General features: G+C 42.7%; 1 protein-coding gene across 5 annotated transcripts; it reads left to right on the top strand.

Moving 5' to 3' along the window:
• Positions 1-12,567: 12,567 nt before the first annotated feature.
• SGK1 (serum/glucocorticoid regulated kinase 1) lies at positions 12,568-96,059 on the top strand. Of its 5 annotated transcripts, XM_086482412.1 has the most exons (15): positions 12,568-12,636; positions 39,286-39,508; positions 45,049-45,066; positions 65,499-65,549; positions 90,543-90,618; positions 91,054-91,129; positions 91,584-91,688; positions 92,143-92,226; positions 92,327-92,458; positions 92,742-92,854; positions 93,058-93,181; positions 93,514-93,609; positions 93,728-93,883; positions 93,994-94,083; positions 94,827-96,059. In XM_086482412.1, exons 1-15 carry the CDS (start codon positions 12,568-12,570, stop codon positions 94,992-94,994), a joined length of 1,581 nt encoding a protein of 526 aa, XP_086338538.1. In that variant the 3' UTR covers positions 94,995-96,059. The 5 variants fall into 5 exon arrangements, with proteins under 5 accessions (XP_086338538.1, XP_086338537.1, XP_086338539.1 ...); XM_086482411.1 differs by lacking the exon at positions 45,049-45,066 and having other exon boundaries at positions 39,286-39,501; positions 65,474-65,549; XM_086482413.1 differs by lacking the exons at positions 12,568-12,636; positions 39,286-39,508; positions 45,049-45,066; positions 65,499-65,549 and adding an exon at positions 87,572-87,803.
• The last annotated feature ends 25,212 nt before the right edge of the window (positions 96,060-121,271 follow it).

The following is a 121,271-nucleotide window of genomic DNA, read 5'->3' on the forward strand; positions in this document are numbered from 1 at the left end:
TGCTTTGTCTGCACTTTGAATAAACCAAACATTGAGCAGCCATGGACTCATGGAGCTCAAAGCCAAGATGTAGCACTGGATAACAGTGTCTGTGCAGAGCCTCCACGCATCTGCTGGCCAGCAACCCTGAATGTGGTTGTGTCTTACCTCAACACACAGACTAGGTGTTGCCTTACTCACCAAAAGTCATAGTCACTTTGGGAATAGGCGGCTTTTGTGCTCGTTACAAAAACCTCCCATCTAATTCCCTACAAAATTGAGGTTGATACAGGAGATAGCTGCTTCTGACTCAAATCTAAGTACATTGAACTAGTGCTTTGATGCTTAGGTCTGGTTGATAATTAGTATCTGTGCGAAGGTTAAGGTTTTGCTTTTGTCCTGTAGTCCCTGCACTGATTTCAGAGCTGTTACTGGAGAGGCAGTTTCTCTTTGGCCATGATGACACTGTAGTCTTAACTAAAGACATCCAAGTAAGCAGTGAGAAGCTACCTGCACGGACATTATGTTTACAATCCTGTTTGAATGCACCCAAGCCCAGATTTGATGTCCTGCTAAACATAGTATGAATTTTAACATTTCTCTTGACATGTGGGAAAGCAGAGGTCAAAAAGCAGTGTATTGAATGCTCTTATGTAGGAAACTCAGTCAATTACTTGTGGTTCCACATTAATTTGTTTAAAATCAAAGGAACTACATCTAAAAAAATCATGGAACCAACAATAGAAGGGTATAACAGAAAATGAAAGGATTTGCACATGAAATACACACTGATGGATCACCTGTCTATCACTGGATAATAAAGGCCTGACATCACGCCATAGCTATTTACATAACATAATAAGGTCTAGGGGAAAAAAAAAAAAAAAAGAGTGCAAAATGTTACATCTGTCTGAAAAGACATGCTAAAAAATAAATCCCCCAACTAAAGAGTTTGGAAGTTTGGATAGGTTTCACAGTGCTGACATTGTCTCATGATTCCTAACTAAAACCAATGGTACAGTATGCTGAGATAATCAAATGCTGATATGTGTGCACGAGCTGAATGCAAAGCAGGTTTCTGATCTGTAGCAATTTTTGAGATTTCAAAGCTCAGTCAGGACAAAGAAAAAAAAATTCTGTGTGATGGCACAATAATAAAAAATATTGTTTTAATCAAAACACGTTTTTTTTCTGATAACTGATTTTTATTTTTAGAGTTTTTTTCATGACATATTAATGAAAAATGCTGGAGAAAAAAAAGGAATTTTATGTCAGAAAAGACCTTTCCTTTAAAGAACAAAAAAGAGGTATTTTGACAATTTGAAATTTAAATTATCCTGAGACTAACTGAAACCAACCCTTTTCTGTGAATAGTTTCAATTTTGACACATGAAACTTTGTAATGAAAAGCGGTTTTTACTGGAAATGGTTTAATTAGTTTTACCTTTCTTTCCCTTCATGGCAGTGTCTGTCTTATGACCTTCTAATGTAGTAAGAACTCTTTAGATTCCTAAAGCATTATCTGAATCATTTTCCACATGTTAATTTGGGTAGTGATAGATTACAATCAAATTTGCTAATTATATTTTTCCAGCATCATCAGACGTCTCTGTATGTTTGATGGAGAACGCAATTTGATATAACAAACTACGGGATGTACCTCAGCACTAATGTTAATAGTTAATGGATACTTTTGACATTATCTGAACCAAGACATTTACTTTAACTGATCAAAGGAGTTTTTTAGTCTACCTGGAACTCCATGACATACTGAGAGATGCAGATGTATTTACCATAAATTCAACCTCTAGGAATGCAGAATTACTGAACTTTCAATGAGATAAATAGAAGAATGCTGAAAAACCTTCAGAGAGAAACACAAGAAGAAATTTGAAGACAGATATTTTTTGTGGCACCAGACTCCCGTCATTGAGATTTCCAGAAGATTGCAAGTCCTATATAGGGATGAACAGACTTTTAGAAGTACCAGTTTCTCCAGTTGAAAACACTGATATCTTCTAAAATAGTGACACATATTGTTGAGTGCTGTGCTCAAATATATAGAAGTGAATGCCTGTGTCACATGGACAATGTATAAGATGAGTAGTGAAACATATCATTAGTATTTATAAAATATAAACATAGGAAAATCTTCTAAATAATCCAGGTTCCACTTTTCAATGTTAACGCGGTAGTTTTTCCATCCAGAGGTGTGTCACACATAAAAATTCATTAGTAATACCAGCTAAATGCTAAAGTGTTTAACATTTACTGCTGATGCCTACAACTGTTACTCAGAAAAATGCAAGTCTTATTGTAGAAGAGTGTTTAATATGAAAAGGCTGAAGTCATCTGGCAAAACAGCTTCATTTGGGTTAATTTTCTTGTATCTTGGACATCTATTTCATTTTCACAAAAGGATGCCCAGAAAGTGGCCCAACACATTTTCCTCACACTTTTAGACTACAGAGGGTTGATCTTGCAGAAATTGAATGCTTCTCACTCCAGTGATGTGAATATTCACTTCACGGTTCAGTCCTGGTATCAGTGACATAGAACAACACTCTTGGTCTCAGCTGCAAGTCTCCCTGATTTGGGTCACAATTACATGGTGTTATCAGTCACTTCATGCCCATATCTGTTGACATTGATTACAAACACTTCTTCCTGTATGTATATTTTAACTACTCTAAGGTTTCTATGGAAATAGAGGTGTAGAGTTGCTCTATGCCACTTGGTAGCTACAGTATTCCTTTGTAATAAGAGAGGACATTGGTAAAATTGTAAAGGAAACACAGCTGATAAACTTCAGGTAATTATTATTACGTATTATTCTATAAAGCTCTCAGACTTGTAGGCATTGGACATAAAAATCCAAGAAAATGAGACCCCTGCTACAAAGAGTTCAGAGTCCTAAACCACTGTCTCACCTGTGCAAACATATAGGAGAAATACCAACAACTATAGCATTCAGAGTTATGCCAATAACCACCTTGGCAATGATCTTCATGGATGAGTGTGAAACAAAACATGTAACAGGAGGGAGAAGGTCACGAGGAATGTGATTTATGCATTCAATTACCTTAGGAACAAGCTCATGAAGGTCTTTTCCAATGATTTTTTTTCATTCCAGATGTTCAGCACAGACATGCTTACACTTTGTAGGCAATTACTAGGCAAGTTCTAGTAGGAAGTGGCAGAAGCACTTTCTTCAAGGGAACAGTGGCTTTCTGTAAAAGGAAAAGCATTAGAGGACATGTCAAGTGTAAAAGTCTGCAAGGCAAAGTAAAAAGCATGAGTTGGTATTTCCCCTGGGATGCTGCACAGAGCATTCAGGACTTACCAGGCTATCCAAAACACTACATTTCTGTTTGCTTTTGCACCTAAAGGAGAGTGTTTCCACTGAGTTTGTCTGGATTTTGAGAATCAGGCAATATGGATTACAATTCTGGGAAAGCTTGAAGAGATGTGATCGCACAGTGCTAGTCAAGGAATATAAAAACTACTGCAGACACAGACACAGTCTGAAAACACAGCAGAAGCCTCTGAAAATGGAGTCATTTTTCTGCCAGCACAATTATGGTGTAATCAAAGTTTCATTATAAATGAAACTGCAATTCCCACGATGCACATATGAAACAATTAGTATATTTTAATTTGCTTTGCTATAAATGGAGGTTTGCTATAGCTGAGCTTACTGTGAAAATAGTCAGGTAATTCAGTCATAATATTACCTGAATATTTTCAAATACAAATTTGTACACAAATTTTTTCTTATATAAGCCTGTTTTGTCTTTAAACCACCAAAAGCATAGTCTTCTGGAGAGGGAACTTATCCCCTTTCTCCCTGAGGATATCTTGAGTGTTCATGTGGACCTCACTGCTGCTCAGCCTAGGTCTTCGAAGCAAAGACTGGTTGGCAGACTTGGAGATACAATGCAAAAATCAGCCAACATTGCCACTCAGTTTGCCATTTTGCAGGGCTAGGTGATGATTTGGATTATCAGAGTGTGTGTGCCAGTGCTACACTGTGCCTTGGAGAAATACCACTTGCAAACACTCCTACACAGACAGCTCATACCTTGGGTTTGACTGCAACAGGAATCAGCGAAGCTACAAGTTTGGGATGGAAGCAATGGAGGCTGGGTGGGTCTTGGCTCTGTCTCCCCTACACGGCAACCACTATGACTGAACGGCATGTGGGTTGTTGCAATTTTTAAATGTTATGAGCCAATATTAATAAGCTATTTCTCCATGTCTCCCTCCCCATCCAATGAAGGAGAGAATGAGTAATTGTGACTCATCTGATACTTCTGAGGCATCAGTTTTCTTGGGAATATTTCTAAGTTGGTGTCGGTCCCATCAGAGTCTTTTCCTCATCTCTGTGCCAAAGACACGTAAGCAAGCCCATTTTAGATGGACTACATGTTATTGGCTACATGCTGTTGATTTTGTACCTTTTGGGTATTTGTCTTGTTTCTATATGGCAGGGCAGAGTGAAACAAAGGAAATTTAGGTCCCAAATTAAATAAATGTATGTACTTGACTGGAGTAGCTGGAAAACTTCCGTTCTAGTTGAAGGCTTTTTTGAATAAACAGGGGAAGATTTGCTACAGTACAGGGAGTGTGGAGTCACTGACTTAGAATACACCATGAAAAGGAATCAAGAGGGAGATGGTACTCCCTCAAGGGCCAGCTGACTAGGAAGAGGGGACAGCAAAAGCCCTATGGTAGTCACTGGGTTTCATTAGGGCAATCCAGTACCGTTCGTGCCTAATGGTTCTGTGGTATGAGTGAAAAAGGCAACCTAGGCAAAACGACACCCTGGGGAGTGAGCAGATGATAATACTAGCTGATCTGCAGGCAAAAAAATCCCCCCAAAAGTGAAGGACAATGAGAGCTTACACCTAACTACTGTGACAATCAGTAGAATTTTTTTGGCCTAGAGGGATGGTTGCTATAATTCTTTTCTCCACCTGCTACTCAGAGTGAGCAGATTTCCACAGCATGAGAACTCAAGCATGCATGCTGATCCTGCTGAGGAAAATGAACAGCATCTTCACTTAGGGCCTGTGTATACCTGCCCATAAAGTTGCCCTTGACAGCACTGGCAAATGTCCTAGACAAGTGTATGTCCTAGCTGTGATTTTGTTTTGTTTTTTAACAAAATGCACACATTTAAATAAACCTGCAGTAGAAAGCAAAGCTTAGACTACTAAACCCATGCAAAATGACAGTGTCCTCCACAGAGCATTCTTATTTTCAATGTCATCCAAAACCAGTAATGATTCTGTGTTCGACGCTTCAGTGGTGGAAATAGAGACCAAGTCTTCTATGGGTAGCCAGGTATTATTAATGATTTCAGTCCTGTCCTTTCAAATAAACAGCACAACTGCTAACCCACTCCCACCCCCAAAACACCATAGATTTGTTTAAATCCTTCCCAGCTTGGACCTTTATCAATGTCTGTCTGCCCAGGAGCTGTACGGTTCATAAACCCCCACCTTTGCAAATGTTAATGACACGGCCCTGTCCTGGTGGATAGCAGGGGAAGTAAGCATGAGTGAAATACAGTCGTGACAATACCTTTATTTCAGTATTAATTCTTTTTTATTTATGATTTGCAAAGGTATTTTGTAGGAGCTTTACTTCCCTGCAAGCCTCCTTCTACCTGACAAGCTCTATCTGTTGGCCGGGGTCGCACACCCAGCAGCACTTTGCGAGCAGCTGGGAAAATCCCACCGATGCTGGGCTGTGGCACACCAGCGCTGTGCTGAGCACCAGCCTGTGCGCTGCACGTGAAGGGGGGAGAGATGCAGAGAGAGCGGGCACAGAGAGCTCATTCAGCCCAGGCACCGACTCTGGCAGGCACTGCTGTGAAGGCGCTGCTGGGGCTGATGGGAGGTTTCACTTTGTGAATGGATTCAAGGAATGAAAAAGGGAGCCAGGGAAAATTATTGACTCGATAAGGTTTCCATAAAATTCAATTTTTTCCCCTAATGCTTTTTGTCTCACTATCACTAAAAACCTTACAGATCAATCAAGATACAGTTAGGAAATCTAGTTAAGTGCCTAGATTGGACTTTTCTGGGAAAAAAAGAGTCCTGGCACAAACAAAGCATCTCTTTCTATTCCCTTGAAATTTTGCTTGCTGTAGAACCAGATCTCCCCTTTCTCTCTCTTTTGAGAATGTCAGTTTTATTTTATTTCATGGTTTCATGTATCGTTTTATTTTCATCCCTTCTCTAAGTAATACTCAAGGAAATGAGATGCCTGAAATAATCAAACAGCAAAAGTCAAGCATGCAAAAATTAAAACCAGCTACCCACTTAGGCTCTTTAGCTAAACCGACTGATCTTGGTCATGGAAATTTTCACAGTTTGAATTCTGCTCAGGTCAGCAGCAAGCAAAGCTCATTATTTTCTGATGATTGTTTTGTGGCCTATAGGATATAGATGGATGTTTTCTTCCTGTGAAATAGGTTTTATATCTCCAGCTCTCTGTAGGCTAGAAATGGGAACTACATGTGGCTGCACAGAAGGGGATTTCAGCTCACCTATGAAATATGGAACAATTGCTTCCAGGCCTGGAAGGATGTCAGACTATCAGACCTTCAAATTGATTCTGATATTGTGTATGAATAAAAACTGTTGTAAGCCATTTTTAAGAAGTTTGAATTGCTGGAGAGCGGCTAGATCTTCTTTTCTATTCAGCCAGCACAGGCTGCAAAAGGCCGGCATAGTCATTCAGGTCAGGTGAAGGCAGGGCTGGAGTGCTATGATGGAGGCTAGCCCAGGGCCCCTGGCCATGACGTATTTCTGGAGAGCGTTCTTCAGAAGGATCTTCTTTGTTCATCTCTCACAGCTAAGGAAATCCCCCTATTCTCTTCTTTCCGCCTTCCTACAATACCATGGGTGTTATGCTACTGCTGGAAAGTACTGTTACTTTCCTAGGGTGCCATCATGTTTTAGATTTCCCCTAAATAAAACCAAGTTTGACCATCATAAGTCTTTGTTAGCACTGTGAAGAGCCCCTCAAAATATCTCTCAGAGGGCTGAAACACCAAGAGTGGTTGCAGCACCGGTTTTGAACAAGCTTCCAAAGCGCTAAACATGCTTTTCTTTCTTCACAACAGCTTTATTTAGGTATGTCTTTTATTGCTAGGCATTATACAGCCCTTTTTAATTTCTGGTATGTGAACACACTGATTGTATGTTGGGGCTATTACTGTGTCACTCACTTCCCCATTCCTCGCAGTGACTGGGAGATCAAGGAGCAAGCACAGATGAAGAACTGCAGGAAAGCCTGGCCAACAAGCAGCACCATGCAGTCCGTGTGGTCTTGAGTTGCCCGTGATCAAGAGCAGGGCTGGCAATGGAGCAGAGTGGCAATCACAAATAGGAGCTGGGGGACAAGTGCTGCTTGTGAGTGATACAAGACGAAGAACACATGAGAGCTGGTGTAAGGTGGGTGTTTGCCCAACCAGATTACAAGGTAGATGCTGACAAGGCTGATAGCTAGAGGAGCAACCAAGGAAGTATCAAGAACTGCCCTAAGGCAGAGCTGAGCTGAAAGCCATGTGGAGAGCCAATTAGTCTCATTTCTGGAGATAGAATAAGGACTGGAAGGGTCAGATCCTCATTCTTCTGTCTTCAGTTTTCATTCTTACTATCTGATCTGTTCTAGCAGTACTCCATGAAATGAGCTGTGTCCTTCTTCATTGTTGGATACCAGCTTAAAATATCAGAGCCCTAGTTGCTGGAAGCTATCCACCTTTCGCTGCCCACAAAGGAAGGGACGGGAGGAGCACTCACTCACTGAGCAGCTGCGTTGAGAACCAATAACTGGCAAGACACTAGAAATGATCTGCAACATGTAGTTTTGGCCCATGCCATAGATGTACACAACCTTGAAAGCACAGCAAAGGGAACCACACAAAGGGCTGTGATACTAAAATCAGAGATTTCACATTGAACATTCTTCTTAGGGGAAGAAAAAGAAAATTTAGGCTGTTAGGGCTGTAGCTGATCAAACTCATCAGTTAATTTCACTTGTTCCCTGATACACCGTGGACTGATTTGCCACCAGTTACCTGTTACATTGCACTTGTAAGCGTTCAAAGGCAAGGCCAATTATTGGGATGCTGTGTTTGTAAAAGGCACAGCAGAATAAGAGTCTGGTCCGTGCTTAGTCCCCTCTGCAGACTATGTTAACCTAAGTTTATACTACTGCTTCAAGAAGACCTGTGATGAGAAAACCCCTGTGCTCTCCTATAGGGGCTGCCTCACAGGGATTCAAATACTACTGTGTGTTTTGCAGCTCTCCAAAATTTTGCAGCTAGAATTTCTGTTCATTTCTTTCCTGACTGCCCCAATAAAAACCTTATTTTATCATTGGATGAGTATATGACAGTTTAATTGAAACTGCTAAAGGCCATTAAAAAATGAAGTACCTGTAGGACTTGTTTAAAGTGCTTGCTACATCTGGCAGGCCACCAAGTTGATGAAAGCCCTTGGTGTTTCATGACAGTCACAATAAAGCACTGCTGAGGGGGTTGGCTTGGCTCAAGTTCTTATTTTCCTACTCAATTTTTATGCCTTCTGATTGCAGTTAAATGCAGTGAACATGGAGTTTTATGCTTATTTCAGGTTTAATTATGAAGCCATGCTTTTGGCACCCTAATAAAGTGGAACACTTTTACTTAGGAAAATCTCTCTGGCTTTAAGTCTTTGTCTGCTGGTGTAAATACAGATATGTGGTGTTCCCCTTTTGCTCCTCTTTAGGACTTTTGATCTCCTGTGCCGGATATAAGGTCTGCAGCCATTGAGTCACACTTCTGATATCTGTGGTAAAAAAGTTCACAAATAAAATCCTTTGAGGCCACAGAGCTAACAGGATTTCAGCTGTGAAGAATTCTTATCAAAATGTGGATATCTTGAAGAGGCCAGGAGGGCTCTAATGATGCAAGGATAGTGTGCTAGCTCATTCCCCTCATGGTAACACACTTGCCTCAAAAGACAGCCCCTACGGTACTTTCAAACTATCAGGCTACTTTAAAAACAGTTGGAATTTTTTGCCTCTAATAGAAATATGCTTGACTTAAAGGCATAAACGAAATAAATAGCAAAAAAGGTCTGGAGGCCAAGGTCCTGGCACCAGGACCCATGAGATATATTCACAGGGGCAGCCACCACCACCAGCAGCACACAGGGTGGAAGGAGAACGGCATTTCAGCCAGCAGTCTGGAAATGTTATGGAGGAAGCAGAGGCAAGACAAATGCTTTTGCGAAAGAGCAGATAGCACCGAGCCCTCAGGAGAAGTATCTGAGGATGAGAGACAGATCAAAGCTGTGGCTGAATAGATCAAAGATCTCAAAAATAAACGTACGTGCACAGCAAGCTGACTGGTTTGCCTGAGTCAAAGCCGTTTCTCAACAATAGTTCCCTTGCATATCAGATTAGGCTACTAAGCACGTGGTTCTCAGAATAGAGTACTGGAAGATGCCACCAGTAAAAATTGGATGCTCACTATTGTCTACTTCTCTGTCTATAAGCACCAGAGTATAGGTCTGACAGCGTTAAAGTGCAAGAAAGGATTAATGAGAGATTTTTCCCAAATGGCTAGAGACCGAGGGACAGGCTGCAGGGTGGGAGTGGGGGGGTGCTCAGTTCAGGGAAGCTTGGCTGAGGCATGTTGAGGATTGCAGATTTTCTGAAAATCCCTTCAACGTACCTCTAGCTGGACACTCTGAATCACTGGTCAGGTTTCAAGCTGGGCTGAACTGCTCCTTGGTGAAATCCATTAGCCAGAGACAGAGGAGGAGAGCGGAAAATTCCCTCTCTCCTCACTCCAGTGACAATTAGTTATACAAAGTGGAGCAATTCTGATGAGTTATTGGCTCTTCAGCCCACTGCTTCGGATAGTCCTGTAAGGACACTGAAACTCAAAATTATGTCTTTTGTGCTGCTTGGACCTTGAACTTGAAGCTTCCCAAGGGAACATTGCAACTTCCAGAATGGGGTTCTACCTTCCCCCTGCAGTTTTGAACAGAATTTTCATTCTGGACCCAAGAAATATTTTTCTGCAACTGCTGCAACTACAAATGAGAAAGATAGTAAAGGGAAGGGAAGGGAAGGGAAGGGAAGGGAAGGGAAGGGAAGGGAAGGGAAGGGAAGGGAAGGGAAGGGAAGGGAAGGGAAGGGAAGGGAAGGGAAGGGAAGGGAAGGGAAGGGAAGGGAAGGGAAGGGAAGGGAAGGGAAGGGAAGGGAAGGGAAGGGAAGGGAAGGGAAGGGAAGGGAAGGGAAGGGAAGGGAAGGGAAGGGAAGGGAAGGGAAGGGAAGGGAAGGGAAGGGAAGGGAAGGGAAGGGAAGGGAAGGGAAGGGAAGGGAAGGGAAGGGAAGGAAAGGAAAGGAAAGGAAAGGAAAGGAAAGGAAAGGAAAGGAAAGGAAAGGAAAGGAAAGGAAAGGAAAGGAAAGGAAAGGAAAGGAAAGGAAAGGAAAGGAAAGGAAAGGAAAGGAAAGGAAAGGAAAGGAAAGGAAAGGAAAGGAAAGGAAAGGAAAGGAAAGGAAAGGAAAGGAAAGGAAAGGAAAGGAAAGGAAAGGAAAGGAAAGGAAAGGAAAGGAAAGGAAAGGAAAGGAAAGGAAAGGAAAGGAAAGGAAAGGAAAGGAAAGGAAAGGAAAGGAAAGGAAAGGAAAGGAAAGGAAAGGAAAGGAAAGGAAAGGAAAGGAAAAAAAAAAAAAAGGAGGTTTTGAATTAATAACATGACATTTACTAAGAGAGTTGTTCCCTTAAATTCCAAGTCTAGTATGAGTGCAGCCAAATTATGTTGTTTACAAAAAGTTAATGAAGCCTAGAGGTACAAAGTGGGGAAATACATGTTACTGACTTGAAAAAAGATCATAGCCTACAAGCGCCTTGACATGGGGTCTCAGTGAGGTGCATGGGTCAGAAGACCAGCGGGATGCTCTGAGGAATAGATGTAGTGGTAAGTGTAAGTTCACAGTTTCACCTCTACATGCAATAAGGAGAAACCTGTGTTGGGGTAGGATATACAATGCAGGTGCTCTTATTTTTCAAGGAGGGGGATGAAAGGGACAGCGAAGAGTAACAGAATATCTTCAAGGACTAATGAAAATGGCTTCCACTGAAAATGCTCAGTCTGTTTACCTAACCACAGAGATGCCTGAGAAGTAACTGGTTTACAGTAGACCAGTATCGTCAAACGTACTTTGTACTACAGGGCTGGCAAATCTCATAGAGAAAGGATGGACAGGAAGCTATGGCTAGAACCAGAAGCCAGACCAATATTAGAAATAAGGTCCTTTCTTGAAACTGAGGCTTATTAACCTGGAACACAGGGTGAGAGGAAGTGATGAAGTCTCTATTTTATTTTCCAGACCTTGCTGGAAAATAATAGCTTAATTAAAAGATATTTTACAGTTTAGTTAAACACATGTTATTGGATTCACTGGACTTGATGAAATTTAACTCAGTTGAATTTAATAAAAAGCAGGTTAAAAAAGGTGTCCTTTCAGGATCCCTTTCAGCCCTATTTTTCTGTGATGAAATAGCCCTTCTGGTTTTAAAAGCTATATATTTATGTTTCTATGGAAATATCTGAACACATTTGTCTATGTCTGCTTGCTTTACATTTATCTGCCTCACATGTGGCAAATGTACTTTATTAGGAGCTGCTGGTTTCCTTTAAGCTCATTGAACTTCACAATGAAGCTCCAGTGCTTCTCTGTCTACAACACGTCCTGTCACATAACCCAGTGTTGCATTGATCATTGGATGGGCTTTTTTCCAAAGTACCACTGTCTAAGTCATTTCAAGGAGAGCAACGTGAGAAAAACAATTTTTTTTAATTGACCCGTGTCTCTTTTCTTTTTACTCAAAGAGTGTCCACATATAAAACAGGAGCTATCCCTGTCACTCTCCCAAGGGAAACATATTGCCTTTCAGCACTTCTTTTTCTGAGCCTTCCTCCTATCATTTGTATGGTTATTTGTGTTCGGCTGCTCTGCTGTGCATCTCTCTCTCTCTCTCTCTCTCTCTCTCTCTCTCTCTCTCTCTCTCTCTCTCTCTCTCTGCTGTTACCGAACTGCAGCTCCCACTAGAATTTGCACGATCAAAACGAGCTCTCATCTCAAACAGCGGTGAATCACACCACCTGAAGAAGAAGAATAGCAAATTAAGCACAGTAGCCTCGCTGCTTATATAGCGTGAGGTACCAGAGCACCCACAGGATGGAAGAACCTGGGTTTGTGTGAGACCCACTTAGCCTGAGATCAGCTGCCTGTGATATGAAAGCTGTCACAGGGTTTTATAGGAGTGTGTGTATTTAGGGGATGTTTTTAAGAAGCTAATAGTGTGCTGCATCTGAAAGCTGGAAAAGGCTGCTCCTTGCTGCTGGTGCTGCAGTAGCTGGTGCAGCAGGATGAATGTGTAAAGGACAGCTGCCCGAGCCGTGCCAGTGAGTCTCCCGTGCTGCTCTGTCTTCATTAACTGAAGGGATACAGAAGAAAACAGATGCACTAAGCAAGTGCCACACTGGATCTATCACTGTATACCCTTCACTGTGGACAATGGTCAACAAAGACATGAATGGATTTCCAGTCAAGAAGTGCTCAGCCTTTCAGTTTTTTAAAAAGAGGGTAAGATTTTCCTTTAATTCTTTCTTTTCACTTTCTTTTTTTTGTTGTTGCTGTATTTGTTAATATGATAGAGCAGAGACAAAGTCATTGAAGAAGGAAGGTGTTTTAATTCCACTATCCTACTGTAATGAGCCTCTGACATGGGCAGTTCTACCGAACACCAAAGGCAATAGCACCATAGGCGAAGGGGAGCTGGGGAGGGGGGTCGGGGATGGGGAGACTGAAAGGCATTACATCAGCAGTCTTTGCTGTGGAATGTATATCTCAATCACAGCTGACCACAGGGCTTGACGCAATACAACCAGCTAATCGGACTGGCATAATACACTCCAAAGCAGAGTGGAGGGTTGTTGCAGCTTGTCTCTGACTTCCTCCTCCACATCCACCTAGGGGTATGAGTCCCTCCACACCTTTCATTCACTTGCCTGAAGTGCAGCATTACCCACCTCCATTCATCACCTCACAGAGGGGGGAAAAAGAGAACAAAGGGGTGTTTGTGAGCTCAGCAAAATATTTCGTAGCTTGTAATTAGCCTGTAATCACAATTAATGGAGGAGAAAAGAATAAGACTGAGGTACACCTGGATTTGGTTTTCTTTTATATTCTTTTAGGCAGATATGTCAGGATTTAGAAAAGACCTGCTATGCATTATATTTGACTTCTGATTTCCTTAAGAAAACGTAAGTGCAACACTCCACCTCATCACTTTAGTTAAGTCCTTTCTGTTTCTTTGACTCTTTTATAGTGACGGTGCTGCACAGTCCCTATTTAATTTCAGTAACAAAGTAATTTCCATGAGGCAGTAGGACAGGTATTCTGAGTATGTCTGGGTAGACCCAGAGAGGAGAGGCAAAGCATCAGAAAGATTGGTAGCAGGGACTCCCCAATGGAAAGGATTTCCTGAATGATTAAAACGACAACCCTCTCTTTAAACAGACTGGAGTAGGAGCAGATAAGCTGCTCCATTCACTAGTTAGTTCATTCATTCATTCATTCATCCCCATTCATTCTTTCTCTTTGTTATGCCAAAAATATGGTCAGTCCATTTAACCCTTCAGGCAAAGAAAATGAAGCCTACACCGGTCACTAAATTGAAAGACAGGGTCAAATACTTTCAGGCACTGAGATGCTAGACTTGAGGGCAGACCTGGAAAATACTAGCAGGGTCACTTGAAGGAAAAAAGTGCGGTTTGCTGACATTCATTGCTCCCAAGGTGATTTGTGGAAGCCCCGGATAGACAGCCCAAACACCACATAAATTCAGCCCACAAAAATAGTTCTCGTCCCACGCTGCTTCTCATTTAAGTATATTACTATTGGCATGTGTATGTTTGATATTCAGCTCACCAGAAAGGTTTCTCTGTTTTTCAAAATTGCTTAAAGGTTTTAATACGAATGTATTCCTAAAGAGGAAACAAAACAGCTTGCAGTTCCTGTATGAGGTTAATTATTGGCAATTGTCTTCTATCTCTGTTTAAAGCTAAGACAAGTTATCACTGGAAGACTCTACATCATTTTGTTCTGGAAGCAGGGAAAATAGTTCTTTTTCAGAGCTATACTGATGACCACTGAATTTGTCATTGGAAAAGATGGTTAATTGTAGTCATATTTGAAGAAACTGGCATAGTGATACAGTCCTGGACAGTGGATCAGGACAAATAGCCGTTTTTATTTTCTGGGGGTTTTCATTTTGCCAGATGTTGCCTTTTTGCTGTTGTGATGAAGACAGATGAAATCAGTATAACCAACGTAGAGACACAAAGGAAGGAAATTCCCTCTCTATACATTTCTGTCAATAAATATGTATCTTCATTAATACTTCTCTTATCCCCATTATCTTCCTCCCAGAAAATCCCCTGCATTCAAACATTAACTACATTGTTCCTAAAGCAGTGCTTGAAACATGTACAAACAATAAAAACTGTATGTTCATAATGTGTTGCTGGCTATCAGCAATTTATCTTGCATTTGCTGGACTGGTGTCATGCTGCATTTAACTACTGGGTGGATGGGGAAAGACGGCTAAAGACAGTCAGTTTGGTTCCCTACCAATGAACTGGACGCTCTGGCTGAACAACCACCAAAATCCTGTGCGTACAGAAGCACAGCTGCTAGGTTTCTTGATTTGAGTTTTGTGTGTGATGTTGTTTGACAGTTTGCACCACCACAGCACCAGCACACAATAATGAACACCAGCAACCTATTGGATGCATCCTACATTCATAGTGAGAGGCAGCTCTTGCCCTGAGGAGCCTAGCAGACCTGACTGCAGGGTGAGGTATTGCTACTTTACTGACAGGTGACTGAAACCCAGAGGAGGTTTGCTGTTCAGGTACTGCATAGGGTTCTCCCAGATCACCAACAGTGTTTGTGATGAAACAAGGGATGGGACTCAGAGAAACATCCGGTTTAAAATCACTGTGTCTGTCTCCGCAAAAAGGTCACATTTCTAGCACAGGTGCTTTTCAAGTCTAGCTCTAAAAAATCTGTATCAATCTAGATTAGATTGATTGACACCCCAAATTTCAGGAAACGCTGCTATTTTTTCAACTCGGTTAGATTTTGTTGGAAGAAAGTACCAGATGTATCTTCATTGTTTTCGTTTTCCATTCAGCCTTATGTTTTCATTAAATTGCAATCCTCTTTGTTGCTCTGGCCAAGAGTGCAGAAAGGACTGGCAGAGCTCTGTGGATTTAGGCTAGGCTGAAAGTGCATTCAAACACTGACTTGAATTTGAGGACCAGATTTTTTTTTAAGCCTGGCTTATTCTCTGATGACAAAGCACTGACCCTCTGGGATGCTGCCTGCTGTGTCAGATGATTCAGGGTATGGGCTAATCACGTCCGGAGGTCAGAGAACAGGAAGGAAAGGCTGAAATTAAAAGGCAGCACACTTAATTGAAATAAAAGAGAAAACATAAACTATTGGTGTTACGGAGTGCCCTGTAGCACTCACTGCTGGCAGGGTTGGAACAAAGAGATAGAGACTTCATCCACTTAAAACCTGCATAGTTTGAAAGAAAACAAAATTATTTACAATGCCTGTCTTTTTTTATTGCAAGAGGTGTAACAACTAATTGCATCTGGGATCAGGATGATATTTTAATAATTAAATACTGTTTTTTTTAATTAACAATGACATAGAAATATAAAAAGAGAAATGGAGAGAAGAAAATGGGAAATACATAGGCACAAGAAGGGAATTTGAAGTCACTCCAATGAAGATAAATTATAAAATCTGTTGTTCACATAATCTTAAGTCATGGCGTGAAAGGATCACATTCTGACAAGGATGGGAGATTAAAAGACGTTATCATCTCATAGCACATAATTGCCTTTGGTTTTTTACCATCCCTTTCTCTGTTCACTGATGTTACATACTGGATACCAATATAAATAGGCCATTGACTTCGTTTGGTTACAAAAGGCCAGGAAATCATGCTTTTTCATATACTAGCACCATTTTGTCTTTCCCAAAGTTCAATTAAAAGGTTTTGTTAATTGATGGAAGTCTCATCCCTCTGTTGTGAGGGGCTTACAGGTCTTATCCTTCAGAGCTGTGCAGGAACACCCACAGAACTGAAATGTACCTATTCAAAAGATCACTGAAGGTGATAAACCTGTAGCTGTTCGGCAAACAGGATATCCCAGAGCACTGGGACCTTTCGTTGTCACCTACTCCCATCCCTGCCAGATGGTTTTGGGAAGTGGGGGTTTGTGGTGTTTGCATCGCCTTCTTGTGCTGCATTTGCCTCCCTTATAAAGACTTCAGGATAACATTTTGCAATATATGCCCTCCCTCATCTTGAAATAACATACCATGTCATATATCACAACACAACCAACATGGTTAAAGCAGGATGAATGATGAACTCCCTGTGCCACTTAAACACTGGCTAATGATATGGTAACCTCAGTAAACATGGAAATTCATTATCCTCTCAGGTCTGGACTAAGACCAAATACAAATTTATTCAGAATGTGAAGAAGATAAACGTCTGATAAATGGGAAAAGAAATAGCTGTCTTCCATAAAAGGGAAAAAAAAAGAAACAGGGCATGTCTCAGAGAGGAAGTTTATTGCAGGGATTAAGGATTTGCTAGTCTGAAACCCGATAATGGAAAGAATATCCATAATCCTTTTTCACTGAGAAAATTTACATTAATTAGCAATTTAGGTCAAGCTAAAGGAATGCGCAAGTAGGAAGAGAAAATCCCTCTTTGTTTCTATGCACTTTTTCCAAATACATAGTTTGTGGAAACCATGCCCTTCTCCTTTCTACATTGATACTTTATGGCACTACATACCAGCAGCTTTCTGCATATACAAGCTGAAGAGGCTATCTCATAAACATCATCATGCATGAAGATGACAGCTCAGGCTGCATTAGAGCTCAAGGCAATGAGTGGCTGAGGGGACTGCAGAATTACCTGAATACCATTTTTAGGATTACAGTAATTTAGTGATACAGAAAGCCCTTGAAATCAGTACTTCCATCTGACCTCCTACAGATTATGTTCCCTCTGGTAGATTGTGCTGGGGGGGTTGCTCTCTGCTCTGCCACTTTTACAGGTCTAGAAGACCATTTCAGGACTGGAGTTACCTTTTTTTTAGGGTCATTTGGAACTTACCTAGAAAAAAAGAAGTGACAGCCGAAGCTGACTGTACCTTAATAAAATACCAGCTTTATACGGTATGACTGCAGCTTTTCTTAGCTGCTTGGGCCAATGTCACAAAAGTAGACAAATTTTAAAGTTGATTTCCAGAGACACGGATCCTGGATGACTGCAAGTGAGACAGAGGTTTGCTGCAGTAGAAACTTCTTTCTCATCCCACTTCTGTGTGGAGAGGCGCTGAGCATCCGTGGTTCTTCTTGACATCAGCCAAAGCTGTAAGCACTCAACATTGCCCAGCACAACCCCAAATGCCTTTATCAGACTATAACTTGCAGACCACAACTGACATGGTGCTTTAATATAACTAAGATGAAGGTGGTCCTATATCTCAGTCAGGCTTCAAACATGCTACAGACACTCATTGAGCTGACCAATAATTTTCTTACCTGCTGTCTACCACTCCCTTTCCAAAAAAGCCTATTAATTAAACACAAGAGACAAAATACAAGAACTGATGAGAAACTGTGTAAGGCCCGAGTACTGGTTTTCCATAAAGAATTTTGTTTGCCTATGTCTTCTGATTAAACCAAGGTATGCTTTGGTTGAGATCACTGCTAGTATTTTGCTTCTTAGCTAGTATACAGAAAAAGATTCATGAGGCAAAACTGGCAATGTCTGTGAGTCCCTTGTTCAAACCTAAAATATGAGACTATTGTTAAAACTTCAGAGTTTGGACTAAAATGAATAAAAAAGAAAACAAATAAGGAAGGGTGGAGAAATTATGGCAGAATGAGAGAAAAGGAAAGAAAGAAAAAAGAGCAAGAGAGAGGAAAATCTTCTTATTCCTTTCTCCCTTCCCTAACTTCTTCCTTTCTCCTTAATAAAAATGTAAGACTAGAAGGCACGTCCAGACTCTTTAAGCTTGATATCTTCTCCTAACCATGCCTCATGATTCCTACCAGAAATTTGTCAAACCACTGCTTGAGATTGCTCAGGTCTCTTTCACTTTTGGGAAAATGAGCCTGCTTGAAAATTTAGAAATCCTGTTCTCATTTTCAGCCTAGTTTTACACATGACCGATTTGTTCCCATTTGCTTTTGTACCAACGTGAAGCAACAACTTAAATAACTCTTGCCCTTCTCCTATATGTACAACTACTGGCACATTTACAGAGAGTAGCCATTTTTTTCTCTCAGCTGTGTTTGGCTAGTCTAAATAAGTCAACTTCTTTTAGGACAGACTTTCCATTCCCCAATCACCCTAGCAGACAAAGGCAGCTGTCACATCTGCTGGCCTAGAGATGTCCTTGGTGTTATCAAAGCATTCATATATTCCTCTTTCACTGTTCTTACTCATGGAGTCCACACTTCTAATCTCCATCCCACTCTGCTCCTCCCACTCAGGTCCTCTTTTGCTGAGCATGTCTCCTGTGTGTCACTGGCAAATTTTATGAGCACGAGCCTAGGTTCTGTACCAAACCCAAGTCCAGTACTAAACCTTCCTCTTGTCAATACACTTTTAGCTGGTTTCTTTCTCTCATAATTATTTTTGTAAGAGTGCTCTTACTTCCCATTTTAACTGATTAATTCCCGTGTGTTATCACTGTTTTACTGAGTTACCAAAGACAATATGGATTAGATTATTCACATTTGCCTCATCAAAGGAAGACATTAGGCAAGTTTGGCATACTGGTAAATGCATGTTGCGTGTTATCTCATTTTCTATTGAACTCTCCAAAATTTGCTCTCTCTTCAGATGTGGTAAGTTTTGTTTCTGTACACATAGCACCACAAGGCTTTTTCTCCCATCAGTATATCACTCTCCTCCTGGAAAATGCAGACCACAGAATTCATTTTAAGACTTACTTGCTATCTCAGCTGAATCCTTCTGAGAAATAGATTTCTTTTTTAAATTTCATAATGTGATTGGATTTTTCCAGAATCACTCACAGCTGTTCTACCACTTTCAGGTCCTCATTGTCCACAATCAGTAATGAAATAGCAATGGGCAGGAATTTCCTTTGAGAGACTGCTCTGGTTCATTCCTTTCAAGATCAGATTAGATATTGCTTGAGACTGAATAGTGCTTTGGTCTCTCTTCATTACATGCCTTCAGAGTTGAGCATGGCTTCTGTTTGGGGAAAGGCCAGCCATGAGATCTCTGAGTCTTCTGCCAAGTGAAAATTAACACTGTTTTAAAGATCACAGAGTCTGGACTTAAATTCTTAGAGCAATCCTACCCTGAACACAATGATGTCACTGCTATCATAACTCAGCTCATCAGCCTCAGTATCATTTACCCTCAGTCTGAACATCCAAATTGTTAAAAGACATCGTGATACAAGAAACTGCCAGCAAGAAGAAAAGCACAAAGTGTTTTGGACACCCTTGGCTGTATGGGAAGAGGTGGTGCAAACTGAGATACTGAGAAACAGACAGCTGTGTCTGATGAAAAATCAATGTGATTCCTCCGCCAAATGGAGAGAGTGACAAATATGATCTGCAGGGCCTGGGAAGGACTAAGAATTTAGAGTAACTCAGTGTATATGTTACCCTATCTGCTAATTAAAGACATGGTTTTGATGAGGGTTACAAGCTCAGGGGAGGTCAAGGGTGGTGTCCGTGGAGAAAGGAATCAGAGAACTGAAAGCAAGGGGAAATCTTATATCCTTGTAACAAATTGGCTGATTTAGAGAAGGAGAAAATGGAAGGAGTACAACCATCTCTGCAGAAAAACATGTAAACAGAGATGCTAAAGCAGTGGAAAAACAAGCAAGATCTAAAACCACAAGAGGCTTGCAAAATCAAATCAATAATACAGAAGTTTTTTTCTAAATACCATGTATCACAAAATAATTGTTAGTGGTTGTTATTTACAACAGTTACTTTTACAGCAAGATGATTAAATTTTGAGAGTAAGAAAACAATTAATAGCTCCGAGACCAATAAATTTTAATGTTTATTGAAAACTCTGCACTGACAGGTTTCCAAATCAGCTTACAAGCAATTAACCAAGTCTCAAAATATCCTGATGAGGTAGAAAAATCATTCCCATCTCACAGATAAGTGGACAAAAAGAAAATAGGTAACTGAGTCGGATAGACAAGTTATTATATAAGACAGAAGTTATTCTTTTCCTGACCCTCACTGCAACTTTCCCTCACTAATTAAAAAAGAAGATATTTCAGTTTCTTGAACAGCAGCAAACAAACATCTGCTAAGGTTTGCTGTGGCTGGAAGTTATTAGGGAGTTTTGAGCTGCTTAATGACACAAGCACCAAAACAATGTTGTTTTTTTTTTTTCAAATGGTCAGAAGTACCTGACATGGTCTTGCTCACATGGCAGTGTCACTAGAAGATGCTAGATACTGTGTTAAGCTTCAAAAGCTATTATTTCCAGTATACGCAGCTCATTAAGAATTTGCTGAAGAAAAAAGTATGACAAACAGAGATTTTGCCTGCCCTACAAAGTTAAGAGGGCCAAGGGGCATGTTTGTACTATGAGTGTCTTCCAGCACGGCCAAAGCCTGTTCCTATACTGCAGCTCACCAGGAAATGGCTGAAGAGGTGACAGCCTGAGACTGGAGTCTGCTGTGCTCCGTAACCCAGTGCTTATTTCACTGCTCGTGTGTCTCCCACAGGCAACCCCTTGAATATGCAAACTTGTGCACAACATCAGAAGCACAGATGGTGAGCTGTGCACAGTGCAGGGGCTGCCTCTTTTTACTGTAGGTATGGGCAGACATTCATTTGAGGTGGCCCAGCACCATCAGTAACCTATTTTACTTCCCAGTTCCCATGAATGAGGAGCCATGCATGTAGTCAGATTCTGCAGCTCAGTAGCCAAGGGGCCACTTGTTCAGATGCCAATAACCTACTTGCTTGTGCTTTTCAGGGCCATATCTACTTGTACACTGTACAAAGCATGCAGTGGGGATTCAGTTGTCTTCTGAAAAGATCCGGAGAGCTACACATGGTGAAAGTGCCTGCCAGTTAGGTGGCTTTCCTCAAAACATTTAAAGTCTACCCTAAAAGGAGGAGGGAGAACCCTGTGTCTGCTGCCCCACTGCCAGCTACCTGCAGATGTGATATGGGGCTGGAACATGCCCCTGCAGTCCACATTACAGAAGGGCTCCACTCTCATCTACCCGCAGCAGCATTTTCCAGCATCCCCGTGGGCTGGGAACTTTTTGGGTGTCGTTTTTAAGGGACTACCTCGCACCAACACTAGATGCTAAAGGAGTACTCAGGAGAACAGACTTCCTGTTGCAACTCTGACTCTGGTGTTGTGTTTGACCCTGGGAAGCCACCTCAGCTATCCCAACAGGCATCCTTTGGCCAGCTGTCTAGATTGCAAGCTCTTTGGGGTAGAGAAAAAGAGACTGAGTTTCTACACCGCCTAAATAAGTCAGGTTCAAATCTCAGTTGAGGCTTAGTGAACATAAATAATATAGTGAAAATCACTGGCTATTGTTGCTATCAAAATTGTTTTTACATGGCTGATTTGGAGAGATTGGGTTTTTTTGCAACTACAGATGGGAAAGATATCTTTTATTTTATTTCCTGCTCTGTTTTTATTAGATATTTGCTAGACTGTCTTGCCTCAGTCAGTTCCTACGTTTGCTTTTTACTCAGGCAGTTAAAGGTCTTCAAGTGTATAGCAGAAATAAGTAAAAAGGGTTATTAAGCCCAATGCTTGAACTGGAGGTCAGCAATAAAATTTGTAGATGTATTGCAAAAAATTTCACCCAAGAATAGGTCACTAAAATGGCTTGAAATTCTTTCCATTTTAAGTAATTACAGATCACTGAAAAAACATATAGTCCTTTCAGTATCTTTTGTTTTCCTAAAAGATCCCCCTGCATTTATCTAATGAAACACTGTTAAACTTTAACAGCTTAGCTGTAAGTAGGTTGGAATTTGATTAATGATAATTTATTTCTGGCTTTAAAATTAATGACATTTTGAAGCACATCATCATTGTTTGACACACTCTGATTCACGCAAAACTTTGAACCCCTCATTCCTAAAAGGTCAACTTAAAGCAGCGCTCCTTACAAGAACAGTCATTGTAACATTGACTTTTCTGTTTGGAGTGGTGGACAAAACCTCTATGCTATGGGAACAAAATCACTGTGGGAATCCTCTATGTAAAATCTTTTTGACTAACTGCTAGGCTGTGACGCAAAGAAGAGCTATAAGAAAAGGCGTCTTAAGAGAAGATAATGGAAAGTAATGTTGAAGGAGGACAGCCTGTGATATAAAAACCTATAATAAAGTTAAAGTCTATGCTGCTGCTGAATCAATGTAGTTGGGTGAATGCCCAGTATTAGGAACTTACAACCTGCCACTAATGATTACAAACTGTGATTCATTTCTTGTTTGAACTCTTGTAAAATTGCTTTCTATTGTTCCCCTGTAAGAATCCTTGAAATTAAAGGTTATGTAGATTATTTTAATAATAAGTGCAATTATGGTGATAATAATTCAGAGCACAGTGCTCAAAATGTCGTCTCTGCCCCTCAAATAAAGTGGTATCTCCATGATCGGCAAGGATATATGTTCACTCAAATGAGTCTTGGTTCTTTTTGGAAAAAAGGTCCGTAAAATCAAAAAAAAATGTATCAGATTCTCAGGATCTTTATCATCTGATCAGATGCTTAGGATTATCACCCACATAATGTGATCAAGAAGAAATGCTGAAATGTTTTCCTAACTATTTTTTAAAAGCAGAATCCTTCATTCTGCTATGTGTTACAGCAAACTTGCTTCCTGATCACGTAGCCAGGACCTCACCCTATTGCACATCAACTGGGAAAGAAGCAAGGCATGTCTGTTTATGTGCCTAAAATGCCCAGGTACAATTATCTTGGTCTGAACTGGCTCTGGTGAGCAAGCTCAGCTGTGATACAGAACCAATCATTCCAAAGTACCAACTAGTTCAGGGCACACATGGACCAGAGGGAAGCAACAGGCATTATCTAATCCCTCTGCCAGAAGTACCTTCAGAGATCTGTTCAGGTATTTCAGCTCACATTCAACCCCAGGGCCCCAAACCAAAGAAATTTTTAGCTCAGTAGCATGGCCTTTTCTTCTTATGCCAATAGACTGGAGGCGTGATGAAAAGCATGTCCGCTGTGCCCCCAAGCTGTGTGTTCAGTTTGCATCCTGGTCCCATGTTGTCATCTCTCTTGCTCTTTGAACACCCCGTCCCTTTCTACAGTGATATAACTGACTTCAGCCTGATTTCTTGTTCGTCTAGGAAAAGCATAGACAAAGCTAATTAATAACCAAGCCTTTTTATGTAACTAGTCATGGCTGATCTTGAACTCCCTCTTGAACTCAAAAAATAGATGAACATAAATGCTCCTCAATGCTCAGCAGTTCTATGGATATGCATCCATCTTTATGCAGCCTTCAGCCAGAGGCGAAGGTCATTGCTCACCGCACTCACAAGATCTGACATGGAGTAACTGTACTCCCTTCCACATTGAGTAAGGCAAGGTGGGCATGTGGTTTAGCCAGCTTTGTCTTTACTGCTTTAAAGGCTTTGGTTTCAGAGAACCAAACAATGCCAGTATTCCCATTGCCTCTCTAAAAACAGGGCTTTTGATCTATCCATATCTCATATTTCAGCAATCACTTCTCTGTCAAATTTTTTATTCTGTTGTGGTTCAACCTTCCTGGATCTGCTTCAAATGAAACAACTAGGTTCCTCAAACAAATGGATTTTGCAGAACACGCCTCTGTGCGGTAGGGTAGAAAAGACCTTCCTGCTGTCCTGGCACCAGGGCAATACATGGATGTGTCTTCTGCCTGTAATCACTGCAACCAAATCCTTGGCTGCATTGAGGTGCAGCATCTCTGGCCATCACCTGCCTAAGTGTATATAGGGAATGCAAGCTACCTGCTCCCTCATTCACCCTTGGCTGAAAGTTTTGTCCATTTTAGAACAATCATGCAGAGAAAGTGGAATTTGTGCACATGCCATTTTTTAAAAAAGGACAGACCCCATTATAAATCCTCATGCACTGACCTGCAGTTCAGTCAAAGTATGTGAGAAGACCGGGAACAGGTCTGCTAGATTTGACATAGGCCTATCTTTTGAGTCCTGTCAAGGCAACTGAATAGCATCCTCAGTGTTGTTCTACTGAAGTTCCCCAATTAGTCTTGAAGATTTTTTTTCTGAGCTTTCCAAAATATTTCCAGATAAAAAAACAACTCACTGAATTTTCCAAAGAGGCCTCAGATCTAGACCTAACAGTATATGTACATACATGCTAACATACAGCATACATACATGTGTATGTGTATAGGCATACATAGTTTTATCATCACTTATCTTCCTGCCCCATAAAACAGGGTGAGTTTTGATGCCACACCATAAGCATTGCTACACCAGGTCTCGGTTTTTATTTGAACAAGCCCATATTCCCACAGAAGATGCTGTGGACAGACAAGTTCTGTGCTACATCACCGCCTGACTAAAAGAAAAAGGGATGCATAAGCCTCTCTTAAAATTCCTTTTTTTATGGTTGTCTTAGGTATAATATTTCATGCAACATGTCAGAAAAAATCATCTCTTAGCCCTGACACCACCAAGCTCCTTGGAGAGATTGACAGGCAAGAAGCAACACAGTCCTCAGGAGGCGACTTAGAGTCTCCATTCATTACCCTGGCCCTGGCACTTGTCTTTTAGCTCCTGCATTTCAGTTTGACAGTGTCTCCCCACTGCATACTACTGGGAGTTATCACGCACTTGGAGGAACTGGAGATCCATGTTTTTGATAAGGAGACTGTGAGATTTGATTCACATTGTCAGAAGCGTCCATTAGTGACCATCCCTTCCTAAGCCCGCGGTTTCCATGCATACCCTCCACCAGACCCCTGTGAGAGGAACAGGTCTCATTTCAGATTCAAGAGTTTAATTTTTATGGCTCTTCTTTTGTGCTGCACTTCTGAGTACAGTGCTGAGGGAGCAAAGGTGACTGCTCTGGGATATCTTGCCTGGACTAAATAAATTCTTTCCTTCTCTATTTAAGATTAATTAAGAAATGCTGAAAGGAAAAAAGGTCAGAGCTACTCTAAGATTGTTCATTCCATCCCCCAATTATTCAATATATTCTAAGCTTGAAAGAGCTGTAATTAGATATGAGAAAAGCCTGATGAGGTTCTCTTTCTGTATAGTTCCAATCATGCTGGCAGTCCTCCAGAAGTTAAGTATGTAAATAAGTCTTCTTCTTTTCAACAAATTTCTTCTGATCATTGTACTTCTTTCTTTCTCTCCAAGGCCTAAGCCATCTGGACCTTCCCCATTCAGTAGCCTGTGCACTGAATAGGACCATACAGAGGTGAAAGGAGAGATTGCTTCTTCTCCATCACAAGCTGGTGGAGAGCCCAGTCTAGTGCTGCACTTTATGAAGCTCTTGGAGGAACTTGTGTGACCTTTGGAAAACCCCAGCAGCTTCTTCACCCAAATACCGTTGCAGATCTATGCATTAATACGGGATCCAGACACTGATGTTTGGTTTCTCCAGCGTAGGTGTGCCACCTAAACATTAGTGTCCTTGCCCTAGCAGGTTAGTTGAAGGCAGATGTGCCATGCGCCCTGGCTCTCCGCACTGCCGGTGAGTGGAACGAGTCGCAGGGACTGCAGGGAGCTGTTAGTTTCGTGCATTTGCTGCTTTTGAAAATGTTGTCTTTAGCAAAGGAGTCACTGGCCAAGTCTGCAACATTAGGCTGTGGTTTGATTTCCCTTATTTCATGGTCACATTACTAGAAAAACTATTCAGTCCATTTAAAAACCTGGCTAACTTGTCTGTCTCAGGCATTTCCTCCTTCTACTTCCCTTCTTCAATTTCTGTTTGCTTTAAATGAAGGAGGTAAGCAAAGTGCTACCTCTTTCTCTATTTCACTTATTGTTTGACACAGTAATTTATATTGGTGAGTCGGAGCCCTATTATAAAAAGTTTTACATACCAAATGGAAATCATGTAGATCCTCCTACCTGCAGGGTATTTTCAACAGTAGATACTTCTCTCTGATATCATAGTTATTGTTTAACCACATCAACCTAGAACCCCCCAAAATGTTGGCTTGCTCAGAGGAAAGATGCGTTAGCTTCCAATGGCTTTTACCCGAAATGACTTCAGAATATTTTTTTTGGCAAGAATTAGGCAAAAGAAAACCCACACACAACCAAGCATGTGGAATCAGAGACTGAAAACAAGCTGCTTCAGACACAGGCTTCCCAAAACCAACAAGCTTCACATGTGGGACACTCCAGCCCTCAAGCTGATAAGTCAGTATTGGTGACTTACACTTCAGCTTGTGTTTCTAAAACAAAGAAAGATCTTTATTGCCATCATCTTGTAATAAAGTGAAGACCACGAGGAATAAAAGTGCTGGGCAATATGTTTCTTGTGTGTGTGAGCATGCCCCTGGAAAAATAGTAAGCTAAGAAGGGAAATAATATAAACAGTAGAAAGAAAGCCTCCCTTGTTTCTTACTTCTTGAGTGTGTCTGGTTTGCATCTGTTACTACATTTTTCACTGAAGAACTTTTATTTCTTTTATACATATGAATGACTGTTTATGACTGGCAGTTTGAAAATGTGGCTTTACTCTGATTAACTCCGCTTTTTGTCTGTACTTAGCTCTTTTTAAGACCATATTTCTCAACCTGTGTTAAAACATAAGCAAAAACAACACATGGAACAATTTATTGAAATGCCAGGCAGGTTTGACAGGTGCAGGAGAAATTGCTTGGTTTCACAAATTAAAGCAGCTGCAGTTTTATAGGTGATGAAATTGCAATGGGATGGGGTTTCACATTTGTTAGTTCATCTTGTGTTTGCTGTTTTGTTTTCAAAGCATTGAGTCATTTCCCACTCTCCAAGGAGGACTCTAAGACCTATTCCTCAAGTGGATGAAGCATCTAGCCTCCACAGAGTGAGGGGAAGCTTGGCAAAAATTCAAACAAATTTCAGAGCAGGCTGAAAATTAACCAGAAAATAATAGTTTTCTCCTCATGAGACTATAAATAAATGTTGCTTGTGGCTTTGGGAGCAGGAAATGCTATAAATGTTAGGTCCACCTTTCAGATAGACTGAGCTAGATTTCATTGTTTCTTAAAAGTATATCATGCACAGAAAGTTTTGAATCATTAACCATCAGATGTTAACCTCATAAGAGTCTCTTGTGTTAAGGAGTTTTACTTTCAGTCTGAGCAATTGCTACAGGAAGATATATGTTTTCTTTTCAAATTACCAAGGACCATATGTTTTCCTACAGCGACAGGGTATGTATCAAGTGGTGCCGCTCCCCATAAGTTCATTTTTATCATCCTTGCTGGGAAAAATTAAGATGAAAAATCAATAAAAGATCTTAAAAGAATTGGTCGCATTTGGCACTGGATTAATTTGTCAAAACGTCTGAATTATAAAACCTTCTTCTAGCTTAAATCCCCACCAAAGATGGTGGTTTAAGACATAAGTTCTTGTGTGGCTCAGAATAAAATAATGTTTTAAATCCTAATTGAAATGTATCAGTGTCTCACACACTGCTGTGCACAGCAACTCAGCTGGGATGCCATTTAAAAACGGCTAATTTGAGTGATCAGGACTTTCTGTTTCTCCTGTATTCTCTAACAACTCAACAGCAAAGGGAAATTGGCTGCTAGAAAAAGATAGGAAGAGAAAGGGTAGGTATTTTCCCGGAAGATGTGCCTTTGAGCAAACACATCTCCTATGACAGAAGAATAAAGGCATTTCTTTTGTCTGTGTTACCCAGAGGTCTGTTAGATGACAGGGCCACCCCAGAGCTCCTGAGTGCTCAAGCAGGACTCCTGACTGGGGCTGTGCCAGCTTTCCCCATGGCACTGCCATGACACACTGCAGGTGAGCCCGCATGGGCTGCCCAAGTCCCTGTTGCCAGCTCCCAGCCCAGCCTTGCCTTGCAAAGGAGCTGACCTGTGAAAAACCACTGTCATCTCTCACCTGGAGCCACTGCGGGAATATTGCAGCTTTCTGAGCTCTATGGTCTGTCTCGCAGCCCTGTGGACATTTTGGCAGGTCTGTCTTGCAGGGCCAGAAGGACTGGGCACCCTAAATCAGCCCATCTGATGGTCCCAACTGCCTTAAAGATCGATGAAAAATTAGGATGGTATGCAATATTATGTAACAAATTACAGGGGTCACCTTCTGCCAAATCAAAAGGAGATTAGTGAAGTGCAGTATCAGGCTCAAAGTAAGAATAAGAATGATATTAATTTCAGGCCTCACAAAGTGTGCTTCACTGCTCTGAACAGTATGAAGCTTTTGACTGAAGAGCTAAAGATGACTACTGAATGGGACTTGCTGTTATATCCACTGCAGCCACTATTCTTACACTGTAGTTAAGCTTTATTATTCTATGATATTTCAGCCCAGACTACTGAAGTATGCAAAATAATTATTGCATCAGAAGACTGGAAGGAAAAAAAAGTACAGTGAGATATCTTTGTTTCTCTTGAGCTTTTTTTCATTCAGCCCATCCACATGAGAACATGCATTCCCTGGCTCCTGCGTCTGACTCAGATGCTCACAGTACCCTGCAGACTGCTTTGAGGCTTTGACTCGAGATGTGGGATGTGGTGTCTATCAGAGCAGGAGTTAAAATAAACATTGCCTAGATTTACTGACAATTAGCTTTGGTCACATAAAACAGAGAATAGAGAAGTGAAGTTACGAGCGAGCAGCCTCGGACTATTTGGATAGGATTTGGGGTTGTATTGTTCATGTTTTTATTTGATCTAGATGAAAAGCATTTTTTACTTGGTAGCCTGGAAAGATTAGACTTGCACATACACAATAAACCCCATTTTGTTTTGTTTTCCTCTTTGACATAATACGCAGAGAGAGGGTGTTTATACACCAGCATGCACAATGAATCTATTGTCTCATCTCCTGTAGAAACAAGTGCCATCAGTGCTTACAATTGATCCAAGAGCTCTTACCTGATTCCAGCACATCAGTTATTTATTTATTCACAGAGAAAAGAATCCCATGAGACTAACAATTGTTATCAAGGACAGCATGGGAGGAAGGAAGAGAAGAAAAGCCTAAGTGGTGCCTGTTCAGTTGTTTGGATTTTTTTGGTACCATATTTCAAACAAATTAGCCAGTCAATATAAGGGCACAGCAAAAGCTACTTTAACTATCAATGTGAGATGTGGGTCTTACAGACTTTCTCCTGCACCACTGGAGTTGGCAAGAGCTTTCCCATTGACTGGAACAGGAAATTCAGCCAGGGAGTTGTCTGTGTGCTCATTAACACTCGTTGTTGGCATTATTGGTGTGCCTAAGTTTACTGCTGCTCTTCATGCCTTGATTACATGGATACAATTTTTTCAGCAGGAATATTTAAACGAATACTTAAAGGATCCCAAATTCCTCAAGTCATTTTTGTGCCCATCAACTTCTGGGGTTGGTGCTTGACTACAATCACATGCCAACATATTTTTTTAAGAATCTCACCTTTGCTGACTTGCTGCTGTGGTCTGGAGACATGTCATTCACACTTAAGATCATAAAAATCTGCCATATTTTCTTCAAGTGTTAATACTGCAACTGATGACAACAACAAATACAGAAACATTTACTATGCTTCCTCTTAGATACATTTGAATTCTGCCAGATGCTGTTATGGCAAGTGAAATACTTTGGTGTGGGAAAGTGTGCCTGTGTGTAGATAGCAATACTGACTAAAAACCATGACAAAAGCCCTGAGATGCTCAGCACAACACAACGAACCTGAGCAGAGATGTGGCACAGAACAGGTCAAACTCTCAGTGTGAACCAGGAGTGTACCTGGGTCTGGGGAACCCACAAGCACTTCCCAGACTTCAGACCCAGGTGCATGTCCCAGCCCCTGTCATGCTGGGACAACTGTGCGCACTGGTTTCTATGGGAGGAAACCTGGAGACATGAACTGAAGGGGAACTTTGCATTGAGCTTGGTGGTGGGATGGACATTTACACCAGATAAGTTTGCCCAATGGCTGTAGGGCATAAATCCATCTAGCTGGAGGCAGATGGAGATGGCAGAAGATTATTACACACTCAAAAAAAAAAATCCAACTAGGATAGATCAATCCTCTAATCTGGCCGTTACGTTTCAGCAGTTGCTGGGATGAGAGAAAGATCATGAAAGACATCAAGTTAAGACCATCACATACACCTTCACGTGCTCTTCTTTGTGAAATTTATTAGAAACACACCCACGGGCAGCCACAAAGGTGGAGGGTCTCCACAAAGATTTGTTAAAGAACTTATGATGAAACAGCAAAGGAAGAGAAGGGTGGAAGGAGAAACTGAACCCCAGAGAACTGGCATAGATTTCTCTAGGCCTTGCAGGAGTCCTGTGACAGTCAGAGTTGCATTCCTCTGTCTTGCTCCTGACTGAAGTGCGCCGGGGCTCCTGTAAAGAACGTCCTTCCCTGCATCCCTCCACCCTGAGCTGTGGCCAATTCGACATTTTCTGGATCTCGCTTACATGCAGGCAACCTTTCTCCTGACACACTTGGAGGGCTGAACTCTCCATGAATCCAGGCCATATTCATCCAGGCCTGGGTGGAAACAATGCGCTCTGTTATTTGGCCTCAGCCTGCTTTTTAGCCAGCAGCTTCTCAGCTTGCAGAGAAAGCAGCAAATGATGACTATGCAGTGAGTTGCCCTTCACTTTCCTTCTTAAATAAAATGTGATTATTAATCAACAAAGTGATGTGTCTCAGGGCTCTGGAGGGGAAAAAATAGCTTGAGGTGATTTGACAAACTGATTCTTTTGCTGTGCTGCATTTCCCATGGGACATGACAAATTAAATGTCGAAGCCAGCAAAGAGTAGTGATATATCTCAGTCTGGGCATTAACCAGCCTGGCTCTCATTTACCACTTTCCATTTAAGTAGATGACTGTATACAGTTTGAACAATGGAGCTTTTCATTCTGTAATCTCCCTAATTGTAATTTAAATAGGTTTCCTGATAGTCGCCCTCAAGGCTGCAGGGGAGATGATTCCAAGAGCTCCGTGTCCACCTAAGGCTTACATAATGGATGAAAATTCAAATCCTAGTCCGAGGTGCAATTAGATAATGCCAGGAAAAGGAAAGAAAGGATCGGATGAACTGCAACTGGAGAAGGAAAAAAGTACAATTGATATCACTGGGAGGCAGAACTAAAACACACGCACATGCACTGACCTAGATCACAGTCGAGGCATTCGATACTGTCTGGTAGGGAAATTAATAGCCAGAGACTTTGCAATGCAACATGTAGAGTAAATAGGAGCTGATTGAGAGCCATAAAACCCACAAACTGATGCAAACAAGAGCACTCATGAAGAATGGAAATTTAAGTACAGAAGAGTTCAAGCACACAGAGCAGTTTATTCCAATCCTCCACAAAAATATGAAAAACACCTGTTCAAAGTTTCAGAGGAAGAAAATGCTGCCGTACAGAGTATATGGTTGCACAGGCCATCAGATTAAATTTGGTACTGTTGGGTTGATGGGTGTGATGTTTCACTGAGAACTAGTCGCTAATAGTGGACCTCCAAGCGCATTTCCACAATTTCCCTTAAACCATTCCAGCATTCAGTTTACCCTCAGTCCTCAGCAAATGTTTGCAATTTTAGATATCTAATGGCCTATCAAATTGCTCCAGAACACGTATCTTCACACTATATTGTGAAATCCTACTAAAATCAATAGTCTGTACCAGGCACAGGGTCTTAGTGCAGTAAAGTGACTCTCACATCCACAAAGGGCCTAATCTCTATGTCAAGGGATCCCAAAAAGCAAGACACTAGGTTCCTGCATAAGGTCCCTTTTGCTTCCCAGTGTATTCAGCACTTTTGAGTCAAGCCTTCAGCTAGGAAGCCAGCAAACAAGCATGTCGGTGTCCTGAAAAGTACTAGGCTTTCCAGTCTCCAGAGCCAGGGAGGACACCCCAGGATGACCACTGGTGCCGTCAGCAGCTGCTTCCCTCCAGCAAAAGCCACAGCTGCATGGGTAGCAGCCCGAGAGAACAGGCTGGTGTTTCTCTCATGGAAAATATTGTTCATGATTACAGTGATTGGGGACTGGCTTATGAATACCTGATTAAAGTATAAAATGTGCTGAGTCGACTGATGCCATTGACAACTGAGCCATATGAAATTAAAAGCCGTATCTGTTTGCTATTACATAAGAGGGAAAGCCAGGACTGGAAATAAACCCTGGAACTTGGCAAATCTCGTTTAATCACATCTGGCAATATTCTAGTCTGAGCGATTATCACGATTTGATATCATGTTTTTAGAAAGTAAAGCAAACAAAGAAACTAGAGTAAATGAGCCAGAAAATAAAGAGCCTTTAAAATAAAATAAAAAAAATAATAAACCAAACCACCTACCCCCCCCCCCCCAAAAAAAAAAGCAAAACCCAAAAAAAACCCCAATTTATGCAACTTTCAGCAATATCATAGATCATGCTTGGGAAAAAGGTATTAAAGCTGTTCTTTAAGAACAGCCACATTTCAGTTTAGTTTAGGATTAGTGACAGGTGGCTACAAGCTAGAAGGGTCTACAACACTCCTTTGAATTCACTTATCTTGAAAGAATGGGGAAAATTTTCATCATTTTTTTTTGTGGTCATTGAAGGGGGTACAAGAAATACCAAACAACTTTGACTAGCTGCGAACATCTTTTCATAGTCCAACAAAACCAGAACTTCAAAAAATCCTAAAATGTGACAGGGTGGAGAGGTATGCTAAGTTTATGCCCAGCTATGAAGGTCTGTGAGTGTGAAGCTGACTGCATTTGTTCCAAACAAATTGTCCTATGTCAAGGCTAAAAAGGAAAAAACATCATTTCACTCAAAAATGTGTAACATTTGATTTGGAAAAGTTGAAATGAGGTGCATTGATGTCTTCAAAACTCTTTCTTTTCAGAAATTATTGAGGTTAGTAGATATATTAAAGCTAATAATGTTTCACAGATAATTTTGGTAAACTATCTTTTTCTTGCTTTGATTTTTTTTCTCTCCAAATCAAGACAAGGCAAGGGTTTCCTGAAACATTTTGAAACAACTTCTAGCTAATAGCAGTAAGGCAATATTTGACAAATCTCAAGCCTGTCTGCACAGATGGGAACAAATGATCTCTTGCTCAGCCTCGGAAAGCAGCATGAGACACTAACCCTGAGCATGATGGGATGCTGACATGCAGCTACTGCACTACGGCTGACTGGAAGCTGCTCAGCTCACACCACCAGCAAAGCAGATTCATGTCTATCTGCACAGGCCTCTGAGGTTGTACCTTCAAAGAATTAGTGCGGGAACAGTAAATCTCACAAATGCAGTTATCGCTTAACCAGAAACTGTTGGGCGCTCCACAACAGGCATGTAGTAGAAGCAATTTCTAGCAGATACAAGATGTTGATAAGAAAAAGACATAAAACCCCCCCATAGTCGTGACTGGGCAAGAGAAACTGGGAGCTCTTTCTGTTCTGCTCACTCCTATTCATATTATTTCAGACACTTAAAGAGCCAGATGCTTATACTCTGTAATGGTGAATGAAGTTGCCTGGGGAGTTTAAAGAGCCTTGCTTTGGAAATGAAAGTACGGAAATCTTCAGAAGCAGATCAGAACACAATTGCTTCCTGCAGCTAGGAGCAGGATCTTGTTTATTTACTGGTAGATGGATATCATGGTAAGAATGAAAAAATAATATATTTGAATAATCAAATACTTCTTACATTGCCATGAAGAATGATGCACCTAGCACTGCGATATTTGAGCATCATACAATGCCCTAAATGACAAACTGTCATCTGCTCCTTGTTAATCTGTCTTTGTCAGTCAGGGAAGAAACTGTGAGAAATTTCTTCAAAATTGTTTTTCTTTTTTTTTGTGCAATTCAGTGTGGGAGTTTTTTTAATGGAAGCGAATTCAAAGGAAATGAAGCTTTGCACTTTGAAATCTTTAGTGACATTTAAGATAGCGCAAGTCAAACAGAGCTATAGATCTAAGGCACTTGTCTAGTGCAAATGTAAATATTAAATACACAAAAATCTTTAAAGTCTGTTAAGGTTAAAGCTAAACAGAAACCTATAGTGTAGACTTACAATTCAATGACTAATATATACACATAACATTTCAATAAAGTTAACCAAGTCACTCTGAAAAGTAATATATAATCTGCAAATGTCAATAGAAACCCGAGACCTGCATAGCTAAGCTCAGGGAAGTTGTTTTTCTTCTGAAGTCTCCTCTTGGCCTCGCTGCCGTGAAGGTGCTGCCAATTCATACTTCCAGTTTCAAATCAATATTTTCAATGCTTTTAGATAGGAATACATGTTGAAAGTCAGTGGTGGACCATTTCGTTTTCCACTCAGAGTGTTGGTAACAATTACCACACTCTTCTGTGCATGTTACTCTGCTTTATCCGTGAATTTCAAATGGCATATGTAGGGTTTGTTTGCAGAGGGACACTGAGGAACATTAGTCTGGTTTACCTGAAGATGTGAAATCAGAGGAGATTCGTTAAATGTTATTAAAGTCCTCATGGACCTTTCAATTCTGAACAAAACCTGAAATTTTAACTTAGGCGAATGAAGCAAATGGCTACAGAATTAATTAAGCCCATCTTAACCCCAAACCATCCAAACAAGGCTTGAGTGTGTATTTACCTACTTCGTGCTTGGGCCAGCGGACATTAACCCATCCATGTAGGCAAGTTCTAAAAGTAACAAACGCGCCAGCTCTCGACGCAGAGCCTTGGCACCCACTGAAGCGGCATCCCCTCAAGCAGCTCTGGGCAGGTCTGGGCGCGCGGGCAGGCAGCGCAGAGCCCCGGCTTGGCGCCTTGGTCAGAGGCGAAGACTTCAAAAAGAAGAAAAACAACTTCCCTGGGCTTAGCTATGCAGGTCTCGGGTTTCTATTGATGTTTGTAGATTATATATTACTTTTCAGAGTGACTCAGTTAAGTTTATTGAAATGTTATGTGTATTTCGCTGAGTCAGCATGGCATCCTGCACTGAGCAGACATGGCTGGATGTATATGAACCTGAACTTTGCCTGATCCCACAAGGGAAAACTAGAGGGTTTTTTAAACGCTTTCTCTGCCAGTGCACTTGAACTGTGCGTGCACTAACCTATTTGAACTGGTTCCAACAATTTTAAAAAAAGTATATACTGCTAGTCCATTCAATCTCAAAGCTGGATGCTCCTGAAATTTTCACACCCTAGTTTCCCCAAAATCCTGTTGCATTAAATCGAACAACAAACTGACCAGATCAGTGTTTGTAATCATACTTCTTTTTCATCTCCCAGTACAGGCTGTAATGTATAAATAACATGGATCTGTCATGCGAAAATATCAGTTTAACCCCACATTTTCAAGCAGCAGAAAGTTATTCAGAGAAAAAGGGTGCACCCAAGTTAAAACTAGGAGTCAGCCTGGAATAAACAATAGTAGAAAAACTGTTTAGGATTCACCCTGAACTGAAGGACCCCTTGCTGATGCTAGAGGCAGAAGATGCCACCTACACTTGGGCATGTGCAGCTTCATAAAACACACACCCTGTTACTTTCTTTCATCATTGCCACTCACACCCGTTAAAGCACTGGTGGGTAACTTTAATTTGTGATCATTATGCTGCTGAATATATATTTCATTGCCATTAAAATGTACAGCTACAAGATCATTTGGTACAGACAGATTTTGCAGTATCACGAGTACTCAGGTCACATTTTGAATGTTTTTTAATAGGCATGCAGGCTAGAGATCTGTAAATGGAAACACAAGACAGTGAAACAACAGGTGAAGCTACAATAGAAATTATTGATTAACTGTGTCACTGGGAATGCCCTGAATCTGAAATCATAAATGCAAACATCATTGGGTCTTAATGAAACCTCAGACCCAGATTTGCATTTGAATTCCTGCCTGAGTTGATGCTCTATGCAATCGAGCAGTTTTGAGTGAAAGACTGGGCCACATCCCTTGAATTTTTAAGAAAAACTGAACCTGCATCTCACTGCAGCCCAGGCTACTCTCTGCTGTCAGTTTGAGTCTTCTTTCATGAAGACTTTTGCACAGTGTGTGCACCCTTAATAGTATGACTGAAGATACAGGATGTCAAGGAAGAAAGGCAGAACCAGGTCATAAAACAACCGTTCACCAGGCCTAACTTAAAAAGAATAAAATGAACAGTCATTTACTCCTCTCAGAATCACATTAAAAGCATTGTATGCTTCCCATAATCAAGCCACACTGGAAAATCAAGCACAGATTTTTGACCAGGAATATAATTATTCTTTTCAATATACCACGTTCTGGAATTAGATCAAGACACACAACCATGAATTTACTTGGGGAGAGTAATATAATTAATCATATGCTTAATAATCATAGAATCAATTATGCTTGGCAAAAATAAATGTGTTTAAAATCTACCAGAGTCAAAAGATCGGTTTCAAAATATGTCTATTCAAATGAAATCCAAAAAAAATAACCCCTCCCCCTACAACTTCAACCCACGAACCTGAAGCTAGAAAAGTCTGGATAAGGAAAACGGTGAGCCAACAATATCTCTGCACTAGTAGAGAATTTAGGAATTATAAGAGCAGAGAAGTTCAATAAAAAACATACATTAGTTTTAATGTCCTGGAAAAATGATTCTGCAGAACTTTAAGCACTTGTGTTTCAATTCAGTAAAGTTTGTTACAAAAGCCAGCAGATATAGCACCTGCCAGCTATAGCGACCAAGAGCTATAGTGAGCAAAAGGGGGGCTGGAGTTGTAGGGATGTTCCAGAGCATGGAAGCAGGGATTAATACCATCCACACAAACTGATGTTGCTAACAAATGCGAATGGGAAATGCAATGGGAAGTGGCTCTTTTGCCCACAAAGGATATCTATTTGCTTGGTTTCCATATAGGAGAAAGAGAATTCTTCCTAACCTTGAGACTTCTGGCAGGTCAGCACAGCAGGGCAATTGCGGGTGTGTCGCTTACGGAAGAGTCACCAGCAGAAGGCTGGTTAATTACGTTTCATTCAGTTTATCATACATGATCCTGGTAACCAGTTGCTGTGGTATAGACTTCCACTGTTAATCAAACACTTGGCATTGTGCTCATGATTAACGTAACGTGAAATGTTTATTTTCCTGATGCAAAGCATCTTCTAAAAGTGAATATCATCTCCTAATGAAGCATGGCGATGCTGAGGCCAAGTGCTTTTTCTGGCTTTGCCCTGCAGAAGCAGAGGGAGACAAGCACTGTGCACCCCAGAGTGAATCCCTGCAGCCCAGCCCCCTCCCCTGCATGGATGGGAGACTCAGATAGCAGAGCAAAGGGGTTGCCTCCTGTCCACAGGAAGCTCGTTGGGCTTTCAGCTCTTCTTGTCTGAGCCTTCCCCCTTTGGGCTGGTGAGACACCTCCTGATATGCCCCTATCTATCACTAGCATTCAAAAGGACCTGGGAGTTCTGGTAGACAAGAAGTTGACCATGAGCCAGCCATGTGCCCTTGTGGCCAAGAAGGCCAATGGTATCCTGGTGTGCATCAAGAAGAATGTGGCCAGCAGGTCAAGGAAGGTTATCCTCCCCCTCTACTCTGACGTGGTGAGGCCACATCTGGAGTACTGTGTCCACTTGTAGGCCCCACAGTTCAAGGAGGACAGGGAACTACTGGAAAGAGTCCAGCGGAAGGCTATGAAGGTGATGAGGGGACAGGAGCATTTTTCTTATGAGGAAAGTCTGAGAGACCTTGGGCTCTTTAGCCTGGAGAAGAGAAGGCTGAGAGGGGACCTTACCAACACCTATAAATATCTGAAGGACGGGTGTCAAGAGGATGGGGCCAGGCTCTTTTCAGTGGTGACAGGACAAGGGGCAATGGGCACAAACCAGAGCACAGGAAGTTCCACCTCAATATGAGGAAAAACTTCTTTACTTTGAGGGTGGCAGAGCGCTGGAACAGGCTGCCCAGGGAGGTTGTGGATTCTCCTTCTCTGGACATATTCAAAACCCACCTGGATGCAGTCCTGTGTGACCTGCTCTAGGTGAACCTGTTTTAGCAGGGGGTTGGACTGGATGATCTCCAGAGGTCCCTTCCAACCCCTGCCATTCTCTGATTCTGTGAAATGAGAGAATTTTTATCAGAGTGGGTGGAAATATAGCACAGCTTATGTAGTGGTATTTGCTTTTGTGGTACAAAATGACTTGGAAAAAGAGCTCAAAAGTCTTTTACTCCTCCACTTACCCTGTTAGAAAATCCAATACTTTTGATTCACACAGCAGAAAACAGTCACAGAAGTGAAAGGAACGGCAAGCAAAGTGCACAAGGCTGACATCGTGCCCTGCGAGCGCACCATATTACACTCATAAAAGTGTCCTTCATGCTGTAGTGCACCAGGTCCTAGACGGGGAGCTGCAGAGACAAGGAGAAGGCAGTGGAAGGCAGATTAGAGGAGTTGGGGTCAAAATTTGGGGCAGGTCAATATGAGAAACTGACTCTTGAATGTAGTGACAGGAGGCACAGAAAAAGCTGAGATAGTATATGAAGTCAGAGATGAAACAAAAGATATTGTTGTTGAAAAGGGACTGTAGAAATCTTATAGTATTATAACCGTATAGCTGCAAAAAAAGTCTGCTTTCTTTCCACAGGGGGAATTGAGCTGTCTAGGTTGGGAGTACTTGCTTTGGGTAGTTGTCTTTCTCTTCTTAGCAGTCTACCGTATATTTTAATATCTTTATAAATCTTTGTATTGTAGATAAACTTATGGCAGACTTGCACAAAACAGCAAATTATTCTCAGCATGAAAAGCCTGGCTCTGGTGTGTGTTCACACATGCATCCCGACACAGCCTAGTATTTTCTCCTATAGAAAATTAATCCTGATCCCATACGTATCTGATTACTTTCCCCAGTCTGTGCATTTATCTGCATCAGAAACCCTGCTGTGCTACCCCAGTGACTGCCATAAAGCAAAGAGAGTCCATAACCTCTTTCTGTGTTGGCAGGTACGAAGATGGATTAAGAGCCCGATGGTCAGCGTTGAAAAGCACCCACATGCCAGCCTCAAATACCCGGGGCCCACTGTGGTGCATTTACCTCCAGGGGATTCAGAACTCGAGCCTCCGCTGTGCCAGACCTGCCTGAGCGACCACCCTTTCCAGCGAGGGATCACTCCTCAGGAGGCAGAGTCCTGCTCCTGGGAGAGCCAGAGAAGCAGCAAAGTAAGAGGCTCTTTCCTTCCCCCAAACTTTGTTTACATGTTTCACACTGATAACGTGTCTGTATTTAGGAGAATGTGCTTGCCTCAGAGAGAAGGGATTATCGGAAATCCGAAACTCTGCTGACCAAGGCTGTTGTGCACATCTGGGCTCTGCTTTCTACCTTGAACTTTGATACCCATGGACAGCATGAGAAACAAAAGGTTCTTCACTAAAGTGCTGTGATGTAGTCTCACAGTATTTAAAAGTATTTAAACAGATTAGTAGTAACACTAAGTAGTATTTCCCTGGTTTACAGAAACTGAGGTGCGGAGAAGTGATATTTTCCTTCCAAGAAAATGAAAAGGACAAGGACTTGGTATTTTTTTTCCCTTTTGTCCCACAATTACAAGACCATCCTTCTTCTCTCCCCAAGCCATATCTAGCTTTCTCTTTAGAAACAAGAATTTGGCTCAGGGAGTTTTCCCGAGCAGGAGGTGAATGATTTGGTGGGTCTTTTAAGTGGAAGGGGAACCCTGGTTGGCCTCGAGTCATGCTGGTATGTTAGAAATGACAACATCATTCTGTGTGTTGTGCTGGGCAGTTGCACACAGATGTGAAGGTGGCAAAACTGTAAGAGCTGAGATGAAATGCTCAAGAAGAGGCTTTTCTGAGGCAGACTTTGGACCTTTCATTCATAGTTCAGGTCCACCTAATCCCTGTGGAGAAAAGTCAGATGCAGAACAGAAAGTTGTGCTCAGAGCCCGTCATCCCTGACAGAACATCCCCGCCTAGAAATGGCTCACAAAAAAAAGGAGAGAGTTGTAGAAACATAAAAGCAAACAAATAAGAATCTTTCCAAGTACAAAGCAAAGCAAATTTGACAAGGCATTTATCAGAGCCTTAGCACACAGCTCACAGCAGAAACATTTTTTCATGCTACATCTGCTGCATTTTTAAACATGGAAATTCAAACAGCAGGTAAAAACGGAAGTCCTGTGCACTTCAGAAACCCAGCAAAGGCATTTTGGTGAAACATATGCACAAGCAGAGGAGCTAATTACTCCTCCATTTTACTTCATTAAGAAGATTAACTTTGCTCAGGCTGAAGCGTTAAGAAATGAAAGCACCAAGACGGAGGATTCTGCAAATCTTTTGCCTTGCCATAAATCACATGTACTCCTCCTATACAGCTGTAAGGCCTCACAACTGATTTCCATTAGGTTTTAAATGCATATGGGATAGATTTGGCTGAACGCAGATTCCCCCAGACCTCTCTCTCAGTCTCCTTACTGCAGGCAGCGGAGAGGCTGCTTACTCAGCAGCTGGAGTCTGCAGCAAGACGGATATTTTGCACGCTGCTTTAAAAATCACGTCGTCTGGCGAAAGACTCCTTGGATAAAGCTATCCTCCATAAGGAGTCTTTTAAAGCACAGTCTTTGATGTGATTAAATGTAAGATCATTGCCTCTTTCTCTACAGTAAAACCAGGCAGGAAGCTTTTAATAATAAAGGCTGAAGGAGCTCTATGTCTGACCTTTTCCAGGTTTAAAGTGAGTTACTAGGTGAGATTCTGTTCAGGGGTTACAAATGGCACAAGCTGCATAAATGTGAAGTAACTCCCTACACTTTAAACCAATGAACTTGAACAGAGACAATCAGTATTTCAAGGAGAAGAGAATGTGGCTTCCGTTAATCAGCAGGGAGCTTGGAGTGTGCCAGTTGTCTCTCCTGACTAATTCTTGTCTCTTTTTCCCCATTACTCTTCCTTCTCTGCTTTTCAATACTGCAACCAGGTACTGCTCCAGTGATTACAATTCCTTTGTGCTATGTCCAACACTGATGCAAACAGGGGTCCTACTGACTCTGTCCTTTTGCTCAAGGGCAAATTAACTCAAAAAGAAATCAGCTGTGAAATGTTATTAAAGGCTTATTCTAGGCAACAAGCTTTCTCTGACACATTTCAGGGTATTCTGATCAGTTTGGAAAAGGCCTTCTAAAAAACAACCTGATTAAACCAGATCACCCAAGGGAACAAATGTCTGTATTCCTATTCTTATTTCCAACACAAAGCCAGGGAAAAAAAATCATTACTGCTTGTTTACTGTGATGGTAATTGTGTAGTCTTTAAAAATCGACTTAATGTAAATAAGATTATATTGAAACTGAAAGTATTTTAAATAATGAGATTTTTTCTTATGACATGTTTCCATTTCCACCTCCCCAGGCTTTTCTATTAAGGCATGTGTCAGTTGGATTTTGTAAATGGTTACTGATGTAACCTCTACTAAGTCTCCTCTATTATTGGTATGATAGTGTATTATCGCTGTATTTTTATGATATTTTTCTACATCGTACACAATGGACTAGATAATTTTCAAACATTGCCAGAAAACCATGCTAATTTTCACATCACTGACTTACATAGGTATATTATTGTTTTTTGTAACTGATGTGGATTAGTTATGTGGAAGCTTATATCTGCTTTACCAGCATAACAGCTGAAGGCCTAAGGGCTTTGGACCACTGCCAGGGTAATGATTTACAATAACCATTCCTCGCTTTTCCACATCTATCTACATACTTCAGGTTCTGTAAAACTCACTGGCTTGATGAGGAGGGTAAATTTCCTTTCAAATTAAATCACTGGGCTGTACAACAAATACCCGGTGTAAATAAGCTGGTTTTGAAAGGGCAGGCAAACCACCCTTTAGACCTGCTTAGCAGTCTGGTAAATAGGGAGAGAGGAAATGGTGAAAATTGGGTGTGATGTAAATCTCTCAGGTGAGGTTTTAGCAAGCTGGTTATTAGAGGTAAATCATACTCATACACACACAAAAAAAAATCCTTTATATGCTGCATGATCTGTATATGCTTCTTACACTGTATTGTTATGTCCTTGTTTCAGACCCTTCTCTAAATAAACAAAAGATAACAGACCTTGTTAGTGAGCTTAAAATATCTTCTTTTTTTCTCAAACAGAGCCAACAGCTAGGTTCAAGGCTTGTTCTGTTCTTTCCTCTTTGTCTAAAAATGCTCCTGCTGCCCTATCTATCAGCTGGCATTTGTCCTGAAGCACCACAGACACATCTCTATCTAGTAGACCAGAGCCCTGAATGTTTAGAGCTGTCTTTTCTTTCCAAAGCTAAACAAAAGCCCTGTGCTGCCCTTAGCTAAAGGATGAGAGGAGGGAAAGAGCAAACTAATGTGTTTCCCTTATTTGAGCAACATCACTTTAAATTGCCGGGAGCATCTCTGTGTGTTGAGCACAGCCACCACTGCGTGACTGGGGGCTCAGGGGCGCTGAGCGAGCGCTGAGCCCCACCAGCCCCAGGAGGGATCTGTCCCCACATCAGGCGCGATGTGCTAGGTCTGGCAAAGAGTTTTGGTCTCTTCACCTTCTCTTGCTGCTGCTGTGGAAAAGAGCAGTGGTAGTGCCAAAGAGATGGAAGCTGCTGAGGGAGTTGCCCCGTCTTCCTCCACGCATGGTGTTACATCAATGCCTGGTGACTTTTGTGAAGGAGCATCAGGAAAGTCTTGTTTAGGGCTGCAGGGAATTCAGTGCTAGCACCTTTTTGGACAAGTCTTTTGCAGCTTATTGGAAATTAATTACTCTCAAAGACACTTTGGGATCATGCTATTAGATTCATTAGCAGGAATTTATTTTACTATTAAAAACCATTCAAAGCTCCTGTGTGTAGGACAGGTCTCAATTTCAGTCAGATTTCAGCGCTGTACCATATTTCAAGTCTTGCTTCAGAGAGGAGGAATGTTGAAAAGAATGTACCCAAGCTAAAAGTTGGGCAATTATTTGAGATAGCTCTCCTATAAATAACATACAGCTTCTAGAAACCCGCATTTTAAATCAGGTAAGAAACATGTTTCAGGTGAAATCCATTGTGTGAAGGGGCATCATGAAAATAAGTGCCTTTTAATGGACTAGGAAAATGTGGAGATGAGAAAAAGAAGTACCTATCTCTCCATAAAGAGTTTGGTGACATCTGATTGGGCTTTTTAGAGAAAGATGGTTTTCTCACACATTTTGGATAAAAAGCCCTCCTACATTTAATGATCTGCATTGGAAACGAGGCACTGTGTGATTTACACCCTGATGAGTGCTAGTTAATACACAAACACATGCACATACACAATAGAGGAAATGTAAATCCTAAAAGGCCGGTATGGGACAATTAATCTGGAACCAATATATGTGAAAAGTGTTGCAATAAAACATAATTTGGAAAAGAAACGTAGGTGAAAAAAAGAAGTTCTGGTAACAGAATTGAAAGAAAATTCAGAGCTTCCAAACCCCCTTGCTTTCTAACACTCCTCACTGAGGTGGGAGGTTAGGTGTGGCTGGGTAAGGATTTCGAGACGAAAACTCAGCAAGAACAATGCTTTTACCTATGTTTAAATCTTAGCCCTATCAGAATTGTTCAGTGAAATCAAATTTGGAGAGCACTGTAAGAGCCTCTAATAAACCTAGGCAAATTAACAACCTGATGGCAGGTTACACTTGATAAAGACAGAAACACTGTAATGCACTTTGATGGAATAATTAGAAATGCTCAGTACACACTGCAAGGCCTTAAATTAAATGTGATTATTCCAGAAGGCAGCCCTGGGTGCCACAGAGAGTAGCTTCCTGAAGACCTCAGCTCAGGGTAGCTCAGAAGGTCAATCCCACACTCAGCAAAGCAGACTCTCTACCCATTCCTTGAGGAGTACAGCCCTTCATTCACTGAATTTACTTCTGCCCCTGTGGAGACAACCAGGGAGGCAAGGGAAGGGAAATAAGTATACCTAGTGTGGGTGAGGACAGACCAGTGATACCAGGGCAACAAATGCCTGGGAAAGGCCTTGCAGGCCAAGTTGTACCATTCTTTCCCTTCATCTGTATAATGAGAGCCACTTTGAAGCAGCTGGTAGAGGTCCTAATAAGCAAGATCTTTTGGGAAGAGATTGGCAAGGAGCAAAGGACAGACAAACTGGCCAGCGGTTGAATGAGCCTACAGCTCAGGCTGACATTTGCTGTGAGAAATCTTGTTGTCTTCCGCACGCTGTAATCTCCACATACAGGGATTCAGGAAACATTTATGAAGATCATCTCAGTGAGTTTTGATTTCCCTTTTGTCTCTTCTTGCGACCAGGAAAAGCTGCTAGTAAGAAAACAACCATATTCCTAAACTCATTTGAGAAAAAAATATGGCTCTTTATTTGTCTGCTCCATTGCAACAATGAAATTGTAGGGATAGGTCTGGAAAGCAAAAATGGAAAACAACTGAAAAGTTTCCATTTAAGCTAACCTATGGCATAGATACAAGGAGAAAATCTTATATATGGTATAAAAGACTGAACATTATAAGCAAGCAGACTTTAAACAGAAGTATTACAGGGATCTGGAGCTGTCTGTCAAAATAGACGAGTCAACCTTATTTACAGCTGGAGTTTGATATATCCATGTGTAGGATGTTCTTGCCTTTACACTTCATTACTCCATATTTCAGATTATATTTTGCTGCAATGCCTAAAACTGGAGGATGGGGGCTTATCCCACTGAGTTTGGGAACAGTACCTTGTGCTCATAAGAGTGACATACAGATAAGCTATCGGGCAGCCCAATTTTCAATGTTCCGTGTTGTATTGACAATGATACTTCCAACATAATCCAAAGGAAAAAGATGTTAAAACCAGTAAAGGAAATATTTGTATACTACATATAATTTAAATTGAGAATCCACAACCACTGAAACTCTATAGCTTCTCTTTGACTATTTTTCACATACAAGTCAAGTCAGTCATCACATTCTGCTCCATAAATATATTATAACACTCTCTGAAAATGAAAGAGAGTTTTAGATAAGCAAGTGATTCAACATGATCAATTAGAACAGTAAAGAAGGTATTTTGTACTCCTCTCCATTCAGCAACTTCTGGCTGCAGAAAGTCTATATTTTCTGGATCATCACAAGTCAAAGTTGTAGCTTCATCCTGCAAGTTGATAGTCTCAAATGGAAAACTCATTTTCACCAGCATAGCTTACAGCTATTTCCTAAATAGTTGTTTCTAGCTGATTGCACTAAAGCTTTTTTAGCTATTGATATAAATGTGTCACTAATGGATTTTTGATGGAATTTGGAATTGAGTGTATTTGAATGCATATCTCCACCCATAAGCACAGGCTTATGTATCTGCCAATAGGTGTCTATACTTTGGGAATTTAATTGTGTGTATATCCAAAGACCAGTGACTCAAATGTGATTTTATTGCAGATCCTATAGCTTTAGCAGGATGAAAAGCAATCTTAGAGTTCTCCATTGCTCACATTTCTCAGCAGCTGTGAGAATCAGCTGTGAAAGCAACATGCGAGTGAGGTGGGAACAAGCTTTGTTTCAGGGATTAAATCTAAATGCAGTACGTACTTTCATGGTTTTGTAATGGATTGATATAGGGTTATTATGGATAATATTTATTTAGACGAGTCGAAAATGTTTAACACAAAAGCGTTTTCAAATGGAAATGGCAAAGCACAGTTTGCAAATGCACAGGCTAAAATTATGTGTAATTTCAGTGAATGGCAAAGACTGAATAGCAGACAATTGCCTGTGGGGATTTTTACAGTCCCAACTGACAAAGCGAATGTCTATATAGCACAGAGCATATAAATCAGTTCCATGACTCAAAGAAATGATGTGATACATCAATCATCTGCTTTACAAATATGCAGTGAGGCACTCAGTCATTTGTACATCCATCACAGGTCTGTTCAAGTGCCACACATTTAGTAAATTAATTGGACAAGTCAATAGCAAAAACTAAAACCATGCTCTCCTCCTTTTTGAGTGCTAGTACAGCACTACTGAAAATAATTAAAATATCTCCTATTTTAAAGAAAGTAATTGTTAAGGGTTTTCCCTGAGGTCATCTGCAGCTGGAAAATTATTTATTGTACTTTCCATGGGGTTTCCATAATACCTGGACTGGAAACGATCTCTCTCTCTCTTTTCTTTCTTAATTATTTTTACTATTAATATGGTGTTTATCTGGCACCTTTTCCACTCAGAGATCCAAATGACTTTGCTGACAGTCATAGAGATCAAAGAAAAGTATTAGTTTCTACATTGGTGGTAATAATCAGCAAATATCCAGTGCAGTGAGTGTGAGGAAATTGGGCCAGACACAGTAGACCAAACTTCTGTTTTGTTTTGTTCTGTCATGCAGGACAGACAAGGCTAATTTCTGATTAGCAAGTGGTCAGGTACATAAGGCCAAGAGATTTTCGTACTAGAATGGAACAATGTTATCCGTTTCTCCAGAATCCTGCTTCTGGAAGTATTTAGTACCTGATGTCAAAGAAGAAGGTGAACAAAACCAGTCAAAAAGTACTCTGTTTTAAAAGAATATGTTTTTTATAGCCTAACGCTGTGGTAGATTGATTTGGTCTTCAAAGGTTATATTTAGCAGGGACACAGGAGTTGCTGTATTGGAGTTTGATTTTAATCTGTTTATTGTTCATCTTGCAATCATTGCTTCAGCTCATTTTGAAGATAATTCAATGTTTCATAGTAGAAAAATAAAGGATTCTGTTGCATTGTGTGATAAGGTCATAAAAACAATCTGACAGGCAATTAATATTCCTCTCTTAAAGAGTAACAGCACTGCAAATAAAATAACTCTGTCACAAACACGTGCATAAGACCACATGCAGACCGCTAAAGACTAGGTCTGCAAAATACCTGAGTATGACTTTAAACCAAATTCAAGCCCATCCACCAAGGGAGCAATAACCCATGTCATAACATGGTCAGGGGTGCACAGAGACAAGGATGATGCAGACGGCAGGAGTTACTGCAGGGCCACCTCTTCCACCTGGCCAGGGCTAGGACCATGTCACCTGCAGGACTGCTTGGAGCAGAGGGGTGAGCTGAAACCTCCTTGACTTGACCCTCCTAAAGATCTCCTCCCCTGGCGAATTTGTATCTCCTCCTTCCCATCAAGGGTCATTTCATGGCCTGTCTAGACTGTGCTTTTGAGGATCAGAAAGAGTGGGTCTGGTATGCCATTTCTCTCTAAAGAAATGCATTTCTAACACAAAAACATGTTCCATAAAGAAAAGCTTGTTTCTTCCTCCAGCTAGTCTATACACACCAATCTGTCTATCCCAAGAAGCCACAGATATCACAAGACATCCCAAGTGTCTTGGTCAGTGTGAGTAACACAGTAAGTAATTTTGTTCTCATCTTAGTGTTACACCTATTGCATTCCTTTGCAGTTTATAATTATCACTATTTTTCTGTCTAGAACTTCCAGATAACCTTTTCTGTAGAATTTTCCTCTTCGCACGGAGAGGTTATAATTGACTAAGTCCTCCATAGTAAAAAGTCATGCATTCTGTAAATCCTATTATAATGTTAGTTAATACAGCGCATGCTGCTCATTTAAGGTAATTTAATGCAATTCGCAGATCCCAGGACTCCTCAGTGTCTCCTATCTTAATACAGCGTGCTTGCTCTGTATCCAATTATACCCTTTCCATTTTGTGAAATCTTTTTCCGCCTCTGAACAGTCAGCACAGGACATTCTAAAAGATTTTCTGTAATGCACTCTCTGGATTTGAGAGGTGCATAATAAGTCAACTTTCTTGACCATTTGCATTAATGGAAAGATAATTATTTCCAAAGCACCAGTACAGCTGCACAAAGATTTTGTGTGGCCTATGTTGTATCGCATCACATTAACATTACCATTAAAACAACAAAAAAAAACCTACTCAGACTCAGAACAGTTACACTGTTTCAAAACTATTTTGGAGCTTTCTGGCAAAGAAGGCACTGGTTTTAACATCCCTTGCTAGTTTTGCGTAAGTTGGGGAATTGATTTTGGAGGAAAATAAGTATCACATTTTCCTGATAGAGAGCTGGGGGGGGGGAGGGGGGGGGGCGGGCAGGTAATTCCATCTGAGGAGGCAGTCAGGGCCACGGGACTTCTATAGATTAGGAATGACCAGCTTTAAGGAACTGAAAATTAATCCAAACCCTTCTAATTAAGAAATCCTTAGCAGTGGCCTGTCATTTGAAACCATGTGGGTTTTGGTTTCCTATGCAACAAAGATTTTTTCTTCTTTCTGCAGATAAATGGATTTACAGAGAGATTTTTAAAAAACCAAACCAAAACAAATCCAAGAAACCCAAAAAGCCAACAAAAAACAACCACCAAACTGCAAATGTGATAAAACCAATAAACATTTTAAGAGGGATGTGATAGCGCCTGATGACAACACCTGCCTTCTAGAGCACAATCCATTGCCTACAGTTAAATACTTAAGTCTTCTACATTGTACAGACAGAATTAGATGTTACAGAGTAATGCTGAGCAAACAAGTAGAAAAAAGGAAAAGGGGACAGATGTGTTTCTCTAAACCATGGATAAGGATTAACATGCAAGAATGGTCTTCAAGAGAATGCCATAGGATCCACTCTTGCCCTTGAAAGATAAGAAAAAAGAGCTAATAACTGTTGGTACCTCCTACATATTATTGCTGAAAGCGCGAAGTGGAAGTCTGAGGAAAGCAGAGACTGCAATTTAGATACCTTTTCAAGTCTGGTAGGTGGGGAAAACAAACACCTCCCTACTCCTAAAGCATCCTCTAAGTTCTACTCAGTACTAAACTTGTTTAGGTGAAAGTGGAGGATATTGTGCATTCCTCCTTTTGCAGCTGCATCTCTCTGTAAGAGCACAAACAAAACCCAGTAGCCCACTCAAACCCTGGGTAGCCTGCCTGAACACCCTTCCAGGTTAGATGATCCCCGGGGTCTATTCACTGCTGCAAGGTTTATCTCTGTCTTAAGGAGTCACAGGATGAAGCACTGTTGTAGCTGAGATGGAAACCTACAGCTCCTGTCAGCTTCCGAACAGTCTGATTCTTGAGAGTGTCCAAGTTTTACCATCAGGCATGCAGCTCTATTTCAGGCAGCCCCATGAAAGCAGGAGAAACAGATTTGATTTCTCTGCATTGGAAAGGCATTAAAACAAGACATGTCACAACTGAAGAATTTGTTGTCGGGCCTGAGCTATCAGATAAAAACAGGAATTGATGTCCTTGAGAGGCTTTCCAAATACCACTCTTAAAAGTAAGGAGTTAATGCTAGCAGATTTCCCCCTCTCTTGTCAGTGTACTGGCTGGTGTTACTCTTATTATGAACCTAGCGCTGCTAAAGAGGTACCTGCAGAGATTCTATACACCTAGAGTTACAGGTTGTCTGAAAGCTAGCGTTATTAAGAAGATGACGTTTAGTTTCTTAAGGGTTCCTTTTTCTTTTTTCTTTTTCTTTTTTTTTTTTTAAATCTAGCCCACAGGAACTGAGGCTCTTTGAGAGATAAAGATGTTTTGGCTTAAAAAGCAGCCCTTTCATCAAAACAATTCCCCAAGCCCCAAGATCCATCTACTGAGAGAAAAATATAGCTGCATGCAAAGCCAAATGCATACAGAAATACAACACAATCCTTTTTTCTACATAATAAATGGCAGCTACTGAGGGAATGGCTACAGATGAAAAGAACAAACTTGCTTTCTTTTCAAAGCACCAAAGGGAAATGCATGAAACAATGAAACTGTTGAGTAAGATTCTGTCAAGATAAATATCATATATCTGAAAAGTATCTTTAAAATCCTATTACTGTAACTGGAAGAATTTCAGAAATCTGTGTACCTTACTTCAATCACCAGTTGTTTTTGTCAGAATTGAAAGTCTGGCTTTTTTCTCTTTAGCTTTGCTTTCATATTGACATACATCACTGAAATACTACAAGGTTTTCAGTTCCAGCTGTCTCTGAAGGTGGCTTTCTTTTTCAAATTCAGTGTGTCAGTAAACTGTGCTCATTATAGTCCTAATGTGTCAAAATAATATTTTGTATAAATATTTCATTTAATTAGGTACTTGGATACTGGCTAAGCTGTCAGAAGTGACTAGCAATTTTAGGTACTTCAGCTCTTGGACACACACGCCCTGAGCTATTCTTTAAAAACATTACAGAAGGTAAGAAACACCCTTCATGTGCCAAGGAACTGTGTAGGACCTCAAGCCGGGATCTCAGAAACTGAGGCCCTCAGAATTAGTAGTTGAACCCTTGCTCGTTATGTCTGATAATACACACTTTTATAAAACTGAATTGAAGCTATTTAGCAGTGACCTTCAGGGATGACAAATTTTAAAAGGAAATACTTCTCTGTATCATGCCTTCTCTAGGAGCACACAAGGCAATACTAAGAAAAGGGAGCATCTGTTCTACAGTGAAGTTACTTAGTTACAACTGGTTTTCAATGTCTTGGTTCCTATCCCCTTCAGATAATATAGCAATTGCGGGGGGGGGGCGGGGCTGGAGGGAATTTCAAATTCTTTATCTTTGATCAATGCAATTTTATCCTGAAGAAGAAACAGAAAAATTTCTGCCAATACTGTGTCAGTCACTATGATCTGCAGAGTAGAACTGTATGTGTGCTTCATATGGAAGAAGACCAGGGTTTTGTTGCCACATCAACTTCTGAAAGCCATGAGAAATGGGGCTGATGTAACAGTGCAGCAAGCAAAGTTCTTATCACAGGTCGTATGGCTGTTGACACATTGCACATTCAGGATATCACTTCACATTTGAACTGCAGAGTAACTTTCCACCCTGATAAATGCTACTTAATACTTTCCACACTCTACAGTTTTGGGATGACACTTTGGAAATAAGTACAGAGCATTAATCCTGGAAGACCTGGATACACCATAAAAGATTGTTATGCGTGAGTAGTTCCTCCTTCACAGTGTGCCTCTTGTAGGATCTTGCATTACAGGCACAACTGGAACATGAGACCCAACTGCAAACTGGCCATTTCCTGAGCTAGTTAACAGCCCACACCTATGGTTTCAGTCCAGGGCTTTGCCTCTGCATTTGGAGGGATGTTTCACACCCAGTTCAGGAGATACTCTGCCAACAGATCTCACTCCTCCTTGTCTTCCCAGGCTTGCCTGTGGTGGCAATATTTTAAATCTTGGCCCCTTTGTTCTTTTTCAGCTATGGGATAGCTACTGTAGCCCCTGAATCTGTGTTTTTACCACACTAACACATGCTGAAGACCGTGCTGAACCTATCACTTGCCCCAAGCAGCACAGGAAAAAGGCAATTTGGACACTCTCCAGGTCTCTTGCTGCAAAGCTCAGATTGTATCAGTGCCATGTATCCCATTAGCAGCCTGATTCTTCCTCACATTTCATTCCAGCAATACTAGGAGTGGAAATAAGACCTATACGAATAGTGGTAGGTACATAAGTCTGTATCAGTTTCCCTAACCAGCTGTCAGCAGATCTTTAGAAGACATTGTCCTTTTCTAAGTTTTGCAAAGAACTTTGGGGGGGGGGGGGGGGGGGGGGGGAAGTGCCAGTGCCTTCATAGAACATTTGTCAATATTATTTTTCTTTTAGTGAAACTACTGTGTGTACTTAATTTTGAAACTTCTGTGCTTGGTGGCAGCCTTGTGGCAATACTGTTGATAACAGACTTGTTCAATTCTGTCACAACCTCAAAATCTGTCTGGCTCCAGACTGATTGTTGTCAAATTTGGGTGGGTTAGGATCATATTCTATCATTTCACTAAGAATGCTGTTTCAGTTAATCTGTGGAAAAAACATAAGATCTTCTTGGACCAAAGTCACAATTCATAAATCAATTAACCCTGCTGACGGCCTCAGTGATAATGATGAAAGACTGGTTATGCTACATCTGCTTTAAAGTTTTGTGGACAGCCGGAACAAAGACCACCTGCATGCTGTACGTATCTTTTGAAGGAATGGAAAAACTGAATCTCTGACTCTTTAAGCATAACTGGGAACTATTATCAGGAAGATACATGGCTATGAAAGTGCATGCAACTAACCAGCATTCCCATATCTGATTAGGTAGCTCTGAAAACAAGAGAATACTTGTACTGTGAAAAAAGGAGCATCTGCCTTCCAGACTTGCAATGACTGTTTACACTTATGAGTGTGTTAAATACTTTCCCATTTAACAAGTCCCATTTTTCTTGATGCTATGACTAGAGGTAAAGTGGAAGAGAAAGTATGAACACACCCAAAAGACCTCTTTTGGTGCTTTTATGATTTGCAATAAACACTGAATCTCCCTTGTTCCTCCCTTACTCCTCAAGACTCACAACTAGACCCAGTCCACAGCAGCAGAGGCTAAGGACCAGCACACACACTCAGCAGACATGCAAGTAGTTGCATATTAAACAATGCTGAACCTTTATGTTGAACCTTTGGACACCATGTGCCAGACATTTTGTGCAAGATCAAGTCTTGTTAATAATCACACCATCAAATATCAAGCTGTGAAATATTCAGAAATAAGACCCTTTGCAAATGCAAAGCCAGACTGCAAGGACCACACAGGCCCTACTCATTCCTCTCTTAGAACCCGTCTTGTAGGTAGAAACTGAAGCAAAGAAATTGGATTTAAATCTGATTTAAACAAGGTTCCAGTCACACTGGATATTCCTGCATGGCTGACCAGCGTAAACACCACCAATCCAGATAAGAACTATATTTGTATAGAACTTTATAGCTTAGGTCCCTCAATTTATTTCCTGGGTGGAATGAAGTTTTGGACTTTATCTAGTGCGAAGTCATGTCTTAATGCCAATATGTTTATATTAACATATGTATGTGCTGTGTTGGAACCAGGGTGGCTGACAGCAAGAGCAGGGAGGGATAGGATGCTGGGCACCTATGCTGCCTGGCCAGCCAAGCTCAGGAAAGTATTGGAAAATGATCCCAGTACTGCTAACACTGAGTGAGCCCATACTGAAGTCACTCAAAAGATGTCACAAGTGCTTTTGTAGCCACATACTCACATCACGAGAGATTTTCTGGCACAGTGCTTAGAGCACATCTCCCCATTATGCTCCCCAGTGCTGGGAGCTTCCTTCGGACTGAGCCATTGTTATGCAGGTGGGGGATATCCCCTTGACTGGCTCTGATGCAGTGGACATACGTTGCATACAGAGTTCATTTAACCTACATGAGTGATGCAGACACTTCTGGCTCCTGTCATAAGAGCCAGAAGAAACCCACTGATAGGAGCTAATCACACCCCTGAGGTAGTCATAGCCTATTTGTTCAAGTTATTTCAGTTTCTGTTTCTGCTTTCAGATGGCAAACAACAATCACTGCCCTCATTATCAGGCCAGTATCACTCCACCTCCACCACCTTTTGCAAAATGTGGATGTAAAATAACATGGGCTAGTAACAGTTGTGTACAATTCCATTTCAAGTTTTGCACACGCACACCAGGCAGCGATGGCATCACGAATACATCCATTTATATCCCCTATACAACTCAACTGTAATGACAAAATAAAGCTTTGCTTCATTTCTTCCTCTGAACACGCATGCAACAGTGCAACCTTAAATGAACCTAAGTAAAAAAGGACACGTTTTGCTAATTTGCTTTCTTTCCCAGCAGATGTTTGTAACAGAGGTCAGGCAGCTAAAATGTCAAATGATTTTTCACGTTCTCTGTGAATGAAACTATTGCTTGTGCCAGTTAGAATGTGACCTTTCATTTTTTCTTTTCCCCAAGAGGTGAACCCTGAAGATGGAGTGAGATTTTCCATTGTCTTAAACAGAGAACAGGATCAGTTCCTCACTATGTCATTGAGCTGTCAGAAATTAATGGAAATATGATTTAAAGTATAGCACAGGTAGACAGTGACTCTCCAAAACCTCTTTGCTTCTAATCAGCCTCATTTCCTTTTTATTTTCAGGTCAAATGATTCCTTAGCAGGGAAAATGAAAGGGAGAACAATCAGGTATCAAGTAAAAAAGGCTTAAATGTATGTACAGCACGTTTATTCACGCACAACAGATAATCTCTTCTTATAAAAATATGTGCTTGACCTTGCTGTCATGACACTGAACTGCAGTATTATGAAAATATCGACACTTCAAAGTTAGTAGGACATCGAAGTTGCCAAACACTTCCTCAGGATACATACATCTCAGGCAATGTAAATGGAAGTCTTGATGCAGCAGGACAGTTGAGTGCACTGTGCACTCGCTGCGGGTGGGTCAAGGTACTTGTCTGCTCCTCCATTGTCCTCACCTTCTCTTCTTCAATTAACAGTATCTGCTCCTGTTCCTGTATAAATACATCTGTGTTTCAGAGAAGATTAAAGGATGTGCCAGCCTGTGTCCTTGTACATGGGGATCAAGAAGTCTGTAGGAGCTCCCCACCACTGCTGGCATAGACATTGCATAGGGCTAAGGGCTGTAAAAGCGGTTAGTCTACGGTGGCATTTGGGGCCAGAACTGGAAACCTGGCCACTACAAGTCCAAGGAAGACCTATAGGACTCCCAGCACCCCTCAGATAACTTGCTCCTCCTTCAAGAGCTGTAAATCACAGGTGGCTCAGCATAGGCCCCACGCACAATCGGAGACATTTTCCTTCACCTTCTTTCACCAAGCTGCAAAGACCTGGAGCTATGCTACAACAGAAGTAATGGTTCAGAAACAAAAATTATCCTTGTTACTGAGTAGTTCACCCCTGCTTCTGAGCAAACTGCACACACATGAAGTTTTGAGGGCTTGTTAGTCCTATTGGTGGGATTTGAGATCCACTGTCTCTCTTAAACAAGTTCAGTCTCTTTGTATCTGAATACATGGCAGAACCACAAGTCTCGAAAAAAGGACCCCCAAGTGCTGGATGAGGATCAAGAAAATATGCAGAAAAAAGGGCTACTCCACTGGTATAAAACCAACTGTATGTGTAGACTGGTTGTCATACATATGTAAGAATGTATTAGGGGATATCACTTCATCTTGAAAATTAATTGGAGGATTGGGAACTAGAGTCTGTTCCAGATTCTTTGAACTGAGATTTAAGTTTGAACAAGTATTCAAACTCTTTGTTATTTAGATTTTCCATCTGTAAAATGGAGATAATAACTATCCAATTAATCCTTAGACTTGGTACTTAAAGAGGCCTTGTATTGTTAATTGTCCCCGGTTTGTGGAAGGCATCCATCACTGCACAAGTGGTCACAGCTTTTATTTCTTCCCGTGTACAGAAAAATAGAGAACAATACCATATTGCAACTTGTTTCCTATACTAGTGCCTAAGACAGAGAGAGGGTATAGTCCAGAGGGTCAGTAAACTGCCTACACAGTAAGTGCATTTAGTATCTGAAGCAAAATCCAGTAGCATCTTCTCCCTGACAATATGTGCTATGTGACTGAACAGCCAGAGGGCAACTGTCACCACAGGTACGTGTTTGTGGCTGAGACATCTCACTTGCTCATCCATGGAAAAATGCTCCTTGCTCAGGCCAGAAGCAGTTCAAAGCAAGCTGGGAGCACACAAGGGTCACTGATTATTTCTGGGGCTTTAACACCCAAGGCAGAGAACTAGTTGAGGCAAAGTGAGAACTGACTCCAACCTTTGCCCAAATCTTAAACCAAAGCTGAAGTAAATTTAGTTAACATTCTTTTCCCTGTACTTGTATTTTTTTGTTGATGAGAGTGGGATAATATACAGCTGAATGACTTTGCTCTCGTTAGAGCCAGCAAGAACCAGAAAGTCCAATCTTATGACACTTTCAAGCTGATTCCTGGAAAAAAACCAGAAGTATATTGTGAGCCTTGGAAGATATCCACAGCTCCAAGGGACCGTGTGAACATGTGAAAGCTCTGGCCTCTCTAGTCAACATACGTCTTTCATTGTGACTGTTGAGTCAGCTCTGCACACCGTTACTTTTTTATGCCACTGTGCTACTTAAGAAAGTTAAACTCCACACTCAAAATTATTTCAGGCACAGTCTATCACTTTTATTGTAGGATACGATGAATTAGTGTGTTTGTGACAGTTAAATTGTAGTCTTTACATTGACCCACTAAAATGGCAATAAATCTTCTTTTATATAGTCTAGACGCAAGCTCTGTTTCTGTAACATTTTGCTTTGTTTTGGAAAACACAGCTAATGTTAATTAAAGGATTTTTTTTTATTTCTGAACTTGGTTTAGGGTATAGGTACATCCTATTGTGAGGCAACTGGAAGGGCTCAAATTTATAGCGCTCTCTGCTACTTTGTAGCAACGTGTGCATGTTGTTCCCTTGTGTCAAACGCAAGACTGTTTAACCCTCACTGAGAGGGCTATGATGACTTCATAGCTTCATTCAACTTTAAAAAGATGTTTTGTAGAAAATACTACATAAGATCAAAAAGTATCTAGTTTGACAGGCAACACCCCTTATCTTTAGGTATTCCCCTAGATGAAGTCTGAGACACAACTTGACCACGGCCTACAAATATCTCCCTGGTGGAGCAGCTACTTGTAACATGAAGCTCGTCAAAGAAAAGACATAAAAGTATCCTGTGACTGGAAGATCAAGCAAAAGCAATCAATAAGGAAAAAAAAAAAAAAAAGTGAAAAAATAGGATGAACAAATAACTCATACAGGGAAGCATGGATTTTCCATCACTGGAAATCCTGAACTCAAAACCAGATATGAAATGATGCCAGAGGAGAGGGGGGTGAGGTAGCAGTAAACCTGGCGAGATTCTGTAGCCACATTATGCAGAATATCAGACTAGATCATGGTACTGGCTACTTCTGACCCTACAGCCATTACAACTGTAACTCAGAATTCACACATTCACCTGAATTTCCTCTCCGTTCAGCATGCTTTGGCCTCCGGATTCCTATTTAGCCCCACGGAGCAAAATACAGATATGAAGCTGGATCCTAATTCAAACTCTTTCAAAATCTGATGTGAGAAGCCTTGGATCTTATATTTTGACTTTAATGAATTTTTAAACCAAGAATTTACCAGAGAAAAATGTGGGGTTTGTTTTTTGTTTGGTTTTGGGTTTTTTTTTTTTAGTTTGCCAGTCAATACTCTCTTATTTCCACCACTTGATCATAACAAAGGCTGTTGACTGCTTTATAACGAGCAATCCAAAAGGCCTTTACTGGACAAATAACATTTATATGCATCGTTTGCACGGGTGCAGTTCTATTGTAGATAAAGCACAGGTGAAATTTCATGTAAGTGTAAGGAAGGAAACTGCTGATTTTCACTGCTGCTCCCCCCTCCCCCCCCCATGACTTTGTTTATTCAAGAGGAAGGACTCTTTCAGTAACCAAACAGTTTGCAGTTTCATTGTCCCTGGGTGCCTGTCCTGCGAGCCGCAACACAGTCCCTCAGCATGTTACATCAGCCGGCCCCATTCAAACTGATCTATTTCCCAGCATCATTAAATACAGCTCTGGTTTGCGCTGTGGAAAGCAATGAACCACAAAAGCTGTGATTCACAAAGTGTTGCTCAGTTATGTCCCTGAGCTTGGCTTCGGGCTGGGATACAGTCTGCTTGGTTAAAAAACACATGGAAAACACAGCTAACCCAGTCTTCTGCAGACTGATGCATTTTCTGCCAGTTGACAATGGTCAAGGAAGCTCTGGAAGAGGGTTATTTTTTTGCAGGTTAGGTGGGAGCTACTCACAATTAGCTTGGACCTGTTCTGATCAGCTGCAAGTTTTACAAAATCTTATGCAGTCAGTAATTGTCCTACTAGATTCAAAGTTTTTAGTAAAGCTATAATATCTGGTTCTCCCTTCCCTGATAATCTTAGAACAAAACACTGTCACAAATAGTAAGGTCTCCCACAATTTGACAATTGCCAAGGCAAAGCCATGATAGTTTTTGAAAATTAAAGTTGCAGCCTGAATAAAAGATTCCTTTAATGAATGTAGAGCATTTTTTCCAGTAACAAGCACCTATGCCAAATGCTTTTTTCTTATATAGCAAAGACGTGACAGGAAATTACTTTAATAGATCAGTAATGCAGTTGAAGAGCATCATTCTTGTCATTCTTGGTAATTCTCCTTGGAAGACAATCCTTCAAATCCCACTGAGGTATCCATATTGTGGCTGTTCTGGAGAAGAAAAAAGTATTTTGTAAAGCTACACAGTCCTCTTCTCCTGAGAGATAAATAAAGCCACCTCCTGACTATGCTGCCCTAGTCCAGACTTCTTCCCATCTTACTAAGGGAGCCTTTTTTCATACACGTGCATGCAGTCTGATCTCTGGGTCTTAAAAAATTACACCTCCCTTAAAAGGAAGATCAGTGCACTGCAAAGTAGTGCAACAGGAGAGAACTTGAACAGTGAGGGGAGGGAATGAGGTTAAAATTACTGACCAAAAGAAGTAGAAAAAATAAATGCGTGCTCTTTTCACCCATGGAACAGTGCAGGGGCCAGTAAGGCTTATGGTTTGAGTCATCCTGGCTGCAAATGTCTTCAGAAATGATGATGACCTCCGTTAGGACACCAGGAGATGCATGTCTACAAAGCATATAGTTTCTGACCCTTGCAACACAACCATGGGACTTTGTGTAGACTGAATCCTTCTGAGGCCCAGGAAAGAATAAAAATGTAGGCAAGCATCTCAAATAGCATATGCGTTGTGTGTTTATGGTAATGATGGCCTGGAGAGCTGTGCTTGCAGCTATGGGATCCTGCAGGCCATTGTGCCCAGGACTGAGGCCACTTGCAGAGATGCTGTGCAAAGATGCAGAGTGCTGCATGGAGAAACATAGAGGCTGGAGAAACAGTATTGCAGCACATGGAATGTAGACAACAGCTTTCTCTCAAATTTGCAGCTCACTTAATCACGGCCCTTCAAGTTGACTTGATTGCAGAATAATCAGACCCACTGCAAGTCATGGTTGTTTTACAGAAATCTGCTTTAGAGCTTCTTCCACCCATAGGCAGAGCTTGGACTCTTTACATTATTTAGAGCTCCACCTACGTAAACCTCTGAATATTCTTTCACAGCCAGCCTGGGGGAACCTGCCAGTAAGAAGCTAGAATAATCATGTCCTGGTCTAGGCAACTTGGGATTTCAGATTCACCTGGGGTTCCTGCTTTGCACACCAGCACAGAGATACCCAGTCTACTCTCATTTCAGAAGCTGCAGATGACTGTGGTCACCAGAAGTGGTGGCAGCCCTTCCTGAGCACTACTCCCTGAGCATGGTGGTAGTATTCTGGCAGCTGCTTAGGACTTTGCCTTGTATAACACTGTAGAGACTTCAGCAATGCTGAAACAGTCACATCAAGAGAAATGTGGATGGTTCCCACTCGTTTCAATGGATAATCAGCTTTAAAGCCTGTTTATAGACATTTTAGCATCACCAATTTCATTAATCTTTTCACTTTAGGTGAGCATTTTACAAACACGATACCCAGAGCTAATACATGCTCAGCCCTGTCACATCCTGATATTGTCTTCATTGGAAGAGATGGTCTACAGGAATGAAGCCATAAATTTGAATATGTTGCATCATAAAGAATTCAGTGACTTATTTGGATAATTGAGAAACTCAGGTGAAAACAGGCTATTCATTGTCATCCCAGTAGCAAAATATGCTGGATCCCAAGGCTCTGTCTTGCTGAATAAGACTGCTCCTCTATAGGAATCCACAAAACAACAGTGAAGGCAGATAACTTTAAACGAGTATCATTTGGTATCTGTAAGCAATGTCTTTTCTTTTTAATACAAAGCATCTGTGGTATTTAGATAATGTATTCTGCTTCCACTATTGGTATTGATGTCCCTTCAAGTGAACAGAATATGCAGCCAATAATGAGCTCTTTCTGTTAAGATGTTCAGCAATGAAATAATTAACGATGTTGATGTGTAAATTAGGCTTCAGAGTTTAAATTGTCTTTGAAATGAATGAGGCAGAGCACACTTCTCTGGCTCTTGCTTCAGCAGAGCAGATGAGGACTGGCTAAATGCTAAACAGAGCAGTAGTCCCATTGAAAGCACATATATTAGAGTCTTAGTTCATTTCTAGACCAGAAGTGCTGCCTGCCATATTAACATTGTTATTCAAAGAATAACGGGTCTTCTTTATGCTGTCTTCTTTCTACCTTTTTGTTGGGGGTTCCACCCACATCTCCTTGCAGTGGAGGAACATGGACCCCACATTACAGCAATGGAGGAAGCAATTCCCCCACGTCCCAGCTCCTCTGGGGCTCCCATGATGGGATGGAGGCACTTGTATGAATGTCTGCATGCCCTCAACCACCCCCATGCTGGATGCCATGAGGAAGATGAGATTTTTCAGAATATCTCATCCAATATTTGAATCTCAATAGCCTTTCCCATTCCCTGGCCTACACCAGCCTTTGCAAGAACAAGCAGCCAGCCTGCCCACCATGTCTTTTTTCCAGTTTTTCTTTCTAGGCACCTTCCAGGCTGAGGACACACCAAGAGCTGCTACAGCTCAAGAGAACTGCGTGCCTAGGTCAAAAGGAGTAGACAAGGAAACGATGTAGCTGCTACTTTATTAAGAGTCTATAAAGACTGCTGCCTTTTTACTCTTTTTAGAACAAGAAAAAGCAGGTTTAACATCATGTTTGCACAAAATATATAAAGCACTGAATTTTAGTGAAAAACAGTATTTCAAGTCAAGTGCTGCTTGCGCTGACGTACGAACTTCTGACTTCTACTTCCGTTTATCTTCTCGCAATGGCACTGAGATCGGAGTAATCCCAAGATATAGTTTAGTACTTTTAAACTCTGCTTTGAAGATAGCTCCTTTAACATGGTTTACCTCTTGCAAATTGGAGGCTGTGGTTTCCACAGCTGACTTCTAGGGCATGGCTTAGCAGGAGCAATCCCACTCACCAGGGTGGCTATCCTTTCGGGGTCACATAGTCAGAGTATAAGAAATGTGGGAAGAGAGAATTTGTGCTTCACGGGAAGAAAGAATGTGCTGTTTTCTACACTGAGTCTCTATTGTATGGATATTGTTTTAAAATATTTGACCTGCTGAGGTCTTATCTGCTGTGGCTTAAGTGTACTCAGCTAGCACAAAGACTTGGCCACTGGCATTAAGCTATTTGTCTCCTTTCCCCTCATTGAACTTAAGGCTTGAGCAATGTCAGCTAGGAAACAGCTTAATCCAGCATTTTACAAGCACCATGATAAGCATATTCACTGTCACAAATCAAAAGCCAAACTTCTCCAGTGCAAGTATTATAAAGGGGAAAAATAACTTAAAAAAAAAAAGGCACCTGCAAAAGACTTTTAATTCTGTGGATATGGTGGCCTTGTTCTCACATGTTAAGACATCAGAATCAACAACACCTATATTTCATGTGAAATTTCCATATTCAGATAATGGATTATTCAGTTGAATTGGTAGCATATGAAAATAATCCAGGAAAACATACAAATGAAATATCCTTCATACAACAACAAGTGAGCTCTCCTTAAGGTTGCCTCACTTTTTGGGAACCTCAATCGAGATGGCAGCATAGACATAAAAATGGAATGTGTGATTAAAGTATCACTGAAACACAGGTAACTGTGAAGCAATTAAAGAAGAAAAAAGGTGAAGGAGCAAAATTATTGGATTGGATGTATTTGTTAGCAATATCGTGCACAATTAAAGTGGGCACACTTACTGCTATAGGAGCTCCACAAGCTATTTCAAACTAGATTTCCTACCTGTTTGTGTGACTTCTGTGTTTCACAAGTTTTAATGCTTTTGCCTTCCCACCATTGCTGTGAGGTACAGAAGTGTTACTGGCTGTGGTCCTGCATACTGGCATACTGGAACGCACTGGGGTTATTGTCAGCTCTGTGACTTGCTGGGATTAACCCAGGATGAGACACATGAGGGTGATGCTGCTGCAGTGCCAGCGCAATCCTGGACTTCTGCTGCAAACCCTCCTTCTGTTGGCAGGTACAAATATGCACCTTCACTCTGCCCCAGTTGCTACTCTTGGTTGATGGATAAGCTGGTAATTCAGGCCCCTTGATAAAATCCTCCACTGCCTTGCACATGCAGGACACTGTGTGTGCATGAGGTGAGGGAGGGGCCCGCGTGTGTTCTTCCTGGGAGTCATTGCTCTTAGTAACAGTGGCTTCCCTTCTGCTCTGTTCTGCTCTAGTATCTAGCATAAATTTGCTTCCATGTTGCATGTGGCCCATCTGCTCAACTACCCAGACTTTCACCTCTGCAGACCTTTGACTGTAATGCCTCTTGTTTCATGGGAGGGTGGCCGAGAGTTTCCTTTTTTACTGGACTCCGTTAAGGAACAGAGTTCAGGGTTTGCAGCTTTCAGCATTCAGCCTTTTATTGCTCACGGACATTGTGGACATTACACTTTTGTCCTTGACAAGGTGACTCTGCCATATAATGTTTTGCATATACATGAAGATGTGCTTTTCTGTAGGGACAGATCCATGTCTAGTGTGTGCTTTTTTCTTAAATGCTTTTCCTTGTGTTTTCTGAGCTTGTATTCTTCTGGGCATAATCACACTTCTGCCTGGAATGCATCAAAATAAGCACTTTCTCTTCTTCCCTCCCTTCATCCCATACTTACTTTTTATTCCCATGATGCTTCTTTCCTACAGTCCCTCTGGCTCACAGAGCTTTACAGTAGCTAGAACAGTGGCTGTCCTGAATGCCTATTTCTTTCTTGTTATTCATCAAGATACTTAATCTCCTGAATAAAGATAGTCAGAAATATGCCATCAGAAAAGTGAGCCACCTTTCTAATGCTTTGTAACCTTGTACACCCTCCAGACATCTTCACACCTGTTTGGAATGTGTGTAACAGTGAGTGAAGTTGCCATTTGAGTTGGGAATCTTTTGAGTGAAAGCATTTCTTAAACTGAAAACACAAAGAACACCAGAGTGGAAAACTACTTGAGTGACTCACCAGAGCCCCAGACTCACACTCTTTAATCATTCAGAACTGCAGACTTTGACAACCATGCATTTGTATGAAGAAGCACTTAAGTTCTGATGTTAGAAAAAAAATTTCTCCTGTCTTTGGACACCAGAACTTTTCACCAAAAGCCTGTGCTGTGATTCTAGTGGGAATTCTTTACCTTGTTGTTCTGCAGCATTTGACCACTGCCATTTGACCACTGCTTCTCTTCCTGATGCTGGATGCAGCATTTCAGTGGGATAGAAAGCCTGGGACATACTTTGGGATAGACAAGGTTAACAAATGTGTAATCCTGCTGACTGACCTCACCCTCACACCCAGTTTATCACCCAGAAGCACTGAGACCAGCGGCTGGTACCCTTATGAAAGTGGTGCCAGAGGACAGTCTCACTCCCAGTTCTCCTAAATTCTTGCACAGCTCTAATCCAAGCCGCTTGTGTAAGAGAGGTCCAGAGGTCAAGCAGTGAGATGCGCTATAATAGCAGGGATGAGGATGAAGTGTTAATCAGGGAGGAAAACACAGGTATGTAGCTCCCTGCGGGATAGTTACTGGAGGTGACTTGGGGATTAGACCTATATTAAAGGTACAGTGTTGTTCACACATTAAGGAAAGGTACAGGACAGAGTGCAGTGGGTACGTAAGGAATCTGTTCCACAGAAGTTCCCCAGGCAACCTTGGGTGTTGGCAACATCAGGGGAGCTTGATGTGCTGACTCTAACAGAAAACGGAAGGAAGGGTGGAGCGGAGTGAAGACATCACGGCCAGGTTCTGTGGTACCACCCCCGGGATGGGAACTTGATGGTACCATGGAACTGATAAGCTGCATGGTTGATACCCTGGGCCAACACTCTGCCATTTTTTGTCAAAATACTGTCCTTTGGGTGAACTTTGCTCATTATAACATCATTTTAATATCAAAACACACCTCCATCCCAAGAGCTACCCGCCTTCAAGGTATGACCACCCCTCGCTGAGCTTGCACTCTGAATTTCTTTAGTCTATATCCTTAAAAGTGAAGCGAGAGAATTTTACACCAATCATAACAAAGGTGTGTATGACTAAAGCTCCACCCGAAATGTAAAAAATAGCCTAAAAATTTCTTAAGAGAGAAGGATGTTAGGGAAGATACCATTGATGACAAGTCACAGACCATCTTAGACTTCTGGGATCAGTGGATGGGCCGAGCCTCTCTTCCCCCCCATAGGGATGCCTTTGCGTAAGACTCGAACACTTGGTCACACTGAGTGCTCTCCGGGAAACTCAGAAATCTCTATAGAGTTGCTTTTACAGCTCAGAGTGCTGTATAGCCAGGCTGTGTTATTCTTATTTGAAATTTGCACAAGCTTTGCAGACAGTGAATTTATCAGCGGCAATCCAAAGAACTTGTGTATCTGTTGCTGCCCCATTAAACTGCACTATCATTAATCTGGCCCTGGGAGCTCTTGTGAACATGACCACACTCCTACATGTGGCCGTGATAGTTTCATCGAGCACCCTAGACTGATGGTGCAGTGACTCCATAATCATGATAGTTCAATCATCTCTCTAGCCGTGCGAGCTGTCAAGCAACACTAGACTGATATTGGATGCGACCAGACTCACAGAGCCAAATTGGGCATCACTCAAAATCTAAGCCCAGCCGCCCCCAGCCCCTCTGGTATCTGAAGACAAGCTGGAACACAAGGGGGTTTCTTTTCTGCCAAATTCCTTTGCCCTTTAAAGTGACACTCCCCCATTGGTGATACCCATGGTGAAGGCATTACACCTGTGTATTCCCTACTCCAAATCCCAACCCCATTAAGGCTGTCCCTGCCTTAGAAAGAGGTGAAAGAGTGAGCAAACTGACTTCCCACAAACAGCTTCATGTCAGAAGACAGCCCCGCTGGGACCCTGCCTCCCATTTCCTTTCCCTTCTCCTCGGCGGGGCCACGGCAGGAGAATGAGGCTAACCATCTAGCCCATGGGTGTAAAATAACATGAAGTACAGGGAAGCACAGAGCCCTTTCCTTTTCTGGAAGATCGCAGTACCTGGCACCTCATAAGTTTGTCCCTGATTGTAGAAACAGCTAGAGAGGGGCCTTGCATTGCTGTCCGACACGTTTTCTTTGGATGGAAAATAATTTTGGTCTTAAGTATTGTAAAGCAGTAACCCAGAACAATAGGAAGCTCTCATGACCTGATGTGTTCCCTCTGTTTTTCAGATGAAGGAGCCCCACAGCAAAGGAGACTCGCTGCCCAAGCCGGAGCCCAGACCCCTGTGGGGTGGCGACGAGGCAGGTACAGTCAGCGTGCCGCAGGGCGGGCAGTTGGGCCAGGGCGGTGCGGGGGCCGAGCGAGCAGAGCTCTCTGCTTCTGCTGTGCCTTTATTCAGGGACGAAGTGCTTTGTTCCCAAGCCAAGCTTAACTGAAGGATGTTTTTCATGTCAAAATGAGATGTAGGCTCTCACCCACTGAGTGTTTGCTGGACGACAGCAACAACAACAATTCACTTGCGTGCAGGGTGGCCGCAGTGCACAATGTGCTGCACAATGGCTCCTGAGGAATTATGCCATGACATAATGAGGAGAAACAAAAATATTATAGCAGATCTGTGCAAAAAGCTCTTAGCCACGTTTCGGCATTGATCTGCCATGAGCAGTCCTCTCGTTCGCTACCAACAAGTGTCCTGCAAATACGTTTGAGGGCAAAAAGTGCCCATTCGGTGACCCCTGGTCTGTACACAGGAGGACCGAGGACATGAGTCCTGTGAGGAGCCTCATTAGTTTTAGCACAGACAGCACAGACAGAATAAACTGAGTCTGTCTATCTCACACACATTGTTCTTACCTCGTCTCCTTTCTCTCTTGGGGTTTTGGTTTTTGGGGGCTTGTAGGGAGGGTTTTTTTGTGCTTTGTTTGCCTTCAGTTCTCTTTGTCTTATCACAAGCTTAGATCTTATCAACAAATGAAAAGTGTAGCAGATTAATTTAGCCTGTTGGTGCTGCGGTTGGATGAGATGTCAGAACTGCATTTAAGCCAAGAAAAAAGAAGCCCCAAAAAGCTGTGGCTGCACAGTGCAAATGTCCCAGTAAACATAAGCTGCTCCTAGCATGACAAGTATCTGTCAGATACTGAGAGAGATTTCACTTGAATGGTTTGGGGATTTTCTTCCTGCTCTCTTTGCCATTTTTGCAACTGTCCCCCTGGGAAACATCCCAGAAGCCTCTGTCCCCATTAGGAGGAAATCTTTCACTTCCTTGCTTTGATTTTGAATGCTTAATGCTCCTCATTAATTCCCCTGACCTATAACCAGTCTTGGCTTCTATGTATAGAGATTAAATGCTGATCTAGATGATAAACTTTTATGAAACAAGTTTAGAAATACGTTTAATTAACCAAACACTCTCATTCCTTTGCGAGATCTCACTGCGGTGTGTGAACATTGCAAGTTATGCTGATTCCTAAGCGATGTTAGCTATAGCCATAATATACTTTTGTGTAAAATATGGGAGTCTACACAGAGTAGCTCCACTGGTTTAAATACTTTGAGTGGTGCTTTCTTCTGCCTGAAGTGCAATAGGCCAGTGATCCACTTTACCCCTCTACTAGCTGTACAACCAGTGTGAGGGCTCTTAACGTCCCACCTGCTTGCTCCTACCCTCTCTTCTCTATCAGAAGTTACTGTCCTCTCAGCTAGGTCCAGAGCTGGCTACAAGTGAAACGAGATCTGGGGAATGACCCTGTTAAAAATACAGTATTTAGGGGCCACTTCTTAGTGGTGGTGACGGGACAGGGGTGCTGTTCTATTTTTTACCTGGGTTAATTAGGTATCTAGGCTTATTTCAGTTAAAGCAAAAAAAGTGCTCATCACTTACTAACCTGGGACCTAGTCCAAGGGTAGCTGAAGTTTAAGGGCTCTTCTGCCGCAACACAACTGCCCTAAATGGTTCCATCAGTGTGAGATTGCAGTGACGAGTTGAGTAAGGACACTTAGGATAACATCTTAAATCACCTTTGATTTTCAAATGTTTTCCAGTGGTTCTACCTAAGAAATATTTAACAACTACTTCACCATATCAGTTAATTTAACTTGATTAAAACCCAATTGCTTCACCATAACAAACTTGGTAGCCAATTCTTAGGCATCTGTAAAAATGCCATTAGGGGGCTAACACAATGTTTCTTTCCAGGTTTCTACAACAGCAGTCAAAGGTAATCTTGTTTAGCACCTGCATAATCCCCTCAGTCAGGACTAAAGCAGTATGTTTGTATTCTAGTTACATACTGGCTCTTGATTACGCCAGAGGACTTAAACTGCTTTGAAGCAAATGCTTGAACTCTTGGGTTGCTTTGGGCTGCAGAGTGAATCTTATGACTTGGCCATTTTGTGCTGTGTTTACATGACAAAATTGTGTGTCCTTGGGGATGATTGCATTAGGCAAAATAATTCCTAGGTCAGAGTATGAGGAACAAGAAAAGGCAGAATATCACCATGAGAAAGCAATTTTAAAATAATTTCTACAGATGATCTTTAAAGGCTATATCAAAGATCTGCCCATCTTAATGAATGAGCAGTCATCCTAAGCCTCCCATGACCTTCAAAACAAGTGTGTAAATTGTCTACAGACTTAAACCATGTCTAACATTTATAGAATTCTCCCATTATTTAGCTTATATAAATACACATAACATATCTCTTGAGCTTGAAAAGTAAAAGCAAACAGAAACAAAGGCCTGCCATCTACGGTTTCTACCACTGGATAATCTGGAATTACTGTGCATAACATTAAACAGTGGCACAGCAAAAAAGACATTGCTATCCATTTTCTTCTCAGACAGCTCTGCCTTCATCAGAGCTCCACCAGCTCTTAAACCATGGAGGGGAAATGTCCTTACTGCACCCATGCCAATGCAACAGGCAAATCACAGAAGGTGGGAAACCATCCCTGCAATGCTTTGCATTTCCACACAGTCACTGAGCTCAAAGATACATTGTTAGCAAGAAGCAGCTCTTACTTTTCTACATCATTTATCTCAAATTATTCTTAATAATTTGGATCTGAAGTGGCTATTAAATGAAGTTCAAAAATGTGTCATACTTAATGTCTCTAGTTTGCAGTGCCAGGATTATAGCAGTCTTGCCAATTCTTGTAGCTTGATGATGAGCCTCATAATATTTCAAGTTTCCTTTACATATCCCTACCTGCTTGACCTAAGAGACTGGGAAGGATGAAATATTTGTGGATGAAAAGAAAATGTGAGACTGTGAAGCACCTGAAAGCACTGAAATCAGAAAGCAAGAAGAATGAATTAACCATTGATTATTTTTATTTAAAAATAGTGTGTAAGTACATTTTATAGCTTGGGGACAGTGTCTGGACTCATGATTTTTGAATGCTTTTTGTTTGCAACACTGTTCACATTAGCAGCTATTTCATTTTCAGTCCTCTGTTCCTATCTACTCAATTCAACTCACTACAGCATTTCATCACTAGGCTGGCAGTGGCGCTTGCCTGGCCAGCACAGGATTCCAGTAGTCTGAGCAGCCAGCACTTACTTGTGTCATGCACTGCTCACACCAGGAGCAAAACAGGTGTCCCTGGACCAAAATACTGCAGTTCAGAAGCTCAGCTCTGTGTAATTTTTTACCTTCATGTTGAACAGATCTGTATTAATGACTTTCATCACTGATAATGAGACCTACAGTATTTACGATTCTATGATTTACTCGAACAGTTTTACCAAAGTTATTTGGTATCTTTCACAGTCATTTTGTCTGCAGGCTACAAAACCTAGTCTGTTTCCCAAATACTTTCTCAATGTTACATCTATAGCACTCATTCAAACCAGCATTTCAACATTAGACAGTATTACTATCTCAAACATTCAACATTCATGAGGTAACCTGCCTTCTCCCTACTCTGTCTTTCTTGCCACACTTGAGCTTTAAAATGGTGGACTTTTTATTTTAATTTGAGGATTTAGAGTTTGCTTGTATCATATTTCACCATGAGGGCTAGAAACTCACTACTAAGAGAAACAGAAAAAGAGAGAGAGAGAGGGAGGGAAGGAAGGAAGGAAGGACGGGAAAGGATGGGAAAGGATGGGAAAGGAAAGGATGGAAAAGGATGGGAAAGGATGGGAAAGGAAAGGAAAGGAAAAAGGAAAAAGGCAAGGCAAGGTAGGAAGGCAGGCAGGAAGGCAGGAAGGCAGGAAGGGAGGAAGGAAGGCAGGAAGGCAGGAAGGCAGGAAGGCAGGAAGGAAGGAAGGAAGGAAGAAAGAAAAAGGGAGGTTTTTATGAAACAGAGATCCCATAATCTTTTGCATGTATTTGCACCTGCTGGGCCTGACCTTCTGCTGCTTAGCCCAAAGCTTTGCAGAATGCTCCTGCTTAGATTTGATATCATTTTGCACCTACCACGGTATTCACTCTTGCAGATATCAGTGGTTACCCAAGAAGCAAACCAACAGATAATCAGTCTGTTGGGTTTCCAGGCTTAATGCCCTTGATAACACTGATGATTTAATGTTCTCAACTACACTTTGAAGTTAAAAGCCTCTTGAATAGGGTGGGGAAAGAGGTGTAGAAGGCTGAGGTGTAGTTTCTGGGTTTGATAGTTTATTTACAGAGCATATGCATAGGGAGATATGCTTTTGCAGTGGGAGTTAATGGACTATCTCCCCCTGCATAAGAATATATGGTGCCTCAAGGGAACAGTACCCAGAGAGACAGAAACGTAATAATTGGAGCGTTCGCTGGAAATTTTCCCTAGGTGCTGCACCTCATTTTGCACCTCTATTTTATATACTTCTGCAGATTGTGCTGCAAACTATGATATTCAGTGAAATTGAAAACAGCCTATACAGGAAAAGAGCATACTATAAAAAAAAAAAAACCACAACAAACCAAACACACAACACAAAACCCACAAAACCCAACAAAAAACCCCACTGTAGATGTAAAGCATTTTGTGTATGTACAAAATCCTGAAGGGTCAATAAAAGCCATTCTTTCTCCTTTCTCCTCCTTGAGAATCATGAGACCTGTTGCTTGCTTGACTGGCACAGTGCTATTTCACAGTTCAGTGTAAATTTTGAGCCCAACAATGGTCCTCTGAAGTCCCATATGGATATTCTTGTTTGGGAGTGCCAGAAAGCTTGCTGAGTTCACACTGAAGAAAACTGGGTGGGTGCCCCGCGTTTGGGAGCACATAGCCCTGAATGCAGTGCTCTTTACTGCCTGTGAGGACTGGAACCAGAAATGTAATTCCCAAACACACCTGTGTTCAAAATGCAGAAGCACGGCGTTCCCCCCCCCTACAAAGCTCCCTTAGCTGACCTCACCAGCGCGCAAGAGAGAAGATCACCCCACTGGCCCAGCCCTGCTCTCCCTCCCCGCTTTCATCACTCTGTGCTCCAGATGTGCTTTGCGTACAGAGCAGTAAGTCAGTCAGTGCTTCTCTGCAAGGAAACGCTCTGTCTGATTCAGCTGGCTGTGGAAAATAAGGGTTTGTTTTTCAGACTGATTATCGGGATGGTCATTTTTTTTCTCACTTTCCCACATCAGCTGACCATCATACTTGGCTAGTTTTGTCCTTTCAACACAACAGTTTTTTAAAACTGATCTCCGAACCAGCCTTGGTTTGTTTTTTTGGGTTTTTTTTTTGGCCAAATGAAAAAACTAAGGCTTTACTTACCAAAACCTAACAATTTAGTAATTTGATTTCCTAATACACAAGTTTTAAAGATTACAATTTCAAGCCCATGGCATTTCTCAGTTTAATGAAACATCAGCTTTTGTTCTACTTTTCCCTCATCTTTTCCAATAAACCTCTTTTTCCTAACACAAAAACTCACTCAATTAAAAATGTGATGAAACTGCTTTAAAGGCACAGCTTGAAACTCAGCTTTACAACTTACAGAAGACAATTATTTCAGGTTTTATTTTTCTTTTAATGTATTCATTTATACACTACAACATGGTAGCAGATCAAAGGTCTAATGGATCTTAATTGCAGTTAATATAAATGTCTCTCTATGTGTCATACTGAACTTGCACTAAAAAAGAAATGTAACAGTCTAGGTTGAAGGCATGTGAAGTCATTCCAGATTTACCTGCAGGACAGCCTCACATCAATCTGCAGCCACCAGTGTCAGGCAGCAAGCAGGGCTCCACGGCAGCTCGGATGCTGCAATTTGGGAGATCTGTGGTGACTGCCCATTCTAAACTTTTGGTGAAAAATTGTGTTCCCCATACTTGTAGCTCTGAAGAATTTTTCTCAATACAAACCAAAACCATAATCTCACCTGACCAGAGCTCTGCAAAGGGTGTGGTGGTGTCACAGATCGTCACTCTGTTTTTTGTGGCAATGAATAGAGAGGAACAGCCACTGGTTTTCTGGCTTCCAAGAGAACTTCTGTTTGAGGAGGAGAAGAATCAGTCCCTATCTGTGTCCTTTTTTCTCCTTTGACTACGAAGGAAAGATAGATGAGATTTTAAGAAGTTTACTTCTTAAAAACTTTCAGTGGTGGGGATTCCTCAGCACTCCTCTACTCCTTTCTGTCCTTGTTCCAAGCATTATGATGTTGTCCTTAGAGTCCCATTTTCTTGGAAAGCCCATGCAGATATAACATAGATCTAAGTATTTGTATTTTTTTAATGCTTTTTTTTTTTTTTTAATTTGCTTCTTATTCTGTTGAGTTATATCTGGTGTCTTAGTGGATGAGGGAAAGGCTGTGGATGTTGTCTACCTAGACTTTAGTAAAGCCTTTGACCCCATTTCCAACAGCATTCTTCTGGAGAAACTGCCTGTTTATGGTTTAGACAGGTGTACTCTTTGCTGGGTAAAAAAATGGCTGGACAGCCAGGCCCAAAGAGTGGTGGTGAATGGAGTTCAATCCAGCCAGTGGCCAGTCACAAGTGGTGTTCCCCAGGGCTCAGTATTGGGGCCAGCTCTGTTTGATATGTTTATCAATGATCTGGACGAGGGGATCAAGTGTTTCCTCAGTAAGTTTGCAGATGACACTACTTTGGGTGGGGGTGTTGATCTGCTCGAGGGCAGGAAGGCTCTGCAGAGGGACCCGGACAGGCTGGATCGATGGGCTGAGGCCAATGCTATGAGGTTCAACAAGGCCAAGTGCCGGGTCCTGCACTTGGGTCACAACAATCCCGTGCAGCGCTACAGGCTTGGGGATGAGTGGCTGGAGAGCTGCCCGGTGGAAAAGGACCTGGGGGTGCTGGTCGACAGGCGGCTGAACATGAGCCAGCAGTGTGTCCAGGTGGCCAAGAAGGCCAACAGCATCCTGGCCTGTGTCAGAAATAGTGTGGCCAGCAGGAGTAGGGAGGTGATTGTGCCCCTGTACTCAGCACTGGTGAGGCCGCGCCTCGACTGTCATGTGCAGTTTTGGGCTCCTCACTACAAGGAAGACATTGAGGTGCCGGAGCGTGTCCAGAGAAGGGCAACAAAGCTGGTGAAGTGTCTGGAGAACAGATCTTATGAGGAGCAGCTGAGGGAACTTGGATATTAGGAAGGTGGTAAAGCACTGGAACAGTTTGCCCAGAGAGGTGGTGGAGGCCCCATCACTGGAGACATTCAAGGTCAAGTTTGATGGGGCCCTGGGCAACCTGATCCAGCTAAAGATGTCCCAGCTCACTGCAGGGGGGTTGAACCTGATGACCTTTGGGGGTCCCTTCCAGCCCAACGCATTCTGTGATTCTATGAACTGGGATTGTTTAGTCTGGAGAAGAGAAGGCTGAGGGGAGACCTTATCGCTCTCTACAACTACCTGAAAGGAGGTTATAGCGAGGTGGGAGTCAATCTCTTCTCCCAAGTAACAAGCAATAGGACAAGAGGAAATGGCCTCAAGTTGAGTCAGGGGAGATTTAGATCGGACATTAGGAAAAATTTCTTTACTGACAGGCTTGTCAAGCATTGGAACAGGCTGCCCAAGGAAGTGGTGGAGTCACTGTCCCTGGAGGTATTTAGAAGACATGTAGATGTGGCATTTAGACACATGGTTTAGTGGTGGACTTGGCAATGCTAGGTTAACAGTTGGACTCTATGATCTTAAAGGTCTTTTCCAACCTAAATGATTCTATGATTCTATGATACCACAGAATATGGTGAAGGAAGCCAGCACCAAATAGCCAAGCCAGGCCCCTGGAGGGCTTTCTTCCAGAGTGTGGCAGTAGATGAGATTTCTAGAGGAATTGCCTCATCAGTGCAGCGCTAGGGGATGAAGGTAATGGAGGGCAAGAGGAAAGAAAAGAGGCCACCAGGGAAAACAGCTCAGTGATGAGGAGGCACCACATCCAGGTGCCAGAAGGATATCCAGATGTGACCTTTTCTCTTACCTCAACATTTCCTTCACCACCGTGTATTTTCCAACCAGCATCCAAACAGCAGCTCTATTCTGTTTGAGGTCTTGTTTCCCCAGCAAGGGTCCATATCTTGGCTGGCAAGACCTAATGGAAAGCCCTTTTACCTGGAGTCTTTAGAGTGAAAAGAACTCCAGGCCTTATAGAAGAGTGTTGTATTTTTGAAGAGCAGTACAAGGGACATCATCCACAGCCCTTTTGTGTAGTTATGCAGCTAAGGACTAAATCACACAGAAGGATGGGTTCTTGCAAGATTAACAGAGAAAAGCTCTAGGAAAACGTGGCACAGAAGAGAAGCTGAGTATAAGGAGTCTCTTGGTTGTTCGTTTGGATTGCTTAGCTCCTGCCCAAGGAGATCTATTGCTGTGTATTTTATAGGTGTTGAAATAGACTTCAAGAAATGGCTATGAAAAGAAACCCTAACTAGAAAGGCCGTGTTGAATGAAGCTCCCACAGAAAAAGGAAAATACTCAGTTGTTATTATTTTCTGTATTTTTTTGCTGTTATTTCTAAAAGTGACCTTGAAATTGGGATTGTGCCCATGTTGTTTCCTTACAAAGAAAAAACCAAAAAAACCCACACAATATTTTTTCTTTTGTAATGGTAGTGCAAGTTCTTTCTGCATTACATTTTTCTGCAATATATTTTGCAAGAGAAATCTGTGTGAACACAATTCTCAAAGGGTGAGGTTTGTCCAGGAAGGAGGACCCCTAACCAAGGTAGGGTACCTCGTAGCAGCATGTCCGAGCTCATCGGCCCTTATCATCGGTGACACAGCAGAAATGGATCCCATAACAGAACAGCCTGACCAGGGAGACATTTAATTCTTTTCACACTGATGCAAATACTCAGAGGTAGATGTATTTTAGAAAAGAGAAGGTCTAACTAAGGTTTGCTATGCATTATCCTCTAATTACCTTTCAAGGCCCTAGGCAGAGAGGTGGCTGTCCCCAGACTGATTGCCTTAAGAAAGACAGGGAAGCTTCCTCAAAGAAACCTACCACTTTTCCAGCTCCTAAACAGGAGATGGAAGGCTTCTGTTCATGTGGAGAAGAAACCGTATTTTAAAATTTTTTGTGTAAAATGCAGCAATGACCCATGTCTATGCCTGTATTAAAGCCTCCAAAACCTTCCAACTTCTCAGAAACCAGGGGGAATAAGGGGTGTGGTGCGATCCTGGTCACCGATATGAAAAAGGATTAATTTTAAACTATGTCCACAATCATATAGTTCCTTGATACCCTCTGTAGTCTCAAGGAGATACTTATATCCACTTTGTCACTGTGCATCTCAGAAGGCAATTTGTGAATATCAGTTCAGTGGTTAGGGAAATGCAAGACCCTTTATTATAATCAGACTTTAATATGTTGGAACAAAATTGCTTAGTTTACCTGAGATGCGCTATCATTTTCATTTAGCCCATCACATCATTCAACCAGCATTGTCTGGAGATAATTACTGAAGAAGACAAGCTCTTGTCTGCCTAAAACCCAGCAGCATAAACTCATTTACTGCAAATTAAAACAGATGGAAATTTGCTGTTGCTTTTAATATGGCTGCACAAAAAACTAAGTTTGCAAGTATGTTAAAAGTAATAGTAGCAGATGCAAGATTCTGGCTTACAACCTATGTCCTAAAAAATTATTTTAAGTATCTCAGTAAAAATAAGTGAATTTGTCCATCAGAAGGAACTGGAAGCTGTAAAAGAAATACCTCTCCACAAAAAGCATTGAATGTTGGTGGACAGTCCCAGGGGAAAAAAAAAAAAAAAAAAAAAAGAAGAAAAAAAAAATTGAACAAAGATTTCATTAGAATAACTCAGAGAAAAGTCATACATACTGAAACAACAAATAAAGAACTTTTATTCTATAAACACATGTATGTATCATCACATGGATGTGAATCATCCCACTAAAACTAAGGAGGCTACTTGCCTACCTAAAAATAAATACACTGGTTTGTAGAACTGAGAGCATACGTTCTAATATAGGGTGACCTATCATGCCATAGGGTCTAGACATGTCCTTTAAGATGAAATATAACATCATCTGCAGGACTATTTAGAGTCAGACTGTAGCTCAGGAGCAGCCTGACTGGAGGACAGAGATAATTCTTTGTCTGCACAAACTTTTTCCTCTTAACGTCTGTTGTTACATGAGAGGTGTATCAGAATTGCAACATAGTTTTAACCACAGAAACTACAGGTTCTGCTCTGCTGGGCACATGTTTGCTAGGCTCTCAGCATTGTCTTCCGCCTGCACATCTTCCAGAACCCACAAGAGTTTTGAAAGGCAGTGAAAACTGAAGGGACACTGTCTGCATGAAATATATTCCATTTAAAGCAAGGGTTAGAGGTATTCGCAAGTATTTCATTTATACCAAAATTAACGTAACTGTTCAAGCTGGTTTATATTATCCTTCCTTTAAAAAAAAAAAAAAGAAAGAAAGAAAGAAAAAAAAAAAAAAAAGAATATTCCTCCTCTTCCAGTTCAGGAGGGACTGTCTAACTGAGGGACAGCATGGTGAACTCTACCCTAAGTGTTTTGAGAGGACAAATACATGATTTTGAAGTGTTACAGTGCTGCTTAGAGCGGCCCTGTGGGTCACACATCCCACCCCCAGGCCAGACTACGGCCAGCACTGGAGCAGGTCACTGTGGCTTTGATTGAGGCTTGAAAACCTGCAGGGATGGGGTTTCCTCCAGCTCTCAAGAAAGCCTGTTCCCAGGCTGCACTACCCTCCTGGTGGGCATTTTGTTTCCTGATGTCCGAGCTGAACACTCACCTTGCTGCCATTGCCCCTGTTGCACCTTCTGTTATCACTGAGAAGAGTTTGGCTCTGGTGTCATTGTAGCTCCCCATCATGAAGCCATAGGCTGCTGTTCCACTGCCTTTGGCCTCCTCTTCCTCAGATTACACAAGCCCAGCTCTTCAGCCTCTCCTCAGTGGTTCTGTGCGCCAGACCCCTGACCATCCTGGTAGCCCTCTGCTCTGGCTCTCTTCAGTTTTTTGACATCCTTCTTGAAGTGGGTGGCCAAAACTGTGCACAGTTTTCCATATTCTATTTGACTCCACCCTACGACATAAAAACATGAGAAGGTGATCTTTTTCACTTGAAATAATTTTGAAGATGACTTTGAACTTACGATGTTACTCTGAAGGTGACTGACGATGTTGCTTTCAGAGTGCTGGCTTCAGCACAAAGCAGCCAGGAAGAAAGGCCCGAGGGAGAAAAGAAAGTGAGATTAAGGAAAAAAGATCACTTCAAGGAGTAGTGGAAAGGATGAAGACAGAGGAAAAACAAGGCTGAAAAAGAAGAGCAAGGGAGCAGTGAAGAAAATTATGCCCTGCCACTATTGTTACACTGTGATCCAGGACAAATGTAGACTAACATGATCTACTTAGCAAATGGGGATGGGTCATATTTGAAAACATTTAAGCTAACAAGCTTCATTCTCTGGAGAGGGGAAAGCCAATGGCAAAAACAGTCCTCCAAATAATTGCCTCGCTCTACATCTCACCAAGTATGTTGCTCAGGAGCTTTACCATGATAGCCCTTGAAATATTCTTTCATTTATTTCAGTCCTCCCTTTATAATTCTGTAGGAGCATTACATTCCCTTCTTGGAGGGGGAGGTCCAAAATACCCACCATCAGACATTTTGTCTCGGCTTTCTCTGCTGCCCACTTGCTTGCCTCTGCCTCCCAGCTGGCTGAGGAACGACTGAATAGGGAGAACCAAATCTGGAATTTGAATTGGTCCTCCTGGAAATGCTATTTGAAGTCTTCCAAAACAATGAACAAAATGTTCATACGAGGACTTCCTCTAAAAATGACTTAATTGCACTGAGGGCACAATCACCCTCCCTGCAACTCTGCAAAGATCTGACTAACAACAACTTGCTCAAGAGCTGATGCTTAAGCAGAACTTCATTCTACACACGAAAACCTCGTATTTTTGGACTTGGCTTCTGGAAAAAAAATTAAATTAAAAAATCATGTGACAAAAACCAAAGGAGTGAACAGCCCTGACATCATGAGGGTTGGCAGTGTACTCCAGAATAACCAATGTTTATCGAAAGATGAGGGCTAAACTTCTCTCCCGTCAAATCTGAGTACAGTAAAGAAGCGCCTTGCCAGGCAGGATCAGAACGGGTTTTCACTGTGTTCGCACCTTGCTGCCTTGCATATTTCCCTGGAGTTTTTGTAGCGCAGATGGGACTGTATCCTAGAGTTTTTGGAGGCAAAAGAGAACCAATTCCTGTCAGAAAAGCCTGGAGAATACCTTTCTCTTTTATAAAAGTTGTTTGTGATTTTTGCAGCCCAGAATGGCTCTACAACACTCTGCGGTTTCAGCGGGATGTTGTGTTGTGCACAACCTGCCTTCAGCTGTTGTGCCGTGTTGCTATGTGCTCATGCTGACAGCTGTTGTGTTTCGCTCCAAATTAGCGCCTGCCTTTCGCTCTGGAGTGAAGTAATACCTACACGCGGGGCCAGATTCCAGTTTGCTATGGAAATGCCCCCAAAACAAGTGAAAATACTACCAAACCAGATGCTTTGTACCCATTTCCTGATCAGTCACACGATACTTCCTCTTTCTATATGGAGTTCCCCACACACTCCCTTACCAGTTCCCTTTTATTTTCTTTCCTAGCAGTCTAAACATTTCGTGTTGTGAAAAGAATTCAGCATCTCAGTGGTTCTACATTTCTTGTAAGCCAGCCTCACGGAAGTGTCAGGATGCTGAGCCATGGCTGGTGAATGAGGGCGTAGAGCCTGGAAGCCTGTTTTATTTCCTGCAAAGCCAATTTGAAGTAAAATGTGATTTTGAATTCTATTTAAAGATCTTCCTGGAAAATGATAGTGAGGGATGAAAGAGGACATTTTACATTACAATAGCTGTAATACATTGATAAAAAAGTTTTTGAGCAGTTTAGCACTCTTAAATTGATTTGAAAGCATTTGAATTGCCACTTTGGTTGAACCAAAGGTTCACTTGGCCCAGGATCTCATCTCCAGTAATGGTCAGTGTCAGATCCCACACACAGGTGTTTCTCAACCTTTGGCAGTACTGGTAGTCCATTAAACATCAGATGATGACCTGAAAAATAGTCACAATTTTTTTCTAGGTAATCAGTCAAGCAAAAGAAACACAGAAATAAAAGTAATAATATTCTCAAAACGTTATTGAAAAAGGCAAGTGAGTGAACACTCAAAGCTTAGCTTCATTATAGTTGTTTGTGAATTTAAACCTTATAGCTGTGTTGTACAAGGTGGTTAGTAAGTAATCCCTGAATCAACAGGATTTGAGAGACACTGTTAAAGAGGAAGGCACAAGATACTCAGAGAAGTTTATTTCCTATCCTGAGAGCTACAAACAGGCTTGTACAGCAAAGTGGGACCTGGTGTCTCAGGTTTATAACATTCTTCAGTACTTAAAAACACCACATCTGAGAATAAAAATGTGTATAAAGAAAAAAATACTCATTATATTAATGAATTAATGTTGGTTCTCACAGTTTCTACCAGCGTAACAGCCTTCCCCCCCCCCCCAAGAACAAATCACATTTTCCTGTTAAGCGGTATTTAACGAATGTGTTCACTAGTTCATTAGTCATTACTGTACATACAAGTATGTTCCAGTGAGCACAAATGCACAAACAGAAGTCCTTTTATATTATTCTATGACTCAGCTCACACAGCCAAAGTGACTTGGAAGTTTACTAGTTGCGGTTGCAGCACCTAGAGACGAATACACTTGAAATAACCAGGGTGAATGCTCTGGGGCTTGAGTGATTACAGATCTTTCATCAGTGTGACATGAGACTAGATGAAAGAGTTTTAAGTTCTGTGTGTGCTGTTCAAATTAGAAAAGTTAAACAAGAGAGAGCAAATATATGTTAAATTAAAAACATGATCACAGTGATAAGTACATACGTATACACAATACTAAAGATGAGAAAAACATGGTCTGTAAAAAATACTTCAGAGTGCTATCTCCAGACAAAGTTGAGCATACTTTACTACCCTGTACTATCCATTTTGAAGAAGGTATAGTGAAATCAAGAAAGGATTATGCAGATACAGAGTTACTACTCAGCTGAATCTGGCAAACGCAGCTCATTGTGTGTTTTATACTTTAATCTCTCAAACACTGGCACAAAAAGATTTTCTTCCTCTCTGTGAAATTCCCTTCCTTTCTCTGCTCCTTGTCTGTCTATACATCATTTCTGTAAAAAGCACTAAGAATCTCAAAATTGCAGAACAGGGCAAAACCAGAGTGTTATTTGCAAACTTCATGCAACTTGGGAGAAGACAGCATTTGATTTCGATTCAAAGTCCAATAGCTGTGATTTAAACCACTGTTTTGAGTCAGTCAGTCTGGGTCAGTCACTAAGTGAGCAAAACTGTTGTCAAGTTTTGCCTTGTAGGAGGTGGGCTGTATGTCCAATGAGTTGAGCATGGGATTGAAAGTCACAAGCCCTACAAAATGTTTATTCTATTTCAGGCTCATCATATGACAATGACCCAAGTCGCCCAACTTCCCCATCTCTTCCTTGTTTAAAATGTCACTGTTAATATTTGCCTGTGTGAGGGTTTACAGAGCTCTGGATAAAACCATGCATAAGTGAAAATCATTGCTAAGTGAAAAATCATTGCTAAGTGAAAATCATGAATAATAGCCATAGTAACACAATTCTCTGTAACTGTAGAGAAGCCCTCAGCGCTACGCTTTGCAAGAGACTAAAGCTGCCATTGGCAGCTACATTGTGCATAGCCTTTCTGTATTTAAACTGTAGGTTTGCCCTCAGTGGTTCATCTCTCTACACAAGTAGTACAGCACCAAAGGCCAAAAGTCTTGTTTTCAGTCGTCTGTGTCACTGGACAGTACTTTGCTTAACCTCTCCATGCCTCAATTTCTTTACTTGGAACTTTATCTGTGTTTCTAAAGAACTCCACTATCAACAAAATACAAACTGCTTAGTAATGTTTCCTGTATTGCAGCAGGCTGAGACATGTTTGCAACATGCCAGAGTTCCAGGAGTTATCTTTTCTGATGCCCTATTAAAAATACATGGAGACAGTTTATTCTCTTTCTCCTGTTCTTTTCCCCCCTCACCTGAAAAAAATATTCTACAGCATTATTAAGCCTGTCTTGTATGAAAGATCAATGCATGATATTCAACTAGGCAGAGAGGTGTTGCCTTCATCTCACTGCAGGTATAGAGATTAGTGTCACCCTGAGAATTCTGTACCAGTCACACTGCATTCACCAGCAATCCAGTATGCTAGACCTGCTCTTCCCCATTCCTGTATGCAAATATTTTCAGAAAAAAAAAGCACAGTGGTACAAGGTTCTGCTGGGAAGGGTTACAGAAGTACCAGCGACTACTTGGAGCGTGACACACTTCCAAATCTGTATCTCCCTTTTTTATGAAGTTAAAATGACAATGCAGCCACTGTGCATAAGATCAGCACTCCCACGCTTGCTGTTTGCCTTGCACGCTGAGGAAGCAGGCTGGGATACACATCTGCCTCCAGCTTCAGCTCTGCCAGCTGAAGAGGCTGTGCCCAGGTGCTCATCACCTGGCTGACTAATGTGAGTTAGTGGGAGCTCCCACATGGAGATCTGCCAGCTGATCCATGGGCTGGTAGCACCCACCATGCGGGTGCTGATGAGCAGCTGCAGATGCACCAGGCAAGGAAGCCCTTGCTGAAGGCTGGAAAGGTCATATACTCACAGCCTGTGGTCTGTTGCATGATTATGCATGGGTAGGTGTCTGTGCTTGTCAAAACCTCCTGATTCTTATCCTTGAATTGGATAAGAATTTTGAGATAGTCAAGCTTGAGTTAAGAAGGGACAAGAAACCTCAGAGGTAGAGTTGCCGGATCTGATATACGTAGCATCAAATGCAAGACTGTGTTACACAGCCAGCCAGCAAGGCTAGATGTTCTAGCAGCTTCTTTTGGTCCTGAAGTCTACCCAACTTATGGCCAAAACATTTGAGCTTGGCTGCCTCAAGTTAAGCCCTTCTTTGTGGAATCACGCAAAGCATTTACAAAAAAGTAAAGGCAGCTTCTATCAAAGTAAACGAAACCCATATCAAAGGTTGCCAATTCACTTTAGGGCTTAAGGTGTTAAAAAAAATTTGAACTAATTGGAATACTACAGAGAGATTCACAGTACAGTGAATGGCTGAACAGGTTTGAAAATAGCATCTGGAAGTGCAAAAAAGAAATTAATGCTGCAGATGTTTGTGGCTTTTTCTTTCTGTGTCTGCCTGTGAAACAGCTGTGGGACTTTTTTGTCTTACAGTAATAGTCTTAGTGGTGATTGTGTGCTGTGGGAGAAACATTTTCCTGGCATTTCCAACATGTTGGAAGGTGGCAGGTGACGCTACCTATTGCCAGTTCAATACAGATACAGTTATACTTCCTTCCCTTCCCCACAAATTTGAGTTCAGGTCCTTTCTTGAATCACAACCTTTTAGCTGTCAGTGTTTCCAAGTCCCACATTTTTCATTGTAGCTCCTGCTGGGAAGGGAACGAGGGCTATAGTATTATCAGATATCTAAGTAGGATTCCACCAAGGTACAGCAGATGCCTCCAGTGCCTGCTCTGGCTCTTGCCATCCTAAGTTGTCTGTTTACAATGCATGTAATTATGCAAATGAGGTTGGCAGATATGGAATATATATTGCTGTACAGTAATCTTAATCCAGTTATTAGAATGGGAGAAAATTAACTCTGCATTTAATTTTTGGTTCTGCCACAGATCCAGATGAGACACATTGTGTACCCTGCGGCTTAATTCCCACTTTTATAAAATAGAACTAATACTTTCACATCTCTCTGAGATGATATCGGGCACAGTGCAAGGCAAGATAACGTCAACTAATTTCAAGAAAGCTGGTATGTCCTGTCTATCCTGCACAATACAGAACCATATAGGGCTACTAGCTAGAAGCCAAGAGGTATAATTCATCCTTGAGGAGCACTGTGCAGCTTATGCCAATGTAATGTCTTGTTCGAGATCCACAGCTAGACCGGACTGAGCCAGATCAGGAATCTCTGCTTATCATGTATGGTATTTAAACCTGCCCTAAGTTTTTACCTTTTTATATAAATTTGTATATAAAAGGAAAAAAATGACCAGCTCTCTCAGGGTACATTGACAATATGATCCTCTAAAGTAATTCTTCGCCTTATACATGCAAAGCTTCAGAAATAAGAAAAAAAAATAATCTGTAATTCAAAAAAGCCTCTACATACCTGTGTGTTTCAGGCCCAAATTCCTTCAACTAAACATTAGACACTGCCTGATTCAGGCCACAGATGCACTGAGCTGCCTCCAGGGTGCTTATTTGTCTCTTCTGACCAAGGAGGGTACCTTTGGTGTCTATATGCCTAACTCCAATGCCAGAACTTAAGAAAGGTAAATATATTATGAATGAATATATAAATATTTTGACTCCATTTTGGATAGGTTACCTAGGACAAAATTAACATTTCTTCCCTCACTGTCTAGCTTAGACAATCAGAAATACTGTAATAAACCCACTGAAAGCAATGGAAGGAGAAAACTGTGGCAAATATGCCCTAAAATTATGGATCACTAGAGAGAAATCCCTATAAATAAAACCTTGTTTAGCATGCATGGTTTGCATCCTTCTGCCCAAGATGCCTCTTACATTTCCTGAAAGAAAATCTCCTAGAAATAATATGGAATATTAAAGCAGTCAACATACCAGGCAAGAGCCATGGTGGTATAACCGAGAGGAAAAGCCCTAAGACCTGACAGTGTGAGCCTCCCTTTAGCAGGCCTCTGTTTTCATATCCAATTGATCTCCAAGAATCCAAGTTGCTGTTTTGAGTTAGCAGCCAGCTGAATCTCTCTCTAGCAAAAATTCCTCTCTTTGACTAATTTGCTCACTATTTACACCACTTGGTGCCTTAACTCCAAGGTTGCTGGAGGGCTTACAGGCTTAAAGAGATCTTTCTTTTAAGATAATGAACTACAATGGTGATGATGGGGGTTTTGTATACACATAAAAGGCACTGAGATAGGATGGTAGCAAACACCTCGTGCACTAGATGAAGAGATAAGGGAAGGAGAGATGACCTGATAGCTAGGTCAGATAAGTGATCAGCTGTATTTTAGTGCATATGCTCAAGTGAGAGGTACAGGGAAACTTGTTCAGATTGTGTTCTTGATAGAAAATGCCTAAATCCATCTCTGCTATTATCCATCAAAAGCTAAAGTTTTGGAAGGAAAATCTGAGTGCCAGAGTCAGCAGACAGTGCATGCTTACGTTATTCATTCTGGAGCACGTACCAGCTCCTCACATTAGGCTGCCTTGTGACCAAAGGAGACCAGTAGACTGAATTCATAGCATACTAAGCATCTTCATTTTTCTCACGAGCCTTTTTTTATCACTTTTCCATCTTATGTTTGCACCTCCTCTACCATACTAGCATTATTCAGTTCTGATAAGACCAAACTCTGTGCAGTCACAGCACATTATTTTAACTTCATAACAACAATAACAAATTCAAGTATCTGTCATCCAACCTGGTTCTATGGGGACTCTAAGCTAGAGAGTCTACACAATACTGCAAGGATTTATACTGATCTGGGGAGGGGGACACACTCAGAGGAAGGCATACAAATGTGCTTCTTCTGCAGTCACCCCTCTCTGACTGCTACAGGCTGAAATACCTGCAACATTTCCTCATAAAGTCACAGTGACAACTCCGTTAGACTCAAATCGGTGTGCTGGCATTAAAACGGCAGTTAGGGCATCATTTATCAGTTATTTTAACTAGAGGTCAGTGCGTCCAAAGGATGCTGTAATTTTCCACTGCTTTCTACAAGGACGGGAATTACTTTTTTCTCAGTACAGCTCTGCATCACTCTGTGATCCTGTGAGCGTAATCCCTTGGCACTAAAGCCTCTTATTGACAAAGCAGTAAACCTGCTCCGTAAGCATCAGAAAAGGGAAATAAAAGATGTTCCAAATTAGTGTTTGGCAAAATATGACACTCAAATCAATTAGATGTTTCCAGATCTATAGGGGCTTCAGTCAATAAACCTCCTGTCAGAGCAATGTCTAGCAGACCTGTTGGCAGCATTTGAAAGCTCCTGATTTAAAATCACTGTTGGAGTTGTTATTAAAGCTGTTATTCAGCTCCTTATCTATTTGCTGCTACTTGTAGACATCACTTGTGGGGGCAGCCTGAAGGTCTTGACTGAAAGTTTTGGCTTTTGCACACAAAACTTAATTACAAGGTCAGAGACAAGAACTTGTTTGCTGAGGATTTACAGAAGGAAAATCAAAGCTTTTGAGATTTTGCTTCAGAAGACAGATGCTGTTAGGAGTGCCGTCACCTTTTGAATTTGAAGGGTATGTCATTCCTGCAGTCCAAAGCTTGAATTCTGTCTTTGTTTAATCAACCCAAAGCCAAATACTGCTGAAAATATTTGCAGAATTTGGGGAAGCTTCCTTCCAGAGTCAGCCAAGTAATTCTAGGAACAGTTCAACCTGCTGCATCCTAAGGTCTTGATTCAGCAAGATAAGTAAGCAGGAATTCATTCATTCAGTGTTGAATTCATTGCCAAACTGAAGTTCAGAAGCTATCAGAGAATCTAATTCCTGAAGGATGGAGGCACGGAATTACATCCATAAATCTTCCTCCACAGCGGACAATGAGGACCAGGACAGAATTAGAGGAAGAGAGCTCACAAATTCCAGTTACCATGTGGGCTGATGAAGCCTCTGACCTTTCTGAAGGGCAAAAGGGGAAAGTTTCTGTGTGCCTCGCCAACACTGTCAGGCAGGACTATCATCTGTCTGTCCACTGCAGATGAAGACACCCTCCAAACAGTGAGGTTTCTCTAGGGAGACAAATTTCCACAGTCCAGCTAATGCTGAAGCTGCTTTGAACTGCACTGGCCAAAACAGGCCCACACTATAGATGTGCATGTGTTCATCCTTTAAGATAAATTGAATCACATCCCTCCTGGCTTTATGCTGGGCATGTCCCAATCTCTCTGTCAGCAGGACCCCAGGGTTACCCATGCCGCAGTGAAAGCCAGCACGTCGTGCCTGCTCTGCCCTCGTTCCTTGGTCACCCACAGTTTCAGCAGAGTCTGTGTCTTTCTGCATCTCTCACAGCCCAGCAGCAGGGCCCTGGTTTGGATCCTGGCATGGTGAAGAACTTGATGAGCATCTATTTTACCTAGTGCTACTTTCACATGGGATACCGCTATTTGGCAGAGTCAAATGCTTTACATCAGGTTATAGATCAAGTCAGTTCTCTTTCTTTTTACCATTAAGCAGCAGTTCCCACGTTTTTGTGAGTTGGTTAAACTCTGTGATTAAAAAATCAGTGTTCTGCCACTCAGAAGCGCAATATAAGACCACCAGAATGAAGGTCGATGTAGGTCAGTCTGGGTTACTGGCACCAGCTAACAGCGCACTGGTAAGGGAGAGGGCAAGAACGGGCAACTGTTCAGTGATTTGTCCCCAAAACAGCCCTGCCTCCCAGAAATTTGTGGTCCAGGAACATTCCAGGTCAGACATGCTGCCTTTGTAGTCAAATCTTTTTCTCCTATTGATTTGTCCAGCCATTCTTGAACCCATCCATACTTTTGGTGTGCACACATCCTGGGGCAAGGAGTTCTATAACTTTTTATATTCCTTGTGTGGAGTCTCACTTTCAATGCCCAACTTCTACTTTATTTTTATTCATTTTGCTGTGAAAAATTATTAATTTAAAAGTTCAGGACAATTTGTCGAAATTTTAGCCTGAGGGAGAAAAGTAACATGAGTGTGAAACATCACTGTAATGTTCGATTCTTCTCTCGTATTTATTTTTTAGCTATACACTGCTAACCTACTGACTACACAAATTCTTGACGCAAACCCTTGCAATGTATCGAGATTTTCACAAAGCCTGACGCTTTTCTGTAAGACTTGGCTTTCGAATAAGGGGATCTGTGGGTACCTTTTCCTTGCTTGCGTTCTCTCGCCCCTTTCAATTGCTAAGGTGTTTGCTGCTATCGTTGCAGAGAAAAGTTTGAAAACGCAGCCTCGGGGCACTCAGGCTGCCAAACCCCGGCCTTCTGAGGACCCGTTTCATGACTCTAAAACGCCGCGTAAATTATAAATAATAGTAAATCGTCCCTCGGGAGGAATTCCTCCCTTCCCCACCGAAAACTGTCCGTGCCGTGACGCGCCCGCCTGGAGGACGAGCGGCACCTCCAGCGCGGGGAGGGGGCGAGGGCGCCGCCGGCCGCGGGAGCCGGCAGGTGGGTGCCGGAGGGATGGAGGGGCGGCGGGACGGAGGGACAGCGGCTTCCCGCGGTGGGGCGCGGCCGGCGGTGCGCGGCGCCGGGCCGGGCGGTGGCGGGCGGCGGGGGAGCGGAGCCGCGCGGGCGGGGGGGCGCCGCCGGGGCGCTGCCGGCGGAAGGCGCTGGGTGCCAGGTCGGAGCGGAGCGCCGGGCCCGCCCCGGCGCTATCCGGCCGGCGGGGAAGCCCGGCCGGCAGCCGCAGCCCTCTGCCCCCCGCGGGCACCGGCAGCCCCCCCCTGCCCTACCTCTGCCCGTCTTGGCGGGGAGCCTTTTTTTTTTTTTTGGGGGGGGGGGGGGGGGGGGAGGGGTGCAGGACCCGTGCCGTGGGTGCGCGGCCGCTCGCACCGCGGCGGGGAGGCGGGGGGGGGGGGGGGGGGGGGGGGAGCGTGGGCAGAGCCTCCTTCCGTGGGGCAGGGTTAGCGCTGCCGGCAGGTCAATTAGGGCCGGAGCGGGCCCCCCCCCCTCCCCTCCCCTCCCCCCGCTGTTGCCCGTGCGTGTGTGCGGGCGTGCTGATGACGGTAATTTTGAGGGCGATGTTGCAACGGGGCAGAGTGTGCGGGGCGGCCCGGGCTGAACTTTATAACGCTCCCGCATGTCAGCCGCCCTCGGCACCGCGGCCATAAACGGGTCAGCGGGAGCGGCGGCCGGCCTCGCCGCCCTCGCCGCCTCCCTCCTGCCTCCCCGCCGCCCGGCCAGGAAGGGGAGTTATTTGGGATTACAGCGGCGGCCGGGAGCCCAGTCACAGCCTCAGCGCTGCCGCGCCGCGCCCGGGGGCTCGGCGGGGAGCGAGATGAGGGGCAAAGAGGAGAAGTCGTCGCTGAAAGGTGGGTTCATCGCTCTGCCGGCGGGACACCTTGCCCCGGCAGGAAAACTGCTCCCCACGGCGGGGGGGGATAACTCCTCCGGACGCGGGGCCACCCGAATACACCCGGGGTGCGTGCGGGGTACGGCCGGGGCAGCGTTTGGCACGGAAAGGGGCCGCCAGGTGACTTGGCAAGAGAAGCGGAGCCCTTGCAAAAAAAAAAAAAAAAAAAAAAAAAGAAAAAGACCAAAAGGGGTGCAAAGGCGGTGGTGTAACCGGCCGGAGCGGGGACAGCGGCGGGCGACGGTGGGGCCGCGCTCGGGCTGCGCCGCGGGCGCTTGCGGGCGGCGTGAGGAGCCGCGGCGGAGCGGGGAGGAGGGAAGCGGGTTGCAGCCCGTGGCAGGTTGTGCCGAAGACCGAGGGAGGGCTGTGCGGGAGCCTGCCCGGGGGCTGGGAAACGCTGGCCTCTGCGCGCAGCGGGCGTGATGTGCCGGGGAGGCAGCGCCGCCGGCCCGGCTGCCGGGCGCCACGTCGTAGAGCCCGGAGGGAGATGCCAGGGGAGCAGCGAGCGGGGGACGAGAACTCCCGGTTACCCGCGAAACCGAGGCTCTCGAGTTGTTTTTAACATAAGCACTCTGCAAGCAGTGCGGAGGGAGCAGAGAAAACTGTCTCCTCCTATTCCGATCTGTCAAATTTTGGGCTGGTTGAGTTTTTGTGGGGTTTTTTTGGTCTGCGTTTCTATTGATGAGAGTGGCAGGTTTTGCAACAGAGTGAGGAAAGCAACAAGTGGGAGAACTTAGAGCCCCGCCAGCCGCAGCCAGCTTTTCCTTGCTTCTCCCGTCGTCCTTTCCTTCCCCCGGCGGGGGCTCCCTCGCACCCCCCGCACCGTGGCGGCGGGGCCGGGCCGGGCACCGGCGGCTCGCTGCGGGGCCGAGCGGAGCCGGCAAAGCATCTCTGTTTGCTCTCTCCTTGTAAAGCTTTGGCAGCGCTTTTAAGACCTGCGCCCACCTCGCGGGGGTTATGTTTCTACACCAGGTTATCCGTCTTGCTGCTCGGGGCGAGCTGCAGCCTTTGACGACTGCTGTGCTGGGGTGCTTGCCATCACACCCCACACCCCCCCCCCTCCCCGGAGGCAGAGGGTGCAGACAGCTGCCAAGGGATGCCGCCCAGCGGCCGGCTGCGGTTGCGGGGGAAGGCAGCAGCAGCGGGTACAGAGGGGAAAGAAAAAAAAAAAAAAAAAGGGCTCCGGGCGGGGGGAGGACGGGGGCACGTTGCAGCTGGAGCCGCTGGCCGCAGCCCAGCGCCCTTCGTTCAAACAGCAAGGCGAAATGCGCGCATGAATAACGCGCCGTCGGGTGGAAAGTTCCACCCGCCTGTAGCGCGGAGGGGCCCGGCACCCCCCGCCGCGTTTGCCCCCTGCGAGGGCTGCAAGCGGGGATGCGCCCTTGGGGGGGGGAGCGGGGCGGAGGATTAGGGAGAGGCCGTGATACCCTCCGCCGTGCCAGGCTGCGCCCCCCGGGGCGGGGGTCGCCGCCAGGGTCGTTTCACCTTGTGCTTCGTGCGTCCGCCGGCGCGTCCGCAAGGAAGCGACTGAGCAATTAAGTGCCGGGTACACGGTGTTCCCAAATTGCCGTGTACGGTGGAAACAAAAACTGCAGGTTGTTTTTTTGTGTGGGTTTTTTTGTTGTTGTTTGTTTCTTTGTGGTTTTTTTTTTTTCCCTTTCCCTTACTGCACTTGTCCAGTCCTCAGTCATCTCCCCACCTTTTCTAGAAGCAGATCTCTGCCGTCTCCTCCAAGTTCAGGGGACTGGGATTATTTTTTTTCCTTCTTTCCCTTTTTGGCATTTAAAAAAAAAAAAAAAAGAAAAAGTTGTATTTTTTTTCCCCTTTTCCCTTTCAGTAATGTCCCAACCAGGATCAGGGCAGTGCACAGAAGGGACGTTTGTTTGTTTTATTGAAAACCGGGCAGGAAATCTTGTTCTCCTGAGTCACTGCGGCTCCTTCAAGGAAACGTCAGCGTCCCTTATCGCTCCTCACCCGGGGCGGCGGGGCTCGGGAGCGGACGCGGGCTGCGGCGGAGCCGGGGTGGGGGGGAGGGCGGTTAGACACTTTCGGAAGAGGTGGTTGTCCAGGACAGAGCCAGATTTCAACTTTATATAACCGCAAAAAAATAAAGAAGGGCCGGGAAAAGAAGGGTGGGCAGGGAGAAACGGGGCTGCGAGAGTTTGCTGTGCTAAAAAAAAAAAAAAAAAAAAAAAAGGGAGGGGGATTGGATGCGTTTGCTCATGGATGCTCTGCTGGGGGGGGGGGGGGGCTCCCCCCGGGGTTGCGCCCTAGGTAGGGCGGCGACACTCGTGTGCCCCCCCCCCCCCCCGACGTCCTCGGAGGCGGCCGGTGGCCGCCTCCGAGGACGTCGGGGGGGGAGGGGGAGGCACACGAGTGTCGCCGCTCCGCCCCGGTCCCGCCCATCACCGCTGCCACTTAAGCGCCGTCGGGTTCCTCGCCGAGGCAGTGCGGTGCTGGGAGGCGGTGGTATCGTGAGCTCGTTATTTATCCCCGTCTTCGCTCCAAAATGACCGTGAAAGCAGCCGAGGCGTCTGGTCCTACCTTGACTTACTCGAAGATGAGGGGGATGGTGGCCATCCTCATCGGTGAGCGGCGAGAGGGGCTTCTTCGAGGATGCTCGGGTGGGGCTGTGTTTTTTCTGGCAAGGATGGCTTAACGATTTTATTTTTCCTTTCCCTGTCCTTTTACTTTGTAGCTTTCATGAAGCAGAGAAGAATGGGACTAAACGACTTCATTCAGAAGATAGCCACCAACTCCTATGCATGCAAGCAGTAAGTATCAGAAATTTTTGGCCGGATTTCAGTCACAAATATCACTACATATTGCGAGATCTAGTTAAAAGAAAAAAAAAAAAAGTTTGTTTACTGTAATGCCTCCGGCATGACTGTTACGGAAGGGTTAATTGATCTTCTTGAGGTATTACTCACTTGGCAACAATCTTTGTGAGCTGGGTTTGGGAGAAATAAGCTGGATGGGATTTCTAGTGACCCATCCCTATTTTGAACTGTACTTGCAGTATAAATACATTTCTTTGTATGACGGAATTTACTTTCCTTTAGGTTAATTTGACTCCTTAAGTCGAATAAATTGTTTCAGTTGTCTTCTGTAATTGCCCAAAAACTCATCTTTCGCGATACATGCATGCCCTCTGGCGGAAAGATTTGCCTAATGCTTCTGGTAACTCTATGCATGCTCTTTCATTGCAGCCCTGAAGTTCAGTCTATCTTGAAAATCTCCCAGCCTCAAGAGCCTGAACTTATGAATGCTAATCCTTCTCCTCCGGTAAGTAGACTTTACTCAGTGAAGCATTTTTAGAACACCAAATCAGCCGGTAATAGAAGTGTAGCACAATTAGCATCATGAGTGTTACTGCAGTTCAGCTCATAGCACAGTGATGTAACTGGGAAAAAGAGTAATTGAGTTAGACCGAAACATTTTCTTTTCCCAACATGGAGAAGAAATTTTGAAAAAAAGCTTTATTAGTTGTTACTTCATTGTGGAATGTGGCTAAGACCTCAACAACGACTTTTAAGTAAGCTATGGCTGTTACACTCTTCTTGGGCAGTACCTAATGTTTTAAGATACCTGGTAGAGGTCAGTGTTAATTCTTTAGTGGTAAGAAGAGATCTTAATTTTCAAGGTCACTTTATTTATATTTTTAAAAAAGACACATTGTCAAGACTTTCACTACCAAATTGTTTTAATAAATGTGGTTTCTGTCTGTTTATTTTTCTAGCCCAGTCCTTCACAGCAGATCAATCTTGGTCCATCATCCAACCCACATGCCAAACCATCGGATTTTCATTTCTTAAAAGTGATTGGAAAAGGCAGTTTTGGGAAGGTAAACTTGACTTTTGTGTTGTTGTTGCAGTTTATTTACCCTTCAGCTCTTGTATGTTATGCCCAAGAGTCAGATACTGACTTTGGTAAATGGTGGTCATTTAAAGCAGACCTGAGCACGTCAAGCTGCCCAGTGCCTGGCTCCCTGTGTAGCAGCAGGGAGAGGGAACAGGGTGCTGCATCTGAAAGGGTCGTAAGGGAGCCAGGGAGTGCAGTGCACTGGTGCTGGGAAGAATATATACTTTGCTTTTAGAAGGGAAAGAAACTAGGTGTAAAAACTTTGGGCTAGATTCGTCTGCCAGAATGGTAATAGTGTTTTCAGCAAAGGGCTTGCATGTTGATCCAGAGGTATGTAGCAGTGCTCAGCAGTTAACATAAAGGCTTGTTTCCAGTTGTGTTTACAAGTTATTCTGTATTTCAGTGTTGCTCAGTTCTGGGATTTTATCCTCTTTCAGGTTCTGCTTGCACGCCATAAGGCAGAAGAGCAGTTCTATGCTGTTAAAGTCCTGCAGAAGAAAGCAATCTTGAAGAAGAAGGAGGTAAGCTGCTTCTTCACGATGCCATTGTGATGTCCATCAAATCTATTTTTACTGCTATTACTAAGCAAGTGTACTAAACATTGATTTCTTATGCTTTCAGGAGAAGCACATTATGTCAGAGCGCAATGTCCTGCTGAAAAATGTGAAACACCCCTTCCTGGTCGGGCTCCACTTTTCCTTCCAAACCGCGGACAAATTGTATTTTGTCCTAGACTACATCAATGGTGGAGAGGTAAGCAGTAAGAAAATGAAATACTATTTCCTATCATGTGCACGGTGGTAGGGTAGACTTTTTCACATTTCCTTTTAAATAAAAAAGAGTTGCAAGGGGAAAAGTCAGGGGGGAAAAGTTACTAGATTGAATGTTTCCAGCCTGCCAAGTTTTGACCTACCAAAGGATCGTTAGGCCATTTCCTGCTATTGTTCTCCCTGCTATATATGTTGAGTCTAATTAAGTGCATTGTTAACAGGCTTTGGCGCCGTTTACACAACTTTGTTCTCTCTGTCTCCTGTAGTTGTTCTACCATCTCCAGAGGGAGCGTTGCTTCCTGGAGCCGAGAGCCCGATTTTATGCTGCTGAAATTGCCAGTGCACTGGGCTACCTGCACTCCCTGAACATTGTTTATCGGTAAGCAATCGTGGTCCGTTTGTCGGACTGAAAAAGCCACGTGCTTTTTCAATAAGCATTGAAAAGTTGATCTCAATATAAGCTCAGAATTGCTTTTAATATTTTTTTTGTGACTTAGTGAAATTCTGTAAGCAATTGCACCTGAAACATTCTCACTGTAGCTCCTCTAATGAACACTTGTCTGCTTTCATCTCTTCCTACAGTGACTTGAAGCCGGAGAATATCCTGCTCGATTCGCAGGGGCACATTGTCTTGACTGACTTCGGACTCTGCAAAGAAAACATAGAGCACAACGGCACGACCTCCACTTTCTGCGGCACACCAGAGGTACGGCCTGCCCTCAGCCCGCCGCTCCAAGCGCTGTCCTCGTCAGTGAAAACTGGCATCTCCCATGTGTATTTACAGCTGGTTAGACAAGCAGGGGGCATTAGGGGTCTTGTAGTAGCAGGCTGCCAGTGAGGACAGGTAGGACACATAGAGCTTGTTGAGCAGGAGAGAACAGCTCTCGAGCCGTCTCCCTGTTTGCAAAGAGCTTGTAGCTTTCCGGTAGCTTAGATATTGCTGGGATTCAGTAAGCTGCTTTTAGTCGAGAATGGGGAGGCTTTCCTAGTTACAAAGATCCCTTTGGCTAACGCGGCTCTCTTCCCTCTCTTACACAGTATCTTGCTCCTGAAGTTCTTCATAAGCAGCCCTATGACCGGACTGTGGACTGGTGGTGCCTTGGAGCAGTCCTGTATGAGATGCTTTATGGCCTGGTAAGCAACGAATCCTTCATGACAGATCCAATCAACTTACTTGTCCTTTCCCCACAAGAAACCCCCTGCCAGCCTGTCAGCCCCATTAACCTGGGTCTCTCCTTTGCCGTTCCCACAGCCACCTTTCTACAGCAGGAACACGGCAGAAATGTACGACAACATCTTGAACAAACCCTTGCAGCTGAAGCCAAATATTACCAACTCGGCTAGACATCTCCTAGAAGGCCTCTTGCAGAAGGACAGGACAAAGAGGCTTGGTGCCAAGGAGGACTTTGTAAGTGCAAACCAGCCAGTGCCTATAGGCGGCACAGGAGGGTGACTAGGCCATACTGATTACATTAGCTTGGGACTGAATTAATTAATCTATTTTTCTCTCTGTAACAGATGGAGATTAAGAATCACATCTTCTTCTCCCCAATTAACTGGGATGATCTCATTAATAAGAAGATTACACCCCCTTTTAACCCAAATGTGGTATGTATCACATCTAATTATAGAATGTATGGAGAGTGTCTTTTCCTCCCTTTGTTGTGGGGTGCCCAGGAGCTGAGGGGGACTGGCCGGATGGCCATGTTTGGGGAACACAGCTTTTCCTTCCCCTATGGCTGTCCAGGCAAGGTTAAAAAAATAAGCAGTCGCTGTCTTTTTGCTGATTGACAATCTAAATTTAGCTCAGGTTTTTGGCCTTTCTCATGATTCATTTGCATGGCTATTTTAAAATAATCCCTGGCATCCCCATTTTACCAGAGGGGAAGGTAAGGCCTAGAAAGCAAGTAGCTTCCCAAGGGCGGAGTTACATTTGCCTTGTCAGCTACTAAGATGTAAAGAGAGGGATCTGATTGTGGAGGTTGTTCTCTTTCACTTTCTGAACATTTTATAAACTAAATTTAATAACTAGCTCAGCGATCAAAGTCCTCCCCAGCAAACTGCTGCATGGCGGAGTGGCATGTTTGCATTTGGCTTCTGTTCCATGAGCTTAGTTGGAGGGTAGTGTATTAAATTGAATCATCTTGTTTTTAGCGAGACAGTATACAGCAGGATACAAAAACCCAATCAAACTAAAATTGGCAAAGGCTGTTAAAACAGTGGGCCCGGGGTGGTAACACTGTGAGTCTCCGCACAAGGGTGCTTGCTTGTCCTCATTTTGATTTGAACTGTGCACTCACAAAACATTTGGGTCTAAATGTTGCATCTTTCCTTTTCTGCCCTTTCCACAGAGTGGCCCCAGTGACCTGCGACACTTTGATCCGGAGTTTACAGATGAGCCAGTCCCCAACTCCATCGGGCAGTCCCCAGACAGCATCCTCATCACTGCCAGTGTCAAAGAAGCTGCTGAGGCTTTCTTGGGCTTCTCGTATGCCCCACCCGTGGACTCTTTCTTGTGAACATTTTTCCTTCTTTCTTTTTTAATAATAATAACTATTATTTTTATTTTTGTTTGGCCTTCTGGTGGAACTGCCAGTTGACCAGTCATCTTGAAAGAGAATTTGCACATTTCCACCATGGCAGCTTTGCAGCCTTAATTTCAACTACACTGTTTGCTGGAAGCTTTTTTGAAGAGCACATCCCTCTCTAAATGAGCTTTACAGGCTTTTCGTTTCCATTTGTTCTTCCCCCAAAGTGGTGCTGTCTCCTTGGGAAAGAAAAACAAGTGTGACTGCTGCTGTAGACTGCTATGGCAGATCATAGGAGTAAGAACAAGCTGTTTTGAAATCGTGCTCCGAAAAGCCTTGCCTGAAGATCTATCTGAACGTGATAAGGATTTTATGAAATGTGCCTTTTTCTGATGAGATCTTGTGAGCTCCAAAGCTTTCCCTGTTGCAGAGTGTGTTTCTCAGTTCATTTACGTGGGTTTACTATGTGAACAAATGGTATGCGTGTGGTCTGCGTACTACAGATGGACTTAGTTTAAGCATCAGTGTGACACTTGCAGGATACCACAATGTGGGGCATTGTTTGTTTCTTCCATATTTGGAAGATAAATTAAGTGTAATTTTGAAATTTCTTTTGTAAATCTATACAGTCAACTAAAAATACTGAAATGGGCTCACAATTACTTGTATCCAAATGCTTGAAGAAAGCATTGCTGCTATGAAAAAAGATTTCTATTTTTAGAAAGGGTTTTTATGGACCAAAATGCCCCAGCTGCAGTCAGTCAAAGCTGTTGGTTTCTTTTTTTTTCTTTTTCTTTAATTTCTTTTTTAGTTCAAAAGATGTCATCTGTAAAATGGGCATTATTTATGGTTTGGGGATTTGGGGTTTTTCATTCCTGATTGTATGTATTGTAAAAAAGATCTGTATATTCAGTTGTAACTCTAGATGTATATTTAAACTTACAGACTTACTTGTAATGTATACCATCATTGTAATGTAATATAATTAACATGGTTATATGTATCATATTTTTTTGTGACCAAACCCATTGGTTTGCAGTAAAATCCTAAAAAATACTTCCATAAACGCTGTCATTTTTTTTTATTTTAAAACAAAGATGTTTTCTCTCAAAAATTTTAGCCAGCTTTAAAAAAAAAAAAAATTAAGAACACATCTGGGCTGCCAGTCAGCTAAGATACCTGTGTAATTTTGCTTATGTGTGTGATAGTTGTTCCATCAAACTGCACCCATACAAGTCTTATTGTGGATACACCTTGGCAAAATACTTGGTCATCCGACTGTGGGTGTTCAAATGGGTGCTCTTATGTGGTACAAATGCTCACGCTTCCTCAAAATGAGTTTCTCAACCTCTAGCAAAGTGAAGGTACTGCTCTCTGGTGTGGACAAAGCATAACTACACTTGAAGCATTAAGTCCTCAGGTCAGCTGTGTTACAAAGGGTCGAGCCATTTTAGCACTATGCTGCAGGCTGAACGCAGGTTGTTGTAAGGCTGAAGGAAACCCCCGACTTGGGAGTCCGTCCTGGGTTGCTGCTATGATGTGGGGCAGCCGGAGTGTGCATTACCCTGATGTGTTAGGCACCCTGAGTTTGCCAGTGCGCCAAAAGCTGTTATCGGGGAGGCGGTACAACTCACCAACTCATCATATGCTTACCTGGATGGGGTAAAACTGACTATTCATCTAAAACTGAGCTGTTAAATATAGGGTTTTATTACTGAGTACTACTGGGTGGTCTGCAAAAGGGCCTTTCAGCCAAGAATTAAGATAATAATTTCGTCTGGAGTGATCCCATTCAATTTCTTCTGCAACAGTGATGGATGGCTTCCTTCTATGAGGGCTTGGGCATCTACACTGTATTTACAGCTCCCATTATCTGCTGGTTACTGGAGTTGGTGGTCTCAGCAATTCAGAGAATCAAAATGAGCCATTGCCGAGAAAAACCTGGTCAGAGTCAGTCAACTGTTGCTCGGGCCATGCGATAACAGCAGTGTAAGCAAAGCTTTTATAGGGGTGATATTTCTGTTCATTATATTTCTGAGATAAAAGCATGCAGTAACTTTCTATCTTTTATTATCCATTGGATGTAGGAACAAAAAAACCTGTATGGCTTCAGCTATAAACTGTGTCTGGAGACCACACTCAGAGCTGAAAATGCTAATTTATAGCAGCCAAGAAACCTCTCTCCTTTCAGGTCATGTTAGTATATGAAAGAGATGCAGCCACCACCCCCTGAAACGCCAACAACCCCAAATTCATGCGTTCAGTAACTCTTTGAACAGCATACTGACAGGCCTTGCAAAGTCTGCCAGTGCTATAATGTGCCTGAAACATCTTTTGTGCTGATGACTTGTAGGCTAGAGATGTTAAATATATAATGCTAATTTGCTCCTGTAGAAAATGAACGTGCACTTGCTAAGCGACGAAGTTTTGCAATACGCATTATCTTTGCCTCACATTTTCCAGGCATTAGCAAGGTGCTACGTGCTGATACGTGAGGAGAGGACTGCAGCCCTAGAGCAACAAAATGTTAAATACCATCTATCGTTTTCAAGAAAAAAAACAACTGCGGTCATTAATAATGAAGAAGTATGGAACTTCAGTGACTCAGAGGTGTACCTTGGGTACTTTTCATCTTTGCCAAGATGTAGGGTATTATTTCAATGTGTTCCTTTTAAAAAACAACGTCTGATTGTAATTTTAACTGTTCTACTATGCTTAGGCTCATTATGCGGCTGCTGCTTTGTGCAAAAGTCTGCAACTGCTAGCAATGAATATTCAACACATGCTGCATCAATTTTTTAGTGTAGAAAAGGTGAAAAATTTGTCCATGTTTTTAATCTCCCTGAATTTGATATATTACAAGTCGTGCCTGAAGGGAGGGAGTCTATGGCAGTCAGCTGTTTTTTGGGCTTGTTTGTTGTTTTGTTTGTTTTACACAGTTCCCTGTCTGTAAGGTCTATATTTCCTTAAGAGAAAGGTCTCTGGACTGAGAAGCAAAGGGCTAGGACTCCTGAAATCCCAGCTGACATAGCTGTTATGCATTATTTTGACTGAGCTGAATCCGTGGTTTAATTACACCCATTTGTAAAATGGAAGTAATCATCCAAATTTTCTGCTAGTGGCCGTGTTGTAACTACCACCAACTTGGGTTGCTTTACTTAGCAGAATGGTTGACCCAATGAACCTTAAAACAGATGTTACATGGTGTTTTGTATAGTGAGTGTGCCTGGGCTCTCATACGTCCCTTGGATGCAGTGTATTGATGATACTCACATAAACATTTAAATACATATATTCAGACATTTCACATAGTTTTGTCTGCATTACTTATCTCTGTATACCATAAGCCATGAACCATTTCATAAGCCTTACAAAGATAAGTGAAGCTTCTTAGCGACAGTATTTTTCTTGTGCTCCCTGTACACTCAACAGGCAGTTACTTCCGAAGGGCAGTCTGGATTTTAAGCAAGTTAAGCAGGAGATGCTTGTTTCTCCCCCAAAAGATTTTCAAAAAGTAGTCTATGCCCAGCTTCCGTACACCTCTCATAAAGAGCCTGTAGAAATTAATGAAGAAAACCAAGACTCTTGTACAGCCTTGCACCTCCAGTGAAACACTGCTACAGAGAGCTGAAAAAAATGAGGGCCACTGCTCAGAAAAGAGCTTTGGGTAGTGGTCCTAATTGTGCATCTTACCTGGGGTACCTAAAGTTAGGTTCGATGAGTCCTGGCCCATCTATACTCTTCTAAAAAGTGAAATGAAATATTCCACGGCATTACTTCCCTCTGCAGAGGTTTTTCTGATACCATGTGGCTATAGTTACCCTAGTAGAGCTAGTAAGATGGCTTATAGTAAAGATGGTTTCTGACACTCCCCACGTGTACAGTTTCTGCTAACAAGACCAACATATAAAGATAGGGATAAAATTTTCCATGCTGGCTGGAACTGTCTATGGAAAGTTTCCACAAAAATGCTTCCAAAACTACTTTCCAAAAAATGAAGTGGGAAAAAAGAAAAAAAAAAAAAAAAAAAAAAAAAAAAGGTTTGCTATTCGAAAAAGAAAACTTTAAACAGTTAATACATATCCGTATTGCATTTATGTTTTGAATCAATTTGGCCAGCAGATTGCATTAAGTGTTAGGTAAGGCTCTAAATGAAAGTTCTCTTCTTTGAGAGACTGAAATCAGTAGTTTGTGACTTTTCTGTACAGGTATGGGCACTATAATCACTACACGTTCCTGTTTGGTCACCTGCAGTTGTATGAAGTGAGTTTTCCAACTTTGGATGTTCGCAAGCCCTGGAGAGAGCAGGGGCCTGTTGTTTACTCAGGGGTTTCCTCCTGCTCCATCTGTTGGAGTAAAGGAAAAGAGGAAAGGGGGGGGGGGGGGGAGAGTGGAGCCGTCTGTGCGTGGCGACAGAGCAAGTGAAGCAGGGAGAGAGCCTGAGCGCTGAGGTGCCTCCTGCTGGGGTGTCAAAAGGCTGACGAAGGGGGTCAGCACCCCCGCACGGGTCGGTCCCCGCTCCTTGGCCGTGGTGCCGCCGGCCCAGCGCAGTGGTGGCGGCGCTGCCCTGCGTGAGGGCCCGGCCGGGCCCGGGCAGGAACCCCCTTGAGCTGTGCCGCTACCGGTGGCCGGCGCCCTCCGGCGCCCAGGCCGCTGCCCACGGAGGCCGGGCGGCGGGTGTCAGCCTGGGCCGAGGGTGACACCCGGTGGCCAGCGCCGCGCAGCGCCCGGCCTCCGCCGGGGAGAGGCAGACGCTGGGGCGGGCGTAGAAACGGAGAGGGAAGATGCGAGGGGCTGGGGGCTCGTGAGTGTGGGAATGACGTCATTCTACACCTGGGTCGGCCACGGGTTCAAGCTGCTGTTAAGTGGGGGACAGGAACGATCTCTCAGCTCCGGTTCCTCTCCCACACAGGCGTTCCCTCCCGGAGACAGGGGTTTTTCTTTCCCGAAGCTGTGCAGCCCTCGATCGGCCCAGACAAACCCTTCCTTCTGTCAGGTGCGGCCTCCTCTGTAGCGTCGTTGAGGTGCACCCAGCCAACTCAAGAGTTTCCTCCAGATTATTTTTTTTTGGTGCGTGGATTGTTACAAAAAACAATCATAGAATGATGAGGTTGGAAGAGACCTATAAGATCGTCAAGTCCAGCTGTCAATCCAACACCACCATGCCCACTAGACTATGTCCAGAAGGGCTGCATCAACACATTTTTTGAACACCTCCAGGGATGGTGAGTCCAGCACTTCCCCGGGCAGCCTGTTGTGATGTTTGACCACTGCCTCCCTCCCTGTCCTCTAGCAGGCAGGGATGAGGAGCACCAGGCAAGAACAACACTGCCCCATGTCCATGGGCTCCTTCAGTAGTTCCTTGTTTGGGAAGATAGAGCTGTTTAGGAAATGGTCCACAGCCTTGGCTTGTTTATTCAGTAAAAATCTGTTCATAGAATCAGCTCTCCCCACTATGCGGGAGGATGTGAGGAACTCAGTTGTCCGCGAACGGTCCCATGCACATTGACAAGGAAAAGACATGCCACAGTTCGAGTCATGAATATGGTATATGAAGCACACAATAAGTGGTTTATAGGATAAGGCCTAAGCCTTTTTAGACTTTATCCGTCTTTCTCGGTACTTGTAAACATCCTTCCTTCTGCATTTTAGAGTCTACACTTGTGAGTGTTCTCTATTGGTTTGCTACAGATTTTTCTGTACTGGTATAGAAAATATCTGTATCTTTGCTTTTATAAAGATGTAATCTTCATTATAGTGTACTAGACAGTGGAGTAGAGATCTAGTAGAGAGTCCTGTATGGCTTCAAAAATATAATGTAAGTTGGTTAGTTAACATTTTTGCTCTTCCCAGGGAAATCAGCTCATTAGTTCAGGTAAATGCCCACACCACTCTGAAGATAGATATGCAGCTGATGTCTCCCCACATACAAAGTATATGCCATATAGAGATGTTTCCTGATGAGAACTGCTGTATCAGTTCATTTATATGTGCTACAAATAGCCTTTGTATTGAAGTACCAGTACTTGACCAGAAGTAATGTATGCCTTACAACTGCAGTTAATGACTGACTGTGCTGAGGTACAGTGAAATAAGAATTAGAGATGATATGTGGGCATACAGCTTTTACAAAGGGACAAAATAACCCATTTGCTTCTTTTAAGTGATGACCACGCAACTAGTCATGGGACATGCTTTATTGACTAGTGGTAAAGAGGGTCTCAGATATGCCTTATGTTTCCAGATTTGGGTCTGAATTTTCTCTGCGCTCCAGGATCACTCAGCTTCAGGGTTGAGATCACATGTATAGTCCTGGCTAGACACCATCCTTAAACTCAAGAAACAGAGGTTGGTGGTGTGGGTACAAGCTATCCCAGCCATCAGGTTGGTTTTAAGTTATAATTTACTGATGTATTTTGAATGATGAATTTGCAGACTTGGACTAAACCTTGTAAGAACCGTTTCTGCTTAATAAGTGATTATCCAAGTACTATTTTATTCAACCCCAAATATGGAGTAGCATCTTACTGCGATACGTTGAGCCACACTTCAGTAAACAATCTATGGCTAAGTTAGTTAAATCATGTTGCTTTATAAATATGGGTCCGACCTGAGCCAGCCACCTAGTCTCCCTTTACAGTGACTTAACAGTTTACAGAGAGAAACAGGAACCCAGGGAGAGCAATTGATCTCACTTTTCTTAAACAGAGATGGTGGGCCCTCTGGAGGGGATGGTTTCTTTCCATTACCTATAAAGGGAGTTTTCACTGACTAGTAAATGCAGTCGGTTAAAACAGATTCACCCGCCGCCAAGTGATCATTCAGCATGTGCATATTTTGCTCTATGTAGATGTGTGTTTAGCAGATCACATTAGAGGCACATGGGATTGATATCAAAGGGATATAAAACTAACTGGAAATCATGCAGCTCACTAGGGAGTTGAAGTATTTTACCTTTGCAGATGCTGATAAGCCCTTCAAGCAATTAAAAACATTTAGCAAAGAAAAACTGTATTTGTTTAAAACATCACTGCAAGCCAGTAGAAGGCTTATCAGATGTGACGATTAACATACTTTCAAAGCATGGATTTTTAAATTATGGTTTACAGATGATTAGTGACACCCTGCTCCTTATTTTGTGGTCGCTAAAGAGAAATGTTTCAGCAACTGACAGCAAGTAGAGAAGAAGAACAAGCAGCCTATAAAATGAAAAGTGCCTAAGAATAAGAAATATGAAAAGTAAAAAAAAAAAAAAGTTTTGTTTTATTATTTCTAAAGCACCTATCACTTTGGCTATCTGCCCTAAAATATACATGATATATTAACAATTATTAATGTGACATTGCATCTCTTGGCATGTTGCCATCATGCAAAATATTGTGACAGGTAATGGCAAAGAGCTGCAAGTAGATAAGATACTGGGACGTTCCATTACAAAATCATTTCCAGAAGAGTAGTTCTTATGTGAAACAGTGCCAAAATCTACAGAGGGTTACACTAAATCATGTAAACCTGTAAACCATTTTTTCATACAACATGAGAGCAGCATGAATCAAACCAAACATTTGATGAGGGCCTGTTACTAGCTGGGTCAAAAAAAATTCACCAACTGTTCACGCTAAAATACTATGGCTAGTCACTCTGAGCCAGGTAAGAGAGCCTTCCAACACACAACACGCACAGTGCGGTCAGTCCGGTTCTCCCTTTGGCTTCAGTGGGACTATTTACAAGAATAAAAGTTAATGCCACTGAGTACCTGCTCTACCACTGCGTGTACTGTAGCTCTCGCTGTTGCCTTCAGATAAACATTTTTTCCATGTGATTTACAGTTTTACTTCACTCCAACTATGCAACTTGTGTTGCAACGGACAGGCCAGACGTACAAAATCTGGTTGGTTTGCATGTCACCTTGATTGGAGCAGCCTGGTAGGAAAGACTGGTAACAGAGCTTGTGAGTTCCCTCGCCTTAATGGGCCATTGCCCATCAGCTGAGGTGCCTTCTGTTCCTGCTGGAGGCTGCAAAGTAAAACTTACACGGTTAAACTACCTCAGACCTGTTTTACTCCACAGCTGAGTTAGGCCAGCAGTGCTGATGCGTTTTCACAGACCACTGAGCTGAAATAGCCGTTCATTTAACCAAAACAGGAGGGTCCCGTAACCCCCCCTCCTTTCTGTCCTGCCCCGGGGCTGGCGCAGAATCAGGGTCCAGCACAGAGGCGGAGATGGGAAGCTGTGAGGGCGAGCAGGACCCCACCATTTTGGCAAAAGTGAGACTTTAATTTGGCTCAGCACCCTCATGTACATGTCAGAGCCACTGATGGTCTCAGCTGGGCTGTAGAAAATCGGTCCCTTTGAGTCATGTGAATGCAACTGGAGGTTACGGGTTGTGACTCGAGGCTGCAGGTGGGTTGTTAGCTGTGGGCAACAGGACCTTCATTGTTGTTTTGCCTGTGTATAACCCCATGTATCAGGGCCCAGGGCTATGGACCACAACAGCAATGTTCCAGCATGCACTTGCAATGTTCGTGAGCTGTGCAACGTTTTTAAAAGGTTCCTGTGTTTCATCTAATAGTGTTCACATGAAGGCTCTGAGAGATGCAGTGTCATCCTCCAGATAAGCATAAACTAAATCCAGATAATATTCTTGTTTACGCATCTGGGTTTTCCTTCTTCCCATTACACAGTCAGGTCTCCAGTTACTTCAGAAATCCAGGAATGCTCAACTTAAGTGTCTGATGCAGTTCGTGCATTTTAACTTGATAAATTTGATAAATATAACTTGCTAGAATTGTTTTTGAAAGATCCCTCATTGTGAAGAAAAAACAGAGTGAGCTTGATTCTCACCTGTCTTTCTGACAGTTTGATTCTGGCACAGCAAGGTTGACACTACTGAAATTAGTCTGAGCTTCTGATGCTCAATTAAAAAAAATTAGTCCCATAACTGCCTTAAAATTACAAGCAGGTTTTTCTAGTGAAAATAATTTTTGACAATATATCCTTACCTTTTTCTGCTGGGGACAGTTCTAAATGAGACAAAACACAAATATCTATGAAGTGTGAGGAATTACAAACAAGTTATTTGCATCTATCCTTTCGCATTTTATTAGCACACATGAACCAAGCCGGGGATATTTTTCCTGTGTGGTGCCAAGTATAGAGTGTCTATTCAGTGCTTCCATTTCAGCTAAGCTCTTTCCTCTGGTGCAGCAAATACACATTTATGTTATCATGTCATCCTGTAAGTCGTCTTCAAGTAAGAAAATAAAAACAGTGTATGGGTCCCAGGACTGCTGTTTTGAAAAGACCACTTAAAAATTGAGATAATTACCCTTCCCTAGATGAGAATTCAAGAACTCAATTTTCAGTGCTCTTGTACTCCTGGCATGGTGCTCATTGCTGACGGATGACACTTAGGTATACTGTATTAGTCATACAGGCACATGCAGTATCCAAACCCATTACACATGGAGATAAAATACACATTGCTTATAGTTTAAAATCCAGCAGCTGTCTATGTAACCACATATTAAAACCAGGATCTATTACACCTCTCTATTTATCCACCACTGAGTAACAAATTGTAGTTGCAATTTGGTTTCACAAAGATGACGGCTGAAAACCCATCACCCCAGTTGCCTGTGACCCTCTCTAGTTGTCTGCCCTTTGTCATATCCCTGTCTCTGTGTCTCTGTCAGTTTTGGACAAGGCTATTTTCTCTGTGACCAGGTAATCTCACATCTTCTCTTTTCCCACCATAGAGGGTGCCTTAGTTTCCTATACAAGGCACTGAAGTGCACCTTCGACAGCTTTCTTTCCAAGTCTTTTGATTCAGGCTGTGCCCTGTCCGTGGCATAGCAAGCACAGACAGTCTGACATCAATTCTTTAAAATTGTAGGCACCTCTAACAATATGTTATCAGAGCTAAAATGTAAGGACTCGCACATCCCAGCTTTTCCTGTGTTTATTGTCCACTTTTTATTTCCAGGAAAGCTTTTATCCTACCTGAGATTTTAAAATTGTAGACACACAAGGTACTTGTTGCAGAATCATTAGGTTCCACATTAGTCCTGGAGGCTCTAAATCCAAACAGGAATTTATTCCTATTTGAAAGATTGCAAAATTAGTTTCAGTCGTTTTTAAACTGACCAGTTTTCAAAAAGGCTAAAATTCAAAATTAAAAAAAAATTGGGAAAAAAATCTGCGGTTATTTATGTCAACTTTAATTACAGTAAGGCCAAAGAGCCATATGGATTTTCATAATTAAAACTGAAATCAAAATTTGGCCATCATGGTTATTACTACCAAATAGGCTAGTCCTGTTAAAGAACTGAATACCCTGACAGTACTCTGTCCCCACGACGCTATCCGTTTTCCCTTTTAGCTCTAAGTACAATGCTTTCCATGACCGTTCCTAAATTTAGACTGTCCATCTTTACAGGTTTAGATTCTCCTCTTACGTACGCCATAAATCGGGAGTCTTTTGCAACAGCCCTAAATAAAATGAGGCACTAATGCCAAATTACTTGCTGGCTAAGGACAAAAATACACTGATTACACCAATAGGATATAAAAAGGATGTTAAGAAGCTTTTGAGTTCAAATGTGGTATTTCCAGGAAGCTTAGTTCTCTATAAATGTGCCTTTTTTTTGTTTGTTTATTATTGAAATCTGTGCTCTGAAAAGGCAGCTGGAAAAGCGCCGTTACTAAAATGAAGAGTCAATTCAGAAGCTAGCTGATTACATCAAATGCAAAACCTACTCCCCGTCCCTGCTTTCAATATAGTGTCAGCTTGCCAACACAGTCCAGCGTTAGGATTATAGATCTTTCACGCTATAAATTCTTCATCAGAAAAGTATTTTAATTTCATTTGGTTTTAATATTCCTTACCGATCTTCCCAAAATAAGCTAATTTAATGACACCTCCTTACTGACTTGAATGACAATTCAATTTACACTCTGCATATAACAAAAGTGAATCTGCAGACGCACAAACCCAAACACTGATAGCAGGTGTGCATCTTGAAATTAGCAGAGGTATACCCTGATATTCTCTCATTTTACGTGCACTACTTCTGTCTTCAGCCTGTTTGTCTCAACAGCATCGAGAGCACAGTAGGACAGATTTTCTGCCCTCCAGGTAAGTAACAAAACATAAGAAGCTCTTCCCATTTGGATTAATCCAAAACCACATGACAAAAGTACCAGTTTGTCATGCTTACCAATTTAGGAGGAGGCATGGTATTGCATCCCAGATGTGAGAAATCCCATTTCCTAAATTGTAGCTCAAACCTGTCCCTGGGAGGATGTACACCCTGCAACCAGAGTGTGCCTGCATGAATGCACAGGCATCCCTGAACTAGATTTAAGGTACTTGCAGGCCACTCTCCCAAAGGAGCTGACACGAACATCCCCAGCCCTGTGTTGGGGGCTGCTAGCAGGGAGCTTAACTGGTCAAATATGTTTTGTGCTGCTTAGCTGGGTTTAACAATCTGCACTCAGCTCTGCTGCAGGAATACCATTAGCCTGATCGATGCTTATCCTAGTGACCTCTGACAGCAACAGCAACCGAGACGTGACAGCTGGGCTTGCAGTCTAGGCTCAGCGGACCCATAGGGGACATACGGTGCTCCCTTCAGCGGTGAGCCTGTGCAGAAACCACACATGCAATGTTCTTTACCACAGCTTGTACTCAAGCTCACCAGATTAGGCTTCAAACAAGTGCGTCTCCCTGTTCTATCATCACACCTTCTGGCAGCAACAGGCTTCCCACCTTTCCTGATATGCAAGAGAAAAGTGTCAGGTCATACGCCACAGGTCATGTCCTGCCCGTCAGTTCGTGCTATGGGAGGACAGCAGTGGTGTTTGCCTATGGCCTCGGACTATCTCTTCTCCCAGATCTCTCTTCTATCCCTGTTCTCCTTGATGACCTAGAATTATTGTATTAAGAGGACAGTGAATCATCAAATCCCTCTTCACCCTCTCCATGCCACTTGTGATTTATAAGACAGTGAGCTAGAGGAGAACAAAAGCAATTATCAAGGGGATGAACATTCACAATTTAGTGAGAGGTCAATGTTATTCCATCCAGGTCTTGCTTAAGCTATGCACATAGTTTTTTGACCCTGAACAAATAAGGGCAAAAGTAATGTTGTCAAGGACTGAGAGGAGAACTGGAGGAGCATTGTGCTCTTCCTAAACTACACAGACTTCATCGCAGTGCTAATGCTGCTGCGAGGCACTAACTGCCATGGATTAAAGGCAACTGATGCTCATCAAGTGCTGCGAGGAATAAAATTGCTCATATGTACAGTGGCTTAGCTGTTCCTTCCAAAATCGTGGTGCATAGTGGAGCACTGGAAAGAGTCCTGCTCCCATCATCCCAAATTGAGTGGCCCAGCTAAGCAGGTGGGGGTTTTGCTGTCTCTGATGTCTCTAAATCACTACTTGCTGCCAGAAACATTTGGAAGTTTTTCAGGCACCTTCTCTAGCTCTCTGCCGTGATCCCCTCACAGCTGGGCATTGCGAGAAGTGACATTTATTGCATTTTGGCAAATACTCAGATTGCCTAATGACAATATAGCTAACACATTTGGTGCCCTATCGTGAATTGTTTACTGCCTGGTGCCTCCTGCTCTCTCACAGGCAGAAGCTGAACTGCTTCATAGCTGATGTGGACTGTGGTGGCTCTGAGTTTCGTGCAGGTGGATGGCCCCTTGTCTCCTGACTTCTTGGTGCAACACAGCCAAGGTGATGCCCACAAGAGGGGGTGAGGTTAGGAAGGTGGTGGACCCAAAAGTGGACAGAAGAACAAGGAAGTAACTGGGATAAGGCTTTGCAAAGTGTTGTGGGCTGAAAATGGAAGAGGAAAATACCTCCAGAGGTGCATATGAATGCATTAAATGGTTTACGTAAGCCATCACTCATGGGGCTGCACAATGTTTGGCAGCTGCATTTGGCAGTGATATCAGGTGATTCACGAGCAATGCACAGCTTTCTGGGAAGAGACTCTTTTTATTTCCCGTTGCGGGGCCCTGACCTGGTCTGTCAGCAAAGGTGAAGTTCCTGGTGGTGTGCTAGGGACTGCGCACCACAGCTCTGGGTTATTGTGTGTCCTTATCTCCTGGAGCAGCAGGATGTGTGATGGCCCTACTCCCCTCTGGAAAAGCACACTGAGGCCTGCAATTGCGTTATTAATGGAAAAATACAGCCTTCCAGCAAATGAACCAGTATACATAGTCTGTGGCTCTGCTGTGTGACCTGATCCTTTCACGGGATGAGGAGTCAAGGCGAGGCCACGTTAAGACCTTGGGATGACGGGTTAAGTAAGGCTTCAACCTGACTCTGCTGCAACAACTCAGAGAGAGATAACTGCACAGTGCAGCTTTGGGGGAAGAAAAGCAGGCTGCAACAGTGCTGTGAGGAAAAAAACCAGGGAGCTGTTAGAAGCCTCAAATTGCTGCAGCAGAAAGGCAGTTTTGGTGCTCCCTTTGGGAGAGACGTGGGGCCAATTTAGCAACTGTTGCTGCCACCTCTGGCTCTGATTATCTATACGTTGCATAGCACATCACAACAAATTTGATAATAGCCAGCTGTGACACCACTTGCAATTGAGACGTGACAACAACTTGCTGAGCACAGTAGCTCCGCAGAAGAGGCAGGGTAACTGAGGGCACGGCACTGCAGCAAAGGCGGTGCCTGACTGAGTATGTCCCTAATGAGTTGTTTCTGTGACCACAGCCTAGATCCCCACAGGGATGCAGTGAGGAGACAGAAGAAGTGCCACAGGCAGGGGTATCTGCCAGTTTACTGCCAAGTATTACAGACTTTGGAGTAGCCATGGCGCTAGTCCCAAGTCTGGGTTAATGTATCTCAGAATCACAGAGTCACAGAATCATTAGGCTGGAATAGACCTCTGAGATCATCAGGTCCAATCTTGCCACAAAACATCCTCTCTGGTTCTCAATCATTGAGCTGGCCACAGGAACGAAGGAATACAGAATCTAATTTCAAATCTTTATTTTAATTTGCTCTCTTGTTAATGAATATTCCACTTTTTTAGTTGTGGCCTAACCACTCCAAAACAACTGGTCAGTGTACTTACTGTGGTATGATCCAAATTTTCTAAGTCATCCTTTATGGAGTGAACACTCTTGTATGGAATTAAAGTGATTTTTTTTTTTTTTTTTTTTTTTCCCCTGAAAAATGCTCAGGTCCTAAAGCAGAAATCTGTGTGAGAAGTTTCTCCAAAGTAGTTTGGTACAAACAGTTATCCCAGAATGATTAGCTGGCCAAGTTAAGCTGGCATAGTTAAGTCCCAAGTGAACTTCTTGAACAGAAATTATCCTGCTTTTCCTGTAGTCTTCTTTGTAAAAATATTGTGCTGGTGACCTCTAGTGGAATAAAAATAGAGGTTTTTTTATTCTTTTATGATAGCTCCAAAAATCCCCATTAAAAGCATCAGATTTTTTTTCCTTCAAAACGGTATTAATCTGAACCCCATAAAACAGGAGCTTATTTTGCTTGTCTGTGCTCAAGAAATCCAAATCAACAATACAAAACCTGCTTCTGTGAGCTCACAGTTCCGATGTAGTTATGTTATGGTGAAGATTATGACACCGTTGTTAACCTAAAGGAGGTAGCTGACGTCGCTGTAGAGCATTTAACTGTGGGATACGAGCGAAGGGGAAGAGCCTGTCGTGGGTAATTCCCTCCATGCCCCTTCTGAATCCCACCCCGGGTCTGCTGTTGTTCATCACTGTCACCAGAGGGCGGAGAACGTGAGGACAGTCGGTCTCTCAAAGGCAGACCCTCAGTGGACACCCGGTAAGTGGCGCTAGGTATTCACAAATATTCATAAAGGTGCCCACTCTTCGTGCGAGGTACGTTGTTTAGGGGTGCTGATCATCTTACTAACTTCAACAGGTTTGATTGAAATTAAGGGGAAAAAAGGTAAAAAAAGAGCTGTCCTGAGGTGAACATCAACAGCTGCTGCGAGTCCCCACGCTGTAGCTGGCAACAGGCAGGGCTCCTGATGACAAAATACGTACCAACCCAGTCAATATGTTAACAGAGGAGTTAGGGATTGCCTTTTCCCCTCCATTCATAAATGTATGAAGCAATGTCAATAGTTGCCCACGGCTATAAAAAACGCTACTTGGCTGTAGCTATACAACTATGCCTTGCTTTTTCGAGGCGCTCTGAGCACTGACTAATTCCTGCCATCTTTCCTTCTAGCTGAGCATCCTGTCCTGGGATCTCCAGTTGCCTGCCCAGGTCCTTTTCATGCCTCCTGGACAGAACGGCAGCTTGGTACAACACCCAGCTCGTCCAGTGTCTGACCTCCCTTTGCCCTGACTTCGAACACCTCACTCCAGCCACAGCTGTTGTGGTCAGCAGGTTCACTGCATTTAAGATCTGCTTTCAGCAAAGCTCAGTGCAAACAGTGCTCTTTCCACAAATAACACTATGAGAAAAATCTGCTTTTGCCAGTGTTCAAAAATATATTTACTTTCAAAACCATTACTATCTTAATTACTGTAATTCTGCCTCGCACCAATTGCTTGAAATTTAGCAAGGGAAACCTTTGTGCCAAGGGTGTATGCTTTCTTCTTCCTGCAAAAACCTGTCTAGGTTTGGTTAAATCAGGGGTTAGGACATGTACAGGCATGCTAGAGCTTAAAAGATGAAGTCTCTAAAGGTGCTGTCCTCAGTGACAGTGTCCTTCCTTCCTTCCCAGCTCCTGGTGCCCCAGAGGCTGCACCTTACCCTTTCCTCTCCTTAGGAGAAGAGAGCCACCTCAGCCACCCCAGGCAGCTCTGAACTGAACAGGGGCTCAAGAAGTGCCCCATCCTGGAGGCAGATAAAAGTTGAGCTTGAATCCCAGCCTGTGACACAGGGTTGTTACCTGATGCTGGAGAACTCACATAAAACTTTCCACTATAGTTTGTTCATTTGCAGATGCTTTGTGTCTTAAATGCTTGAAAAATAATTATGGTGGGAACTCGACTTCAATAATTATTTACAAATCACTGTTAAAATGGAAAAAAAAATCCATTTCCAAGGTGGTCTGCCCTGCATCTGCTTCTCTTTTGTGCTTTCTTCTCCATCACTCATGTCATTAGTGGATGTGCGTATTAAATTTGTGTGGGAGACCACAAACAACACCCATCTGGGAGGGGAGCTGCAGGCACACAGAAAGGCAGAAGACTAATAAATTAGTGTAGTGAGTTGAAAAAATGTGGGAAATAATTCCCTAATATCTACATTTAAATAAGAGTAATTGATTAAAAATTGGGACCTGGTGGGTCAATAATAGTTCTGCAGAAAAGAAACTGGGGTTGTAGTATACCCCAAGTTATTAATGAGCAATAACATTGGCACTGTTGTAAAGAATTGTGAGGCTCACATCTGGCACATATAAGCAGGAAAGTAACACGTAAGAGGCACAGAGAAATTTTTTTCTGCCTTACTTAGCACCCTTGAGGCCTCTTTTCGTGTTTTATGTCCCATTTTGGGCAGCGTTCCCCAAGGAGAGGTGTGAGCTGGTGAGGACTCCAGGGGCCACCAGCAGATATTTAACATTTTCAAAGAGCAGAGGAATATACAGTTCTTCATGTCCCCTGTGGACAAAGCAAGGAAAGACGAACTAGTTGAGGTACAGAGGGCTTAGTCGAAACACTGGTGTAACAACAAGTGTAATTAGGCACTAGAAGAGAGCTGCCTCAGAGGACGGTGAAATCTCTATTTTCAGGGATTTTTCAGAAGAGGTTAGATAGGGACAATTTAGCAATAGAGATACCCAAGGAAGTCTGATAATAGCTGACCTTTTCTTAGGGCAGGAAGATAAACTAGATGGCCTACAGAGGATGCTGTCAGACTTATTTTTTCTCTTTGTATGACCTAAGATCCTGAAGCTTTATTGTCAGCCGTGTTCAAGACTCTGGAGTGCAAACAAAGCCAATGGTAAACTGCCTTTGTAAGTACTAAGACTTGTTTAATACTAAATGACAAGGACAGATCCTAGGTTTCTCAAACTGGGCATCCAAGTTTAAGGGATGTTTTTGGACTTAAAATGATAGAACCCAGTTCCTCAACCCTAATGCAGAGATAATGCTATCCACTTATCTTACTGGCATGTTATGAAGATGGATTAGTTCAGGCTTATGAATTTTTTATATATTACAGTACCATCTAGCATTTTATAGGGAAACTGTTAACCATATCTCCATGACGGATTATCTCCATTTCCAAGGTTAGGACCATAGGTTGGAACAAGCCAAACAAAATCAAAATCCTGGCTAGCACTGTGGGTTATAAGGGCAGCAGCAATTGTGATTTTGTGGTCTGTGCTCTGATGTAACACAGACCACCGAATGATTATTAACTAAACATTATCTGCACTGTGTACTGAACAAGGTGAGGGCGTGCGAAAGAAACTGTATGCAATAAAGATATTAAACAATGTATTGTGCACGTGTACAAAAGAGCTGAGTTACAGAGGCATGAATATTCTCTGTTTCTGAGATTTCCCAACTTCTTCATAATTGCCTTTTGTACTAGTGTTTCTAGATGCCCTTGTGCATGAAATAATCCTATGCGGTACTCAGACATGAAGAACACGTACATAAGATTCATTGAGATGAACCTGCCTTATCGTCAGGAGACTCAGCCTAAACAGGGAAAGCTGTTTGCTTCCTTTCTCTGCTCGCTTAAGGGAGATGAAGAGCTGGGGGCACAAGACAAACTGTTGCTGAGGCAGCTGTGAGCTGCTCCTCACCTTCCTCTTTCCCAGAGCAGTGCAGTCCAGGCAGGAACCACATCTGTGGAGGCTCAGGTTGGACCCTGGCCTGGCAGGCTGTCCAGAGGTCTCTCCTCAATGAACTCATGGCAACCTATAGTGATCAAACCTCAATTTGGTCCACCAGTCACTTGGAAATGAAGCTGGAGGGAAAGAATGAAACAGGAGGTCTCTGAAAGCAGCCATGCCAAATCTGAGAGTAAATCACCGCCGTACTGCTGTGATTGCAGCCTGTGCAGCTCCCACAGGCTGCAGAGACCATGCGTTGGGTACAAGCCCATGCGTTGCACCTGGCCAGCTGCAGTTACCATGCAGAGCAACACAGCGCCATGTAGCTCCTCTACTTTTTCTCCAAGAAGCTTCCTCCAAATCCCACTTGCTCCATGCCACCCGCTATCTGGGAGGAAGCAGGATCTGACAAAAAATGAGGGTGAGACTTTGACGAGGAAAGTTGCTCAGCTTTTGCCCCCAGCTCCCAACGCCTCCAAACAGATAAAGGCAGGAAAGATCAGCTCAGGGGAACACCATTGCAGCTGTCTCCCCCAGCCCTCACTGCTCTAGTTTGCCACTGGCACGGGTGGCACTCAGCGGGAAGGATTTCCTGTAAATGAAGCAGCTTCCCTCTCTTCTCACTGGCAACTTTCAGGGGTGTGTTGCAAAGGCACTGCACGTATGAGTACTGTCCCTGGGGTTTGTGCCCACTGCTGCCCCATCTGTGTCAATGGTACAAGGGCTATCCTGTGGTCATAATCCCGAAGGATCAAATCTCTTCTATCCATAAAATCGCTTCTCCTCCTCAATTTTAACATCACGTATGTGCAAGCTGAAGACGAAATGTTAAACACTTCATATGCTTTTTGGAAAATCAAAATCAAAAGATTGGCTTAGAAAACATTGCTTTTAAAAATAAAAAATGCTAAGTTATTTGCATTCATATTCTCACTCTTGAGTTTCCATGAATGAAGCTCAACTAAATCAGGCTTTCAAGTTTTTACAGCTGAAAGGGTGGGTTATGTAGACATGATAATCATAAGACTCGAGGAATTAGGTGCTTTAACATGTCACCTCTGATTTCAGTGGCACGTGTCCAAGGGCCTGAGAACTGGCCCAAGTGTATTCACTTTTAGAATTGGCAAGGAAGCCAAACCCTACAGCGATAAAACCAGATATACATGTCTAAACATGTTGTTAGTCACAAAATACTCTAAACCACAAGGAGAGCTATTTCAAAGGCAGACGTCTTGCAGCAAACTGGGACTTCCTTCAGAAGGGAACAGAAGGTCTGAGTTTCCCTCCTTACTGCTGTAGCTGCTCTGCCCCCTTGGGTAGGCTGGGGGAGAGGAGAAGACATGATCAGAAAGCCGGGAGTAAGAAAGCACGAGTGTGCATGTGGTGAGGAGTGTGAAGGTATGTTCACTGATTGCAACTGAAATTTCAGAGCTGTCCATCAGGAGAGGGCAGACACCCGCTGTGAAAAGCCAAGGTGCAATTCAGGAGAGTCACACTCAGGGAAGAAGAGACTTTTCTTTGAGTAGTGGAGTGTGTATTGGTCACTACCTAGGAAAGGGTAAGATTTGGAGAAGAAGGTGGAGCATGAGGGAGATGTTCTATGTTCCCTGTCCGGAGAGGGAGAAGTTGAAGGCAGTGCCAAAACTCCTCACCAGCTTTCCCAAAAGTCAGTGATATTGCTGTAATCTCTCTGTGATGAGGCTGGAGAAGGAAAATGGACCTTTCACTTTCCCAAAGAAGCCAGGAAGACACTAGCAAGTCCCCTTGCTCTCATAAAAGTAGCTGCAACTAAGCAGCCACCCTAGTGCTGCTCTGAAGTTTCTGATTACTTTTTGTGGTATGAAAACAACTTTCAGTCAAGTCAGTAACTCCTGCCTATTGGCAAAAAGCTTTCTTGTGCGTTACATCCAAGGTAGGAAAGTACCGAGAGCTAAACTTTACGACATTTGACTACAAAACCGTGCTTTGTCCATGCTTTTTTGATGAGACTTGCTGAAGTTAGAAGCTGTATTGGAAGGCTGAAGTATTGTGTGCACCCTGTTTGCTGTGAAGCCAACCACAAGCATCCCTTCCTTGGTGGGCATTGCTGCTCAGAGGCAGTGCAGTGGCTCGTCAGGTCACTGTGTGTCTCCCACACAGCACATGCTGTACTACTGACATCCCCTTGGTCCTAGACAATGCCTATTTCATCGGTGTGAATTTAAACAATTAATGCTTCAGTGATTAGTCTGAAACAGAGAGGTTTAAGCCAAACTGAGCAGCATAGAGTCTGAATATGAATGAGAAGGGAGGGAGGAGGGTGTCTGCTGAATGGAGTTGTTCATAGGCTGGCAGCCCATGCCATGGAGAAGACAAATGAGTGCACCAGGACTTCTGCAATCTTCAGAGAGGTCCAAGTCCTGATGCTAAGGTTTCTTGTTTCACAGAAGTAACTCAGCCAAGCAGCCATGCTGGGATGGCAGGGATCCTGGTGACTGGCAGCAGCTGCCTTCTCACAATGCTGTGTCTGCCTGTGCCAGCAGCGGGGAGGGAGGTGGCGTCAGCCCACAGTTTGCAGTCCTCAATGGCTCGGGGAAGCCCTTCGTAAAAATCATACTGGTAAACTAAACAGAAAATGACAGGAGAGTGTTTGCTTCTACCCTGGAGATCAGTAAATCAGCTTTGCCAGAGATGACATGTATCTTTGGCTTTTAAAAAAGCAAATAAAAATGTGAATGACTGAAGAGCAAATGCCAGCCCCTGAAGTGCAGCAGGCTGCAACCAGCACCAAGTGCTTTCAAAGGGTGCATGTCAGGGATCTGCTCTGAGGCCACGGCCCCACGGAGGGTTTCCTCTCCGAGGCGCACACCCAACCGATCCGCATTGGGTAACGAAGTGGCTACTGCCCACACAGGCACAGCCTGCCTTCGGGAGATACATCAGACCGTGAGAGGGGCTGGAGAGCTGGCAGCCACACGGCCTTCACTCCCTCCTCATAGTAACTGGGAAAAAAGTCTTGTTTTTTTAAAGCTGGAAGCAAACAGTTTCCTCCCTGGCCTCTCTGCCAGTAAAGTGCATACCTGCCTGCAGGGCTGGTGCAGTGGGGAAAGGAAGCTTCGCTGGCACCTCCTTGTCGAAGCGCTGCCAGCGTATTATTTCCTCTGCCTGTATTTCAAAAGATCAGATTTCGGTGAGTACAGAGGCAGGGAAGGATTCTGGGGGAGAAAACCCCCCATTTCTTCCAAACAGCCTGTCCTATGTAGTCCTGGCTGGTATCAGACTGTTGCTCCACCTGCTGAGCTTTCAGTGTCTCCTGTTGTGAAGGGGAATGACGGTCTCAAACCCAGTTTCCTCTGGACACTTCCATATGTATACTATCCATTGAAGACTGTCTTTGCTACCTTTTAACGAATGCAGGTAACAGTTGTTCTGGGGAATGGATGACTTACATTGCAGGATTGTACACTGCTTATTTCTTTGTGCCCACTGGAGCAAAAGAACACAAAATGACCTGTGTATTGGAGGCTGGTTTTGTTTCCTGCTTGCCTGCAACGATTTGAAAATTTTGATGGACTCTGGAAAGCTTTACCCAGACATTTGGTATTAATGAATGCATGTAAAACTGCCTTCAGGTTGCCAACTGTGGTCAAAAACCAGCATGAAGTCGAAGCACAGCATTAATGACATTTAGCTGTTTATTTTTGCAACAGCAAGATTGTCAGCAGAAAACAAAACACTTTCTTAGTGGAAATAATTAAAACCATGAAAATGACTGTATTTCCTGTGTGACTGACATATTCCATGCAGGAGAAAATGTTTCCCAGCAATAAAAAAAATATATTTCAGCAGCCCACATTTTTTTCAGCAATGTACATCCCTTTCCTTAATTATAACAGGCAAAGGGAATTTCAGCTTACACATTTTTAATGATTCATCACATGAGGAAAGAGCAAAACTCTTTTTCCACTACACAGTGATCTAAACGGCTTCCATATTTGGCACCTTGTTTGGAAATTCCTAAAAACCGCCTGACTTCAGGTAGTGGGTGACATTACTAACTGGCTGCTCTGGGCCCAGCCCTTGCCCTGGGACTGTGCACCAGCAGGTGTTGCACCACGTAGGTAAGAGAGCACTTACAGTGAAAGCAAAGCGAGAAATCAGGGCCACATGTCTGCTGTTCCCCCCTCTGTCTTTCTGAGATACTTCCTCTGAGTTCAGGCTCAAGTTCAGACTCTGCCAGTGGAGTAGCTGGTTGAAATTACTCTGATCACACAAAGCAGTGTACTGGATACTAATAAAGACATTTGAAGTGTAGCTCTGATACACCTCTTACTGGTTTATACTGGGTTTTCTCCACCAATTCCAGAAAGTTATATCAAAAGCAGTTAAGAAAGAAATCAAGTCCACAAAAATTTCAGTTTGAGTAGAGAAACTGGTTTGCCATTTCCCACAAGGTAATGAACTGGATAAAATTTGTACAGGCATTTTTACTAAGCTTTCTGGCTTTCATTGATTACTGCCTCCTGATTTTATTTCAGATGGACAACTTTCTTTCAAATGTACGGGGCTGTGTTTCTATGGTTTGTTAAAAAAAAAAGTACGTGTGAAATACCTGAAGCAAACAGGAAAGAAGAGTGTGTGATGGCAAACCACAGGTATGTTATTTAGTAACTATTATGAGTGGCCCTTCAGGTTATCCAGAAGCTAGAAGACCTTTCCTTTTATTTGATGGAAAGGCTACACTGCCATGAAAGTAGAAACCTGAAGTAAAACTGAGTTTTTATTTTGTTTCCTCAGCACAATACTTTTTGTATTGTACTTTCCAACCTCCAGTTCTTACCTTCAGTTTGATTTTTAAGTTTCTGCCAAAATATAACTCTTACAGTTGCTGACCCTGGCCACATCGTACTTCTAAAGAGTATTTTTAAAGAAGATGCTAACAGAAGAGCAGCAGGAATAAATAGTTGTGCTGTGAGTCTGCAGGTGTTTTTCAGGCCCTGGAGGGAGTTGTGAAGTGGCATGAGCTCTGGACTGTATCTATTATTTGTTCTATCAAAAGAGGTCAAGAGCTTTTCTAAAAGACTTTTTAAAAGTCAGATAAAAATATATTGGTATAAATCAGTGCCTCTCAAAAGAGTAAGTAAGACTTAGTAAGAAACCACAGGGCTCAGAAAGAAGAAATTTGTGTTCTCAGTTCTGTCATGAGTTTGGTATACAACATCAAACTGTATTATTTATTTATTTACTTACTATTATCCATTTATTGATGTATTTCGAGTTTATCCATTTGCAAAATGACACTAATGGCATAGCCTTAATATTGCATTTATGAAATTTATCTTTCATTTATAAAAAGCATCTGTGCAAAGCTGACTCCTAAATTTGCTGCATCACAGTAAAAACAATTATCTTTTCTGTATTCACAGTTCCCCAAGGACAGATCATTTCACTTTCTTGAGATAGCGCTCTCTGTCTTTTTCATCTAGTTTTCACTGCTCTGTGACTGGAACGTTGGCACATTTTCCCCCTTGTGTGTGGGTGTCAATGCGTCAACACTAATGGGAAAGGCTACACGTGCTTTTTTAGATTGGTACTTTTTTTCTGGAATAAATGGTACATTTTTCTTAGGGTTTTTGCTCTGCTTCTTTCTTTTTCTCTCCATGTCTCTTCCCTTCTCTTGTCCTCCCAGCCTCCTTCACATTGTCCTGTGCTGGCTATCTTATGAACCTCTTCTGCAAATGGTGAACGATTAGTTCTGAGAGCAAAGCTCAGTAATCACAGATGCAGGCAACATAACTTCAGCTGATACATCAGGAAAATCCTCTCCATAGTTTTGCTGAAAAGCTTTATTTCCATATTTTAGAATAAATTAATTGGGAGATCTACACTATCTTCTTTCTGAGAGTCATAAAATCTACAGGGAAATAAGACGACCTTCTTTACTCCAACTGTGATAAAAATGGCCTAAGAAAACTTATTCAGAAAGCCCTTCAGCTCTTGATTCATTACTATGGGCTTAACATCAACTTCCCTGTCTCTCCACAGTCCCAAATTTGAGTTATTAGATCACTGGAAAAGCAGGAAAATAGAAATCATGACCAGAGATTTTAGAAGATCATTCAGCAATTTAGTGAGAATATCTTATCTTCTTTTCCTAGCTCAATCATGCCTTTAATTATAAACTGTTTGTCAGTTTTGAAAGCAAGGAATTGAGAAAGTATCAGAAGAGATTATTTCTTGCCAACTGCATGTTGACAAAACCAATAGGGGAATCTCATGACAGTGTTATACTCATACCCCTGGCTTGTCTCCTGACCCTCTCCTGCTTTTGGCTTTTTAATTCTTTTCCACTCTTCTTTCTCCCGAAGCATGTGACCTTCTCTCCAGCCTCAAACAGCACAGTTGTGGAGCTGGGGCTCATACTCTTTGGAGTGTCATTAAGCTGTTCTCCTGTCCTAGCATTTGGAATTTTTTGCCTTCTGGAATATTTCTCCTCATGCCTCCAGTTTCAGCAGGAATCCATTCCCAGGCAGCAGTGAGAGGGGCAGAGTGGGTGCAATCCTTTCTCACCTTGCAAATCCTCAGGCAGCCCCCCTGCCCCTGCTCTGACTGATTCCTCTTGCTCTCGAGCACACAGCATGAGCCAAGCAGTTGTTTCAAGAGCATACACAGGCAAGGCAGTAACAGGGAAAGAACAGAGAATTGAAAAGCAGCAAAGCACGCTCCCTTTTCTTCCTCCTTATCCCATTCATGTCTGTTGTACTGGAGTTTTGCTTGTTTGCTTGCCTGTTTCTACTGGGAAATGGAGGGGGTACAGGGCTGTGGGAACAGCACCCTGTGGCCACCAGCAAGGGTTTCACAGTCACTACGCTTCATGAGATCCCTTTACAATCGCTTTGGCTGCAGAACCAGCACAGGCTATTTGCTTTCCCTCCCTCCATTTGCTTTCATTGGCTGGAACCTGCTTTTATCCAGTTCCTTCCTTTTCTGGGATGCCAGTTAATGCCAGTTAACACCAATAATGTTGATGCCTCAGCTTTTTGGTCACAACTGTGAAAACAGATTCTTGCACCTGCTGAGCTGGCTTTTCACTATCAGCTGGCTACCGATGATGCCACAAAAATTCCCTCAAACTAATGCCCTGCCAAGCAGCAGATCTCAGGATAAAATATTTCACATTTCCACTTACTGGGAACATTTTTCCCTAAGACCTTATCACCCTGATACAGTGTTTCTGGCATGGGATATAACTTAGGGAGCAGGTTGAAGCCCAGGAAGCTCCCTGGTACCCCCGCAGCACCTGCAGCTCAGCATGGCAAGGGTGCACTGCCCTTAGGGCAGCCCAAACACAAGTCCCCAGAATAACAATGTCTTCCTTCATTTTTTGCCTGGCCATTATGACCATTTGTGCTGTGAACTGGCTGCTTTACCATCCGTGAAATCTATGGACCTCCTGAGGTTACCACAGGGGGCAAAGTTAAGCCATTGCTGTGTTGCAGCTGGCAGAGATACCATGAAATAAAGGCAGAACTAGTGAGGAAAAATGAGTTATTTGGCCTTTATTTTCAGGAGAAGATTAGTCGGCTGGATTTCTGAGTAAACACATAGAAAAACACTTAAAAATCAGTTTAGGCTCTGACTTCTGAAGGGAATGTAGGTAGCGCTGAACTCCACATGTAAACAGTTAAAAGAAATCCCAGTTTGTCTAAATTTTTTTTCCTGTTTAAAAAAAGAATGAAATTCACTGTTGTTTCCACTTAACATTCATCATTTAAAATCTGTTCATCACAAGATTTTGGAACTCGATGAAAAGTAGCCTTTTCTTTTTATCACTTACTCCTCGGTGGAGTATGCTTCTCGCTCAGGGTAAGGTGCAGTTCCTGCAAGCTTTTAACTTCTCCCAAGGTATATAGGTGCCAGCAGCTATACATAATCAGTGTATTTAGTTGGAGGACTACATTTAGGGGGTTTGAACAGAAAAGTCTGCAGTTGCATTACATCTCTTACTTCCATCAAAATTAGTAATACCCTATAGCTGATGAGTCCAGTTCAGCTCACAGCTGAAGAAGGAACTCTACTGTGATGGGAGTGGAGAATGCTTGCCCAGGTTGTCTTTGTAGAGATTTGCAGAATCAGTTTTAGGTGGAACTGGGGGAATGAGGGGACAAAGAAAGCCTGCAAAGGTTCTTCACAGATGCAAGAAGGAGCAATGGATACAAGTCCCACCAATGCTGTGCTGCAAGCTTGTCTCAATGATTTCACACAACAGTCCCTATTTAGCAAAGCAGCCTCCTGTCAGCTGGATGGCAAATGCTAATAGTAAAATTAAGTAGTCAATTCTTGCATATCTGATTACCTAAGGACGGGACAGATTTTCTATACGGAACCTTCTGTAACTCCACATGTACCAACTTAATGGTTGAGAATATCTGAATAACCCTGGTGGAGAGAGAGCATGGGATTGGTGAAGTCCATCATCAGTT

This window comes from Leptosomus discolor, chromosome 2 (assembly GCF_034619465.1).
Source record: "Leptosomus discolor isolate bLepDis1 chromosome 2, bLepDis1.hap2, whole genome shotgun sequence".
NCBI classification, from domain to species: domain Eukaryota; kingdom Metazoa; phylum Chordata; class Aves; order Leptosomiformes; family Leptosomidae; genus Leptosomus; species Leptosomus discolor.

Excerpts from the sequence above, each read along its gene's own strand:
- SGK1 (XM_086482412.1), top strand. The coding sequence starts at position 12,568 with ATGGTCAACAAAGACATGAATGGATTTCCAGTCAAGAAGTGCTCAGCC. Across the intron at positions 91,689-92,142 it reads GAAAAGGCAGTTTTGGGAAG|GTTCTGCTTGCACGCCATAA; the intron begins GTAAACTTGACT and ends ATCCTCTTTCAG. Across the intron at positions 94,084-94,826 it reads CCCCTTTTAACCCAAATGTG|AGTGGCCCCAGTGACCTGCG; the intron begins GTATGTATCACA and ends CCCTTTCCACAG.